Here is a 144,179-nt window from a genome sequence, read left to right on the forward strand (position 1 = left end):
AGAAAATAACATTGATGTGTTGCTAGGGTCCACGAACATACCAGATGAACAAATATATTGGCTCATAATTTGTTTTGAAAATGGTCTTGTAATACAAAACATTGAATAAGGAAAAGTGGTTGATGGGTACCTTTGACTAGCACTGACATCTTTAGAGAGCTGTGCTGTTTTCTAAATAAGAGTCCACATCACGTGTGCCCAGTCCTCAATTATATCGAGAAAGAGAAGTCATAGAGTGAGCCCATCCCATTCCTGGGCAAGCATCTGAGTAGAATTACCATTATCAAAGGCCTGCACACTCGTCACATGAGGGCAGTACGTGTTTTAAAAATAACGGGGGGGGGGGGGGGTGGGGGGCACGGGAGTGCCTCCGTTGGCGATGGTTTCTTTTCCTCAATATGAAATTCACGTAATTCTCTTAAGAAGTCACTTGGCTGTGGTAGACTTATCTTATCTTGGCTAGTTTACCTCTATTGTGTTGTAATGTAATTTCTATAGTTGTTGAACTTGTTTAGTATATAAGGAATTTTTCGCTAGAAGAAACTTCCCTTGGTCTCCTACATAATCAAGAAAGAGGTCCTTCCAGGCCTTTTGAACCTTGGGTGTCCCTATATAGTGAATCAATGTCTGCCATTGATTGATTTGTCATCTTTCTTCTGCCTTTTGTTGAAGGTTTTAGCAAGCTGGGAAATGACCAAAAAAAAGGAATCAAATTTGACTCAGACAAATGAAGATTTTACCCTCGTCCTAAACCTTTGGTGTTTTGGATTTGGTCTGTGAAATAGTCATATTTATGATTCTAGTTAATCGAGCCCTTACTTAGAACATATTCATTTATTGTAAACTATTGAGATGCAAGTACATTTTAGAAGCATGCGTGTACCATATTCTAAAGATGCATATGTTTTCCATGTGCTGGCAGCTTATACAAATCCCGGGAAAGGCATTCACTTTTCCCAGTGGTTCCTAGGATGCAGAAGCCCCATAATTTTATTGATTCTGACTCTAGGTATTTCAAATGCCATCAAGCTCAAATTTGGCAAGACAATTTCTGCTCTTGATAACTTTTTTTTTTTAATCTCTCTTTTATGTGCTTGGGAAGACTACTTCAAATGATAGTCATGAGTGTGCATATCCATTTTTTTGACATACAGGTGAAAACCATGCCTTTTTAGGCGAATTGCCTTGTAGCTGCATAGTCCTGGAAAAGCTAAAGCCAGGAATGGGAATGCAGTGCAAGTCCCACTCCGTTCCTCCAGCCATTTATGGTCATGAAGGCTGAAGGAGGGAGCAGGGCTATAAAGAGGGGCGTTTGGAGAGAGAGAGGAGGAGGACACAGGAAGGCACCGGGAGCTGCAACTGCCAAGTTGTGACTCCCTTCAACGGCCTGTGGAAATTCCATGATGATGCTTGAGAGGAAGACCTTGAATGGACTTGTTCCTAGGGGAGAACTTGGGAAAACCACAGAGAACATTTCGAAGGAGGCTGAGGTTTTGTATAAGCCCTTGGGATACTGAGCTTCTCATAGTTAAATGTTGTTACTTGGACCCTTATGGTCTCCATAGGCTGTTGAGGCTGGTGAGGTCCGAGGTCGGTTGGGCTATCCACAAATAGCTCTAGCCATCATGGAACACCATATCATTGAACACCTTCTGTACTTTTCATCAGTACTCCCCTTCAAAGGGATCCAAGCTGTCTGGTGTAGTGCTAAGTGGTATATGCAAGACAAACCACTGGCCAGGTGAGAGACTTTTTACAATTAATATTATTGATCCTAGGAGTTTCCAGCCTATACTTTTAGAATAGTGTTTCTCAAATTTGCCTAAGTGTAAGAATCACCTGAGACATTTATTTATTTATTTATTTTTAGTTATTTATTTATTTTTTTGAGGAAGATTAGCCCCGAGCTAACATGTGCTGCCAATCCTCCTCTTTTTGCTGAGGAAGACTGGCCCTGAGCTAACATCCATGCCCATCTTCCTCTACTTTATATGTGGGATGCCTGCCACAGCATGGCATGCCAAGTGGTGCCATGTCCGCACCCGTGATCCGAAACGGCGAACCCCGGGCCGCCAAAGTGGAATGTGGGCACTTCACCGCTGAACCACTGGGCTGGCCCCTGAGACATTTATTAAAATACAAATCCCAAGGCCCATCTTTTGAAGATTCTGCAGGTTTAGGAGACATTGACTTTAGATAGGGTTAATGTATGAAATGCCCTGGTTGACTGGATTTCATCTAGCATTTGATCTCTGGGATTTGATGCTCATGTGCATCATGTTACCCTGCTCATTATTTATCTTAATTTCATGGACTTCGGTACATATTCCCTTTTAGTTTTGATTGTGTAAGGAGTCTTAATTTCTTTAGTCTTTCTTTCTATGAAAATTGCTTCACTCACATGATCATTTTAGTTGCCTTTTATCTAAGCTTCTGGCCATGTGTGGCTGTTGAGTATGAGGGCCAGAATTGCATGCACTTTTGCAGATATGGATGTAGCATTGTGCCCAGGAGGGTAAGAGCAAGAATTTACATCTCACCCTCATCACCTCCAGACCCCATCTCTCCATCTCTGCATTCCAATCTCTCAGAACAGCTTCATCAACATCCCATAAGCTCCCCATGAGCCTTTTCTCTTGTAGTTTTTTTCTTTCTGGTATACCGAATCTTTTCAACCCACCTACATCCACCTAAGTCCCACCACTTCTTTTACCTTACTTGACCCCAACCATCTAGGCTATGTGTTCTTTATCCATAAAGCATCATGTCTGTCATCTAGGGAAGAATTTGTCACATTCCATCAATTTGTCACCTGTAAGACTCTAAGCTTTGTATTTCCAACAGCAAGCACAGTGCTTGGCATATAGTCTGTGTTCTGTACATATTTATTGAAAGAAAGAATGTTTATTTGTTACATTTTTTGAGGCCGTCCCACATTTATTCACTTCTTTGCCTCCATGCCAGGGGGCAGTGTCTGTAGAGAAAGCCCTTGAACTCTGGAAAAACTGAAAGCCCCGATCCTAGAGTTTCATAGTCACATTTGGCATGACTAATGGCTGACACTCATCTCTCAATTTTATATGAAATCACAGTTTTAGTGATGTTTCTAGTATTTTGTTCCTAACAGCATTTCACATTTTAGCGATCTTAGTATGGTCTATTTCTGAGAGATTTCTCTTGTGTTCTCTTAGAGGATACTTATAAAATATCAGATGGTCCCAATTCTGATCTCTATGGAAACCCATTTTTGTACCCAGAAAAATGTTTACTTCTACTTGCTTTTTGTTTTTAGCCTTTATACTTCTCACTCCTTTACAAAACAACAAAACTTTTAAGGACAGAACTCTTAAACTCTTGAATAGCCATTTGGATAAGAATGATTCCAATAGGACATATATTGGGGGATTTGAATGGTAAGAAGCTCTATAAAAATTTTAAAATCTTTCATGGAATATTTCAATCCAATACTATTAAGCTCTTTTAGAAGTTAGGGAAAAATATTCATCACAATTTATTATATTGAAAAATGGAAGTAAAGTGAGTGAGTGTCCGACAGTAAGGAGTTGCTTAAGAAGTTAAAGTTGCTTAATAAGAGTACATTGTATTCTTACACAGTCTTGAGAAATAATATTGGCATGGAAAAATGCTTCTGATGTACTCAAGTGTAGAAAATACAATATAAATATGTCAAAAATATGATTTCAACTTTGTTGTGTGTGCATATATTATACACAGACACACTCAGAGGACTGGAAAGAAACACATCAAAATAATAAAATGAAACCATCCAAGATACAGATAATTTAAGTAATCTGCCAAGGATCGCACTCCACACTAAATGGAGGAGCTGAGAGTCAAATCCAGGCAGACCAGCTCTAGGGTTAGCATCTTAGCATCTTCTGTACCACACACTGCCGGTTCTGCACGTGTCATGCTGTTCTCCTCAGCCTTACCAGCACCACTCCCTCTAACCACAAGCTTCCCCAGTGCAGGGCTGGGTGTCTGTAACCCAACACCCAGCATGTGCACCAGGTCACCACGTAGATGTACAGTTGAATTACAGCCTGATATAACTTTGGGTCTTATATGTCTTCTCTCGGGGATAATATGGTTAGATTTCAGCAGGCAAAAATAAATTTTTTAGTTTTATCTGGAAAAGACTATTGAACAGTAATACTCTATAGGCTAATAGGTAGTGCTTTCTCTAATGACAGTGGAAGAGCCTCACCAGAATTGAGTTGTTTTTTTCTCTTTTCCAGGACTGAGACTATTGCTGTTGACCAATTTGGAAAGGATTTATCTAAAAAGCAGGTCCATTAAGAACAGGCCCAATGGCTCAGTTGTAAGTACATGAGTTAACACTGGACAACTCTTTGGTTATGACAATAGTTGGTCTGAGGGCAGGCTCAGACAAAACATCTTCCAAAGAATCATCATTGGTAAAGTTTATTTGGACGTTTAATCACAATACAATGTCAGTAAATACAGCCCTAGACAAGAGTTTGTAATCTCAGCGAAGTAGCTTACAAAATGGTCACCATTTGTTCCTCTGTTTCCTTAAGCAGCTATCTTGATATCCAAGATGTCCTGTTTATAAACTGTCATCTACGAGGCCAGAGAGCAAAGTAAGCCGAGTGATGGATCGCCCCCAGTAGGCTGACTCCGCCTGTCCTTCTTGCTGGCTCTAATTAAAAGACGACTAAGTCAGGGGTCTAAGGCAGGGATGACAATAGGGCGGCAGTCCCAAAAATAGCAGCAAAGGAAAATGGATGCCTTTGAGTGATTGCATGATGTCTGAATTAATGGCCAGGAAATGAGCGATTATTGCATGCTTGAAGCTAGGCTGTTGTACAAAGCTTGCGGTGTGCTCAAAGCCGTATACTTGAACTTGGGGAAATGTAAGAGAAGAATTTGTTCAGTTGTTGCTTGTCTGGATATAGCACATACCCAAGCAGTGCTTCAACTAAGGGGAAAAACACTTTCTGTTACTGCTGTTTTAGTATTGATGTTTCTAAAATAAACACGATCTTAGGAAACTCATTTTGTAGACCATGTAGTCTGTAGCCAGTTGTTGACTTAGAAAAACAGCTTTTATTGCTACCGCCTCTGTTCCTGACTTACAATAATATTAATTGGTGTTTAAATAGCTGTTTTACTGTGGAAGCGAAGCTTCTAAGAATGCCCTTTCTTTTTTAAAGTATATTCTCAGAGCACTTCTATTTGGCAAGTCAGTGATAAGCATCCTTATTTTTCTGTGGCCAATTAGTTCAGTAGGTTAAAGCATGGCACACAAGAGGCCAAGGTCCAGCGTCTGATTCCCCCATGGGGGCGAGCTCCCCTAGGCTGCACTCCTAACCTCAGCCGCCATCTTGTAATGGTGTCCATTCATCATGGGCGGAAACGGGAGAAAGGGTGAGGGTGGATCAGAGCTAATCCATCACCACTACTGGAAACCCAACTGATCATGCTGGCCTCACAGACTGGGGGCTGGGAGGGGTCAGGGGAGTCATTTTATGCAAACAACAGTGCGGCATGCAAATGGAGAAATTGAGGTACAGGCACATTACATTGCTGAATTTAAAAAATTTGATCATGTTAACAAACTTCAAATCTACATTATTTTTTCTTACTTTTCAGTCAGTTTGAATTTTTTAGACATAATCCTAAAAACATTTGCTGCTATCTAGTCTGTATCACACCTGGGCACCTAATTATTTCTTAAACTATCTTTTGTTCTAAAAATAGTCACCACAAATTTAATGGTTGGAAAACAGATGTCAAATGAAACCTTGCTCACATATATCTTCTCACAGAAAATGGCCTACCTTAGAAGAACCTATAGGGAATAAAGGAGAAAAAAGTACCGGAACAGAACACTGACTTCAGAAGGCGGGTGATTTTGGCTGAGGTAGGAAACGGTCTATTTGGCCTGGTTTTGTTTTTGCAGGACAGTTATTCTTGGAGTGGCTGACCTTCCTATTGTGGGTTTCTTTTATCTTGACGAACATTGGCTCCTCTGTTTTTTTTGCCCCATTTATTTATTCATTTTCCCTCCAACTGGCATTGCTTCGAGAAGCCTGCTCCTCCCCATCTTGCAGACTGTGCTGTCTGGGGCTCAAGTGCCCATGGGGGCCGAGGTCCCCATCAAACAGCTCGTGCCCACCATCAAGTTAAATGTAAAGGCTCCACTGAGATGAGAAAAATCTGGGCCGCGTTCCTTATTTCACTCTGTCCAATGTTATGCCTTCCTCATAGGAGGCCTTTTGTGAATGTCCACTGAGTTGACGGGAAAAGAAGCAAAAGTCTGTAATAGCTGTTTATACGCTTCTCTAATGAGAGTGATGTGGCTTCATTTTCCACTGTGCTCTGTCTACAGAGGGCCAGTGTCCTTTCATCAGTTCAGGCAGACTTTAACCTCCACTTCTGGCTTATTTCCTATTTATGAGTGGCCTCCAAGCCTGGAGTCACCTCTCCCTACCTTGACCACCAGTATTATCCATCCCTAAGCATGTCCTGGCCAGGGAGTAACCGACTCTCGTTGTCTAAAGAGCCTGTCCCTGGGCTCTCCTTCTCTGACTCACCCGTTCTAGTTTCTGCCCCTTCTGCTGGGCTTCCCCAAGCACTTTCCCTACCCACTCTCTACTCCTTCTGATAATGAAAACAGCTTATTAATTATGTCGGGACTTAGAAAGGTAGAGAGTAGCCTTTCTAGCTCAGCCTCAAGGAGGTTGCACGGAGTCACAATTAAGAGCACAGACTCTGGAGCCAGACTGCCTGGATCAAATCCAAGACTTTGTAGCTATGTGACCTTAGGAAAGTTACTTAACCTCTCTGGCCTCCGTCTTTTCATCTTTCAATGTAAATAATAGTGTCTACTTCACAGGTTAATATTTGTAAAGCACTTAGAACAGACCTGACAAAGAGTAAGTGCTATGTAAGTCAAATAATGAGACATTTCTCCTCTCAACCTTCCCTTTAAGTACCTTGCCTTTCCCTATAGCTTTGTTCTTCTGGGTGGCAGGGGGATGAGCTGTGTGTTTGGGGACTGGGAACCAGGCATCCTGCAGGCCCAGCCCCTGGTAAGGGTATAGCTGCAGGAATTACTACATTTTCTCTGAATGAGCCCATGTTAAGCCTTGGCCCTGATGTATGACCATGACCTTTAGGTCTGGGTCCACTACACAGAGGGTCCTGCTGCCTATGGAGCTGCCAGGTATATGTGGGGTGAGTGTGCGTGTGGTGTGTGTGTGGTGTGTGAAACCAGGTGTGTTTGTGTGGTCTGTGAGGTGAGTGCAGTATGGTGTTCAGCCAGAATCTCTCTGGATTAAAACCTGTATTGTCCTCAGACACTCAGAGACATTTTTAGCACGAGAGAAAGCAACTTGAGAGAAACTCTGGAAAAGAATGTGTGTACAAGAAAGAATAAAAAAATAATAGGAAAAATTTGCTTTTTGGAGAGAATTTAGAGACTTTAGTTACTTTCTCAGTATTCACATGCACTCACTATATCTGTGACCTAAATACGTCCCTAATCTTGACTAACAAGGTTAAAGCAGAGCTCAAGGACATGTGTGACAAGGGAAAAGGAAGCGTCAGCATCAGCAGCTCCTCTAGAATGCAGAAGGACCCTCATGTCCCTTCGGAACCTGCTCGGACCTTCTTGGAACAGTCCATATTCCTAATCAAATCTGCTTTTCACAAGTGCCAACAATCAAGATAAAATAAATATACTTCTAATCCATTTTACTATCTCCTCTCATTTTTTTTTCATGACTAGTAATGGGATACATATGGGAATTACTATGTGTATGCTTTTGTTAGTTTGTTTGTTTGAGGAAGATTAGCCCTGAGCTAACATCCACCACCAATCCTCCTCTTTTTGCTGAGGAAGATTGGCCCTGAGCTAACATCCATGCCCATCTTCCTCTACTTTATACGTGGGAAGCCTACCACAGCATGGCTTTTGCCAATCAGTGCCATGTCCACACCTGGTATCCGAACCAGTGAACCCCCGGCCGCCGAGAAGCAGAATGTGCGAACCTAACTGCTGTGCCACCGGGCCGACCCTATATGTATGTTTTTAAAACATTTGAAATGGTCTATATTTAAATATAATTTCTGAATTCTCAAAGATAAAGGTGATTCTCCGGTACCCACAGGCCTTCGGCCGTGTCTCTGTTGATTATCATAGCTGTAGGACTTGCTCAGCGCCTTACCCGTGAGGACGTGTTTAATGACTATTTATGGCATGTAACTGCTCAACCTATGGGCAAATGTGCCATCCTATTCTATTATATCCTCAGTTAAACAGGATTCTGGGCTAATATATTTTTCTCTTCATTGGGCTTCAGGTACATAGAAATGGACTGGTATTTTTAGTTCATGACACATTCTTATCATTGGACCTTTTACTGTTTACTTTATTGACATAATTTTAGGAAGTGATAAGTATCCATGAACCCACCATCCAACACAAAAGCTCAGTCTTAACAATAACCTGCGTCTAATTTATGGTTCCCCACATCCCATCTCTCTGCTTTCTACCTGAGGAAGCCGCCATTCAGAATCCTGTGATGAGCAATCATTTAAAACATGTCTCCTAGGATGGGGGAGGGGAAGGGAAAAAAATCCCCATGTTCCAAACAACTGGCCCAGGAATTTCTGAAACAAATCCATGTGCAAGTTGGAGACAGTCTGTAATTTTTCAGGCCAGAAGTGTGTCTAGTCTGATCCAATTCATCTTGGCAAAGAGGGCTTTGCAGGTCTGTGATGAAAGCGGTCAAATGGGAGGAATTTCTTTGCTTTTTGATATTAAGTGTTTAACAAAGCATGGTCATTTACTTTTTAAATTATAGAATTAAGGCGCTTTGTAGTAGAATATCAGAACTGACGTTCCTCTTTAGGTAAAAGCTATGAAAGCCTTCGATGAAGAAGAATGGTCTCATTGACTATGCAATAGAGCTCTGGCCCCCATCCTTCAACTATTTCCAGCTTTCAGTTGTTTCTTCTGGTAGGACTTCCATATTTCTAAATAAGTTATGCTGCTCTCTCTTGAGTCATCAGTTTTACTCCCCACCTATTGAATATCTACTCTGGCAGAGGGGACTTCGATCTCTTACACTACCTTCCAGTCTTTCCCCATTATTTTTGGTTAGATCAGTATTTCAGAGATTATAAAATTATGACTATCAATATTGTTGTCTGGGCCAAGCAGTGTACCATGATTACATTTCTTCTATCACGTAATTTTTCACTTTCCCTGGAGTGTCTGACTCCCTTGAGTTTCATTGGATTTGTTTTCTTTGTACCCATTAATCTGTCTTTCCATACTCACTTACGGGCTCTCAGTCCAGTTTCCCTCAGGGTTAATCTATCTCCTATTTTATCCGGTTCTCCCTATACCCCACCCCTAACTTGTTCTCCCTGGAAACATCTTTCCTAGATCCTGCGTCTTCCGGCTCTAATCTGAACTGGTTGCTCTAGAGGCCCGTGGTCCTGGGATTTTCCTTTGCCTTTTTCCTAAATTGAATTCTCTACTTTTTTGAAGCATATGTTTTCCTCTTTCTTGTATTGCTCACTCGTTTTGTGAGAAAAAAAGAGTTACTGAGAAAAAAAGGCAAGAGAGGTAATTATTTTGATATTTTGCGTCTCTTAAGCTATCTTTATTCTGCCCTCACATTGGAATGATGGTTTGGTTATGGAATGCTAAATTGAAAATGACCTTCATTGTTTCATCGTCCTTTGGGTTCCGATGCAGCTTTTGAGAAGTCTGATGCCTTTCTGATTCCTGATCCTTTGTGGGTACTGGGTCTACCACTCCCATTCGGAAGCTATTAGGAGCTTCTCTTTATCTCGTGTCCTAAAATGTCCTGATGTGGGCATTGTTCATTAAGTATACTAGGCTCTCAGGGGGCCTTTCATTTTTCAGATTTATAAACTCCAGTTCTGGGAATGTTTCTTATATTATTTATTTGAGAATTTTCTCCCAACCATTTTCTCTTTTCTTTCTTTCTGTCAGTTCTATTTATCAGCTTCTCGGTAATCTACGTTGATTCTCTAATTTTCTTATATTTCTCTTTCATTGTCTGTTTCCTTAGGAGATTTTCTTGACTTTATCTTCCACTCCTTCTAGTAGGTTTTTTCTTTTGGCTGTCGTATTTTTCTTTTCTAAAAGCTCTTCTTTGTTATTTATCCTCTTTTTTTACAGCTTCTTCTTGTTTCATGGATACAATATTTTCTCTTTTCCCCCTGAGGATATTAACTGCAGTTTTTCAGATGTTGTCTTCCGCCTTGTTTCTCTTACCTTAGAGGTGCTTTCCTCCCACCACCAGGTTTATTAGTTTAGATTTCTGTCCTTCGTGTTTGAGGATTTTCTCAAATGTCTGGTACTTCTTGGCTGTAAGTTTATAATTAAGAGCAAGGGTTATATTTAAAATTACTTGTAACATTTTATTTTCCAAACATGAATTATCTTTGATTTCTGATACGTTTGATAAAACATTCAAATACAGAGAAATCAAAATTCTCTCATAATTCTACCTCTTAGAAATAACCACTATTTAAAAAACCTCTTCATGTTTTTATTTATGCATATATAAATATATATTTATGAGTGGAATTATACAGTCTTGGAAACCTTCCTTCTTCCGCTATCACTATGCCATATGCCATGAGTCTCTGTCCATGTCAGTACATATACTATGCCCTTTTTAGTGGCTATGACATTTATTTAACCAATCATCTATTGTCGGAAACATTTAGGTTTCCATTTTGTTGCTATTATAATTAATGTTGCATTAGGCATTGTTAAATACACATCTTTGTCCACTTGTCTGATTGCTCCTTTAGGAAAAATTCCTAAAGGGGAATTGCCGAGAAAGCAGTGAGGTACAGATTTAAGATTGGAGGTGCTGTTTGTGTGTGAGGAACTTAGCTGTTGGTGAGAATCAGTGTAGAATAAGCAGACTGCGAACTGCCTTTTCCAACGACGTCGCCAAATGTAAGTTTCTATTGGTCTGTTTTCTGAGGCTGTCCTTCAAGGGGCTAGAATCTCTTGTCAAGTGTGTATAAATCTGTCACATTTGGAAGGAAGGTGGGAGAGGAGCCTGGCATCCCATTGTTTAATGTGAAGATGAGCGGTCACTGCCATCTCTCCACTGCTCCTTGCTGTGTCTCGTGTCCCTGAGTCTCTTTCTCTTTCTCCAGAGACTACACTTCCCATCTCTGGGCCTTGCAGGGTGGGGTGAGGATCCCAGAGAGGGGAGGGGTGAACGACTGCTCCCTATGTAGATGTCAGCCGAACACTCTGGTTTCACCACCAGGCGTTTAATTCCCACCTGTCGGGCACCTGCTGCTTCGCACTCCTGAGGCTTTCCTGGCTTGGGGAGTCTGTTGGCTGACTCTCCTTAGTCTGTCCGGCTGCAGAAACTGAGCTTTCACCCGTTCCACTCAGTTAAGTCGGTTACGGCCTTCCACCTGCTCTCCACGTGCATCCCTCATGCCTGGAGATTTCAGATGACTCATAGTCTCATCAAAGATGCAGCTTGTGTTTTTGTTTCTTGTTTCTCTTACTGTTTTGGGGCTGGTTTTCAGAAGCCATGTTGGGGAACAGCAAAGTCAATCTACAACATCTTAAAACCAGAAGTGTACAATTAATTGCTTCAATCCAGGTATGATAAGGGTCTCCAAGAGGTATGAGAATTTCCAACAGAGAGACTTGTGAGGGTTTGGCCACCAGAGCAAGGAGGAAAAGGTCCTGAGGAGAGGGGGTAGTTGTTACCCATGGAGCAAACTGAGCGTATTGATAGTTTTTATTTTTCCTTGAGACTTGCAGGACTTTGCCAGGCATTTTATCTTTAAAATAAGATGTATTAAGGTACGAACTTCCAGCTGTAAAATAAATGAGTCCTGGGGATATGATGTAAGCGTGGTGACTATAGGTAATAATACTGTAGTGTATATTTGAAATTTGCTGACAGAGTAGATCTTAAAGTTTCTTACACAAGAAAAAAAATTTGTTACTACATTTGGTGATGGATGTTTACTAGACTGATTGTGGTGATCGTGTTGCAATATATACACATATTGAATCATTATGTTGTAAACTTGAAACTAATATAATGTTACATGTCAATTATATCTCAATAAAAATATGATATATTAAACCTTATAAGAATGTAAATTTTTTAAAAGCAAAAGCTGTTTGAATAAGATGTTCATTGGCAGTGATCACTGGAATCCCGTAAGGTGAGGGTACAGCTTTTGGAGGGTGATTCTGCCTTACTTTGAAATGTTAAGTCATCGAGATCTTTAAAAATCTAATTTAAAATAAAGTAAAATTTCCAAATCCTTAAATAGTTTTTTGCATTGTTCTTTCTTCCTTTGAACATCCTAAAGCTTAGAAACAGAATCTATATTTCTCAGGAATTGCCCCATTCTCCTTTTTGCTAAATAATCATTCAGGCAACTTACACTCAAAAGAGGAAACACTGACAGTTAATCAACAAAAGAAAATTATACTTGAGGGGCTGGCCTGGTGGCATAGTGGTTCAGTTCACATGATCCGCTTCAGTGGCTTGGGGTTCATAGGTTCAGATCCCAGGCACAGATCTACACACCACTCATCAAGCCATGCTGTGGGGACATCCCACACACAAAATAGAGGGAGATGGGCACAGATGTTAGCTCAGAGACAATCTTCCTCAAGCAAAAAGAGGAAGATTGGCAACAGATGTTAGCTCAGGGCCAATCTTCCTCACCAAAAAAAAAAAAAAAAGAGAGAGAGAGAGAGAGAAAGTTATACTTGATATCCTGTTTGTATGGAAATAAAAATAGCTCTTCAAAAATGGCAGATTGAAGTTGATATTAAAAATGTCCACTTTGATAGTGAGCATTTCTCTATCTCTATTCCTGAGATAATCTATGCTACTATAATAAATAGGATGTCAAATGGAACACAATTGTGTCAGGTTCTCTGTTTTACACTAACACAAATATACATATTTTACAATGACAGTTGATAATAAAGATTTGCAAGGACCCAGCTATTTGTGCTTTCGTTATAGTCTCATTGTTAGCGAGGCACAGTAGCGCATATATATATATATTTTAATGAAAGGAAAAAGAGCAGGATGTAGTAACAGAAAATCCAGTGATAGAGCTTTTGTTGGCCAGGTTCTTTGAGCCACGGGGGCTGCAGCATTCAGGGGATTCCTCACTTAGAGTTAGAACAGCTTCGTTGTGCCTCGGTTATAGTGTCTAGAGAGCTGTCTCTGGATTTACTTAATTGAACACCCCAACATAGGCACATTTATTTATTTAAGGGACATTAAATGTCCTTTACATACACTAAACAGAAAATTAAAGAAGATGGTAAGTAGTGCACATTCAATAAAAAAATTTAAAATTGCTACCTGTCCCCTGCACGTCATTCCTAGTTTGGAGCCCATTGGTCTGGAAACAAGGTCCCCATTTTATCTATAAAATGAAAGGTGCTAGAATTTGCCTCTACAATAAATGAGTCACTTGGGGAAAATAGAGTCTGGACAAGCTTATGTAGCTTATTCTTTTTCTTCTCATGCCCACGTAAACCTCACTATATCACAGGTCATTCTGCACTCGTGTAAAATTCCCTTAACTAGGCATTGGTTTAGAAACCCAGCTCCCAGAAATCGTATTCTCCTCTATGTGATTTGAAAATATTCTGCTGGCTATTTTTACGTCCTCAAAGTCCAGGATCAGAAATGGAATTTTCAGATTAGCTGCAGATGCGTCTCCTCCGCCCTTTGGGACTGGATGTGCTTTAATTCAAAAGGAAACTTTTCAGGCCATTAAGCTTCAATACAGTTTAATGCCTTTGGGCTGTGGGGCTTGAAATCATAGAGAAGCCTGAATAAATGTTTTAAAATAAAATCTGGAAAGCAAAGTACATTTTTTTTCCCTTACTGCAAATTTGTTTTTAGTTTTGCGATTTTCTGTCTTGTTGAATTCAAAAATCTTGGTCATGTGCAGGCTGCAGAAGTCCCAAGAGATGGCCCAGCCCGACTCAGGAGCTGACAGGCCAAGTCTGAGGAGGTTTGGCTTGTCACAGAGGGAGGAAGGCAATGACTTTCCCTCCTCTTGCTTGTAGTCTTAAACTAGTCCCAAGTGACCAGATTGCATTCTAGGCCGGAGTAACTCTTCTGCAGAATGAATAATATTTTCTTAAGCACTTTTAAGTTCTCATTCACAGCCTATTTTAAAAATGATTTAAGGAATAAAAAGGTGCTTTTTATAAGTCCCTAAGTGCGTATTTTTTAGAATGGCTAAAAGAGTAGCTTTGTTGACATACATCGAATACAATGGCCAAGCGGGATGTTATCGTGGTCAGAACTCCCTCAAACTGATTTATGCAGAAAACTGCTATCTGCCTGGTCATCTTTTTTAGGATCGAATTCCATTTTAACACTTGATTCACTTGAATTTACACAGACCCCCAGCCCCGCTTTTGAAGTGGGGAAACTCAGGCTTGCAGATATACAAATAACTTGCTCCAGTTTAAGCCGAAGACAGTAGGGTAATGGGGAGCAAAGTTGGGTTATTTGAAAATCTAGCCAGTGTACTGCCTATAAACTGGAGTGAAACCTCTTCAGTCAGAAGAGCTCTGAAAATCGAGACAAGAACTGGGACCTCTAGACTGCAGAACGGATTTGTCAAGCAAATTAATAATCTACAAAAGAGAGTTTCATGTACATACTGTTTTAAGTCTGGGGAAGCAGCCAGTCATGTGCAATTGGAATGAATTATTTCTCTATTTGTTAATCAGGATCAGGTCCCTAAATCATCTCTGGTTAGCAGTGTTTTGCAAGCTTTAAGAGTTACTGTCTGTGATTTAAAGAAATGAAACAACCTTGATTTAATACATTCTCTAATTCAGATTAGACTGAGTTAGAAAGCATTGCAGTATCATATGCCATTTCTTATGTAGCAAAGTGCTAGCTTTAAGTGTCCTAACTTTTAAAATTAGCTTTATTCATAAATTTGCTGTCATCTAATCTATGTGGGGCTTTGAATACTTTTATTATTGAAATTTAACAATCATTCTAATTTTAAATAAGAAATTGATTTTAAAAAATAATTTCCCACCAGGAGGAAAATTTTCCTTTCTTTTTTTAAACAGTATCTCCACGAGCCCCTCCATAAGGAGCGGCACAGGCTGAGAGGAAATGCAGCTAAGAAATAAATGATCTCATCAGAGGATGTCATATCCAATTTTTAGGTGACAGTATTAACATTCTATTTCCTTTTGAGCTGGACTTCCTGGGAATAATCCATAACCTTTGAATAAACTTTAACAATGTATCCTTTGTCGTTTTTGTCCATGTGGTGCATTAGGAACTTCAGGAAGCCTATAATTCTGGTAAAATGAGAGACCATCTCGGGATTTCTCAGTTAAAAGGAGGGCCTACTGAGATTATACTCTATTATGAAACCCCCAAATAAAAATGGGGGAAATAACTGTGGATTATATATTTATACAACCTAGCAACTGCAAAGTCACTATTGACCTGAGTTGTTTTAACAAATCTTGTAGCCCAAATCGATTCTAGCTAATCAGATACAGGCCTCCAAAAACTATTCAGAGTGATTCAGAAGGTGCTGTGCCCAGGCCAGTCATGAGAGAATCCGAATTCTTTTGAAGACCTACAGCTTTCAATTGTTGAATGTTTAAGTGGGAAAATTCATCTTTTTTTTTTTTTAATTGGAAAACTGAAGTCAAGCTAGAATGATACAGTGTGTCTTCTCGGCAGAGAATAATACTGAATTGATTTGAGGGTGGGAGCTCTTGATGATTAGTTTTCAAATAAGGATGCTGTTCTCTGGAATTCTGCGTCAAACCCAGTTCCATCTTCACCTTGGGAAGTAGTTATTCTCATCCAGCAAAAAGCATTTCCTGTGTGGTGGTAATAACACAACGAAATTTTATCGGGTGCCTCAGTAATGTATAGTCATCAATGAACCTAACAAGGATACACTTTATGAGAAAATCAATAAGAGAAAATGATTATATTGTTGACTGGAGCCAGCATCCAGAAATGAAAAATAGAAAGGAAAATATCACTTTGCATTGGACAGGGTTTCAGTGCATTTAATGTGCAGGAATCTTGAAAGTTATTAGGTATCTGGAGAAACAACAGGCAGCAAAGGGATGAAAATACTTCAGCCCGTTTTAGATGTCAAAAACAACCACAAAACCACTATTTCATCTCTAATCTATTGTTTGAATCCAGTGCAGTTTTCTGTCCCAGAGAAATGTTTCTGTTTCAGTTGAAATATGTTGTGAGCCGCTGTTTAAAGCTACTCATATTTACAAGTGGGATAAACAATTCAAATAGTGAATTGGAAAAAAAATCAGTGAGGGGTTCTACCAGATAGACATCTGGAAAACATGGGAAATGAATTTTTAAACCTTCGTGGCCTGGACATCTCATATTTACACATCATCTACCCAGTGCTGTTTTTAAATACTCACAAGAATGAACATGTATTTGGGAAAGAGCAATTGGTGTATGTTACAAAGAAGAATATAAAATATTTAGGATTTTAAAGTGTACTTAATGTAATTGGAACTAACTTAAAAACCACTTTTTAATAATGTGGCTGTACAATTCCATCACAAACCTCATTTTTCCTCCTTAAAAAAGTATATTAACTTGAGATTGTAAAACTTGACAGATTGTTTAACAAGTTTTGTCATTAAATTTGAAACATGCATTCACTGTTGTAGATGCATCTGATTTTGACAAAGGGATTTATTTTGATATCTCGATCTGCTTATTTTTGTCCCCTTATTTTTTAAACTTTTATAAAGATATTCATAGATACAATTTTATTTTTATTTATTTATTTATTTTTGAGGAAGATTAGCCCTGAGCTAACTGCTGCTAGACCTCCTCTTTTTGCTGAGGAAGACTGGTCCTGAGCTAACATCCGTGCCCATCTTCCTCTACTTTATATGTGGGACCCCTACCACAGCATGGTGTGCCAAGTGGTGCCATGTCCGCACCTGGGATCTGAACCGGCGAACCCCGGGCCGCCGAGAAGCAGAATGTGCACACTTAACTGCTGCACCACCAGGCCAGCCCCCATAGATACAACTTTAAAAGGCAAATCATTTTAAAGCCTTAAGATTAAGACCGGCAGCCCCTGGCTCAGCCTTTCGCCCCTGAGCCCTTTTCAGTGGCAACCACTTGTAAATCTTCTAACTTGCTCTTCTAGTATTTGTGTTTCTGAATAACATCCTTACATGGCTATTAAAAACATTTTGTTTTCACTTTAGGTGTTATATGTGAGTTTCCTACCTGTAATGATGAGGTTTGGCTTTCTCTCCCTTCCTCTCTCCTTTATTCATTTTGGTGAGATCAGTATTCAAAGTTTATGACTATGTACATCTTTCACACAGCTCAGCCATATGATATGATATGTGTTTTTTTTAAATCATGTACTATGTTGTTTCCCTAGCAGTAATAACTCTCTTTCTCTTTTGCATTTGCTTAGCTTTCTCTCTTTGTTCTAGTTTAGCCCCAATCCTTGGACAAAGGGATACATTTGCTCTCACTACAGTCAAACAAATCAGGTAAGCTTTTTCTTAGATACGCCCCCGCAGAAGCTCTTTTCCCCCTTGCTCCAGTCTAGACGGCTCATGGCCGCTGCCCAAGAGGCTCCCTTCACCATCATCGTGGAGATTCTCTTTGCCTTTCGCTGTGTTGGATCCTTTTTTCCTGGATTCCAAATCTTCCTCTTTCATGTTTTATCGCCTTTTGGGGTATTAAGTCTCTTGTTTATTTGCTTCTTAATAAAAAAATGCAGAGAAGATGATTGTTTTGTCTTTATATTTCCCAAAATGTTTTTATTCTGTCCTTACGTTTGATCAACAGTTTGGCTGAGAATAGAATTCTTGTATACAAATAATTTTTCCTCACTATTTTGAAGGCATTGCTCCACTGTCTTCTGGTTTCCAACTTTGCCGTTAAGATTTCCTATGCCATCCTTTGTGAGTGGCCCTTGCATCGAAGTTCCTGGATTTCCTCTTTGTTTCCACAGTTCTGAAATTTCATGATTATGAGATTTGATATCAGCCTTTTTTCACTTACTATGCTGGGTACTCGAAGAGCCTTCTTAATATGGAACCTCATGTCTTTCGCTTCTGCTTCAGGAAATCTAAACACTTGACTGTGTCCAAGTCCGTGCTGGATGACCACTATGCTCCACTGTTAGGAGACCTGACTGCGTTCTCTCAGGGGAGTGCCTGATGCTGTTCACATTTAAGGGTCTTTTCTTTAGATTGTTCAGTTTTTTTCAGAGGGAACTCCTGCCTGGGAGATAGAAGCCAGGCTCCCAGCACTCTTGGAATCCAGTTGGGGAAGGGTGCTGTGCCGAATGCAGACTTTCACTTAGTCTTTCTGTTTTCAGTAAGACAATTCTATGCTTGGCTGTGATTTGTATTCCTGTGTTCAGAGTCACTCTACTTCAACTTTTCAAGAGAATAGACCTCTCAAATTCTGCCGGGTTACAGGTTGGGTATTGCCTAACAGTGCTGGCTGGGGAAGGGAAGCTGTTATATATAACTGCTCTAGAATATGCAGAATTTTAACCAATCCTTTTGTTTTCAGTTCACCCACACCCCTACCCCCAGAGGTGTCAAGTGCCTCCAATTCCTGAGCCTTTTGGGGTTCTGTGGTGCAAATATATTTGCTCCCAGACTTTGTCCCACTGCTGGCTTCAGTTTCTGTTTGCTTGAATCTGCCTAGACAGTTATGACTTCTCCACCTACTGCCCAAACTTGCACAGTTTTATTACTCTCATCTCCTCACCTGTTCTCTTAATCCTTATGAGTGAATGCTTTTTCAAAAATTATTTAATTACCATTTCCATGGTGATTTGGAAGGGAGTAACAGTAAGAGCATCTGTTAAATCTACCATGTTTATATAGACATGTCCATTTTCCTAAGTTTCCAATTGCCCCTCCTATGTTAGATTTGCTTGCTCTTCTTTCTTCTTTCTTCGCCTCCATCCTGCCTTCTCTTTGGTGCCCACTTTGAAGACCTCCTGAGGACAACATTTGCTCTTATGCTGCTTACCTCCAAGCCTGGATCTCCAATCTTGTTTTTCATCTAAACTCAAGTTCCATCAGCCCAGCAGGGCGGGGACTAGGATGAAGCAATTGAGGTCGCAGGTGCAAAATTTAAGGAGGCGCTCCCTCTCAGGGTTGTGTGAGTGACATCGTCGTAAATTCCGCACCCATGGCACCTAACTCTTCCCACCTCCTCCTGGCCCTGCTGCCTTGTACGTGTTTCCATTTTGGCTATCTCATTGTCAACTCCAACTTACTGAGTCCAAAGCCAACTTCATCATCCTTCTATTCACAATCCTCCTCTCTTTCCCCATCTATATTTCTGGTCTTTGTCACTAGTACTACCAATTTCCCTGTAAGATTCGGCTCTCTCCTTCACCAACTCCCTGATAGTCTGATTCAAAGTTTTATTTACTTTTTCTTTGAAATATATTGTTTATCTGTCCCTCTCAACAGGGATTTCAACTCTAGAAGCCTTGAACAAGAACTTTCCCTGCTCCAACATTTTTTACACACTGTTTTCATCACTTCTTTCCTAAAAATCTTTAGTGTCTATTTCTTACTCACTCAAATCTAAAATGCTTACTGTACTTTCACAATGCTCCGTTATCTGATCTACTCCACCTTGGATAAATTCATCTCTTTTTAAGGTTCAATACAAGTCATAACTGCGTGGAGCTTCAAGTCACTACTCACTGCTGATGAGTCTGTTCAGTTCCTCTGGTATTAAGGGTCCATTTCACACTTAACTTTACACTGACTTGCAGCAATCCACGTCTCACGTTCATCTCCCAGTCACTGGTCCAAAGCCAAGTTCATCATCTTCCCATTCACAATCCACTACTCTTTTCCTCACCTATCATTCTAGTTTCTGTCAGTAGCTCATCTAATATCTCAGTGAGATTCATTTATCTGCCCCCTGATATTCCGATTTAAAATTCTACCAATTTTTCCTGTGGAGTGTATCTCATGATTTTATGTCTGCCTCCTCATGTAGATGGTAAGCTCCTGAGAGGCAGGGTGCTCATGTGAATGTGGCTTCTTGCAAAGTCCTAAGCAAATTGAAGGCCCTCAAATTCTCCTTGATAAGTAAGAAAAGGTCCCCCAATAGTTTACACAGTTACAGTTCTCCACGACAAAAAAGGACTATTTATCTTCTTATCAAAATAATATTGTTTCAAAAGAAAAGGATATTGCAGGGTTACCCCAATCGTATATTGGCATCATCATTTAGCACATATTTTAAAAATCTTTGTGTAATTAGATAAAATGTTTTAAACTGAATGCTGAAACTGTCTGCAAAACCTAAACTTTAATTATTCAAATTATTTATGGTTACTGTGATTATTACAAAGCTAGGTTTACATAAAGGTTCATAGGAAGCAAGACAGCAAGAAATTTTCTAAACACCGCCAAACTCAGCCCCAAGGATGCGCTGACGCCATTAAGGTCCCTGCAGACCATCTCTACTTCCTGGCCTCTCTCCTCGCTCAGTGCGTATGGTTTTATCACTTTAACTAGACGTTTGAAAACAAAGAAAGAAAAGGAACAATCGTAATGATTCTCTGATAAATTTTGTCACCTTTCCAGAATACTTCGTCTGCTATTTTATTCAGTTATTCCAAACTTTTCCCAACAATAAACCTCTACAAACTATCAAACTACCAGTTATTTGGAAAACAAGAAATTCAGTTAAGAAATGGTGGGGTTGAATGAGTGCTTCTCTGGGAACATGTGAGGTTTGAATTCAGAGCTTTCTAGCCTTCACGGGCATTTTATGAGGCAGAGTGTCACAGATATGGCTGTTTTCCCAGTTATTCAGGCCTGGTCCACATGGCTTCATTGTCCAGCGTGGTCTTGTAGTGTTTGTGGTGGTGCCCCCATCACTCATGAGAGCCCTGCCTCTATATTACCCCCTTTCCCGGCTGCTTCGCTGCTGTAATTAACAGGTTTATACTACCTTAGTCGTGAGCTGCCAAACTTTAAAGTGCCCACGGATCACCTGGGATCTTGTTAACATGCAGATTCTGATTGGGTGGGGCTGGGTGGGGCGGGAAACTCCGCAGAGTTTCCCAGGCGATGCCAATGCTGCTTGTCTGAGGAACACACTTTGAGTGGGAGGGACATAGGAATATTCAGAATTTGCTCACACTCCAAAGTGCTATTTTTAAGACCAAAAGTGCTACAGACATGCCAAGCTTCTTTATGTTGAATTGTCACGATCTCTTACTGATAGTTACAGGCCCATGATTTTATACTTTATCTCCATCTCCCGGTGTCCCAGTGGGCACTTGTTCTTACCCCTGAGAAGGCCGGCGTTGCAGATGGGGAGGTTTTCCCTGAACTCACTAGGTCAGTGCTGGTCAGGGTTCTCGAGAAGCCAAGGGAACTATTCACAGCCCCTCAGGGTCTGCTCACTTGGGGATTTGGAGTACTTCTAATGCCATCCAGCGCCGAGTAACTGGATCTTTATTTTTAAGAGTGCTGCTCTGAAGTCCTTAGCTTTGAAGAATATTCAGGGGTCCCACTACTGGCTGGAAAGGCTGCAATGTGGACCTTGGACTCTGATTTATGGGGCTTCTCCCTGGCCTGTTCAGTAGGGAGTTCCTCACCAGATACTCAAACAGAAATATGACTCTTGGTGGTGATAAACATTCTGAGAAGAGGGCATGACATGTGACTGAGAAAGGAACTGAGAAAGAAAATAACATTTTATTCACTGAGCTACGCTGGGCTTCTATCTCCATAAGATGGTGAGCGTCCTTCCTTCGGGCGGTAGATGTGAAAATATGAAACTCTGGGTTACCAAGTGTAGGGTGAGCAGGAGATTTTCACAAAGGCTGCTTTTCTGGTGTTTCAGAAGAATTAATTCATTTCATGTTACAGATTAGATAGGGCTATCTCCCTTTACAAACTGATTTTATTTCATTTTAATTAACTTGCTTATTTTCCAGGACCAGGTTGAGTAGCCATTTGTTTGAGTCGAAAGACATTATATCTGAACTGATATTTATCTATTTGAGAGAAACGATCTTCTAGATCAGACCAAACAAGCCAGGATTGGGTTGATTTCCTACTTCCTTTAATCTGGGATTCTCGAAGTCTGGGTTCCAGACCTACAGCATCAGTTCACCTTGGAACTGACTAGAAATGCACATTCTTAAGTCCTCCAGACCTACTGACTCAGAAATTCTAGGAGTGGAGCCCACCATCAGTGTGTGTTTCTGCCCCCTGAGATTTGCATTTTTATTATATATTCACCTCAACCAATTATAGAAGTATATAAGGTAAAAAGCCAAAGATTCCACCCAAGCCCCTAGACTCACTTTTATGAGTGCCTCATCCTTTGTAAAAATAGTTGAGTTTATTTTCTTTAACTTTGTACTTTGAAGTAATTATAGATTCACATGAAGCTGCATAAAACAAAGGTACCAGAAGGTCCTCTGTAGCCTCACCCAGTGTCTCCCAATGCTGATATCTTGAACAGCAAGAATACAAGGTCAAAACCGGGAAACTGACATTGGGACAATCCTCATGGCTTATTCAGGTTTCACCAGTTTGACAACTGTGTGCGTGTGTAGTTCTATACGACTTTATCACATGCACAGATTTATGTAATCACCATCACAATCAAGATACAGATCTGTTCTATGACCACAAGGTTCCTTTGTGTCATCTCTTTGTAGCAACACCCACCCTCTTCCCCTTTACTCCTGTCCTTATAACCACTCGTCTGTTCTTCATCTCTACAATTTTATTTGTTATTTGTAAGTTTATATTTGTTATATAAATGGAATCATACAGTATGTAACCTTTTGGGAGTGGCTTTTTTTTAAACTCAGTATAAATCTAAGGGATTCATCCAGGCTGTGGCATGAATCAACAGTTTGTTCCTTCTTAAAGGCTGAGTAGTAGTTCACGGTAAGGATGCCTCACAGTGGCTTCACTACTCCATTGTGGAAGGACATTTGGGTAGTTCCAGTTTTTGACCATTATGAACAAACTTGTTATAAACACTCTTGTACAGGTTTTTGTGTGAACACAAGTTTTCATTTCTCTGGGATAAATACCCAAGAGTACAAGTACTGGGTCATATGGTAGCTGCATATTTAGTTTTTTTAAAAAAACTGCCAAACTGTTTTCCAGAGTGGTTGTATCATTTTCTATTCATACCAGCAGTGTATGAATGATCCAGTTTCTGGCCACTGTTGTTAATTTTAGCCATCTATTCTGTGAGGTGTGTCGTGATATCTAATTGTAGTTTTAATTTGCATTTTCCTAATAGCAAATGATTTTGAACATCTTTTCATGTGCTTATGTGCCATCCGTATATCTACTTTGGTGAAATGTCAGCTCACGTTTTTTGCCTGTTTTTCCAGTTGGATTGTTTGGTTTCACCGTTGAGTTTTGAGAGTCCTTCGGATACGTGATTTGTAAATATTTTCTTCCAGTCTGTAGCTTATCTTTTCATCCTCTTACCAGGGTCTTTTGCAGAGTAGAAGTTTTTAATCGTGAAGTCCAACTTATCAAATTTTCCTTTTGTGGGTTGGGTTTTTGGTGCTAAGTCTAGAAACTCTTCTCCTCGCTTTAGGTCCCAAAGTTTTCCTCTTATTTTTTTTCTAAAAGTTTCATAATTTTCCATGTAAGACTGTGATCCTTTTTGAGCTAACTATGTTGAATAAGAGCCATAATAGGACGTCTTTACCTTGTTCCCAATTTTAGGTAGAAAGTGCTCAGTTTTTCACCATGAAGTATGTCGATAGCTGTGGATTTTTTTGTAGATGCGCTTATCAAGTTGAGAAAGTTCTCACCTATTTCTAGTTTGCTGAGTTTTTATCATAAACGAGTGTTAAATTTTGTCAAATGCTTTTCCTTCATTAGTTGATATGATTGTATGATTTTTTTTGTTAGCCTGTTGATTTGTTGGAATACATTGCTTGATTTTTGAATAATGAGCCAGCCTTGCACACCTGGAATAAATCTCACTTGGTTGTGATATATAATTCTTTTTGTATATTGCTAGGTTCAATTTGCTAAAATTTTGCTGAGGATTTTTATGTCTAAGTTTATCAGAGATAGTTGTCTGTAGGTTCCTTTTTTGTGCGATTTGTCTGAATTTGGTGTGAGGGTAACATTGGCTTCATAAAATGAGTTATTCCTTCCTCTTCTTTTCTCTGAAAAAGAGAGTATAAAATTAGTGTGAATTCTTCTTTAAGTGTGTAGTAGAATTTGCCATTGAAACTATCCAGGCCTAGGAATTTGGGGATGGGAACTTCTAAATTATGAGTTTAATTTCTTTAATGGTAATAGGACTATTCAGAAGATCTGTTTTGTCTCGGTTAAGATTTGGTAGTTTGTGAATTTCTAGTGTGATTGGTCCATTTCTTCTAAGTTGTCAAATTTATGAGTGTAAAGTTGTTTGTCGTGCCCCCTTATTATCATTTTAATGGCTGTAGCATCTGTACTGAAATCTCCTATTTCATTCCTGATATTGGTGATTTGTGTCTTCTATTTTTATCAGTCTTGCTAGAAGTTTATTAACTTTTTGCTTTAAAAATAAGTTTTTCTTTATTGATTTCCTCTATTGTTTTCCCATTTTCAATTTCATTGATTTTTTTCTTCTTCTGCTTGCTTTGGGTTTATTTTGATCTTCTTTTTCTAGTTTTTTGAGATGGTAACTTAGGTTATTGGTTTGAGAATTTTCTCTTTTCTAATATAACATGTATTTTCCACTCAATACTGCTTTAGCTGTAACCTCCAAATTTATGATGTTGTATTTTCACTTTCAATTTAGTTCTGTGAATTTTTAAAATTTCTTTTGAGATTTCCGCTTTCACTCTCGGATTAGTTGGAAGTGTGTTGTTTTATTTCCAAGTGTTTGGAGATTTACTTGCTGTCTGCTATTAATTTCTAGTTTGATTTCATTATGGTCAGAGAACATATATGTATGATTTCAATTTTTCTAAATTTGTCTAAGTTTGTTTTATGACAAAGCATATGGTCAACCTTGGTATATGTTCCATGGCCACTTGAAAAGAATGTGTATTCTGCTCTTGTTGGGTAGAGTTCTATAAATATCATTCAGATTCTGCTGGTTGATGGTGTCAGTCAGTTCTTCTCTATCTTTGCTGATTTTCCGTCTAGTAGTTATATCAGTTGCTGAGAGGGGCGTTGAAGCCCCGGCTGTAACTGTGGCAGTCTGTGTGAACAAGCCTTCCAGATGGTTCTGGTCATGCTGAACTTTGAGAACAAGTGCCTTTAACTATTTGGGAGTTTCAACTTCATGAAAGAAATTATCTTCAAAGTGGAGAAAATGTGAGTTTTTTCATGATGTTGAAACTCCCTAGCTCTGGTCCTTTCTTCCAATCCTTCCTCCTGATCATCACTAGGTACATTTTCCTAAAGAAAATCCCAATCATATCACTTCTGGGGACACCTTCAATGATTTTTGCTGCCCTTGAGTTAAGCCTAACTATCTTGAGTACTGTTGCCTCCTCTTAAGCACTGTTACCCGCTTCCATCCTTTATGGGCTCTATTCTCTATCAAACTGGAAAAGTCATAACATTCTATGCCCACACTGTGCCTTCCTGTCTCTGGGCTTTCTTCACGCATTTCATTTTCACCTGGGATGTTCTCTGTCCATAGTTATATCTAGTGAAAATTTCCTTGTCTTTCTGACCATTCCAAATGACACCTTCTTCGTGAGGACTTTTCTTTTCTTTTTTCATTTTTTAATTAAGATTATGATAGTTAACAACCCTGTGAAATTACAGTTGGACATTATTATTAGTCATGTTGTAGGTACACCACTTCACCCTTAGTGCCCTCCCCCCACCCCAACCCCCCCCTTTCCCTGGTAACCACCGATCAGTTCTCTTTGTCTATATGTTAACTACAACCTATGAGTGGAGTCATGCAGAGTTCGTCTTTCTCTGTCTGGATTATTTCACTCAACATAATACCCTCAAGGTCTATCCATGTTGTTGTGAATGGGATGACTTTGTCTTTTTTATAGCTGAGTAGTATTCCATTGTATATATATATACACCATATCTTCTTTATCCAATCATCAGTTGCTGGGCACTTAGGTTGGTTCCATGACTTGGCTATTGTGAATAATGCTGTGATGAACACAGGGGTGCATGGGACTCTCGGAATTGCTGATTTCAGGTTCTCAGGATAGATACCCAGTAGTGGGATGGCTGGGTCATAAAGTATTTCTATTTTTAACTTTTTGAGAAATCTCCGTACTATTTTCCATAGTGGCAGCACCAGTTTGCATTCCCACCTACAGTGTATGAGGGTTCCTTTTTCTCCACAGCCTCTCCGACATTTGCCACTCTTGGTTTTGGATATTTTTGCCATTCTAACAGGTGTAAGGTGGTATCTTAGTGTAGTTTTGATTTGCATTTCCCTGATGATTAGTGATGATGAGCATCTTTTCATGTGGCTATTGGCCATCCATATATCTTCTTTGGAGAAATGTCTGTTCATGTCCCCTGCCCATTTTGTGATTGGGTTGTTTGATTTTTTTGTTGTTAAGCTGTGTGAGTTCTTTATATATTATGGAGATTAACCCGTTGTCAGATAAATAACTTGTAAATATTTTTTCCCAATTAGTGGGCTGTTTTTTTGTTTCAATCCTGTTTTCCCTTGCCTTGAAGAAGCTCTTTAGTCTGATGAAGTCCCATTTGTTTATTCTTTCTATTGTTTCCCTTGTCTGAGGGGTTATGGTGTCCGAAAAGATTCTTTTGAAACTGATGTCAAAGAGTGTACTGCCTATATTATCTTCTAGAAGACTTATTGTTTCAGGCCTAATCTTTAGGTCTTTGATCTATTTTGAGTTTATTTTAGTGAATGGTGAAAAAGAATGGTCAATTTTCATTCTTTTACATATGGCTGTCCAGTTTTCCCAGCGCCATTTGTTGAAGAGACTTTCTTTTCTCCATTGTAGGCCCTCAGCTCCTTGTCGAAGATTAGCTGTCCATAGATGTGTGGTTTTATTTCCGGGCTTTCAATTCTGTTCCATTGATCTGTGCACCTGTTTTTGTACCAGTACCATGCTGTTTTGATTACTGTAGCTTTGTAGTATGTTTTAAAGTCAGGGATTGTGATGCCTCCAGCTTTGTTCTTCTTTCTCAGGATTGTTTTAGCAATTCAGGGTCTTTGTTGCCCCATATGAATTTTAGGATTCTTTCTTCAATTTCTGTAAAGAATGTCATTGGGATTCTGATTGGGATAGCGTTGAATCTGTAGATTGCTTTAGGTAGTATGGACATTTTAACTATGTTTATTCTTCCAATCCATGTGCATGGAATGTCTTTCCATCTCTTTATGTTATCATCGATTTCTTTCAAGAAAGTCTTGTAGTTTTCATTGTATAGATCTTTCACTTCCTTGGTTAAATTTATCCCAAGGTATTTTATTCTTTTTGTTGCGATCGTGAATGGGATTGAGTTCTTGAGATCTTTTTCTGTTAGTTCATTGTTAGTGTATAGAAATGCTACTGATTTATGTGTGTTGATTTTATACCCTGCAACCATGAGGACTTTTCTTAATATGTGAATACGTAATTTCTCCCTTCTCAGCATCCCCATGGCAGTTTGTTTACCTCTCTCTTTTCCATTTTCCACATTATTCTTCTTTAGGGTTAGTTGGGATTTTTTCTTCTCTTTCCTGCTGGGTTGCAAGTTGAAGGCAAGGACTCCATCCTTATACTTCCTTCAGCATCTCACATGGTTCCTTAAAATACTTAAAAAGTATCTATTGAATTGAATTTTCTGGACAACTAAGGACACAATGTTTCATTGCTTTGTTCCTCTGAAATTAAAGAGATTTCTAAATAAGTTAAAAGAGTTTCTCCTTTGAAGAATCCCGAAAGTAAAAGATGTTTCTTTTTTGATGAAGTAGAGGTCATTGGAAATTTATGATGCTTCTGAAGTGGCCTTTAAATATATTTTCCGTAGTAGCACCATAATAAAATACAGAGAAATATGAGTATTACAGTCAATGCCCATAGTGACTCTAACTTCTAAGTGTGTGTGTCTCTACACCCTCTTTTCCATTCCCACTGCCTCTCCCACGGGCTGGTGCCAGTGATCTGTTCTCTGGACTATTGCAGTGTTGCCCAAACTTGCCTGGCCACAAGGACTGCATGGAGCACCCACTGAAATACAGATTCCTTGGCCACACCCAAGAGCTCCAAAGAAAGGTCTGGGAATTTATATTTTCAACAAGTATCCCATGTGATTCCAATGGTCAGGCTACTGCCTTCTGATAGTTACAATTTCTCATCTCCAAATCCATGGTTCATCTGTCATGTTGCTTAATTATCAATCAAATTGCCAACTATTTCCATAAAAGATTTGTAATTGAGGGGATAGTGTCTCTGCTTGATTATCTAAATGAAAGGGACCTTCATAGTGGCCTGGTATATTTATCAATCATAGAATGCTTTAGTGTCCTCAATATGAGCATGAAAAGTGCTATTACTTTCCCCTATGCAGAATAAGATATTGGATATTAAGAGAGCAAAAGAAAACAAGTTTTTACAGCATGATATAGAAATGCAGCAGGAAGCAATATGGCACCACCTTGTCTGTGCTTTAGCACAAACTGTTTTATACTGAAGAACAGACGCAAAATAATTTCTTTCTTTCTTTCTTTCTTTTTTTTTGAGGAAGATTGGCCCTGAGCTGACATCCATGCCCATCTTCCTCCACTTTATGTGTGGGACGCCTACCACAGCATGGCTTGCCAAGCAGTGCTATGCCCGCACCCGGAATCCATACTGGCAAACCTTGGGCCACCGAAGCAGAATGTGCCAACTTAACCGCTGCACCACCGGGCTGGCCCTGCAAAATAATTTCAGGAGCTTCTGGGAATGTGATGGACAGGATGCTTCAACACATTTGGTGCTCTGTAGTATAAAAGAGCTAGCTAACTGCAAACAGTAGGAAGGAATTACAGCTATAGTAAATAGTATGCTATAATGTCTACCAATGTTGACATGCAATTGCCAAGTAGCAAGTAGCATAAAACATCATAACAACATTACTATCTTAGCTTTAGAGTCTAAAGAAACTTTAGAAAGTATCTCATTTAATCCTTACATTTTATATACAATAAATAAAAATAGCAAATACTTGAGTTGTTATATCATGACAGACACTGTTACAAGTGCTTTGACCATACAACATCATTTAATCTCACTGCCTCTGAGGTAGGTTACTATTATTGTTTACAGATAAGGAAACAGAATAACAGAGAGGTTAAGTCGTTTGCCCAAGATCACACAGCTAATGCCTGGTAGATTTGAGCTTAGGAAGTCCGACTCCAGAGGTCTAATTTTTCAATTGCTACCCTCTATGGGAACTTTCTATCTGGAACTTTCACATTTAAGATGCTACTAGAATGTACATATTATTTTACAGTTTATTTTAAAACTAATCATTACAAGCCATTATACATCGTCCCTCAACTCAAAGAAATATTAAAACTTTTTGCATCATGTTTCCTTTTTTAGTTCTTTTGCAAAAGAGCATGAGCAAGAACATCACTTTTCTTTTGGAATGAAATGTGTGTTTGGCGAAGGGAAGGAGTTTGGACACCCTGCATGTTTATTTCTCAGTCTTGTCACAAACATCAGTATATAGGATAAAAAACAATGCTGCCAAACACTCACCATCAGAGAATGCCTCAAGCAGAGCGATACTGGGGCAAAAAGCTGGTTGTCAATTTTGATAGAATGTAAAAGATTTTAATGCCTTTAGATCCATAAGCACCAGGAAGTGGCAAAATGGCAATCATAATAGAACAGAAAAACACAATTCTGATACGTTCCAAGATTGGTAATCGTGTCTGAAGAACTAGGAAGTGGTAAAAAAAGAGAAGAGTTTAAAAAAACACAAATTCTGAAGTGATCCAAAAGTTCTGTGTCAGATTTTATGTAATTTTGGTTTTCTTTAGTAGATAATGTATACTTAATAAACATACACATGAGTCACTAAATATTTATGATCATATATTGGTTGGACAGAAGACTAAGAAGGAAATGCATAGTTTTCAGCGTATTACTATGGTTATCCATTACCAGGAGCATGCATGGAAGCGCAATGTTACTCGTGAAGCAAAAGCAACGTGATTTTTGCCCCAGCTGGTTCTGTATCAAACAAACGCTGCTGGCAGCAGTAATAATGACGTGAACATAAAACCTTCTTTGTCTAACATTCCTGACAAATGCTTGATTGTCCAGGAGAAGCCATTTGTATTTTTCTGAAATCTTGCAGGATGCCGTGTCACTATTTTTCATGAAGAATTGTCTTTGCCGGGTGTAGGTGTTCTCTAACGCATGTCTCCAAGGGCTGATTTCTCTACAGATAATCAGCACACGGATCCTCCGAACCAGCAAAGCAGCGTTGACTCCTCAAACCAACGACACGCCTGCGGGCTCTGGGTGAGTGAGCTGTGAAATCAAGGGCGGAGGGAGGGCAAAGGCGGCCAACGGAACACGCTCAGGGGCTGCTTTCTCCCTCAGACTCAATAATACCCTTGAAGTGGTGGCTTAACATGTTGGAAACGATGTGAAACTTTAAGAGCAACAAGTCAAATACATGGCGAGGCTCCGGGGATTTGTAAACGATACGGCCCTTTCTAGTGCACATTGCCAGGTCCTCAGTTCGAATGCAGCTGTGCTCAGCCCTTCCTACAAGTTATTGCACAAGAGGGCTTCCGAGGCCGGGGGGAGCTGGGGCAGGTGCTCTTGGTTCGCTTGCAGTCAGCTGGGTCGCTGAAATCCCGGCGAGAAGGACCAGCAGTTCAGGCAGCACTCGGAGACACTCGAACTCTCCAGAACTCCCCGGGTCGGCTGACCCCTGCTGCCTGCCATCCGCCTTCTTAACGCCTACCCCGGGGTTCTGCAGGCCCATGACGTGTGTTGGGAGAAAGCCTGTCCTGTGACTGTGTGAACTACACCGACTCTGTCAGTCCAGAGGGAAATCTTTCATCCGTGAAGCCAGCTGCTGAGAATCGTGCTGGTGTATCCAGGGCTTGGCTTCCGGTTTGACTCCATGTCTCTGAAAAAGTCACGTAGCTCTGAGTTTCCTCAGGCCCCTGTCCCACCCCAAAGCACCAAGAGGACCCCAGGGTGTTACCTCCGGGAGGGTCCTGGTGCTGGCTGGCTGCAGGGAAATTTACGTAAAAGTACATCCTACGTTCCCAGAGCCTCGGAGTCTGCACACGCTATCCAGGACTGCAACTGTGTTGGGACCTAGTACGCAGGACTAGCTTCCCATGAAATAAAGAACAGTTTTTCAAAGACAGAAAAGGAATCACATTCTGGCCAGTCAGGTTAGGATTATACTATCCAAACCAGCCCTGCGTAGAGGCAGGTATCGGCTGCCTGATCCACTTGAGTTGGAAAATGGATACCCAGGACGCTCTGTTTCCATGACCTGCAACCAACTCCTCCATCCACCGAGGATCCAACGGAGATGCTGGGGGCTGACAGGCGGCGGCTGTGGCTGGGCAGAAACCTGTGGCTGGGCCCGGAATTCTGGGAGCTTGGGTTGTAGTCCTGGATCTGCCAAGAATAATCCTGGCTAGTGCCAGATCCTCTTTAGAACCTCGGTTTCCCCATCTATAAAAATGGAACCTTACAATAGGAGGGCTTCTGAGCTATGGTTTGGTTTCCAAGATGCTATTTTTAAAACATTTGAATTCTTCGTAAGACAGCAATTATCAAAATATAAATCACTGTGACTGAAACATTAACAGTAATTAAATTATATTGGTTCACAGTGAAAGAATAAAATTTGTTCGTTCTGTAGAAAACCAGGGATATGTTTATAACTTTAAAAAGCAAAAACCACAATGGCATTTAAATTAAGAATGCTTTGTAAACTGACAAAGACTGCAGAGAAAATAGCGAAAGTAGCTGTGTGAGTGGGAGAAATATGGGTGTGGCTTTTTATGTCAATTTCTTCTAACATTTTATTTATTGTGTCCCTTATTTTTTTCAACAACTAAAAACAGACTTCCAAACAGCTTTTATCTTTAAATTTGTTTTATGGAAGTAGTCACCCTGCCTTTAGAAAAACTTTATTAGGCTGCACTTACTACATTATCTAGAAAATAGGGCATTTATATGCATAAAGATCCACCTTCCCCTGCAAAACCACACAAAACAAAAAATATAGGTGTCTGATTTTGTCAGCCCCTAAAAGTACAGGAGGCAGAGACAGTAACTGTAGGAGGATGGCATGTTACTTTACCATAACACAGCAGAAACCCTAGATGAGAAGGAAAGTGCTATTTATCAACCCCCTGAGAGCTATGATTCTGTGGATTCTCATGTCTTCAGAGTTACTGGAGTTTAGATAATTCCAGCATTTGATTCTTTATCTTAGAACTTCACCTTTGGAAAGCTTTTTAGTAAAACTAAGAAGTAGAGTCTAGAAGGTAGGAGCCTGATGGGGAAAAAAGATAAGTGAGTAGAACATAAGGAATGTCTACACTCCAAATAGCAACAGAAGGCGGGGAAATGTGCAGATTCAAAGGGAATCCTGAGGGTCGAGATGCTCCTCATTTTCACACCCGTTGACTTGTTTGCAACTCTCAGCCTTGGCAACACCACATGATTTCTTTTTAGTATCTTTCCAAAAATGCCATTCCAGGTCAGGAATTCATTTGTCTGATTTCAAACTACAAATTGAATAGCAAATAAAACAGAAGTCTGGATGACAATATTTGCATTAATTATAATTGTTTTCACCTTGAAGGAGTAGCTTCCTTGCTCGCTCTGTTTCTGTCTCTCTGCTATGTATGCATGCATGTATTTATTATTAGGCACCTCTCTTTGTAGAAAACATAATCACCGCTTCTTAGCGTTAAAGTGAACCAGAATATTAGCGAGTGTGAAGGAGGCAGCATTTCTTTCTTTTTTAAAATTCAAAAGTGTTCGAAAACCAGTCTGGGTTTCTAAGGTTAATGGGAGGACAGAGAAGTATGACTAGCATTCATACCGAAACCTACCCCATTCTAGGCTCTGTGCTCTGTGCTTTAAATGTTTCATCTCATTACCCCTCATGCCAACCTCTGAGATAGATAGTGTTCCCCCCAGTATACAGATGAGGTGACTGGCTCAAGGTCGTAGAGCTCAGAGTCAAGCTACATCTGAAATGATAGCTAGGTGGAGATTTTACACTCTATGGTTTATGAGAAAACAAGTAGCTTTCTTTATTTTAAAAAATGGATATCTTGCTCTTAAGACACCACTCAGCTGCTGATGGAAGAAAAATGTGTATTTGTCAATTACAGGGAACTTGAAAGAAAATGATTTCTACTGGAAAAGACTGCTTGAAATCAGAAGAGACAACCTTACCTTAGCACGTCAGACTTATGCATGATGAAGAAAGTTACGGTCATCGCACATTTGAGCCCTAGTGTATGAATTCTGCCTTGGGTATGTGGGAGATTGTGGGTGGAAATTGTGGGCAGAACTTCCTCTCCTACTTCCTCAACCCACTCCCCACTGCAGCCTGGCTTGCCAACCCGCCTTCCCCCGAGTCAGAGGCTCCCAAAGCACCCTGTGCTTCTCATTTGCAGAACCCATCGCCCTTCTAGTTATTCCCTTGCCATTTATCTTCCTAGCTGGGCTGGGGGCTCCTGGAATGCTGGGGTGGTCTCTCTCCTTCACCGTCCAATACCCTGCATGCAAGACCTGAGGCAAAGCTGCACGTGGAGGCCCTGGGCCTTAGTCCACCCCACTTTCTCCTCCGACCTTGCACACCCCAGCCTTACACACTCAAGCTCCATCCTCCCCCACCCCACCATAGCTAGTCCTTTGCCTCCTCCCCAGGGCCATTTGGACAGGGAATTCTGGAGTCTTGAGCATCTGCATCATGGCTTCAAAAGGGGGGAATGGGCCACAGTCAGCTCTCTAGATTGTGGGGCCCAGGGCAGGAGTAGTGGTTGCCTGGGTGTAAGGGGAATGTTGCCAACACACAAGAAACATTGTTGAATGGATGATTAACAGTTACTATGCTGAAGCGCTGCCACAGACAGATAGCATTAAGCCGGACCTCTGGGGGCCCTGAAAACGGGAGGCTAGGCAGCAGGTTCCCCTGGAAGAGAGGGCAGTCTGAGGACAGGCAATGTAGAGTCTGGATGAAACACTCACTGTAGCTTATTGTACTCTTGCTATTATTTTTCGTTACTTTTCTGTAAACTTTAAGGGCATTCGTTGCAGAGAAAGTTCCATCTACCTGGGTGTCTATTTAATAAAGAGATAATCTCAGGACTTCTCAGAAATGACTCAAACCAACAGAAGTTGGACACCCTGAGAAATAACCTGGCCCTCAAGTTCTTTCCCTGTCTGTCACCAGTCATTCCGAGATCCACATAGCATTTCTAACTCATTCTTCACAATGTATACAAAGTGTAGATTACAAACAAGATTGCAAGGCAAGGTAAATTCTGTGTTGTTTACCTGGCAGGTAAACTATGGGGTGGAGGCCAATTTGTCTTCATAAAACAAATATAAAATCCAAACAGAAATGTTTGCTATATGAAAACAAAATCATCTCTCTTACAACGGGACCAATGCTATGAGCGGTTTTGAAGTTAAAGTTCGGGAATAGCGTGAAAACGGACTGCTGGGAGAATCTTCACGGAGCAGCACAGAAAGTTCCTGGAGATGAATCAGAACTCCGTTTGTTTTCCTCAATTCTTTTATCTTAAGGATACAAGAATGATTCTGAGAGATTTAGACTGTGCCTCACTGTAAAAGGAGAAAAAGAAAAGGGGGGGTGTATGTTCAGTAGACAGGAACTCCATTAAAGAACGAATTGACAATTACTTAGAAGTCAGGAAGCCAATTTTAAAATCAATATGTTGCTTGAGAAGGATAACATGATGTAGTGTCAAAGTAGGAAGCATTATCAAAGCTACACGTACTTTGCATCGGTCCTTAAGAAGTCCTGGTCAATGCTGAGACAGCTGAGAAAGGAGATCTGAAAGCAGAGTTACAACCTGACCAAAATCTTTACACTCTACAGACCAAACCGTACAATACAGAGTGAAGCCAGAGGCAGGTGTGAGTTTCTTTTATACTCACATTTGCTTGGTTTTAATGCAACTGTAAAAGAACACCCCCATCCGTGCTCTGCCCCCATCCCTAGAATAAATAGCATAGCTACAAACAAGAACAACCACGGAATTGGGTCCCTTGCGTCCCGCTCAGATTCTTGGTGGCACTGCAAAAGGAAATTTTGAAGGTTATTAAAGGGGAAGCTGAAAACAAAGGGAGATTCAAAATAAATTGCATGAAATGAATTTTCCTCATCTCTGCTTTAGTTTGTGAGAAATTCAGCGTCATCCACCGATGTACATCATTGAAGAATAATTTCAACTTGTTCATCTGAGGGAGCAGAAATATATTTAATTTGTGGAAGAATTAGCCGTAATTTGCAGTACCGTTTTCACATTGAGGAGGTGCTCAGCAAAAGTGTACTCTGGGAGGAAGGAAAGGCAGATGGCTGGAATGGAACGATGAAGAAGGAACCAAGGTTCTCTCTTCAATGTTTGGTACAAAGCCTTTTCCCATTCGTTTTAAATTACTAAGAAAAGTAAACATTTTGGTAAATGCTTCAGAGAGATTTATAGGTGACCCTAAATGCAATCTACTTGGTGACTGACTCAATTTTAATTCCTTTGGTTCTTGGTTGCAGAAAGGGCAACATTGTTACCACTTGCCTGGTCAAAGGTTACACTTCCTGCCCTCCATCAACCCGGCTGGGACATCTGAGTGTTTTTAGATACTAGTCAGGTCACCTTCCAAAGAGAATCACTCACGCTAACCATCTGATTAAGGGGCCTCTGTAATGAATGCTGTTGCCGGGTATGCAATTAGCCGGCCTCTAGCTTTCCTGGTGTAATGAAATGCGTGTTAGATGCCCATCCGTGTGAGCAAAGGCACCTGAGAGCTTAATAGGACATTAAATAGCCATCCATCCCTTTTAAAATTTTTATTTTAACTACATTTTAATTACACTTTTTTTAAGTGTAATACAGTTTTTGTGTTCACATCTTGGGGAATTTGGAAACTCATAGTTTAGGTCATTGTTTCTCCCTCTGAAGAGGGTTCCACATATACAGCTTTAATCATCCACTTCCAATACAACATTAATGCCCGTGGCAGTGTTGTGGGCTCTCTTTCCCTAAGGTGTCCACTAACAGAGACGCCTTCCTGAGTGGTCACAAAGCCAAGCCCTGTCTTCAGTTTTTTACTTCCTGAAGACTCGTAATTCTTTCTTTTTCACACACGAGGAAACTGAAGCACAGAGAAGTTACTTGTTTAAGCCAGGGGGTGGCAGAGCCTGGATTTGGACCCAGGCAGCCTAGAAGCTGTGTACTTAATCATGACCCAGGTTGGACCAGAGCAAAATAGTGAAGCTCTCAAAAGTTCTGGGATCTCCAAAAGCCTCGTTCTGCTTCTTTGCTCAGAAGCATCCCTCTCCTGGCCCTTGGACACTAGCATGCTGACTCTAACCACGACTCCAACTCAAAGCAGAGATCTGCCATCTTAACCGACGCTCTCCTAATCTCAGCATGTGCGTCAAGGTGGCACGTCTCGCGAGTGTTCTCTTGTTAGCCTGGCCAATCCAGCCTGCATCTCCCAGCTGCAGTAATTAGTTCACGGATGGGCCCATGACCCAAGCTAGTTCCATCAGAGGTCATCTAAGTCCTTTGTTTTGAAGTCCAGAGAAAGGAGGCTGGTTTTTCCTGCTAGACTTGAACCTGGGAGGCACGAGCAGATGCCCCATCATGGACCATGTGGCTTGAAAAGGGCATCAGCAGTGGAAAGAGGGCAGAGCCCAGCCAAGAGCCAGAGAGGGCTGGGTCCTGGAGACATCCTTGGGCTCCAATCCAGCTGAGTCTGACGCTAGTTCTGCTCTGGCCTTCTCAGCTTTGGCCCCATTAATTCCCATCCTGCTGAAGCAGTTTGCATTGGACTTTCTGACACTTGCCTCAGAAAGGAGTCCTTCTGATGAAAATAAAAATGTTATCCAGTGGCAGAGAGAAGGCACTGTGAGCCTTCAAAGAAGTGGGGACAGGGTGGGTGCTGTGGGAGAGTAGGGTGAGTTGGAAGGGAATTAGTGTTGGAAAGCTACAACACTGGCATTTATTGTCTCATTTAATGCCCCCAGTGATCTTGCAAAGAAGGTGGCATTATCTCCAGTTCACAGATGAGGAAACTGAGGCACATGGAAGTAAGTAATGTCATCCATTTTACACTGTTTCTAAGTGGCTGATCTGGCTTTCAAACCTGGGCCCATCTGGCTCCAAAGGCCACAGGTGACTTTCTGCCAATCGAGGCTACTCCATAAAGTTCTGCGTAAAGTGGAGGACAAGGGGAGTGGAATTATCTAAGGTGCTCCTCATTAGACGTGCCATGACCATCTTCAAAGCACTCAACAGGTTGTCTCAATTGTTGAGTCGAGTGGTTGAGGTGGGTGGGTGGGTGTTGTGTCCAATTCTTGGAGATGGGCTCCTGTCATTAGGGTAGACAGAATTTGGGCTAAAACTTTGATTGTGGAGATTGAGAGGAAGAAGATGACTATGAAAATGTGATGCATTCAACGCAGTAGTATTTCACAACGGTCATAGAGGATGCATAGAAGACAATGCGGGCTCAACATGACTCTTGGCCTTTTTTTTGGCCTGGGATGAGTCAGACATGCCACTCTTGCTATCGTAATGAGGAAGTAGGGCACTTTGGTCAATTGGGGAAGGAAGAGGAAAATTGCTTTATTCTCCACAGTTAATTAATGATTAATTAATGATGATTTGTTGAACAACATTTTACCTGTTGTACTATGAGTACAGTTCTGTACTAGGTGCTTTCAGAATATCAAATAAAAGGACAATTTTTAAGTCAGTCAAAATGCACAGAACAATTAAATAGCAACACATGAACAAGAGAAGATAGAAATGAATGTGTATTTATGTTCAGAGTACGTCACAGATAACAGGAAGGATAATGGGTTAAGGGGCGCTGGCCAGAGGCAACTTTTTGGATCCCTTAAATTTTGAGCTAAGTTCCTAAGAGTTAACATGACCTGTAGAAGAGTGTGGGGAAGATATGTTTTGGTCAGAGCAACACAATGGCTCTGCTGAGCAAGAGAAGGCATAGCCGGGTCTCTGGTGTCAGGGTGATGGAAACTAGGGTGGGGGACCAGCCTGGTGGCGTAGTAGTTAAGTTTGTGCACTCTGCTTCAGCAGCCCAGGGTTTACCTGTTTGGACCCTGGGCACAGACTTACACATTGCTTATCTAGTCACGCTGTGGCAGCATCCCACATACAAAATAGAGGAAGACTGGCACAGGTGTTAGCTCAGCAATAATCTTCTTCAAGCAAAACAAGAGGAAGATTGGCAACAGATGTTAGCTCAGGGCCAATCTTCCTCATTAGAAAAAAAAAAACTGGGGTGGGAGCCAGGTTTACAATGTACCTATATGAACAGTCGGAAAAGCAGGCCTATCATGAGGTCGTTGATAAAGCCCTGGGATGACGTTAGGAGGACCTTGCCTAGGATGGCAACTGGGAAAATATGGAAAAGGTGAGTCTAAAGAAATGCAGATGACCTTTCTGGCTCTGTTGCCCAAGCAGACTGTGTTACATTGGGATGTGAATCAGACAGGGTCTTATTCATCTTCCCTTAGAGTCTGGCACTCGGGGGGTGTTGATACTTGTTTATTGAATGAGGGAGTGAAGGAAGGAAGGAAGGGAAGAAGGAAGGAAGGAAGGAAGCAAGGAAGTCGGCTACACTGGGAGGATGCTTCAGCAGCAGGAGCAAGATAATAGCTATTGATCAGTGGCTGGAAGCTATGGAGAGTTCAAGAAGATTCTGAATGGAGTAGAGCCATTTTTCTTTACAGCAGTGAAGAAGTTATTAACTAGATGGGAATTGTGGTTTCTTTTTGTGGTGGCGCAGGTGGAAGTTAAGCTGGAGAGGATGCATCTTTCTGACTCAATTGGACGGACTGTTTATACCGGGTCTTGAGCTTCCCCGCCAATCAATGTTGATATTTTTAAGGCTCCCTGGCTTCCTCTCTCACAGAAATAAGACACATCAAGAGCCAAATTCCAGGTGCCTTGTTCCTCATAGATATACTTGTTTTGGTATAAAGGTTATTTTGCCTGGAATTCCTAAGTATTCTTTAACTCTTCTTCCCAGCCTTAGCAGTGTTTTCTTTAACCCGCTTAGAGTCCTTTCAGACTTGCCTTCTCTTTTCAAAGGGCACTTTGCTTTTCTCCATTTTCTAATACACCTGAACAAATCGATTAAAAGCAAAAGTCATTTTTTGGTTTCCAACAGATTTTACAGGAGGTTGAATCTCTTCCTATATGCATCCTAAATCAACAGACTCTCCCTTCATCTTTCCTTGTTCCTCCCAATGCAGGAAATTGTTCTGGTAAATGGAGTCCTTCTCCCATAACGCCTGGACTGGCCACAGCCACAGGGTCCTCTGATCCTTCCCCAGGCTTATGGCTCTGTGTATGGGGCTCTGTACTGCTCCAGTGATCCCAGGAAATGAAATTCCTTTCCCAAGCTGGAGCCCCCGAACTTACCTCTTTCTTCTTGCATTACTTCATAGATAGATAATCTGCGTTAATTCCTTCAGGGTTCTTGTGCATTTAGCCCTGGCCTCTTAACTCTGCTGCTGTTCTCCACTTAAGCACCCGAGGCAAATTTCCTGAGCTCATTCCACTGCTGATCCTTATGTTCTTGCATAAAGATAGAGTTGCATTAAAGATAGAGTTTCTTTAAGTGGGATTCTTATGCACACATATTTTCTTCTGTATTCGGTTGTGGACTGTCATCCTTTTATAAGGCCAAATCCTTTCTGAGCTTTTCAAAACAAACTTTTCTTTCCATTTCTTTTAGCTCACTTTGGGAAAAGAACTCTCACAGCATTTAGGAGTGAGGATGCTTAGACTTGGGACTGAGAATGCTAGTTTTCCATTTCCCTTGTTTTTTGGGGAATAAAACAGTTTGGCACAGGAGTATTCTGAGGGCTGCCAAGAAACAGCTACTTCTATAAATCAGTCCATTAGGCCCTTAATTTCTGTGACGTTTGTCTTTCTGACTTAGTTGTAAACTTTTTGAAAGTTGGGACTGATTCTTCCTCTTTTCCTTTTCCTCCTCACTCAGAGCTAATTACCGACTGGTTCTCCATCTCTGAAGGGAGCCCTCCACCTGTGTGGCTGTCGCCCGGATTGAGGCATTTCCTAATGCCTGTGGTATAGGCTCTATGTTTGTGTGTTGAAATTAATGTCTTAAAATTAAAGCGTTCTGAGAATGAATTTATACCAATATATGGAATGTGTTGGTATGTTCACTATAATTAGGATAGTTTTGGCCACAAATATCAGAAAACCCAATTCACAGTGCTTTAAGCAATAAGTGAGGTGTTCGAAGGACATGTGCAATGCACCCTTATTTTTCTGTCCAAATTATTAATAGCACCCCTATCACTCTCGAAAGTGCCCAGATTTGAATGATAAAGTATATGGTCATCCGTATTGGTGTTCAATGACTGCCATAACAAATTACTACAAACTTAGCGTCTTAAAACAATGCAAATTTATTGCCTTACAGTATTGTAGGTTAGATGTCCACACAAGTCTCACTGGGCTGAAATCAAGGTGTCAGCAGGGCTGAGTTCCTTCTAGAGGCTCTAGGGGAGAATGCATTTCATTGCTTTTTCCCCGCTTCTAGAGGCTGCCTACATTCCTTGGATTGTGGCCCCTTCCCCCAGCAATGTCCCCCTGAGTCCTCTTCACACTACTATCTCTCTGGGCCTCACTCTGATTCCCTTTCCCACTTTTAAGGGCTGTAGTGATTACGATGGGCCCACCCAGATAATCCAGGATAACCTCCGTATTTTAAGGTCATCAGTCAATTAGTAACCTTGATTCCATCTGTAACTTTAATTCAACGTTGCACTGTAACCTAACATATTCACAGGAGCTTGGGATTAGGCCATGGACATCCTTAGGGGGCCATTATCCAGCTCACCACATCATTCTACTCATTAAGAGTGTTATTACCATAAACATCAAGAAGTCCAGAAGCAGAGCGGCTCCAGGAGGGTAAATTCACAGCTGTGCGACAGCATCATGGACCCAGGTTCTCACATCTTTCTGTTGAGCCATCTTCAGCATGCCAACTTGTCTTTTGATTTTGGGTGTGTGATGGCTGCCTCATTCTCAGGCATTGTGCAGACACAACACATCCAGCTGAAGGAACCACAGCGCACGAAGAGGCTGTTTCTTCTCATGTAATGAAAATCTTTTCAGAAGCCCCACAAGAAGATTCTTGTGCCTCATTGGCCAGGATTATGGCACACCACAGACCACCCTCGGAAACATACGGCTGAAACAGTGGAAGCCAGAGTAAGGGGAGTTTCTCAAGGGGAGGACACAGGGGGAATGGCTCCTGGGCAGGCAACTAGCAGTGTCTGTGCATTCCCAGAAAGATGGGAGCAGTGCTCGCCATTAACAAATCAGCTGCTGAGGTTGGGACGAGGGACTTTGAACCCTCAGGGCATTCTGCTGATACGCCCTAGATTCTAGTCATGAAATTCTTTGGGGTTATGAAAAGGATTATAATTTTGATTAGAGTGGTGGCTCCAGAAATCTTGAGGCATAGCAAGAGTGTTTTATGTTTTTCACAGGTGAAGGAAGTAGACCTTATGGAATAAAATGGCATGCACAGAAGGAGGGTCGGGACCATTCCCCTCACAAGTCCATCTTTTGCTTGTTCCTGAGCCTCACTGTGGCTACTTTGTTCTTTTTTACGACCCTGCCTGGAGTGGGTATGATCTTGAGGTACAAAAGCAGAACTTATCAGCATATTTTTATATTTTATAATAACCTTGCGAGTTCTCTAGGCTGTCCGTGCTTGAAGCTTCAGTAACTGTAGCAGCTAATCATCTCGTATACCTCTGTGAGATTACGCAATATTGATAGCTACAGCTGCATAATCCGGAGTAGTACATTCCAGTAAACGAACGGGCTTTATGGTCGTGTTATTATTACTGGCAGTAGGATTCTATGGTAAAGCACAAGGAGTCACAGGCAGTAAGATGCACATTGCTTCACGCCCCTGTGACAGTCTAGGTGGAATGACTCGCCAGCAGGAGTAAATGCCCACGGACTAACACACAGCAGCTCTTCAGTCCTGGGGGAAGCTGGCTGTTAATACTATAAGAAAATTGCCCCTGAGATGATTAGAATGGGGTGGGATGACCAACAGGTATTGCAGTGTCCCATCCCAGTTTTTCCACTGCTGTGGATAAGAGTGTGGTTTTCTCAGATGATTGTATGGGAAAAACTGGTTTAAAACATGAATATGCTATTTCTTTATTACACCAAATTATTATCTTCATGTAACTTATTCATTTAATCAGTAAGTATTTATTGAGGACCTACTATGTGCTGGCTACCATTCCAGCCTGTTAGGATGGGTCAGTGAACCAAACAAATATCCCTTTCCTCACGGAGCTTATATTCCCACGGTAGACTGACAATAAAAGGTAAATACAGCAAATCCGTAAATTACATGGTGTGTTAGAAGGTGATAAGTGTCCTGGGAAAAGAAAATGTTGAGCAGGTTCAAGGGGTTAGAAGTGTGAAGAGAGTGGTAGGAGAGGAGGGTTAGTGTTCACGATTTTAAATAAGGTGGTCAGAGGAGGTCTCATTGAGCAGGTGATACTCAAGCAAAAAATTGGAGGTGAGGGAGATAGCCATGCAAACAGGAGAAATATAAATCAGATTGTGTCTCTCCCCGACATCCCTGTCACATTTAAAGCCGTTCAAAGTCTTCCCATAGCTCATACAGAAGTCTAAACCTTTTAACAGGACCTCATATAAGGTTGTTTCTCCTGTCTCAAACCTTATTCATTGCTCGCTTCCCCCAGCCCTTACGTACTCCAGCCACACTGGTCGACCTTCTGTTCCTTCAAGGTCTTCTGCTGCCTGAGACCCTTTTCCCTGGAGGTTTATCAGGGCTGACTTCTGGCTCCTTCTCACCCATCTCCTCAGAGAGACCTACCTGTGCTCAGGAAGTGTAAATTGCCCAGCCCCCAGTTCCACTACCATAGCATCCTATTGATGTTTATCACAAGCTGACATTTTCTTGTTTATAAACTTGTTTCCTTATGTTTCCCATCTTTCTCTTTTAGAAAGTAAGCACCGTGCAAGGACCTTATACTTGGAAAGGGACCTTATCCATCCTATTTTTTATTTTATCTCTAAAATTTAGAGCACACAATACATGTTAAGTGAACAAATGCATGCATGCTTGAGTGTATGAGCCTTGAAGGCTTATTGGTTTGCAGCAATTTAAGACTTACGCACCTATCCCCACCATCACACTCACACATAAGACATAGCTAATGCTTTTGTATTGTTGCAGAGGAGGTGATCATGGATGGGGGAGAGTTAACCTGCACCAGTCTGCTGTCTCCTACCAAGAGACTCTGTTAGTCAGACCTGAGGTGTAGTGTGTTTACAAATAAATCAACCCAACCCTGAGACATACTGTAAGTGACTGATATGGCAGCTGTTTAATAGCGTACCTGCTCTATAGCAGGTTAAATTAGATAGTCAGATGACCATTCATTGCTATTTCAGAGGCTATCTATCATCTGTCTATTTCTCTATCATCTATCTATCTGTTTCTCTATCATCTATCTATCTATTTCTCTATCATCTGTCCATCTATCTATCATCTATCTATCTACCTCTGTCTATTTATGTATCTATCTATCCATCATATGCTGGTCCTGGTGGTCTAGTGGTTAAGATTTGGTGCTCTTGCTGCTGTGGCCCAGGTTCACTTCCAGTCAGGGAACCACACCGCCAGTCGGTCGCTTGTCATACTGTGGTGGCTGTGTGTTGCTGTGATGCTGAAAGCTATGCCACTGGTATTTCAAATACCAGCAGGGTCACCCATGGTGGACAGGTTTTGGCAGAGCTTCCAGACTAAGACAGACCAGGAAGAAGGACCTGGCCACCCACTGCCGATACAATTGGCCATGAAAACCTGATGAACAGCAGTGGAGCATTGTCTGATACAGCGCTGGAAGGTGAGAGCATGGCGCAAAAAGACCCAGCACGCTTCATCTCTGCTCTGCCCAGGGTTGCGAGGAGTCAGAATCGACTGGGTGGTACTAACAACAAATCCTTCGCCTACTATCTGTCTAGCTGTCTGCGATCTACCAACCGTCTACTATCTATTTATCTCATGTGTCTATCAGAAAATTTGAATTAGAATCTTAACCAGGCTTGGCATTGCTCTGAAGAAAATCGAGAAAAACCAGCTATCAGCACGTAGCTACAGGTGGCACCACCTGCTTATTTTCCACTCTTTTCAGGACAGCTGTTCTTGGCAATATGTTTTATTCTTCTAAAATTAGGTGATAGAAACAAAGAAAAGCAAAAGATAGGGGCTATTTCCTTGGGTTTACTTTTCTCAAGTTTCTTTAGAAACCAAATCATATGTGACTGGTCTACAGAAGGCATTCTATTAGACGAAAGTCTGTGGAGTTAAAGGATATGAATATTTTAAAGATGATCCTTTTTGTTAAAATGCTTTCCATAAAGGTTGTGTAAGGATTGCATGGATGAGTGGGTGAATAAATGGAATAAAGGTGAACGATGCACTTTATTTGAGGAGGCAGCATGTTGTAATAGAAAGCTCGAGGGCTTATGATTTCTTCCTGACATGTCTAAAACTGGAATAACTCAGGGGAATTAGCATAACCTCTGAAAAAGAATATTGCATTTTTAAAAAATGTGGAAAAGCAACTTCTATCTGTAAGTTCAAACAAGAATGGTATGCCTAATTTTTCACCTATCCATTAGCAAAGATTAAAAGTAGTAATAGTCATGGTACGGATGTTGTAAGATAAAACACCAGTCACTGCTGGTGTGAGTTGATATAACCTTCCTGGAAAGAAATTTGATAAAATGTAACAAGAGTCTTAAAAATTTCCATACCCTTTATTCCAATTATTCATCTTTTAATTGATTTTCTTGCCAAGCATGATTTGTGTATAAAGAGGTTTATTGCAATGTTTTTTGAAATAGTGAAAATCTGGCAACATCTAAATGTACATGAGTAGAATGATTAACTAAATGGTAGAATATCTATATAAGAGCATATTATGCTACCATTAAAACTTATGAATATGATGTAGTGTTAAATTAAAAATTAGGATATGAAATTATGTGTAGATTACAAATTCAGCTATGAGAAAGAAAATATACTGAAAAACTATTGGAGGAAAATACGTTAAAATATTCAGTGATTGTCTCTGGATGGTGGAATTACAGATTTTTTCCGCCTAAATACTATTTGTATCTTTCCATATCTTTCCCAATGAGCATGGCTTATTTTGATCCTCATGAAAGAAAGTTTTTTTCACTAAAATCTTTGGAGGCAGAACTAGATTCTAATTTAGGCCCTACCAAGTACTAGTTGTGCGATATTTGGTAAATTATTTAATGTCTCTGAGCCTCAATTTATCATCTGTAAAATGGGGAAGTTAACTTCCAGCTTGCAAGGGTGCTCTGATGCTTAAACAAGATCCCGTATTTAAAGAGCTAAGCAAAATTGCTGGCACGTGGGGGCTGGCCCCGTGGCCGAGTGGTTAAGTTCGCGCGCTCCGCTGCAGGCGGCCCAGTGTTTCGTTGGTTCGAATCTTGGGCGCGGACATGGCACTGCTCATCAGACCACGCTGAGGCAGCATCCCACATGCCACAGCTAGAAGAACCCACAACGAAGAATACACAACTATGTACCGGGGGGCTTTGGGGAGAAAAAGGAAAAAATAAAAATCTTTAATAAAAAAAAAAAATTGCTGGCACATGTTAGACAGTAAACAGAACTTATTACAATTATTACTCTGGGGTTTGAGGTGATTACAAGCTGGTAGGAGTATTTTATTTTTAACTTTACTAATTAATCTTTTACTTTTTATTTCACACTTCAACATTTTACAGAAAAAAATAATCATTTGATGTTAAACTCCAGTTGATTACCTTTGTGTGTGTCTTCTGATACTTTTCAATGTAGAGACCTAAATTTTTACATAAATGTAATCAGTAAATAATAATTTATGTTCTACTTAACATTTTTGGGTCTCACTCAAACATTTTTTGCATACAATTTTACATATATTAGTATTATTTAATGGTTATATAACAATTTATTATAGCAATAGGAATACACTAAAATTTACTTATCCATTTCGCAACTTTTGGTGGTTTTTTTTAAGATATAAATGGAATTGCTACAAACATCTTTGTACAAATAGCTTTTTTTTCTTTTAAATATTTTCTTAGGGCATATGCTACTCAATGTGAGTTAGTATACACACAAAAGAGATTGATTATAGAGCTCTTGTGTATTCTTCTAAATAGCTCTTTAAAAAGACTACTAATATACAGTGCTACTGGTATGAAGAAACATGCAATTTCAAAAAATTTACAATTATAATAGCATGAACTAGCTTACAGTTTTTTCAATTTGCATTTTTAATATTAGGAAATCTGAATATTTTTCTAATTGTTGACTTTTATATGTACCTTTCCATCCATTCTCATTTTGTAAATTTGCCTAGTAAAAAGTAGAAAGTGTTATGGATTTTCATGCACTTTAAAAAAAATATTAAACACTTTATTCACATGTAATGCAAACAACTTTATTTATTCCATCTCTTCTTCTTTTGTCTTCTTCTTATTTAGGATACATTTTTCATTTGTCTTTTGGTTGATCTCATCCACCTTGTCAATAGTGTTTTTCAATTGCTTATAAAGTTCCTTTGTACCACTTTGGGATGAGAATTGTCATCTTTTTATTTTTACTTTTATATTGTTTTATCTTAGGTAAAGTGGATTTACTTTCATTTTCCATACTGATATCCAGCTAGTGTTTCCACCAGGAGTTGTTAAATATTTATTTCTTTCTTGTCAATTTATTAATCTTAGTTGAATTTTCTTTCAGCGTCATAGACTATTTAGAAATATTGCTTAATAAGGTAAGAGTATTTTCATAGGAAGTTTCTTAATACTGAGAAGATAAATTTATCACTATAAATGACTATTTTATCTATGAAATAAGAAATTATTTCCCAAGACTCTGAATTGATAATTTTGAATGGAGGAAGACCAGTTTGGATATAGTAGAAAAGTTACTAGTTCCAACCAGGACGTTCTTAAAGATAGCAAGTATCGTATACGATCTGTTATATATAGTTCGCATGAAATTTATTTGTATGTAGTTTGAAAAATGCATGAATTAAATTATAGATTATTTTTATGATAATTACTTCATCATTTTAGTGACAGAGCTTGCACTATTGATATGAAGGAACCTTTGATTAACTCTCAATTTCTTATAAGATAAAGTGAAAACTCCTTAACATAACTTCACCATTGAGTTCCAACTTCCCACTCAGCCTCCTCTGGCATCCCCACTCCACCCCCACATTCATTGTTACTGGCCCCCATGCCTCTCTCTTTTGTACCTTGTCCATGAACTCCTTCCAGACTGAGTTCTCCATGTTACTTACGATATTAGTTTGGATGCTTTAACTGAGGTAATTTAATAGTGATTGAAACATGGGGGAAAGTTTATTTCTATTTCACATTAAATTGAGCTGGTGGACAGCTTGGGGTAAGCTGCACTGTTCCATTGGGTCATCCAGGGCCCAGGTGCCTTCTGCTTTGTTGCTCTGCCATCCCCTGGGGTTTTGTCCTTGTCCACATCGTCTAAATAGGCGACTAAGACCTGCATCTCAGCCCATGGGAAGGGCTAAAATAGGAAATAGAGAGCAAGGGCCTTCTTTTTAAGGATATAACCCCAAAATTGCAAACATCACATCTGTTCCCTTCAGAATTTAGTAACATGGTCCTAATTAGCAGGAAGGGAGGCTGGAAATAGCATCTCTAGTGACCTAGTGCTCAGTTAAAACCCAAAGTGGCATTAGGGTGGAAGGAGTGATGAAAAGATGGAGAGAATGGATCATGGGGGTTTCCCTGTTATCTGTTGCACTTTCTGTGTGAAGTCTTTCCTCAGGTCCTTGGGCAGAATTAGTTTCTCTGTCCTCTGGGTCCCAAATGTATGGTAAATAATTTTTGCACATCTCTCTCTCTCTCCCTTGAGTCTCTGCTCTCCTTGAGGGCAAGCATAATGTTTCCTTCTTCTTGAATTTACCTTCTTATTTCATACTTACATTGACAGATACTACTTTTATTTGTCAATGTCAGACGTTATCTATCATATTGACTTCTCACTTGGAAGATGAAGCTGTAACCCTTCCACCTTCCTCCCATGTTACACACACCCTTCCTATGTCACTCATCCTATGTCCTCATCCATTCAATATAGCTGGGCAGCAGTTTTATTTATGTCAACATCTGCATTGTGTTTAAATAGTTGTGACCTTGTAAATGTTATTCACGCATTGAACCATGTAGTGTAATTTAATAACTTTTCCATCTTGTCCAATATTTTGTTTTCCTTAGAGTGTATAATTGTTTGTTTTTTAAAAAATTATTGTTGCTATTTAATATCTTTGTACTTATCACTGAGTTCAAAACAAACTTTCCTGAAATTGCACAAATTTCCTTTCAATGTGTTCAAACACATTAAGTGTAAATTACATCTTCTTGAAGAAAACAAGCCTTCCAATGTGCTCCAATTAGGACTGTTTGTTTTCCAGACTTTTTGTTGCTGAGTAATATTCTCCTGTATGGATATACCTCTAAATGTTTTCGATTACTCATCCAAATTACTAAAAAGAACTTTTGAGCATTCACCCTGCTATATATACACAGCGTATTTGTACTATAGTACTAGTGTATTTTACATATTATGAAATGACACAGACATGTAGAAGTTAAGAAAAGATGAAATAAAAATAAATACAATCTCTTTTCTTCTTGCATACCAGTGCATTGTCCTGATTAGTCTGTGGGTGTACATACTTGGTGGCCATTATATTATGCCACTTGGATGTACATCGCCACTTGTCTATACCTTATGATGTTTCCAAGGTGATTCATTATCTTTCCCCTTAATTCAGCTCCTCCTTCTGGTTTCCCTGTGCTGCATGAAGTCAATTTTTTCACTCAATTAAGCCAGGTTGGTAAGAATTACCTTCAATCATCACTTTTTCATTCCTTACAAACAATCTCCAATCCCAAAATATCTCTTGGATTCATCAGTAGGTGGCCTGTCATTACCTCTCTGTGTACACGGTCTATTCACATTTACTACTTTGTGGATCAACCAAGAAAAATTGTGTTTTTTCAGGAAATCATCCATTTTCTTTAGGTTTTCAAACATGTCATTGTAAGTTTTAGGTAATATTCTATTATAGTCCTTTTAGCCTTTCTAGAACTTGTGATTATGTCCTTTTTTTCACATTCCTAATTTTACGGTTTTGCTCTTTTTTCCCCTTAATCAAGCTTGGGAAGAGTTTACCTGTTAGCCTTTTCAGAGAACTAGTTTTCAAATTTATGTAGTTTTGTTTTCTATTTTACTAATTTCAGCTTTAATCCCCCTAAGGTATAGTTTAGATCACTTCAGTCCTTTCTTGGTAAGCCCTCAGTGGCTCCCCATGGCCCTCTGGATTAAGTGCACACTCTTCAGACAGGCAGTCTTGGCTACGAGGGGGTGTGTATTGAATGGCGCGCTTTATCCCTTGTCAGAGAAGGAGAGCTCTCGTTGTGTGGAGAAGAAAACCATGTCTGCAAACCGGCCTGTAATCTGTTTAGCTATGTTATACAACACCTTTTATGTTTAACATCGGGGGCAGATCCCTGACCTTTGGCAAGGTTGGGAAATAGACCTTGCTTTCCTGAAAGTTTGGGATATAAATAATATTTATATATAAGGTCTGCAATACCATAGGATCAGTTTCATGAGCTGTAATTAAATAGGACTCTTGCCATAAATTCTTTAGTTCTTGATGGCATGCAACAGCTGGTGACCCTAGTTTTTTAATAGTGTTTTCAGGGAAGGAGGGGAAAAAAAAGAGAGGGTCGTTAATATGGTCCAGCCTCTGAGACTTTTGCGAATATTTTGGTCTAGGACATACCTCCACACACTAAGTGAAAGACATCTGTTCATTCTGTCTGTGGGAAATTAGTATTGGCATTGAAGGTAGCCTAAATGAATGGATTGTCCCAGTCATGGTCTACCCGTTTGATTGATACACAGTATCTATCATTTTTGGTGGACTTAGCCAATTGAGCTGATTTTGTCTTTTTTTCTTTCCAGAGTAACATTCTCAAAATCCTATGTTACTGATTGATCTGTGATCTATTATTGCTTTCCGTGAGAAAAAAAATACTGCCAGCTGCCCCCAAAATTGCCATATTCAGGAGAATGTGGCTGGGGCCTGTGTGACTGTTCCTGAAGGTGTTGCATTAGAAGGCCACGGCCATAATCACTTCCTTGATGGCATCCTACACTGATTGTGTTCCCAGGCTCATTATGGATTGCTAGACATGGCAGGTAACTGGTGGTATAAGACTGAGAGATTTATTGACATGAATGTGATAGAAAACAAGTATCAATTCATGTGTAATTTGTACCGAGGGTTTTGTGTGTGATAGATTGCTCTGTGGTGATTTTGAAAGATGGATATGTGGGGGAAAGTTCCTAGCTAGTGAAGAATATGGAAATAAAATATTATTTCAGTGTTCACTGCAAATGTGAAAAATGAAATATTTTTACTTGATTTGTTTCTGATCACAAAATTTATAGAGATCCAGTATAAAAAATTCAGGCAAAAAAAGATAATAAAATAAAACTCATCCAAATTCCAGAGAGAATTACTCTTAATATTTTATTTACGTATTTATAGTCTTTTTGCTAGCCACATGTCAACTTAACAAAAATGCAACTATATTAGATAAACTCTTTAATAACATGCTGTGGCAGCTTAAAAAAATGGTTTTAAACTTTTTGACACTCCTTTTTATTGTTCTCTTGCCTTGTACCTGAGCAGGCTTCTGACTCATTTGTAACCAACAGAATGTGGCTAAAGTGACTCTGTGTGACTTCCAAGGCTTGGACAGAAAAGGTGATTGTGCTTCTGCCTTGCTCTTCCTAACACTTGTGCTGAAACCCTAAGCTATGGTGCAAGAAGTTCAACTGCCCGAAGCCCTCCTGCTGTAAGGGAGCCCAGGCCATATGAAGAGGCCGCGCATAGGCCTTGCAGCCAACAGCCCACGCTCATGTCCCAGCCGCCAGCCATCTCAGATGCCCAGTCTAGGTCAGCCTCCAGATGAGTGAGCTTTTATCCTACTACCATCTCTAGAGAGACCCCCAAGCAAGAACTGTCCTGCTGAGCCCGTCTTAAATTCCTGACCTACAATTTTTTGAGAAAAACAAAAATGGAAAAATTGGGGTACTTTGTTATATAGCAATAGTAACCAAAACACATGCTTAAAACAAACAAATAAACAGACAAACTTGGCAGCATAGCTGTGAACTCTTTAGGTTCATTCTATTTCCTTCTGCATCATTTTAATGGTTTCATAGCATTTTTATTGTTTAGAAATAACATACTGTTTTTAAACTCTTCCCCCAGTGTTGAATACTAGATTACTTTGCCTTCTAGCTAAACCTTCTGGCTAAATCTCTGGACATATCTATGATTTCTTTCTATTTTTAAAAATTTTTTTAAATAATTTTTTATTTTTATTTATTTTTGAGGAAGGTTAGCCCTGAGCTAACATCTGCTGCCAATCCTCCTCTTTTGGCTGAGGAAGACTGGCCCTGAGCTAACATCCGTGCCCATCTTCCTCTACTTTATATGTGTGACGCCTGCCACAGCATGGCTTGCTAAGCGGTGCCGTGTCCGCACCCGGGATCCGAACCAGCGAACCCCAGGGCCACCAAGCGGAACGTGAGCACTTAACCACTGTGCCACCGGGCCGGTCCCTCTATGATTTATTTCTTAAGATAACTTACTAAAATTCAAAAAGTAGAAGAGCCAGAGTTATTATTTTTTAGTGCTTTTAACAAGTACCTTCAAATTATCCTCTACCTGCACACACAACGGAAAATAGAGGAAAGAGTGTGGGTTTTGGAATCAGCAGGCTTGAATTCCAACTCACAGTTCCACAACTGTGTAACCTTGAGCAAATCACTTAAACTCTCTGAGCCTCATTTTAACCATCTGTAAACTGGCAATGATAATCCTTTCCTCAAGGGATTGCTATGAAAAGCAAACGAGGTACGGTATGAGAGGGCCAACCCCAGCGATGCCCTTTAAGATGGTTAGCTATTTTTCCTGGAATTACTTCCTGAGAGTGAAGGAATCTTCCCCAGATTTCTCTTTCCTGGTCTTCCCCATCTCTTGGGTCATTCCTCTTTCCTTCTGGTACTTACCTGGCTCCTGTCCTCTTGGGTCTTGCACACCGCAGGTTGATCAATCCTGGGTGAGTGGTAGCTGATGAATGTTGAAGGTATTGCTTCTGTCAGTCAGTGGAAGCATTTTAAGAGGTAATTGTTGAAAGCACAGGCATCTTGAAGACCAAAGGAATGAGTCCGTGATGCTCGGATTCCTGGCACCTGATGCACAGAGAGAGAAGGCGTTGCCCTGGAGGACCGCCACCCTGTCATCGCATCCTTCAAAACACACGTCTCAGACACTTCCAGTCACGAGACTGACCCTGTTCTCAGGCAACCTGCATGGGACAGCTGGCCTTCCTTTTAAATAAGGGACAAGTGAGGAAACAAATCCATGCCGACACTTCTTTCACATTAAGTTTGAATTACTTTTGGGAGAGACCACTTGAGCTGTGAAAAGTGTGGGAAGGGAAAAGTGGCCACAGATGTGGGGCAGCTCTTCTGGCTCTTTGGAGCATGTTTGGCTCTGGGTAGCTGAGAAAGGCTGCTGTCCACAGGTGACAGCTGCGGATTATCAGCAGGTGAATGGGAATGAATGATGTTGTGAAGATTTTTCTGAGCCATTTCTATTTCTCTCTCCATTTTTTTATTCTCAGTCATTCCAAAAAGCTGGATGGATTGAGGACTGAAAAAGGAAAGTTACATCCTTAACTTTATTGAAGCCTGTATCTGAGAACCAGGCCTTGGCTGGAAAGATGTTTGCTTTCCAAAAGTGTAGACAGTCTTCTTGTAAATACGCTATTATGCAAGAGCTGTGGAACCTTCTTCAGAGACAGGGGCTGGGCAAGATGTTCTTTTTTGAGAACATGTAAAAAATAAATTATTTTCATTTTGGATATTTCCTTTTAATCTTTGTCTACATACACATGTAGTAGGTCACAAGTTTTCTCACAATAGATTCAGATGTGCAAAAAAATATAACTTTTTAAGATATAAGATCAATTTGGTCTTCCTCATGAATCCTCATTTGTGTCTTTGTAGTAGAAAAAAGCGTTAAAAACTAGGTTTTTGCTAATTAGTAAATTTAGTCTGAGGCAATCACTGAAACAATCTTTATAAACGCTCGGATGTTTTAGATAAAATGGACTCCCCTTGGGCCTGCCCCTACCCTCCTCCTCTGAGGAGGATCTGGGTTTATGAGCGATGAGGTGGACGGAGATGGGGCTCCTTGAACCTTTGGTGATTCCCTTGGGATCCTTATTTGTCCCTGTTGTAAAATTGCTGGTCTGTTGGCTTCCTGGGAGGATGACCACCAGGGTGGCGCTGGTCCCACAGGGGAGGGCTGGCTGGCAGCTGAGGTTGAGGCCTGTTGCTCGTATAACCTGCAATCTGTGTGGACAGAGGAGGTGTCCCCTAGGAACTTGGCATCCCTTACCTTGACACATGGCGCTGCAGGCGCTTTGAGCCTGTGCTTCATGCTACATCTGGCTCCTGGACCAGTTCTCCCATTTAGCTTCCCACCCCGGTGGGCCCCCGGCTAGTTCTCAGCTGATACTGTCTGTGTCTACGCTGAGGGGCGCGCAAGAACTTCTGGGACCTCTCCAAACCATGCAGACTCTGGGGTGAGCCGGGAAAGCCTTTCTTTCACTACGCATGCTGTCCTCTGGAGTTTATTTGTTGTGGCTGCCTCTGGTTTGGTGTAGGCCAACTTGCTGCTAGAGTCTAACTTTGAGGTGGGGCCAAAGCCCTCCTGTCTTCAGCCTTCCTCCCCACCTATCCAACAAGCTTCCCCGCAACTTGTGGGGTGGGAAACTTCCTCAAAGAAACACATGATGGGCTGCTTGGCAAGGCCTCACCTTTGATGTCTTAACAAAAGCATTTTGTTATTTAAATGCTCCCCTCTCCCTCAACCTAGTCTGGCTTTCAAGACCAGCGTCTCACTAAAGAAAAAAGAAAAGTGGTTCTGAGGCTAGAAATTAATCCACAGCCTCTTTGTTCTGACTACACCACCCCATCTACACTACTTAGAAACGTCTCTTCTCTGGAGCAATCACCCTGTGGGGTTAGCCCAAGAAGTAAAAGATTGTAAATAGGGGCCGGCCCGGTGGCACAGCAGTTAAGTGCGCACGTTCCGCTTTGGCAGCCCCGCGTTCGCCAGTTCCGATCCCAGTGTGGACATGGCACCGCTTGTCATGCTGTGGCAGGCATTCCACATATAAAGTAGAGGAAGATGGGCATGGATGTTAGCTCAGGGCCAGTCTTCCTCAGCAAAAGAGGAGGATTGGTAGCAGTTAGCTCAGGGCTAATCTTCCTTAAAAAAAAGATTGTAAGTAGACGTGATTTACGGTGGGACATACAAATTCATGGATTTAATATTTGCAATGTATCATCCAAGTAACAGATATTCTATATCATTACATTCAGTGTAATACCATTTATAATCTATTTCATCCTCTATCCTATTTATTGTTTATATTATAATAAATATATAAAATCATTTTAAATGATCATTTTTAGTGGTTCTAACTATTTCATGGGGCCACCCCATGGTGTAGTGGTTAAGCGCACATTCTGCTTCAGGGGCCTTGAGTTCACGGGTTCGGATCCTGGGCGCAGACCCATACACCGCCCACAGGCCACACTGTGGTGGCATCCCACGTATGAAATAGAGGAAGACTGGCACAGCTGTTAGCTCAGCAACAATCTTCCTCAGGCAAAAAGAGGAGGATTGGCAACAGATGTTAGCTCAGGGCCAATCTTCCTCAAAAAAGAAAAAGGAAAAAAAAATTGAGACTCCAGATCTTTAAAAAAAAAACTATTTCATGAGTTTGATGTAGCATAATTTAAGTAAGTGTGTCTCTCTTGTTGGACATTGTATTTATTTCTTAGGGCTGTCATAACAAAGTACCACAAACTGCATGGCTTAAAAAACAGACATTTATTATCTCACAGTTCTGGAGACTAGAAGTGCAAAATCACGGTGTCAGCAGGGCCACACGCCCTCTGAAACCTGTCGGGGAAACCTTCTTCATCTCTTCCTAGCTTCCAGTGATTTCCCAGCAATCTTTGGCATTCTTTGGCTTGTAGACATCATTCTAATACTTCCTCTTCACATGCGGTTCTCTCTGTGTCTCTTCACGTAGTCTTCATTCTATGTATATCTGTGTCTGGGTCCAAATTTCCCCTTTTTATAAAGAAAGCAATCATATTGGATTAAGGCCTGCCCTGAAGCCCTCATCCTAACTTGACCACATTTGCAAAGACCCTCTTTCTAAATAAAGTCACATTCTGAGGTACTGGGGGTTAGGACTTCAACATATCTTTTTTGGCAGGATGCAATTCAAGCCATAACAGACATTTAGGTTGTTTCCAGGTTTTCGTTACTGGTGGTGGTGTTGGTGATGGTGGTGGTACTATTATAGACAAAGCTGCTACAGATATCTTCAAGGACATAGCATTTTAATTCTATTGAAATAGAATGCTATAATTTAAAAGCAACAAGAAGGGAGTGCAAATAAAAATTTTTAACTTAAATTATTGATTTCTATTTTCCATTATTCACGTGTTTTTAATTGATACTCTAGAGAGAAGTAGAAGAGAGATAGTTCGGAGCTTGGAATCAGTTCATTCATACATAATAGGTTCAGAATGAGATGGACATTGTCTAACAGTTAATATAGCACTGTGGGCAAAATAAAATTTTAAGAATTGGGAAGTTTGAACTGAAAATTAATCCTTTTTCTAAATTGTGGTTTTGAGATCACATTGCCTTGCCATGTGTGGTAAAGTTTTTCTAGATATTCTTCTATGGAAGATAATTGGTAGTCCTGTTTTCAACATGTTTTGAAGTTCTAACACTGCCACAGGCTTCCAAAAGGAAGAAACTTCTGTTATGTAAAGATTTCCTGGAGAAATCAGATCTTTATAACTTGTGGGGAGTCCCTCGATGCCTGACCTCCTGACAAACTCACCCACATTTCATTTTCCCGGCCCCGGCCCCAGAGCCTGAATCTTACCTGCTCCCAGTTGGATCCTAGCTATTTGTTGTCCTTCTCTTGGTTTAGCCTCAGCGATAGCTGGAACTCAGGTAGACTCTGTTCTCTGCAGAGGCCGGAGATTTCCAGACAAAGCTTGGTCATAAACTTCTCCAAGATAGACCAGCTCTTCCAACCCCGAATCTTCAAGATCTATACTCCAGTACCACCTTATTTCTTCTTTTCTAGAAGTTTTGGTACCATGATTACTGGGAAGGTTCAAGGTTTGAAGGATCCAAGCAGGAAGGAGTTAACATTACTATGCTTTTCTTGGGTGCCAGGCATTGAGTCATGCTTTTTCACAGCCTGTTTCTTTAATACTTAACCTTGAACATAGGCATTGTCATTCCCATTTACAATTGAGGAAATGGGTCAGAGAAATTAAAATATTGTCTAAGTGAGTGGCAAAACCAGAATTCAAATCTAAATCTGCTCAATCCTATGTGTTCTTTCTATCCCAGCATAATTACTCCCAAGGAAAAGCGTGGACTGCTCAGAAAGTGACACTTCTAAAGCTGGACCGTGTGGCATAACTGGGACTGGCTTGGGGCTGAGGAATCGTTAGGCAAGTCATGGTAGGTCTGCAGCAGTGGATCTCAGCCAGGGCAATTTTGATCCCTAGGGGACATTTGGCAAAGTCTGGAGACATTTTTGGTTGTTGCAACTGTGGAGATGGGTGCTATTGGCATGAAATGGGTAGTGGCCGGGGATGTTGACAAATATCCTACAATGCACACGTTGATACGATAAAGAGAAGCAGACTAGAGAGAGTTCAGAGCTTGGAATCAGTTTATTCATAAATAATAGGCTCAGAATGAGATGAGTATTGTCCAATAGGTAACAGGACACAGCAAAGCCCCCTATGCAAAGAATTATCTGGTCTCAAATGTCTATACTGTTGAGACTGAGAAAACTGATTTGGAAAACTGGCTTCTCATCTTGGCCTTACCAGAAGGTTATGAACTTGGCGTGCCTACTTTGCATCCGTCTGCCTCAGTGTCTTCAACTGTAAAGTTGTTTTACAGAGCTACACAAACTCCGTGATTCTTGGGTTCATTAAAGAAGGTAAATAAAAATGTCCATGCCTGAAAAAAACAAAAATGGGGTGATTCTGCTCTTTATGAAATCTGGCAAAGCTTCAAGTATATTACAGTTGGAGTTAAAAGGTTCTATTTACATTGAAATAAACTAATAGGAAATAACTATCTGTTTTTTGCCCAGATGACTGTGGGAGTAGCTGTTCTGTCTTCCCAGCTGGCTGCTTCAAGTCCCTCTGCTATTGCAGGCCTGCTAGTAGTGGCCCGCATAGCCACATATCTATTATTATTTTTTGAGAACAATTTCCATCTATTAGTCGGTGTTAGTTTTCTGTTGTATCATATGAAGGGTCTTGAATCTTCTCTTAGTGCAAAAGATTTTCATTTTTTTAAATGAGTTGGATTCCACTAATAGTTGGACTATTACAATAAGTTATTTCAAATATTTGGTGCAAAGTTGGCTGAGATAAGAGTTTAGACAGAGAATCAGAGCATACACACAAAATCCGAAATCAGCACGGAGTTGCGCTGGTCTCACATCAGTGCTGAAAACAGTATATATCACGTGGGTTATGGCTGCATTTTTTTATTCTCAATGATCTATTATATATTATTTCCATAACAGCACATGGAACTTAGTGGCTGGAATATTAATACTAGCTAAAAAAACATATCTAGTTACTTTTGCTTAAAATGGAAGATAAATGATTCTCTTCCACGAACACTAAATAGGAAATACTAGGTAATATTTTCCCATACCCCAGTAATAAGATATATAATAGGATTTGGTAAATAGAAAATTTTCTTTTGGTATGACTGTAACTAGCCAAACTAAATCACATAGCTGCCAGTCAACACAGAAATCAGTTTATGTGAGGAAAAAACACTTCCAATAATCATGGCCTTGGTTTTTTCTTTTTTCTTTGGTTTGCTTTTTCTTAAGAACTGGAAGTGCCGAGCATTTGTTTACCAGCAGGCTTGATATTGACAATATATTGACATAATATTCTGGAGTGTTTAATTGCCAAAATGTTTTTAAATGTGGCTGAGGTCAAAGTTGTTACAAAGTGATCATTATTTAGTGAGTGTGGCTAGGGTAGTTGGGGTTCTACATGTCCATCCTGAACTGATGGATGTCCACGCCAGGGGAAACCAGGCTGCTGTAGGTTTCCTTGTTATTCATCTAAACAAGCCCAAGAAGAAAGGCCCAGTGAGACTGACGTTTCAGCAGAAAGATGCTCTTGTTAACAAATAGTAATCAATTGTCCTATGGACTGTGAGGTAAGAGAAAAATGAGTAGGTCTGATATCTAGAAAGTATGTTGGCTTTGCAGTCAGACAGCTAGGCTCAAATCCTAACTCCACCGTTACCGGTATGTGAGCCTGGACAAACTCCCTAAGCTTGCTTTCTTTAGCGTCAGTTTTCTTATCTGCAAAATAGGGATATTATCTTCCTCACTGAGTTTTTAAAAATAAGATTTAAATAAAATAGACTATGTCAACTACCTGACTTAAAATAGGTGCTTAACAAATATCAGCATCCGTTCCACAGTCACACCTGCTCATATTCCGTCCTGTCATCCTCCACAGTTCGCATTACAGTGAGAAGGATAAGGCTGATGCCCAGTGCCACGCAGGGGGATGTGACTGGTGTCATGTGCACCCAGTGCTCTGAAAAAGGAGAGGTTGTTCCAGCCTGGTGAGCCAAGGAGAGAAATAGTCTTCATGGTGACTAATAGCATAACTCTGGCACAGCCCTTGTCACCCTGTATTTTGTGTGTGTGTGTGTGTGTGTGTGTGTACACCTGATGTCCTTGCCCTTCCCACATCCAGCCCTGCATCCTCAGGCCTACCTGTCATCAACTTAAAAAACAAATTTCCCTGTTATTCTATCTCAAAATGAGTTTATTCAGGAATAGCCAAAAGAATTGCAATTAAGGACATGTGTGCTATGGCAAACCATAGCCAAATCCAGAAAAGAAAGGAGGGTGAGCTGACTTTATAGAGAAAAAGGGGCAGCAGGGAGGGGCTGTTCTAAACAAAAACACATTGAGGGAAAGCAGCAGTTCAGGGCTGCAATAGCTTCTCATTGGCTGAGCTGCAGAGTTTCTGATTGGCTGGGCTGTTGCTGGGTGGGGAGAGAAGTCTTCCTTCAGTAGTGAAGTAGTTTTACTTCCTGTCAAAGAGGAAGCATCTATCTTTTCCTGTTTGGTGTGATTGACAATGTATGATAGGCTGTGACCCCGTCCACTTAAGTTAAAGTTTCCTTTATTAATTTCCATACTGCATAGTGCAAACAGAAAATAAATATTCCTGGAATGAATGAATGAATGAATGAGCATTTATGCTGTGTTGAGGAGAACTGTGCACATTTGGAAATATCTAATGGAGAAGCAGGCATTCCAGGAGGGGTGGACCCCTACAACCAGCTTTCTCGTTTCCATTCAAGGTGTAGTTTTAGTAAAATTGTGTTCGCATTACTTTGTGATTTGCCCCAGGCAAATGGTTAAGCAACCATTTTAGTGACAGATCATTTTTCTTTGGGCTCAGGTCCACAAAGTGAAGCATGTAAGAGCATGTTTCACTAAGATTCCACCAGAATCTTCCCTCCAGTGTAGGAAACCTGAGCAAGACCCAGCTCTGCCCCTTGCTTTATGGATCTGGGACCTGAGGCCGGCGGAGGATACTTGCTCCCTCCTGTCTGGGCCACAGTGCTGGTCAGCAGGGTCAAAAATGGGGTCCAGCTCTTGCAGTTCAGCTTAAACAAAACAAAACAAACAAACATTAGCATTTGCTTTTTATGAGTCATTGTTTCAGCCATGTTTACTTATGGCAAACACAGACTAACTGGTCAGCACAGCTTAGTAAAGGCTTCTCAACCACCAGCTGGGCTGCCGGGCTTCAGACTGACAAACCAGCTATTATGAAAACCACACTGACTGTCTCTGTCATTGACTCAGCTTTTCATTTCAGAGAGAGAGTCACAGCTTTTGTGTGTTCATAAATTTGCATGAATAAAGAATTAGAGAAATACAGCTGTTACAGGCATAAACTGGTTTATCCTGAAGGTAATGAGGCTTAAGCTTCTAGGCCTCTCACTTGTACAGACCCCAGACCAGCAATGTGTTCCTAGGATCATATGTTTTCATAACATTTCCAAAAGTTAGATATTTTTGTGTTATTTTTCTTGAAAAAGTTCCTCATACAACTCTTCCTCCCAGATTGTATAAACTTCAGGCCCCAGAAAACCTAGATCTGCCTGATTACGGGTTACTATTTTTCCAAACTCTGATTGCTTAAAGAAAGAACCTGTAAAGATACTGCTTGTGTCAGAAACAGCTAATTTCCCCCAGGTTTCTACTTTCCCTTACCCCCTTTCAGTAACAGCACCCCCCGGTTTAGGTGGGCTCTTGTCCACTCAGTTGGAGGATGATGCCCACCTTCCCTTGCAGTAGGTCTGGCCATGTGGCTAAATTTTGGCCAATAGGAGGTAAGCTGAAGTGAGACTTGACAAATTCTGGGTCTGAAAGCCTAAGCTACTTTCCCTAAACTTCCCTCTTCCTCCTTCCCACTGGCTGGGAAATGGTGATGACCAGAAGCCACATGTGAAAGATGGTGGCCCTGCCCTGCCTTTCCTGACCTGCTTGCTCCAGACTCTTAGGTACGAGAGAAATCAAGTCTCTTAATTAAGGCAGTTTAGACTGGACTCTAATTCATTCATTTCCCCCTCTTCTCTGTCAAACAAAATAAGTGAACAAAATATAAACCCAATTCAGGAAGGATTTACTCCCGTAATTACCGCTGATCCTATAAACTAAAACTGAATTTATCTAAGATAAGCAAAGTTCTAGAAATATCGTTACCAATAGATTCCCTCAAGCTCCATTGGCCTACTGTTGTAAGGAGCATGGGACAGAAAGTTAGGAGAAGAGGATTCTACCATTTATTAGATATGCAGCAGACGCTCTGTCTCTCCGGGCCTTGGCATCTTTGTCTGTGTACTGTGAATAATTATAATTTCATCAGCGTCTTAGGAAGGCCAAATGAGTCCATATGTAAGATATCACTTTGGTTTTGTATTTATTATTTTACTTTATTTGCATCCTGTCTTATTCCACAAATGATCTGACAAACTTGATAATACAAATCAGTTAGTTTGTTGTGACAATTAGAGATAATCTATACAAAGTGTTTAGCACAAGCCTAGCACTTTATTTGCGCACTAAGTGGTAATTTACCATCAGAAAGTGAGTATTCAACAAATGATGGCTTATTATTAATAATAGTGTGCTATTTATAATAGCACATACCGAGTTTTTCGAAATTGTAAAACTGCACAAATAACAGTTATTATTGTTATTGTTGAGCCTATTCTGAAAAAATCTAAGCACTTACCATCAACAGATATGAGTCACTTAGAGAATATTTACAAGATGTGAGTGTAGAGTGTAGTGGACATAAGGGAGGGTGGCTGCTCATCTCTTGGTGTCCTCAGCCACCCTGTCTATGGTTTCCACCCCAGCTCCTGACCTCAGCTGATTGGTTCAGGGGCAGAGATGCTAGACTTAGCTGGGCCAATCAGCTTCTCTATCCTGAGAGACTGGAGGCTGGTGGAGCCTAGGCTGGGGTTCTAACGGGGACTCCTCCGGTCCCGCCTGAGGCTCACTGTTTCCCTCTTTCTTCCTCTCCATCAGCTGCCCCAGTGTCCTTCCCACTTCCCCATCCTTGACTTGCTTTAGCCAGAGTCTGGCTCTTTGCTTTGCACCCAAAGAACCTTGACTGATTCCTACAGGAAAACAATGTTTGCTTTTCTCAAGGGCTTGCTTTCTGTATTTCTGAGATTTGTATAAAGGACAAAAAGTGTTAAGGATTTATGAATAGGGCTGAACAAAACTGAGGAGACAATATAAAACAGGACAATTCTGAAAATTTTGTCCAGCTTCCTTCAAATCATTAACTTGGCAGGTACAAACTGAGGAAAAATATTAAAGCCAGTTAGAAATGTTTTTCTTATCAAATTATAAGACTATCTGGGACTAAATAGAACCACACAAGGCTAAGTTAATGCATTTTGCGTAAAGAAGATACACAAATAAATGATTAAACGTACCGTGTTTCATAGGATCCTTAATTAAGACCACAATGCAAAGGAACCTTGAACCAATTGTACCACGTACGAGCCACCAGGACCTGGCTCTAACGCTCTTCTGGGAGAGGAGTGTGGTGAGCTGTGGGCCTGATTTGCCCTCCAAGGGGTGCTTTGTTGCCACTGTACCAAATGTGCTAATTATAAGGCAGTTTTCTCTTTAAGGCAGTCCCTGAGCACAAGCTCCTGAGAATAGTCTGTCTGTGCCGCCTGTAAAACTGCCTTCAAGTGGGTTTTGAAACCTAAACAATTACATGGATAATATATGTGGGAATAGACTATTGTAAAAATAAAAAATTATTTTCACTTTCAACCGAATAAAATGTAACACGTCCTTTGCCCAAGTCATGCTTTATTCTAGTCACCTTTATTTCACAGGGTTTTTTTTTTTCTTAAAGAAATCGCTCCCAACCATAATAAAAACCTCATTGATCCTTTCTTTGGAGACATTCATAACCAGATCTTTGATGAAATGCCCCATAATGGTTCTAAATGAGGTGTATTGAACTGTTTTGTCAATTCATTGCAGGAACAGTGGCAGTGCCAATATTAAACGTGAAGCGAACAGTTCTTATGAAAAGTGTTATGGAAGCGCTGTAATCTTGGCCTTTTAAAGGCACGGTTTTATGTTTTAGGTCCTTTAAATGTAGTTTGAAAAATCTCAGCACTCTATTAAGTAATGAAACTAAAGATGCCATTCACTTTCAAGCCTAGCTAACAAGGTTTGGCCCTCTGCGAAGGGTTCTATTAGATGTTACTCCCTTTCAGAGCTCCTCAGACAACATTCATTCATTCACTTATTCAATCTTTCCTCCATTAATCCCACCGCTGTTTATTATATGCCTGCTGTGAGCGCTTGTGTAAATATGCAGACAACATTACTTAATACCAACGGAAACACGCAAGTGGTCTTGGCAGGTTCACGGCAGGTGTCTGATAGAACAGTTTACATTGAACAAATTGTGCTTGTTCACAGAGGAAGCTATGAACTACCCAACTGTGAAGAGAAGTCTCACCAAAAAGTATATGACGTCATCTCTTAGTCAGGTTTAAACTCAGCTTTGAATATGTCTTTGTTTCCAAAAAGTGCATATTCTAAGGGCACTGCCCGTGTGTATTTACGATACACATTGGCCTCCCCCATGTTGCTGGAAAGAATCCTTACCCCTTGCTGTCTAAGTAACTCCCACTGCTGCTCACCTGGGGATCACCACAAATGCAGCTTCGAGAGACGCAGCTCCTTCAAGAACTGATGCCTGCAGTGGGAGCCCTTAATGAATCACAGTTTGGGCTCACGTTTGAAGCTCTGTTTTGTTTGCTCTGGCCCTGGCGTTTTAATTCCTTGCCATGTCTCTGATTGGTGGTTAGAAGTGTCTTTCTTGTCTCATTTTTGTCTGCCCCCTGAGGCCTCCCGAAGTGACTTTCATGCTTGGAAACCCCAGGGCCTATTTTTTCAAGTCAGGACACCCCAAACACATCCTCTAAATTTGGTAAAAATATGTCTAGCTATTTGGGTATGATGTACTGACAGCAGAAAGAAAAAAACTTAACTTTAGATTTATGGGACAAAGATGAAGCATGGTAGCATGCTACAGAGAATTCCTGCAGGTTCAAAATGAGTTCAAGTGTGTGGCAACAAGGCTTTCCCTTTTGATGTACACGCAGGAATTCAGATGCTGTGAATTTCATAACATCAACTTGGTTTCAAGCGCCCCTCCCCTATTCGCCACCATATGGAATCCGAGTGTTTTACAGGGGAGGCCATGAATGCCCATTTTGTCTTCTCCTTGTCTGTCCCCATGGTGGGGTCTGTTCACATGAAAGCTACATTCTGCAGGAGGGGCATCCTGCCCTGAGGAGAAGAATGGCATCTCTGGCCAACTTTGACTTTTTCACACGCTTTCTCAAAATTCTGTCCTGAGAGGCTAAGATAATTTTGTTTTTTTAAAGTCAGGATTTGAAGGAAAAGCTGCTTTTCCAGCTATCTACAGAAGCATTTCTTGAGATTTAAAGTTGTGATTACATGTGAAAAAAGTCTGGCCATACTATGAATTATTAATTAATATTGATGCCCCATCAATCAGGGCTGTGCATTTATAGGTAGGTATAAGTTATAGAAATCCAGGCATCCTAATTGGCACTCTGGAGGGAAAGATGCTCAGACAATCCTAGCAGAAACCCTTTTTCTACAAGGTATGTGGAGTATATTTATCCTCCAGACAGTATTAATTCCAGTGAAGCTCTGGACAGCTTGTTCCAGTGCCAGTTTTCAGGGATTGAGGAGGCCCAGTTATCTATTGTGTAACCAACCACCCTAAGACATAGTACTGTAAAACAACCATTAATTTGCTCTTGATTTTGTACTTTGTGCTGGGTTCAGCTGGCTAGTTCTTCTGCTTCTCTTGCCTGGAGTCACCTATGTGGCTACAGTTGGTTGGTGAGTTGGTCAGAGGCTAGCTGGTGGGGGATGGTCTCTGTCATACGTGAGTGAATTGCTGGAATGGCTTAATGTCTGGGCCTCCCTCTCCACTTGGTCTTTCACCCTCAAGGAGGCTGGTCTGGGCTTTACTCCTATATGGTGATAGTGGTTGTCCAAGAAGGTGAAAGTGGAAGCTGCAAGATCCCTTGAGGTCTGGGCTTGGAAGTCTCATTACATCACTTCTGCCACATTCTACTGGTCAAAGAGAATCATAAGGCCAGCTCTGGTTCAAGGAGTGGGAACTACCTCTTAATGGGAGGAGCTGCAAATACTTCACAGCTCTGCTCAATCTGCCACAGGCAGGAGGGGTCAGAGTTGGAGCAGTGGGCTCCTACCAGTTTGGACTGTCATGACTTCCGCTTGATGTAAAGTAAGCACTCACTTTGGAAAGGACTTGTAGAGTGAGCATGGGTAATAGTCTTTCTACCGTGAGACCAACCCTTGGCAACAAGCTCCTACACTCCTACCAGAATTTTTCCAAGAATCAAATATGATTATATCACTCTCAAACTTATACCTTAGTGTTTTCCTTTTGTCCAGAAGATAAAATTCTCATTCTTTAGTCTGGCCTAATGGACTTTCACAATCTGGCCCGTGCCCGCCTTTCTGGAGTCATCTCGCATGGTTTCCCATGAGAAGCTTCGCTTCTTGTAGTTGCCAATTGCCCCACATGCTTTCATGCTCTGGTGCAGTTCCTGATGCCTAGAACCTTTCCTACTCTAGGTCCACTGGGTCTGCTAAGGGTCAGATGCCCTGCAGAGCTTTTCTGGAGAGCCTTGCTACATTAGATGCCCCTCTCAGAGCTCCTTTCTGGTACCCATGGCCCTTGTTACACCTCATTATTGCACTTTTCACACTGTGGAAGGCTGAGCTCCTTGACTTTCCCTCCCACCAGACCACAAATTCCTTGAAGGTAACAACTGTGCCTCAGTCCTCTCTGTAGCTCCTAGCTCCGTGTTGGGCACATAATGGGAGCTCAAAATAATGTGAATGAACAAATAAATTGTATAGTGAAATCTCTTTGGGATTTATTTCTTATAATTTTTGGTAAAAGTTCCCCACCTGCCCTTTGGGGGCCCCTGAGATGTACAATATGAAGACACATATCACAAAACAGACTCTCCAGGCTTGTGTGTGGGTCATTAAGGGATTCTGATGTTTTTCACTATTTCTTGCTCTCACCAGCAGCAGGGTCTCTTGCATTCTTTCTTTTTCTTCATGTATTTTGGAACTATGTGATCCTCATCAGTTTGAGTGAGAAGAAAACCATCAAGAAATGGTGAAGAGAATAGCAATGTTAAAATCTCATCTTAAAAGTTGCCTATAAGTCCATGGCATTCCCAGGAAGACATTGTGCAAGTGTTACTTCCCAGCAAGGCATGTGACTGCTGGAAAACCCTAGACTGATGTTGAGTCAACAATTACGGTTCACACAATGGTCTAAAATACAACTTTTAGGACTGAATATCATTTCCTTTTTCTTATAGCAAGGCAATTCAGTAAAGATGCCCATGGCCCTTACACATCTATGGTGGTTTCAGGGAAGTCACTCTCCCTCCACCTCAGGCCTCAATCACCCCTGGTCACTCACTGAGGCCACCTGGCCCCTGTCACAGCCCCTGGGCAGCAAAGGCAGCTCCTGATGCTCTTTCACCATTCAAAGGCTGCTCCAGGAGAAGGTGTGATGAGGAAGAGTCAGGCCAGGGAAAGTGGGTACGAAATGAAGAGCAGTGTTAGGATGAGATGGAGCAAGGAGAGGGAAGGAGGGAGAAACCTTCCCTTCCTCTCTGTGGCCTGAGCGTGGCCTATCTGAGCTTATTCTGTCTGATTTCTTTATCCTCTAGGCCTCTCAAGGGCAGAGTTTCCAGCTTTCTCTTTCACGCAGTAAAAAGTATCGGCTACAGGAGGAGTATTGAACTCGAAGCTCTGTAAATCTTGCCAAATTTCAGTCCGTAACTGATTTGCTAATAGTGCTCTTCATCTCAAAACCCTCACTCGATATTGATGACCAAATGCTTCTGTGTCTCTCCAAAAAGCCTTGAACTTGCTTCTTGATTGGCCTTATTTGAGGAAACATTTGAGTAAGTATTTGCCCTTAAGTGACACTATAGACTGATTAAATCCTTAAATAAAGCTGAGTCTAAATGACACTGAAAGGAAGAATTGCAAGCTTTTATTCTGCGCCAGACCCTGTGCTAAGTCTTCACACGCGTTATTTCCTTGATCCTGACCTCAACTCTGTGAAATGAACACTAGTATTATCCCAGATGGGAAAACTGATTTTAGTGTGATTGAGTTGGTTGAGTAAGGCCACACAGATAGTAATGGAAAGAGCTGGAAATATCCCAGTTCTGTTTACCCCTGTGCTCTCAACCTCTTCACTAAGTGAATACAGAGAGTCAATATACATCCATCCATCTAGCCTTCTCCAACTTTTATTGAGCATCTACTATGAGCCAGGCATTGGACTAGATACCTTACATAGGGTATCACATTTAACTAAAAGAGTCTTTTATTAGCTGAGTTTGTATATAACCAAGGACCCTTCCTTATAGATAATATTGCATAGTGGTTAAGTACTTGGAATTTGGTTCCAGACTTCTTGGGTTTAAAACCTGACTGGGCTACCTGCCAGTTCTGTGTACTCTGACAAGTTATTAATTTCTCTGTGCCTCAGTTTACCCCTCGGTGACAGGACATCTATCTCATGAGGCTTAAATGACTTAAAATTTCTAGAGTGAATTGGCTTTTTAAATGTGGCTGAGAAGACAGCTAGTATGAACAGTGAAACCCTTTCTAGACAATAACTCCAGCAAGAAAATCTTTAAAAGAGGAATGAAAAAACACCTATCAAATTACAAAATCCATAGCAAGTTTAAAATGAGAATATTGCCTAAATGTGTCTACAGAGCTGTGAAGTGTGAGTGTAAGGAATTAAACTATCTAATTTTATTCAAAGGACAAATAAAAAGGTTATTTAAAATGTTTAAATAGTAATGGCTAGTAATACTGGATCCTGGTTTTGAGAGAAGAATATTGACATCCACTTCTGAATTGTTTGCTTCCAAGACATTTTAGGATTGTCTAAAGTGGGGCTGATTGTTTTGGATGATAAGTGGATTATTTATTGTGATTACTTATGCACTGCCAGGAGAGTACTGGGTGCTTTCTACATAGGGACGAGGTGTCAGCTGACACAGTTGACCCTTGAGAGATGAAATACTGATGCCCAGATGCTCTACTGACTCAGACTTTTAAGAGACAATCTAGGAATTCCTTGTGCTCTTTGGGTCAGTCAAGAAAATCGGGCAAGACCATCTTTAAACTTTTGTGAGTATATATTCAACCTTCTTCATAATTTATTTAATTTCGCTGACTGTCTTCTTTCCTCAGATTTTGCTCTTAATCCTCCCCCACAAGAGCACCTCCCGTCAAATTGTCCGTTTTCATAAGAGGTGGGAGGAAAGCTTCCTGGAGGGGAATGTCTGCTTTGAAGGAGGAAGCAGAGGGTTAGAGAAATCAAAATGCCAATTATTTGTAAGGTCTGCAGCTGGGGAGCAAAGCTATTAAAAAAAGAGTTCACTGCAAAAGGGTTCCCCCTGCTGGGGACTTACTGAATTGCACTGACATCAGCTCTGAACCCTTAGCTCAGCTTGGGTCTGTAACCTAATGCAGCTGCTGGCCGGGGGCCTCCTTCTCCCAACACACCACTCCTAGTCCCAGACTGGCTGCAGATGTTTCTTTATGACCCATCAAAATGTTTGCTAAATATCATCTGTTAATTTCTCAAACATCCTGGCTTTAGTTCTTTTATCTGAAACCCGATTCAAGATCTTAAAATAGATGATAGCAAAATAAAATACAAATTACGAAGGTGTGTTTGTCCTGAAGCATCAATAAATTGTGCTGTTCGGTAGGAGTCCAATCACAAAGAACATTCCTTCGTTTCTCCGCAGCTTCACGATGGGAAGACTGGTAAGGGACTTGGTGACCATCCCTAGTCTTCAACTTTTGATCAAGAGATTTTAAAAACATTGCCACATGTAGGAAGAGCTATGGGTCCCAACCTCAGTTTGTTGTGGTCACAGTCACTCCCTTTCCTACCCTCAGCAAGTACCTCTCAGTGGTACTTCGATACAATTGTATGGGAGGCAAAGTAGCTGCTGTCAGCATCCTTTCATGGGTGAGGTGTGGCAATATCTCCTCTGAGGCCGGTGCCAGGCTCCATTGATAAAGGGATCCACACTCTTCCCGAGGACTGTTTTGTAAGATGGAATTCCTGGATTGAAAAGTGCTTAACCCAAAAGGAGTTCCTAGTGGTGAAATAATTGTCATTTGGGAAAACAGAAATGGTGTAGCCCACCCATCAAATCACACACCAGGGTCCTCTGCCCCTCTGTTAGATAGAGGATCAGTTACCATGGCAACCAAACCTCCAGTGGTGGCCCTCAAGACAGTGTAGCCTGCTTCCCGGGGAAGAGAGCTGACGTCAGGAGGTGGGAGGAAGTGGGGAGGAGGTCCACTGGCCTCAGGTCCTCACCACACCCAGGGGTCCCCTGAGCAGAGGGAAGTGGGGCCAGCTGCTGCTCTACTCCAGGAAGCTGGGAGCAGGCAGCTGGGCTGGGAACGCTTTGTGCTCAGGGAGGTCTGTGGAGACAAGCAGCCGCTATTATAGGATATTTCATCAGAGCAGCTGCAGCCTGTCAGCTCCTGACTCAGTGCCTCTCAGAATGTCCACCCTTTAGAGACTCCAGAGCTGTATGCATTGAACTTTATCTGAAAGGCTCTACTACTGTCAGAGTTCTTTTAAAGAGAAAGGCAGCCTTAGTTGTTTTTTTTTGTTTTCCCAAGCAGCTGTTTGTTTGGATAGGTAACTGGTTCTCCTAGTGTGCTCCCCAGACCAGCAGCATCACTTCACCCCAGAGATCGATGGAACCGTGAATTCCAGTGCCCCATGCCAGGCGTGGTGAATAAGAAATTCTGGGGTGAGACCCAGCAACTGTTTTCATAAGCTCTCTGGGTCATTCTGGTGCACACTAGTGTTTGAGAACCACGGAAATTGGTGAGGAATTCATAATTAAGTTAGTAAGAGAATATATAATGGCAAAGATGAGAGGGCGGGAAATGGTGACCCAAACCCTTCAACTAAGATGAGGCCAAAGGCAGTTTCTTGATGCACACAGCCTGTTGGTTTCCTCCCCTTCTGGAACCTAGAGCACATCTTCAGTGTCCTGTTGAGACCAGACAGACAAGAATACTGTCCCCAACATTGACACGATTCTTCTGGATGACTACAATTTGTTTAACAATGGTCAACATTATGGTGAAGTTTCTGATAGTCCAATGCAGGGGAAGACAGTGGTTGCCAAACTATTAGAAAGCTTTTAATGCTCTCTGTAAGGCATTTCAAGCCAGCTCCAGAAAGGAAAACTTTGGCTTCAGTAACTGTGATAGTCTTTAGAAGATAGCTGTAGGATGTGATCACAATGAACTACTATGAGGTGGCTAATAATTTTTCACCGGGCATTGCGGCCTGTGTGCCTCTCTCTGGTTAGAAGGTTGTTTGCCCGTTATCTTTTTACCCAGGTTGTAAAGTGCTCAGCATAGTGCCCTCTTAAGGATCAGGATTTGAGTACCAGCTGCCATCAATGGGAGCCTTACCATCTGCTGAACACATACAACATACCAGTTTCTCGTTGAATTCACACCTCCATAAAGTAGACGCTTTTAATTTCTCCATTTAACAGTAAGAAAAAATGAGTCTAATGAGAAGCAACTCAGCCCAATTCCCCAAGCTAGTAAGCGGTCACTCCAGGATCAGAACCCTGGGTGGTCTGACTCCAGAGACCATGGCATTAACCAACCTGAAGCCCTTGGCCAAGGGTCACCTCCTTCCCAGGTCTCTGTAGAGACCACTCTTTCTCTTTGTGGATATTGCTAATATTGCTACTGATAAGTTGTAGAATATTTACATTGTTTAACTTGTTTTATCATCAGAAGGGCCCTATGAAGTGGGGTAACAGTGTAAGGATCTTCGAATTACAGATGAGGAAACTGAGGCTCCAAGCAGCTCAGCAGCCTACATGAAATTACTCAATTAATATGTGGCTGAGCCAAGGGTTAAACCAGGAAGTGCATTCATATTTAATATATTCTATTCTGCCACTTAGCATGTCATGGCTTGTACCCAAATTATCTATGTTCATGTCTGTGTTTATCAGATATCAGTGACAGACCTTCTGAGTAAACTATCATGTTTTTTTCTTTCAAATATTCAAAAAAAACCAGACTTAGAACTTTTTTTACATTATTTTATTTTTGCATTGCAAAAGTAGTATATGCTTGTAATAACAAGACAAACAATTCAGAAGCCTGTTAACCTTTTTTATAGTCCCCATAGCATCCACTGTATTGCCTGACATAAAGTAGATGTTTAAAGAAAGTGGGTGTAAATAAATATTGATTGATTCCACACACAGGCACTCAGTTGAGCACCAAGCACTGTGATGGGGGTGGTGGGGATGCAGCTACAGCCTCTGTCCTCACGGAGTACAGGTAATCATGTGACAGGAATAGGACAAAAAAGGAAGGGCGAGCACTGAAGGAGACTGGACCAAGGGGAGTGACCAGATTCTGAGGTTTCAGTGAAGGCCTCCCAAAGAATGATTTATTGAGGCAAGACCCAAGTTCCCTGTCTGAACTCTGCTTACTCACTCTGTGATATTAATTTGATCTACAAATGAAAAGGCTTCATTCATTCAACAAATATTTCTTATACACTCACTATGTGACAGGTTCTGTGCTTGGTCCTGGAGAGTTTTTTGAAAAAATAACAGCATTATTGTGATATAATTCACATACCATAAAATTCACCCACTGACCGTGTACAATTCAATGGCTTTTGGTATATTCACGAAGTTGTGAAACCATTACCACAATCAATTTCAGAACGTGTTTATCTCCCCAACAAGGAATCCCATAGCCATCAGCAGTCATTTCTCATTCCCCCGAAGTCCCCCTGTGCCAGACAACCACTAATCTACTTTCTTTCTCTGTGGATTTGCCTATTCTGGACATTTCATGCAAAAGGAATAATATGATATGCGATCTTTTGTGACCAGCTTCTTTCATTTATATTTTTAAAGTTTATCCTTATTCTGGTATGCATCGGTACTTCGCTACTTATTACTGGATAATATTCCATTGTGTGTGTATACCACTTTTTATTTATCCATTCATCAGTTAATGGACATTTGGGTTGTTTCCACTTTTTAGCTATTATGAATAATGTTGCTATGAATATTCATGAGCAAGTTTTTGTGGACATATGTTTTCACTTCTATTTCTCACTTAGGAGTGGAGTTGCTGAGTCCTATGTTTAACCTTTTGAGGAATTGCCAGATTTTTTTCCCGAGTGGCCGCACCATTTTACATTCCCTCCTGCAGTGTATGAGGGCTCCAGGTTCTCCATATCCTGACCAACATGTATACTAGCTGTCTTTTTTGCTTATAGCCATCCTAGTGGGTGAGAAGTGGTATCGCACTGAGGTTTGAGTTTTTGGTTAACCTGGGGAGTTTTGAGTATTGCGGTGACACGATCTTGCTTAGGATTTCAAAGGATCTGTCTGGCTAAGAATAGACTGTAGTGGGGAGAAGGGAGGGAGCAGTGGGGGGAAGCAGTTAGGAGATGACTACACTAATCCAGGAGGGAGGCGGTGGTGAAGCAGGGCAGTGGCAGTAGAAGTGGTGAAAGTGATGGAATCCTGGAATTTGAAGAGCTCCCGTGTAAGAAGTGTGGAGTTTCCAGACTCTTAATAAGGCAAAGATTCCGTTGTTGTCCTGGGAGAAACAAAAAGTGCATGAGCCTTAGCTTTTGCACCAAGAGTGGGAGAAAGAGGAGCCTGTGAGCCTCTTTTTGGTGGAACTCATCTCTGGATCAAAAACCTGACAGCACAGGGAGAGCACCATGGTGTCGGGGATGAGCATGGCCATGGGGTCCGTCAGAGAGCTCGAGGTTGGTACTTGACTCCCTCACTACAGTTGTGAGTGACTTTGGGGACATTGTTTAAGATCTCTATGCCCCAATTCTTATCCGAAAAAAGGAAATATTTCCTAACTTTTCCAGGTTGTCATTGGGGAGCTACCAGGGAGAGGCAAGGTATTATGGTGATTTCCTCAGACCCTGAGCAGAGAGAGGAGAGTCTGAGAGGGGGTCAGTGGCAGAGAAGAAGTACTCTAAAATGTTCTGTTTAGAATCATCTTCGAGATTCAACTGTCATTCATATTTTCCTACTTTTGAATGTTTCTTTCAGCCTTCTAGAATATGCAAATCTTTTAAAAATATTTCATGTGAAAATAGAAGGTTGCTTTTTTGCCATCCTGGGACATACAGTGTCATATGATTTGTTCTAAATGAATTGGCTGGCAGTGTGTATCAATGGCTTTAGGGACTGGAACAATCAATGGCTTCAGTCTAACCTTGTATAATGTCACTTAGACGTTGTCAAGTCTCTGTAGGATCTAGTTGATCAATCAAATTAAGGCTGATGCATGAAAGGAAAGAAAAGTTACATTCTCTGTCAATAGAATAGATAGTTTGAAGAAGCCAGACACACGAATGGCTCCTGGGCAAGGCAGAGGGACAAGATCCTACTCACCATACTCATGTTTAGATGGAATTTACCTTTAGAGACAATATCCATTGAGTTCATAATTGCAATTTAAAAATGTCTACAAAATAGATTATTCACTTTTTCAGCTAAATGTGTTATTTCTTTACCTTTGCTTTCCTTTTTTTTTTTTTTTTTTTAAAGATTGGCACCTAAGCTAACATCTGTTGCCAATGTTCTTTTTCCCTTCTTCTTCTTCCCAAATCCCCCCAGTACATAGTTGTATATTCTAGCTGCAGGTCTTCCTGGCTCTGCTATGTGGGCCGCTGCCTCAGCATGGCTTGATGAGCAGTGCTAGGTCCACACCCAGGGTCTAAACAGGCGAAACTCTGGGCTGCTGAAGAGGAGCATGGGAATTTAACCACTCGGCTAAGGGGCTGGCCCCTACCTTTGCTTTCTGTTTCTAATTTTAAAAATAAAATACACAATTTGGTTTCTGTACGAGGTATACATTTCATTTATTAGACAACATAACATATGTGAAAATGTGGATCATTTTCCAGTTACAACACAAACAATAGTACATATAAGTAATGGCATATACTGACTCAACTCATAGGGGAGTATAGACCTTCTCCATTCTTGATATGATAGCAGAGTCCTGAGATGTGAGTCCAAGAATTATCTTATTCTTATGAGGTAAGAAAGTTCAGTTAAACCCCACTCACTCCAGATTATCCTTATTTCCTGGTTATTTTGAGTTGGGGATGAGATGGAGAAGAAGGCTAGTGACTTGTCCTTTCCTCGGGGAACCCCTCCTCGTGGCACCTGGTATTCTTGTAGGTTCTGAGATGGCACGGCTGGTGTTGCAGAGCCTGTGTAGCTATTCACCAAACCCATTTTCTTGTCTTTTTGGGCACACGAAGAACCTATCTTCCCCTCCTTTTCAGCTATATGTGGTCACGTGACTGACTTTGGCCAGCTGCATGTGAATGGGTCTGTGTTTACTCCAAAAATGCCTAGGTGGTTTTAACATGATGAAATCTTTTATTTTATTCATCATATTAATACAAGAAGGAAAAATGTATGATCTTTTTGAAAAACGTCCCCAAAACATTTGATACAATTCTATACCCATTATCTGATTTTTTAAAAAGTAACCTTAAAATGGGAGAAAATTCCTTTAACTTTTAAAGCGTTCTTAGTAATTGGTAACTGTTATTCTGTTCATTACATAACTTTTGATAGTCGATGATCATGGCGAGAATTTGCCTTAAAGTAGCTTATTATTTAATCATTTAAGAAAAGTTCTGACCAGTGATGTTTACTAAAGTGAAGATTCCAAAGAAGAAATGAGTTCACTCAATTGAAGTTTATGCTCTGTTGCCAGAATCCTCGTATGTTACCAGGGAGAATAACCTTGATCCCCACATCATTCCTTGGTTTGACTTTGGGTCTAGGAGCCAAACCTTAGGGGTCCCTAAAGAGCCCCAATCTTTCATCATGACTGTTAAGCAGAGGGGAGTTTCCATCAGGGTGGGTGGGGAGAAGCTGAAGGTTTTTCCACACCCTCCTCCTGAGGGTCAGAGCTTCTCCACAGGGAGGAGATTCTTGTGCTCAGGGTCTGCAAAGCGCCTCTCCTTACTCAGAATCTCAAGCCAATTCATGAAAAGGAACTTTTTTGGGACTCACTTCTCTAATTTCCTCTGTACGCTTTTCCTACCACGTTACAAAAAGGTAAAGGTCTAGGTTGCCTGCCTGGTAATGAAATTGCACTTATTTTTTAACTTCTAAAAGTGTTTCTGTCGTCCTTGAATTGGCTGGAATTTCAATTTACTCAGGCATCGAACATTCAAAAAGAAGCTTGCGGTATTTGGCAAGTGGTAAGAAAAGAGACATTAAACTATTAGCACTTTTAAGTACCATTGAGCAATACTTTTATTCCCTAAATGCAAAGCTTTGAGGAAGAATGTGTCTAGTCATTAGCTGGTAGGCCAGATTCCTCAGGAGTCTCTTCTGGTCTCATAAGTAAATAGAATTTCTTTGTTGTAATTATTTATTTTCCCGAGAGGCCAGAAAGGCTGTAATCTTAACAACAATTTTATCTGTTTCCTCTCTCTGGAATGATTTACTGTGTATACCTAAGAGACTGGGAACCTCTTTGGGTTTCCCTAGTCTAGGCTTCCAGAAGATATTTCTTTTTTAAAGGGCCCAGGTGTTAAGCCAAATGCCCTGTTTATAGAATGTTAAGGTTATGACACAAGTCAATAAAAGCCTGGAAGTGCTGTTACTGCTGACATTGCACCCCTAACACACGCCATTGTGCCTTTCATTTCTCTTTCACAATAGTAGGGAGTTAAGGAGGGAGTGTAAAACTTAACTTTGAATTTCCTGGCTTTTGTTGGTTTGTTGAGCAATCCCAATGCTATTGAATTTTCTCCCCTTGCTGGGTGGTTGTTTTTCTGGTGTGCAGTTGTGCATTGTGTTTTTCTAAGAATTACAATGGTTTGGACACGTCATATTGACATGAATGTAAACTGTAGATTGACCTTTGGCATGATAAGTGGAAGCAGAGGAATACTTGTAAAATGTGTGAATTCGTTTAAACCTGACCGTGATTTCCAGCAGGAGAGGTGATTTCATGTTTGGAGTTTACTGGGCATCTCTCTTTCTTTTTTGTCCCCTTGGGTTGGACCAGCTCATTGAGTTGCTGTTATTACATGAAGGCAAACACCTAGATGAAAGGGGAAACATTCCACCAATCGTCACGGTACTTCCAAACTTGGGAGCCCATATTTATCCTTCCGAGGCAACAGATATCCCACCAGCTCACTCTTTCTAGTGGATTTACTGCAGAAAAGTGGCCCTGAGCCTCTTGATGCGGCAAAGCTAAGAGGTCTCACTGGTTCACCTTTTCGTTTATTACTTTTTTTATTAAAAATAATTTATACTAGGGCCGGCCCCGTGGCCTAGTGGTTGAGTTCAGCGCACTCTGCTTTGGCAGCCCGGGTTCGGTTCCTCAGCATGGACCTATACCATTCATCGGCGCCCACGCTGTGGTGGCAACCCACTACAAAATAGAGGGAGATTGTCATGGATGTTAACTCAGGGGGAATCTTCCTCAAGCGAAAAGAAGAAGATTGGCAACAGATGTTAGTTGAGGGTGAATATTCTTTAGCAAAAAGAAAAAATTATATTTTTTTGTTTTTCTCATTGCAAAAGCTACAAATGTTCACAGTAAGAACACTGTTAAGTAAAGATAGGCAAAAAGAGGAAGACAAAGCATTATATAATCAACCACAGCTCACAATTCAGTGTATATCTTTGTCAGCATTTCTCTTATGCAAAATTAATTTTTTTAAAAAAGCGGAATCATACTGGGGCTGGCCCCGTGGCACAGTGGTTAAGTGTGCACGTTCCACTTTGGTGACCCAGGGTTCACCAGTTCGGATCCTGGGTGCGTACCTATGTACCGCTTGTCAAGGCACGCTGTTGTAGGCATCCCACATAAAATAGGGGAAGATGGGCATGGATGTTAGCTCAGGGCCAGTCTTCCTCAGCAAAAAGAGGAGGATTGGCAGCAGATGTTAGCTCAGGGCTAATCTTCCTTAAAAAAAAGTAAAAAGGAATCATACTACGCATACTGTTTTATAACTACTTTCTTTTAAACCACAGTCTCAAACATCTTTGCACAGCGATGATGTTTATCTAATTTTTTATATTTAATTATGTCATACATATTTACAGTTTAAATAAAGAAGAAAACATTACATGAGATAATTTATGCTAAAAGTTTTAAACTTTTTATCTTTATATATATAGAATACATATATGTGTGTTCACACATTTATTTTTTCCATTTCTATGATATTCCTTCATTGGATGAGTTACAATTTACATAAGTGTTTGTCTCCTGTCTTTCCACTGGACTGTCAGCTCTAGAACCATGTCCATGTCCACAGAGCTGACTGTCACCATTGTATCCCCAGCACCAGCATAGTGACTGCTACATAATAGGCTCTCAATAAATAACTGATAAATGAGTAAATAAACTTTTGTATTGTTTTCAATTTTTCTCCATTACAAACATTCGTCCGCATGTAACTTTGGCCACACGTATTTTGTAGATTTTGTGTTGTCCTAGGTACAGAATTCTGAGCCAAGGCTACGTGCTTTGGAAGCCAAACTGCCTGAATTTGTATCCTGGTTGTACCACTTACAAACTGTGGAGTGCTGAGGCTGGCCCCTGAGAGTCACTTGTGCACATCTCTTCCCATTCCGAGTTCAGTGACCTCAGGTTGGTAGCTTGACATCTGCCACGGTGGAAGAGTTTACACCACAGGAATTGGCAAATGCTACAAATCAGAGCTTTTTCTTTGTTCTTTTTTTCTTTCTTTTTGAGAGTGCTAGTTTGCTATCATACCATTGCCATGACCATAGGAAAGTCACATAACCTCTCAGGGCTTAGACCACCTCATAGTCAGGGAGCCTGCTCTGCCTGCCTCCAGGACTCACCATTCACGTAGAAGTCTATGTGAACAGTGCCTTCTAGAATTGTGGAGTGCACAGCACTGCTCATAGGGCAGCTGTGAGGATTACATGGTTAACACATGTAACTGTGCAAGCACTTAGCCCAAGGACATTCAGCACTCAATACATGCAAGTGATTATTACATTGTTATTATAGATATATGTACTATTTTATGTGTTTCCAAATGCTCTCCAGGAGGGTACCAATTTAACTCTCACCACCAGTTTCCTTCCTCCTTTGCCATGAGTGAATATTATTGGTCCTTTGCCCAGTCTAATTGCTGAAAAATGTTGAATTATGGCATTCATTTGTTTTTCATTGATTATTGGTGAAGCCAGGCATCTTTTCATTTGTTTATTAGCCATCGGATTTCCATGAATTATCTGTTTATGCTCCTTGACTATTTTTCTATCAGTATCTTCTTCTCCTCCTCTTTCTCCTTAAATTGATCTGTAAGAGCTCTTTGTACATACTTTTTTTCAACATACGTGTTGCGAGCATTTGACTTTGGTTTATCCTGTTTTGTTTTTGTGGTTTTTTGCTACACCAAAGATATTTTAAATTTTTTGTATTAAAAATCATTAATGTTTTCTGGGTTTGGTATCTTGCTTACTAAGATGTGCTAAAATTATAAACATAATCTCAAAAAAATTCAGTAATTACAGCAGAGTATTTCATGTTTGGACAGACATCTAGGTTATTTTCATATCTATCTATCCTTTATCCATTTATTTATTTTAGTATTATAATTATAAGTATATATCACATAATTATAAATACATATATTCATAAGTAGCTATTTTGCTGTCATAAACAACTCTGGTTCAACATTCTTATAACTATATTTTTGCACACATCTCAAAATTTCTCCTTCAGGATAGTACCAAATTGTCCTCCGGAAAGGTTATATTATTTTTCACCCTCGCTCTCACCATAAGAAAATGTTGTTATGTATTGAGAAAATAAGAAATCTGTGAAGCAAAATGTTGTTCACATTGAGATTCTGAGATGCAGTTTGTGGTGTTTTGTTTTTTTTTTTGCAGGTGAGAAGATGTCTCAGTGTCTTCCCAATCCTGATTTTGTTATATCTTCACCACATAAATTATCCAAACACGAAGACTGAAATGCGTTGCTAAGCTCTTTATCAGATTTGGGGAAATCACAACAATTGTAAAGGCAGTTTGAGCTGCTGCAGAACGTTCATTGTGAAATCTCTTAAAGAGACGTTGCACAGACGCAAAGAGAGGCTCAACAACTAAAGAAGCATGCAATCTGCCCAGGAGGGCGCGAAGACCACGCCGCCTGGGACATGAATTAGAGAAAATAAGAATGGGAGTCCTGAGGTTCACAGGAACCACGGGTTTCTGGATGGATTGTCAGAAGTGTAAATGTGGTCTGAAGATGTCCAATCTATTTCTGGTGTGAGCTGTCACACTGCAAATTCACCAAAGGGTGTAGGAATGATTTCACACAACAGTTCACTCGGTGATTTACGTGAGTGAGGCCGTGGGATCATATGACGTTGGTGAGCCAATAGACAACAGCCCTGCTTTCCTCTGACAATCAACCAACACTGCGAGATGACAGCAGCCAATATGACTGAGAACGGCGAAGGCATAATAACATTTACATTGATGTTTTCAGCCGCAATTGCTACATACTTTTTCTCTGCTGTTGCGAAGATGCGATATGTTCATTGTACAATAAATCCCCCCAGCCTTCATTCTTTAAGGCTTTCTAACCCAAATTTGATAATTTCACAGCAGCGTTGTGGTTTGCTATTACTCGAAAAATGGAATCAATATCTATCTCATATATATGGTTTTTCAGGGATCATTGTTTCTATTTCTTGAATGCCAGTACCATTTAATCAAAAGGCGAAGTTCAAGAAAAGGCAAGATTATATTGTCCTGAATGTTAAACAATATTCTGCATGCATTAGACATTGATAAATTTTCAAGGAACATCTAGTGGCTAATCCCTGTTCCTTTAAGATAAAAGATTCAGCAGTTACACACACCCAACTCTTATATCCGGACCAGAAAAAGACGATAATTTCGCAAGATTGAATCAGCTCTTTAGACACACACTACCATGTTCTTGAGGGAGAAAGAGAAAATAAAGGTTAAAATGAAAAGAACGAATTACAGTCTAATTTTTGTTTATCTTTAACACATATAAAGATGTAACTCTTTCTTAGACCTTGGTGTATTTTTTAAATAAAGCTGTCAAAAACAACCCTCACAACCCAAAAATGACAACCGCGGAATTTTAAAGGCTGATTGGTTATAGTGCGGAGAAAGTAATAGAAACAGCTATCCATGATGCACACAGAGGACCGGCTTGCTAAGATTCCTCTCCAGGGATGGATAAAGTTTGTCTGCCTTTTCTTACTCCTCATTTGGACAGCAAGTCTGGGGGAGACGATGTGGTGTAACAGAACTGTCATTATAGCCCAAAGCAGGGCACCCAGCTTTAATCTCGGCCGATTGATAACTATCTTTCTTCCTTGAAAGCATTGCTCCACTTTTCGGACCCCATGTCTTTATCTGTAAATGAGCAATTCTAGGAAAATTCCAGGAATCTCGCCACTAACACCTATAGGGAAAGTGGTCTTCTCTTTCAAGCTGGAGGAAATTTGAGAGAGCAGATAGCCACCGAGTGTAGAAGATCTGAGTTCTTTCTAGTGCAGAGTAGAAAAGAAACAGGAAAGGATGCTGGTGTTCAAGGGCTTTCAACTGTGAGAAGGGTGTGGACCACGCAGCCCTCCAGGGAGGCAAGAGAAGACTCAGCATTGTCTGAAAATTATGACTGCTGGATCCAGAGAGTGGGACTGTCTGTCGCACTCATCCTGTATTCCCAGAGCCTCACACGGTGCCTGGCACGCAGTAGGCGTCTGACACAGATTTACTGGAAAGCGAATAAATGTTAAGCCTCAGGGTACCTTCCATTTGCATTCTAAGATATGTTCACTTTTATACCTAACTCAGTATTTGCAGTTTTATGTTCTTTCTCATAAGATGGTCTCCCAAATCCTATAAACTTCAGGCCCCACAAACCTCTATCTGCCTCTTATAGACATGCAATAAATGTTTGTTTACCTAACGAGAAAAAAAGAAAGGTGCGAGGGTAAGGAAGGGGAGGAAGAAAACCCAAACCTCCCCGAAACAGTGGCAACTAGGAGGATCAAATTCAACCTCGATGAGTCAGAGGCAGCATTCCCAAACTGTTGCCAGACAGTAACAGGCAATGATTTACCTCAATTAATTCAGCCAGTTAAAAGCTTAGTTCTTAATTGCCAACAGGAGGCTGAAAGGCAAATGTGTTAGACTGTCTTCCTATTCCGAGCGATTGCAGTAGGGGCTGAAGCATCTCTGGAGTGAGGGGAGGTGAGTATGGAGGGGCTTTGCGTCTGGCACCATGCTAGGTGCTTTCACATACCTTTGTTATTGTTAGTGCTGTGGGATTGGTTCTGGCTCCCAGCAACCCTGTGGACAGCAGAGCGGAACCCTGCCTGGTCTTTTTGTGCCGTCCGCTCACCTTCTGGTGCTGTATCAGACAATGCTCCGCTGCTGTTCACAGGGGTTTCATGGCCAATTTTTTCACCACTGTTTTTGGAAATGGATGGCCAGGTCCTTCTTCCTATTCTGTCTAGTCTGGAAGCTCCTGTCCACCGTGGGTGACCCTGCTGGGATTTGGAATACCGGTGACATAACTTTCAGCATCACAGCACCACACAGCCACCACAGTGTGACAACTGACACACAGGTGGTATAGTTCCTGGACTGGGAAACGAACCCAGACTGTAGTGGTGAGAGCGTCGGATCTTAAAACTAGACCACCAGGGCTGGCTCTCATCCCTTACCTTAGCAAATTTATTGTTCTCATTTCATAGATGAGGAAACTGAAGTTCAGAGAGGTGAAATAATTTTCCTTAAAGTCATGCAACTAGTTAAGTGGTCAAGTTGGGATTTGAACCTTGATCTGTTGAGACTAAAATCTTATATATGTTCTTCACTACTCCATGTTATTCCACAGTGAGAAAATAGAGGGTCCTTTTAGTGGGTTGTAAAAATCTAAATAAGAAATAAAGGCACAAAGGAGAACAGTAGAGAACTGATGTGAACAGGATTAATGGATGTTGATATCGATTTATTACCTGATTACTTTATGACCTGTGGCATCTTTGTTCTGCTGCTTACTGGGACAAGACCCATATAATTCAGTGTAGACTGGGAAGAATCTGTGCATTGGGGACATAGGAACTTCAGGAATCAGTGAATTTAGAGGAGTGATTTGAAACAGAGGCTGTAGATGGTTCAAAGACCAAATCTGAGGAAATTTCTAATCAGAGGAATCAAAAAAGATGCTGAGACCGAGGGGATAAACAAGAACCTTTCTGTGGATTAAATTTCTTTATAGTTCTGCAGAACTCTTGGTTATTCATTCCTGGAGTGGGCTGCCCTCCGAGAAGTCAGTGTTTTGGGCACTGCAATGCGTGTAAAGCTGTGTTAGTTTATGGATCATCCAAAAGAAACACACGCCTTAATCCCTGCTCTTGAGACCTCACAGGACAGTTGGGGGTCAAGATACAGCCCCAGAACACAGGTGATAGAATCATCTGCCATGATAGAGGGTAAATTATGAGAAAAGGGTAGGAAATAAGGCAAAAATATTATACACGACTAATTTTGTGGATTTCCTGACATTTTTTAGAGCCTCACAGTTTAGAATATGGTTTTATGTGCACCCTCAAGACAATCTTGTGACATAGGCAGGGAAGGTATTATTATTCTCGTTATGTAGAGGAGTAAGGAAAGGAAGGCTCAGAAAGGTGAAGTGAATTGCCTAAGGCCACTCAGCTGGTGAGCGGTAGAGCTGGGAGTCAAGCTTATTTCCTTGGATTCCCAGGCCAGTGCTCTTTTTGTCAGACAGTAATCCTTTACAGTCATATTTACTGGGCGCCATCTTCATTACCCAATGCATTTTAAACAAAGCGGCAAATTTTCTATTCACTGAATTGGCACCTAGTGCACTACTTTGACTCAATATTTAAAAATGTGAGAGTAGAAGTCTAGGAATTTGGAACTGGGCTAAAAATATATTTGGACACATCCTAGGAGTTGACAACTGGTGTGCTGGTAAAATGGCGGATGGGCGGGTGGGGAGTCTGCTTTGTAGCATTTGCTGATTTCCATAGTGTAAATACGCCACCACAGCCGATTTTAAACTACCAACAGTTTAAGGACTAGTTTAGGAAAATCTTGAATATCTAACAAAGCGCTCTTAGTTGGTAAGAAGCTAGCACATTGCTGGCAGTTGTCTCCTCAGTCTTTTTCACTCTTATTTTTCGTGCTCAGAAGCATCTTGAGAGAAAATTTTGGACCGAACTTGAAAATCTTGAGTCTTGTGCTGGGGTTCTGCCTTCCTCTCTTTACTTGTGCCCGTCCATTAGAATATGAATTCCGATTCTGTATCTCATTGATTTTTTAAAAGTAGCTTGACTTTATCTGTCTGACATTCACAAGCTGACTATGTTATTGATAATTACTTCCCCTTTTTAATTCTTAAAGAGCAATGTATATCCTGGTGGATCTGAAAATCAGACTTCCAGGGCCGATAAGAAAGACCTGCTTTCATTTAAATATTCTTCCTTCCCTGATGGTCTGCAACATTCCTATATGAAACTAATCTATTTAAGATCTCCACCTTTGCTGAATTTAGTGCAGTTCAATGTTAATGAACGTCTAATTCTGAGTTTCTGACGTTTTGCTATTCCTTCTCTTCCTGGCACTCCTTTACCATGACTGAGTCAAAAGATCTGCTCTATTCACGTTGCTCTGAAAATCTGAGGAGCAAGGTATCCATTCAGTTTTATTTCTCCCTGGTGGGTGCAGTTCTCATCGGATACTAATGAGAATTACAAATGTGGGTAAAGGAGAAACCAGTGCCTTCAGAATTGAGGGGCTGGTTATTTAAAGATGTATTGCCATGGCACTTAAGGAAAATGATTTATCTGTTTTGTTTTGTCCTCCTATAAATCAAGAATACAGCACAGCGTTAAACATTCCTCAATATTTATGCTAATATATATTTGGGTTTACATACTTGACACTAATTCAGGAGGAACAGTGGTATTAGAGTAATGGCTACCTGTGACAGCCTCGGCGGTACTGAACAGCCGCCTTAACTCTTTATTAGACTGTGGGTGCCCCTGCGCAGAGCAGACACGGCAATGATTCCCTGCCAGGAGCAGACTCCCCGGTAGGTGCATTCCGGTGATTTCTCTTCCTTTGTTTGGTTTAGTTTGGGGCATTAGGTTAGCAACTGTATTTATAAATTTCTTACTAAGGAATCACCTGACCAGAGAGAAGAGACACTGGACGCACTCTGTGGGAAATTGGAACCCAGAAAGTTTGACTGTATCTGCCAGTCTCGGAATAATCCACAGATCCAGTGAGCAAACAAATAAAATACAAACGTTTGTAAAGGACAGACTTTATGTCCACTAAGTAAATTTCCTCCTTTTCTGCCACTGTCTCGGCATCACCAGATGCGACCCTCTCAAATTCCTCAGCCTCGTTGTGCTTCAATTTCCTAGTAAAATGGGGATAATAATAGCACTTGCCTCATAGGATTACTTTGAGAGAGAGACAACACATGGACACAGTGCCTGTGTATGCATGCGGCAGGTGGGCTCAATACACGTTCTGCGGCCTGGCGTTTACCGCGCACAGCTGGAATCCTGATTCTATCTTTGCCCTCTCCATCCTACTGGAGTGTTTGTGAAAGTCCATTGGGCCCTGCCAATCACAGGCAGTTTTCTGAGATGTTTTGTTAGGGCTTCTCCTGGCTAGTCTGCAGTAGAAACTCAGAGACTTGCTGGAGTTCATTGCATTGTGAGGGCTCTCAGTGCCTCACTGAACTATATGAATTGGGCCAATCTCTGATTAGCTGCCTGGGTGACCTTTGCGGGCAGAACCCTGCAACTTTACTTTCCATATTCCTCAGTGTCTGAGTGCGTTTTTGATGTTGCCTATCTGCACCCATGCACACATTTAATTTGGTAATAGGTTTCCTTTGGAAGATATAGCTGGTGTAGACTGACTACCATATCTCCCAGGAAAATTTGGGACTTCTTTGATTACTTTCGATGCAAAGTACAATGAGAATTCAAGCCCTTATTATTATTCTTGCTAACCAAGAGACATGCCAGGTTTAAAGTCAGATTTGTTTCTGTGTTAATAATCCATTTGTATTACCCTTCCTTGCAGTCCCTGTCTCTACTCCTGCTATCTTCAATGTGAGTTTGCACTTGTCAAAATGAATAATATGCAGCATCAATTCAAACTCCACTTTTCCAGTGTGTTCAGCTGTTATAGTTTCACTTTGCCTTGATTCTGTTGATTGCTATTAAATCCCGGATTGCTTTAAATTCTGTGAGATAGTCCTCAAAGCATCACTTATAAATTGTGTGCATTTATTAGAATCTTACTTAGAACAAAGAATATTCAAGCCCCTGGAAAAGTCTGCCTTCTACTTCTGCTCTCTAGACAGAAGAGGTTATAGCAGCATATTTTGTCTTTTGAGAAAAATTAATTGTTTAAAAAGTAAATATAATAAATTATTGTGGGAGGGGGTTTGGTTTTATTCTTTTCTTTCCTTTTTTATTTGGTAAAGAAAAAAAATAATCCAAACCCAACACACTTTAGTGAAGAGTGTGGATTGAGACCAAGATTTATAATAAATTCCTTTGTGTCCATCTGTACAATATTGATGTAAATGAAGTGGTAGTTGAATTTATTATGAGGGCATTGTTCGTATGCAATTTATCTGGATTTCAAAAGCCAACCTCTAGCTCTTTTATTTTTAGAAGTATGTTATTATAGACTACATTTTAAGAAATCCTGTCAGAGTATTGCAAATATTGTCTATTTTTCTATTTTAAAAAATTGGAACTGCTTCAAATAAAAACCCATCTAAAGTGTAGTTAAGTCAAGTTGCGTACGGTGAATAAAGTGTACTGGTTGTCAAGCATTGGTTGAGCACACCCTGCAAGCGCAGCCGTGCCCTGGATGCTGGGCATAGGAGTCCTAGGAGGCACTGCCCCAGAAGAGCTTATGGGGAGGGGTAATGATGTGTTGACTACCTTTTATCATCCAACGAGACACAAGTTTACCGTGATACTGACGAACCTTAAGCTTTAGAGTTCCTCATTTGCATGGGTTCCTTCCAATACCCGGGGTGGGGCCTAGGTAATATGTTCACTTGGCCACATGTTTTGTAAAGTTTAGAAAAGTAAGATATTTACATGCAATTGGTTAGGACCACTGTCTTTGTCCACTCCAACTTCTCTCAATACTTCCCCTATTTGGTAGCTGGTGTATTTGAAATAGCCACCAGTATTTTGGAGATCTGGTTGAGGGAAATTGGATTGGGACAGCATTTAGTTTGGGTTTCCTGAGATATATTTACAGGGTCTGCAGTCACTTCCGTGTCTAGTGAGGTTACAGTGTACAAACGGTGTCCCAGATATTTCTACTGCCCACTGTACTGACTCACTCAGCATCAGACCCCAAAGATGCAGAGCCCAGAAGTCATAGCACAGCATCAACATGCTTTGCATGACCTGGCATAAGAAATAGGTGAGCGATGAAGGAGACATGAGGTTTGAAATGTACAGAGCCAGAAACTACTCTCATTAATGACCAGTGAAAGCAGGAGTTTTTTTCTGTCAGGAATATACTCCATAATGAACCATATATCACCATACATAAACCCACTGCTGTAGATTAAATGTTTGTGTTCTCTCCAAATTTGTATGTTGAAAACCTAATGCCCAGTGTGATGGCATTAGGAGGTGGGCCCTTTGAAAGGTAATTAGGTCATGAGGGTGGATGGACCCTTCATGAATGGAATTAATGCTGTTATTAAAGAGACCCCAGAGAGCCCCCTCGCCCTCCTCCGTATGAGGTTACTGTGAGACGACAGTCATCAGTGAGGAAGAGGGCCTTTACTAGACATCGATCGGCCAGCAGCTTGATCTTGGACTTCCCAGTCTCCAGAACCATGAGAAATAAACGTCTGTTTTTAAGCCACCCAGTCTATGGGATTTTTGTTACAGCAGCCAAATGGACTAAGACACCCACCATACATTTTATCTTTTTTGATAGGAATGTGTGAAATAGAACAAAACACAATTCTTGTATTTGTAGGGTACAGACTTGTAGCCATATTGCAAACAGAGATTTGTCTGTTTATTGCATCCCAGCTGTCCATAACAGAACACAAATTTAGTTCAACTAAGCTAGAGCAAAGACCGAACTATCCTTTTATTCTTTCTATAAAAATCATATTACAAAATCATTTCCATATAAAGCAGTGATCAAGAGTATGCAAGCAAATAATGTAGAAAAAAATATTATAGGTATTCCAGGCAATTAATTAATAAAAATACTGTATCGTTCTTCTGAATTTTGTGATGCATGTGGCATTTGGCAGCTTAAAAATGCATAATTTCTGGGAATTTCTTTTCTCATTCTGAGTAAATTTTCGCTTTTATTTTATATGCTATTCTTTAAAGAATGCTCTCCGAATTGAAGAATTCTGGGTCCCACAAATGGGGACCCCCCCCCCAGGCCCCAGCTCTGTGCCACTTTCAGGCACATTGATCTTATTTAAGGGTGTGATAGTGTTTGCTCCTCTGTTCCTAATGAGAAAACTGAGGCATCAAGAGGTTAAATCACTTTCCCGAGGTGAGCTGGTAAGTGCAGGCCTGGATTCACACCCTGGACAGCCTGGATTCACACACAAGCCTCTCATGGCTCCAGTGTGTCTTTTGTTCTTACTCAAGGCTGCCTTTGATGTCTGTCCTCCATGTGAGTCCCTTATGAGCTTTCTCTTTGATATCCATCCTTTCATATGTCCCTTGTGAACTTTCTCTTACAGCCCTCACAGTAGATTTTCCTTAACTCGTTAACTCTCCCCTCATTTTCAGCAAACATGTTTTTGTTATCTTCCATTTCACAGGGCAAGTAGAGGCCATGAGTGGGGATTTCCTCAGCCCTTCCCTCCCTCAGCCCCTCCCCCCCATCCTCCTGTCCTCTCCGTCTCAGTGAAGGACTCCTCTCTCCTTCCCTCCCTCCCACAAGCCAGGGGTCCTCCCAACTCCACCCACTCACTCCCTGCAGTCAGTCTGCTCCATGGGCAGAATTCAGCTGCCGATACTTCTTGCCCTCTGTCCCTCCTCCCTTCCCCTCTGCTCCTTCATCAGCTCAGGCCCTCACCCTGCCTGGCCTCCTTGGTCTTATTCTTCCTTAATCTGTTCTCAACTATGCTGCTGTCTGAACATTCGTCTGATCCTGTTACCCTCCTGTTTAAAGTTGTTCCAGTCATTCATTCACCCATCCAATGAATCCTTACTGAGGTGCTTCTTTGACCTGGGCAATGAGGATGCAGAGGAGAACCCAACAAAGTTCCTGCCTCATGGAGCTCACGTTCTAGTCAGGGAGGGGGACGATAAATGACATGTTAGTATATATGTGTGTGTATAAAATAAGAACAAGTATATATATGTCAGAGAATGATTAATAGATACATCCTAAGGCAAAAACTAAGCAGGGTAAGGGAGCCAGGGAGGACCAGTGACAGGAGAGGGCATTTGCTATTTTGTATAGAGCCTGCTTGGGGAAGGCCTCACTGCTAAAGGGACATTTGAGCAGAGATTTGTATGAAACAGGAATAGCCAGCCATGGGGATATGCAGAAGAGCATTCTAGGTGAGGAAACAGGGGGCAGGACCATGACTGCTGTGTTGGGGGAACAGCAAGGAGGGCGGGGCAGCGGAAGCTGAGTGAGAGGGGGAGATGGGGTAACAGCATGGTGTCGGTGTGCACATCCCTGAGGGCCTTTGGGCCGTTGAAAGACTTTGACTTTTGCTCTGAGAGGGCTGCGGAGCTATGGGAGGGTTTTGAACAGAGAGGTGACATGGACTCAGTTATAGTTAACGAGATCATTCTGGATGGTGCATTGAGAAGATTGTAGTGGGGCAAGAGCGGAAGCAGGGGGAATCGTTAGGAGGCTGCTGCAATGATCCAGGCAAGAGACGATGGTGGCTTAGACCAGGTGGTGAGAAGGGGGCAGATTCTGGATCTTTTTGCATGGTTCTCTGTGTCCTTCAAGATCAAATGCCAACTGCTCAGCATGTTATACCAGGCCCTTCATGATCTGCCTATTCCGCATCCCTCAGGCGCCCTGGGGACTTTGCACACGTTCCTCTGTGCTCCTGGAGCCCCTAGCTAGACCACTATTTTTTCAACTCCCTGTGTTTATCTCCATCCCTCTGTGTCATACCTGTCTCTTTGCTGAACTGTTTTCCTTTCCCACCCTGGACTGTGAGACCAGTGTGAATCCTTGAGGGAAGGAATAGTGGTGGAGTGTTTTAACCAGTGCTTGGTACATAAGAGGTACCCAGTAAATATTTGTGTCATAGATGAATATGTTCATTAATCAGGTTCAGCTTTGAGCTTCTAATTCTCCGCGGAATAGCCCTAGAGAAAGCTTTCCCTGCATAGGGCTGCGCACGGACAGTGGTAGGATTTAACTTTAGAACATAGGCATTGCCACCTCAGGGAGTTTTTAGAGTGAGGTAGCGTTTAGACAAACAAACAAACAAAAAGAAAAAAATTTAACAGTATAGGCAAAAGGAGTGTAGAGCGGCTAAAAGTTATGGAATAAAAATAAAAAGAGTTGTTATTTATAGAGTGTCTACTCCAAGCCATACCCTCTGCTGGCCTCTTAGCTATGGAAGCAGAGATTAGACTGGAGACTTATGGGGCCCTGTGAAGGCCAGCTGAGTGTGCTTTTGAAATGCTAAGCTTTGAAGAGCTCACCCATCCTCCTGTAGAGGCAGACGTCACAAACATGGTGAAAATGGCATTTGTGAAAGAATGTGGAAAATGGAGCAAAGGGGTGAAGGTCCCTTGGCTGTGCCCCATGTGTCACAGTACTACCAGTACTGCAAAGATACCCATTCTTCTTGGCAACCACAGCAACACTTAGAACTGACATCACTGCTGGGTACCCTGACTGGAACTCATTTGTTAGTCTTCACCTCACTGATTTTCTCTCTTTATGTCAAACACTTCGTCTGCATGGCCACCTTTTGTTCTAGCTGCTGCTACTGTAATTAGCTTCATGCTGACCGAATGTGACAGGACCTCACCTCAGCTACACCACGGATCTCTTGCTTCCTGCCTGAGGCCCCTCTGACATCACGGTTGAGAGAGATGCCTATGGAAACCCACTCACACATGCAACCTGGAAGTGTGGAAGGTAAGGCCTCACAGGCAACCTTTGGTCCATGGGAATGGGAGGCTGAAGAGAAATGCTTTCTCCGTCTGCTCCCCAGGCAGATAATTGAGAGGTACATTCTATACAGTTTCTCAGAAGGTTCTGGTGGGGTTGAGCTGGAGTCACCCACAGCATTGACCAATGGAACAACATATCCTTCTCTCGACTTTCTCTCCTGTTTTATCGTCCAGTGTCTCACTCCCGTTTCCTGGGTTCCCCACTCTACCAAATGCAACCCACTGTCTTAGACTCTGCTTGGAAGAGGCATTTTGGGGTAAAGGGTTGAAGGGGATTCCTGGCTCAGAAACCCACACTTAGCACCATTAATTTATATGGACATTAGGGCTCTATCTTGGAGCCAAACGACACATCTGCAGACAAATTCAGAAAAGGAGCAGTGCAGGGAAAGCAAAATTGTCAGAATGGCTGGTCAAACACCTTCTGTAAAAGAATTTGTTTTCACTAGATATTCTAAAAGTTACCCTTCGGCGTCAATAGGTCAATCCATTTCTCTTATCCATAATGTGTACGCAGGCCCCACTGAGACCATCTTTTTTCAGAAACAAATGACCTCAAGCTGAGGATCCCTGTGAGGTGATCTGCTGCCTTATCACCTGATAAATGGACTTTCACATAAAGACATCATGGATTCTGCTGCCAAGAGTGTTTTAAAAAAGGAGTATTTCTCACTGTGAAATGTCCTGTGAAGGCAGTTATCACAATTTTGCTGTGAGCTGTCATAGCAAATAGTTGTTTTGGAGTTGATATGGCATTATTTTGTCAAGTCTTTCATTTATTAATTATTAAATGAGGAAAATTCTGATAATGTTAATATTCTGTTTCTAAAATGTAATATTTTTCCATAGAAATTTTCCTAGGGATCAGGAATCATGGAAACACCTTATTATTTTTATACAAGATGGATTTGTGTGGACAAGAGAAATAGATTCCAGAACTCACAGATACAAAGCTGCCTTATTACCTGAGTCCCTTTCATTATAAAATGTGCACAGGAGCAAAAAGTGACCATAACATGAACGTATTCACTGAGGTTATGCATTTACTTGTAAAATTAGCCCCCACTTAAAAATCTCTCCCCTACTTAATGCTCAACTTGCCAATTACTTTGACAAAATAATATAAATCTACTGCAAAGTGAAGTTGCAAATCTTGCAAAAAACGCAGGATTTTGTGAAGTTGATAAAAGCAATGTTTACAATTGTTTGAATTACACACAAAGCTACTGACAGATGGGAATGAAAGAATTAGAAAAATGAGCAATATGTAAAAGAGAAAAAATCAGGGAGAATGATGATGGAATACTAATTCATCAGAAATGTTTGAAAATCAAATGATTAAGAGGGCCCTTGAGAAAACGATGACGTTCTAAAAGATTTTACCATTTTTATGATAGTAAGGGATACCATAATGTGGTATACCATGACAAAATTTGGTAGAAAAATTATGTGAAGAAAAGCTCTCCTTTGTTTCATTCTTGGTTCTAACAAGTAATTCACAGTTGTAATTATAACCCCAAATTTAAAATATGATAAAGTAAACCACTTTTAATAATTTTTAGTTTTGTTTTTCAAGGTGAAGTCTCTTCCAAAGCTTACCCTCAGGCTCTGACTTTTACTCTGAATTTTTAGTTTTCGCTTTAAACAGATTCATTAGCAGAAGCTTTTTCCCATTACCAAGTATTACGAATTATTCTGTATGTTAAATGATAGACTCACAGATCAGGCATTTTGGAACTTGGAAAGCATTTTTGAGAAATCTTCAGCCTTTGTATTCTCACTTTGCAGGTGAACTTCTAAGAATTTGGATGACACAGCTGATTGTCAGGGACGTGGCAGGTAGAGAGGAAGCGACAGGTTCTAAGGCTCATGACACTCAACATCGTTCTCCCTGCACGGTGCTTACACAACTTTGCCCAGATCACGGAAGTCCTCTGCATCTGAGCTGAATTATACTTGACACAGACCGTGTCTAGGAAGTTTTTGAAGATCACTGAGAAAAGGTGCCACCAAAAATTTAAAAACAGTTAGTTAACTCTTATTATTTGGGTCTCTGGAATAGAATGAAAGTGCAGATAATTGAAACAAAAACTTTGAATGTTTAGAAATATTTTAGTTCTGTTCTGTTTCATAATGTATGACCTATTCTCAAAATTACATTATATTTGATTTTTACTCTGGAAGTTTTGAAATGGCTTTTGGCCAAAAGCATTAAAATTCGGACCCAATAATCTAAAACAGCAGATCGTTCGGGAAGTATTTATGTTGAGCTTTGTGAAACGTTACAGAATATTTCTGGTAGTAGATCTATCTTTTGTAAATATGTTTTATTTAGGAAAACGTTAAAATTAGTTTTTCTTTCTTGAATACAAATCACTAATAGTGGGTGGGTAGAGGAAGTCAGTTTTAAATTAAAAATTTGTCTTAGATAATCCATGGAGCCAAGACTTTGCACATGGATGTTACAGAGTTATTCGTATTCTAAATTTCAAACACATTTGTTATCCAGAAACTTTTCAGGTGCTTAGCAAAGTAGAGGCTTTTCTAGATTTAGCATTTTTAAGGCATTAAGAAAATACTCAAAATTTAGAGAGATATTTTCAGACCGTTAAAGATACTTATTATCAATAAGAAAAACAAATAGAAAAGAACTCATTTTGTTATTCATTTCTTCATACTTGATTCCCTCCCCTCTTCCCTTCTTGAAATTACAGCTGGTAAACAGATGGCAGGCACAAAAGTTACACAAATAAGAGACACACACACACACATCCTCTTAACGGGGGGCCCTGTTTGTTGGGGTGTCCAGTGAGGACTCCTGGCTGAGGGGGCCCCAGTTATCCGTTCTCAGTCAGAGCTACCATGGAGAGGGAAGGGTTTTGGGATATATTAGCTCTGCATGTGTGTCTCACAGCAAAAGACCTTGGTAAGTCACATATCCTAAGTCCCAACATTGTGGAGCCTTCTCTCCATTCCTATGTTCTTGAGATTTTCCCTCAAGTCCCTGGGAGGCAGAAATGCTTCAGAGGCGTTTTGAGCAGGAGCATGACACGATCAAATTCAAAAGACTGTTCTGGCTGCAGTGAGGAGAATGGACTTTGCAGGGGTGGGGCGGGGGTGGGGAGAGGTGGAGGAGGGAGGAGGGGGAGTAGGGATGGAGAGGATGCAGAGAAACTAATAGTTCTTGCAGTGGTTCAGGTGGCAGTGATAGAACCTGGGCTAGAGAAGTGCCCAGATTCCAGAAGAATGGAGTTGAATCAATAGGGCATGGTGATGAATTGGCAGTGAGAATGAGGAACAAGGAGGTACCAAGGAAAACTCCCAGGTTTCTGGCTAAACATCTGGTTGGGAGGTGGAGCCATTTGCACATATGGGAAAATTGGAATAGGTAGAAATTTGTAGGGGAAGATCAAGAGGTCCATTTTGGACGTGCTACGTGTGAGATACCAGTAGAACATTCAGGTAGAGATGTCAAATAGACCACCCAGAGCTTAGAAGAATGGTGTGGAGGGCTGGAGACCAACATTTCAGGGCATTTTATGTTTTTCAAAGCACCTATACAAATTTTATTTCATTTGATCACGTAGCGATACCTTTATGAAGTTAGAGCAGATAGTGTTATCCTTTATTTCATAAGTGGGAAAATTGAAACAAAAAGATGTTCAGAGATTTAGCCAAGCTCATGTCCCCAAATCCCAAGGACATCCTATGGAACATGGTCATTTGTTCCTGTTCTTCCATCTCAGTCTTACTGAGTGTTTTAGTCTGATTTAAGGCTTGTTTTCTACAGGTGGGGCAAGAAGTAGGCTTTTTCTCCTTTGCTGAGATTTCCAGACTCCACAAGTATTGACAAGGCACAAATCAAATTTATTGCTGTCTCTTGTCTTGAGGTCCAGTGAAAAAAGAAAGAAAAGGATCGCTAGCTCAAAAGGGGGTTTCAGGGCCATGGTTCCCATCAATCCAGACAGACTGGACATGGCAGAAAGGGTGGGAGTATACAGCCTGTGGGCTCTGAAGAAAACTGGTCCTTCTGTGTCTGCTCAGTGGGGGGACAGCTCTACCATCCGTTGGATCCCAGCAAGGATGAAAGCAGACCCGTCGACTAAGAGTCTGTCCTGTTGCTTTCAGCAGTCCTAGAGAGATGGTCCTCAGGCTCTCCCTCATACAGGGTCCTGACTTACTGAGAGTGTCTGGGTGCCAGGAGTTCAACTATCTAGGCATAAAATGCATCAGTTCTTTTAAAACTTCTGGCTAACAGCCAGTCACATTTCCAACCTCTTTAGTGTCTGTAAGACCCCTCTGTTGTAATCAAGGTGCAATAGCTTAAATTTTTGAGGGTCAGTCTGATGACCAAAGAAAGAGTCTTGTAAACAGTGTTGTTCGCTAAGTGAACCGCATGCTCCCGGGAGGTGCGCGTCTCAGAAACCAGTACCGAGACTTCTGATTCCTTTGCCCCTTCTCGCTAGTGTAGCCCCTCTAGCTTTTAACATTTTTTCTCTGTGTGTATTTGAACGCTCCCTCCTTCTTTCAGCTCCAGCATACCTTTTTCTCCTTTTATTAACTTGACATTGAACATGTCCCCCCTCAGCTGCTACACACATTCTATTTTCAGGAGAAGGTGAATGTGGTTGCATTTTGGGTTCATCTAACATCTTGAACTATTTTTCAGATATTGTGGGTAAAGCCAAACCCTAAATAGCTTTAGCTGAACACTTTCCTCTTAATTTCTACCCTCATATGTATTTAAAGGGAAATATATTCCACATGTTTCTGATTTCATTTATCCCTAATTCCTAAAGAGCTTATTTTCTGAGATGTGGTTGAGATTCCAGAAGCTTTATGAACCTTTTCTTCCCCATTCAGTCAAACTCATCTTTAGAAAACCATTTTTTTAAAAAATTTTTTTTTATTTTTAAGATTTTATTTTTTCCTTTTTCTCCCCAAAGCCCCCCCGGTACATAGCTGTACATTCTTCGTTGTGGGTCCTTCTAGCTGTGGTATGTGGGACGCCGCCTCAGCGTGGTCCGATGAGCAGTGTCATGTCCGCGCCCAGCATTCGAACCAACGAAACACTGGGCCGCCTGCAGCGGAGCGCGCGAACTTAACCACTCGGCCACGGGGCCAGCCCCTTTAGAAGACCATTTTGAACCAAGAGTCAGTGACTTAATTACTGGAGTTTTCTTCGGAAATATGTCTATTTTGGAAATTATGGCCCAAAAAGTGTCCACAGTTCTCTTCCAATCTCCAATTTTCTGTCTTCTTTGGTCCGCATATTTAGGGCGTTAAAAACTGCACACACATGCAAGATTTTCTTTTGACTTAATCTTTCCGATTTCAATCACCCAACAAAGATTTACGTAGTATCTCCTGTAAGTCCAGTGCTGGGGTAGGTCCTTAGGGGATGTGGAATATGATAAAATTAATTTTGAATAAGATGCCTTTCACATTCCCGGGCAGTCAAGGGGGCGGGGTGTCCATGACTACTGAGCAGGTGGCAGGACAAGAGGGCAAGTTAGAAGTCCTGAGACCCAGTGTGCTCCCAGGGGGCTCGGAGAGACAGAGGAGGAGGAGAAGGGGAGAGACTGGGGGCACCAGGGATAGGGAGGGACATTGGAGATGAGACTGAGGAGAGCGCATCTGTGCTGCGCTGCGAGAGCAGGAGGCCTGGCACCCTGACTCTGAGCGTCTGTCTTTTGAGATTACAGATCATTGTGGCAACAGGAAGGGGTCACCGATGGAAGTCAGTTTTCACCTACCAGTTTACTCTCACACCAAAGGAAAAAGCAGGTAGAGAATTTACTCAGAACTCCCTTCCTCACAGGTCACTTGGGACTTGGGACACGCCCTGTGAAAAACTTACAGGAACTAGTTTTTTCTTTCAAAAAGATATTTCTAAAAGAATAAACAAACTCATGCAACAGCACTAGATCCACAAATGACCGAAACACCAGCTATTTCAAATGCACAAACACTTCAGAAGCCGGTGGGGGAAATGAGGAAATTCCAGCAAAAGAAAAGGAGAAGCACTTGAAAATAGGTGGGGCTCATTTCCTCCATCCGTGGAATTTTCTTCAACACTTGCCTCAAGGCTCAGTGTTTCTGGCATTAATAATTCACAGGAAAAGGTAATGAAGTAACCCCAGCCTAGGCAGGAATGCAGGTGATTTAGAGCCTGGATGAAGGGCGCCCCTTACAGAGAGTATTCCATCCTGGCCCTCTTATGCATGCCCCTACCACACTCTCTTGGGTTTCTTCTAACTGATTCAAGTGTGGTTTCGTTAATAATAAAGAATAATAAAGAATATATTAGTGTGTGGCCAAAGAATTGCCACCTCAAGCTTGGGACAGCTGACTGTACATCAATTCCGCTTCCACAGCCAGTTTCTGTTGAGACGGCCTGATTATCTGAAGGCAGTTCTTGGATCATGTATATGAGGAGGAGAATTACATGAAGATTTAATGAGCGAAGATTCAGCAGTTTCGTTTTCAACATGCCTACAATTTCAAGGAATCACTTGAATGCACCCTACCTTGAAGGGTGCGGCGCACCTGGAACCTGTTTTTGTGGACGCAATTCAGGGATTCAAATGGCAGACATGGTGCCATCTATAGAAAGTGACTCAGGAGCTGATGAGAGGGACCACTGCGGCAGTGTTATTCCTACCCAGAGTTTCCCCAGAATAGTGAGCGTGGACTTAGCACCATTATTAAAGGTCTGTATGGCTCAGCCCTTATCCTGGTCCTGTCGGGTAGAAAGAAGGGAACCGAGAGCAGGCCACCTGTCCAAACCGAGAAAGTATGTTCACGGCCAGAAGAGATGAGCTCTCAGTCCTCTGTGTCTGGCTTGCTGCTCATTTCACTGGCTCAGCCTCTCCTTTTGGCTCCTGATACTCACAGAGAAACCCACTGGCCTTCCTCCTCAGTTAACAGAGCCATCTTGGTAGAGGGTGACGCTGTCTCCCGTTCCCCCCAGCAATGCCAGCGTCCCTGTGGAAGCAGCAGACATGCTCCCCCTCTCTCCCTCCCTGCCTCCCTCGCCTCAGCCCCTCCGCTGTGCAGTGGCTGTGGCTGACTCTGCTGGAACCGCCAGGGCCCCTGTGTAATGTTACTTGACTTATACATATTTTATTATGTTTGGCTGTTGGTGATATTTAGATGAAAATTATTTCCAGATTATAATAAAGGCTGCCCTCTATTAAAGGAGTGCAGTTAGATCACTGGCCATATTAAAATCCTCAAAATTGGGGACCATATATCAAAGGTTTGAGGAAGCAGGGGTTTCCAAGGTGGGGGAGGTGACACGGGGAACCCAACAACCCACATGTAGTATTCTTGGCTTAAAGGAACCTGGGAAAAGATTTATACCACATTTATTATGATGCTGCAACATCACCAAGGATATAAACCAGTCATTGGCACTCTTTCAAAGAACACATCATTGTAACTCGTTATAACAATACTGCTGTGATATGTGCTCGTAATATTTATAAAGGCTAAGCTATGAAAACAGTACATGCCAACTGTCAGCAGTGATGTATCATTTTTAAAAAGAGAATGTACACGACATAATGGTTTAAATGAACTCTGTAAAAATATGCCGCTCTGCTGAAGCTGTTTGGCACCCTGGACCTCCAGTGTCACGCACTGCTTTCCAGGATTCGCCACAGCTTGGCCTCGGGCAGCTCTCTCTCCTTCCTGTAGCTCCATTTGCTATTTTCAGAAATTCTGCAGTGTTCTTAGCAACCTCACCTGATCCTGTGTCTGGTTACTTAGTACCTAGCAGATGGCTTTGCTAAGAATGCACGCAATCGATATGTGTGGGCTGATTTGATTTTTACAGAAACGTGGGGTACTTGTTGGCCAGTCAGACGGTGGGGCAAATGGTTTTGCTTCCATCTTGAAGGGGGTCACGTGGTCTGGCTGACGAATTGGCTCCTGATTTTGGACCTGCTCTGTGAAGATGCTCACGGAGCTTTTCAGAAACCAGCATGCTGTGATGAACCAACCGTTTCCCAGTGAGATGGCTGCTGGACAGTTGAAACCACAGCAGCAAATGCAGGAGCAAGGAAGAGAAGGAATATTTAATAGTCAACCCAGGAACTAAGCGTGGAGGATTGACTTCTGTGGGGTGGGCAAGGTGCTTAGTCCATAAATTGTTCTATCTAGTAAAAAGCCAAGATAGTTGGTAAAAGCCCTCCCATCACTTCAGGAGGGAGGGAGACAGGGAGAGAAGAGAGAGCGACTGCTCTGGAAAGCATGAGCTCTGAACCTGTGGGCAGAGACAGACCTTTTTGTAATTAGTCGTCAGCAATGAAACCCAGAAGGGAACCATCTCCTAATGATGGAAGAAGGTGAACAAGACAGACACATTTTCTTCGATTATTCTGTGCTAAAGGCTCCAGACAGCTATGGAGGTAGTTAAGAGCCAAACCATGGGGAAAATCTAGCTAAGCGTTATTTGATGCCTAATATGCATTTATGAGTATACGCATGTATGTGTTATTTTATTTATAATAATTTAAAAATTATTTAATGAGCTATGCATTGTTTATTCCGTAGTGCAGCTTTATTTGTCTCAACTAATCCTTTATTTTTTTTGTTGTCCATAATAACTTGAGTTAAAAACAATTTCTGCTATTTCAAAGAAGTGATACTTAAATGATTTGAAGTTAATCAACGCTTACAGTCAAAATACTTTGCCCAGCTTTATAAGCTGCTCTTAAGAAACGGTGACTGACGAACCCATTCCTGCTTTATGGAGCTGCTGGCCTTAGGTGCACCAGTCACACAAATGAGATGCAAAAGTACCTAGCAGGCAGTGAGGAAAGAGAATGGAGGAAGGGGAAAGAGCCAAGGAGTGGGGCCAGGAGGCTGGGCCAACAGGGTGGGGCTCTGGTCAGCCAGAGCAGGGGGAGGGGGAGGGAAACCACAGTAGGGAGGAACCAACCTAGTGGATCAGAGGGCTCAGAGGACACGTTTCACAGGCTTGTTCTGGAAGGTTTGGCCATGGTGATAGCCCTGCTGGCTTCTGGCTGATCAGAATGCAATGACGTGGTGACCCCTAATCTCAGGAAGCTATCATTCCACTGTATATTCCTACTACAATTCCCACTCTTGCCAGAGGCCTCAGCAGGGAAGAAAGCTGGGATCCGTGCTTTGAGAACTCTGCAAGTTAAGACATTGTCTGGGAATGTCCACGTCCTTCTGGAGGAAGAAGGGCCCTGTTTCTCACGAGGCAATCATTCCTGGAAGCTGACTTGCTTTATCCATGCTCTATCAATCTGCCACCTTTCAGGAGAACTAAATCTAGTCCAAACATTTTTATAAAGCTATTTGATAGTTTGAAACTAAGTCATATTTTATCAGACCCACATTGTCATAGTTCCAACAGAGAGGCTAAAAGAGCTGCCCTCTGAACATGAAGTTTAAAAAAACCTGTGTTCCTCATTAGCCACAGACTTTAAATTTCACTGTTGGAAGCTTCTCAGCTTAAAAAAATGTTAGGTGAAACAGCCTTAATCATGCACATTCTCACAACTGTTAAAATTTGATGTGCATACTGAGCAATGTTCTTGCCACAAAGTGGGATTTGCGTCTCCCTGTTGTCCTCAAACCCCCAAACTTACACAACAATGAGAAGAGGACAAAGTGTAAACCAAACAGTGACATGCTCTGAAAACTCTGCTACATCCTGCCAGGGTTTGGTACTGAAAGCCCAAGGATTCTAAAGTCTGGGTGATGAGGGTTTCCTGAGCAGAGGAAAATGGCTTCCTCCTGAACAGCGAGCCATCTGGCCCATAGGTCTCCCTGGTTGATTTCCACACTGGGTCTCAAGGTGACACTGCCTTCTCACAAAGGAGCATTAACTATTTTAGACGTGACCTCATGGAACAGTAAATTACCAACATTAGAAATGAAAAATGTGGAAATGGAGACTCAGCTGGAGAAAATGCTATGCTACTTCTCTCCTTTTGAAAGTTTGTCTGTCATGTTCTTCATTCCATGACCACATTATACACTTAAATAGGGAACATTGCTCTGCAAATTCCTGAAGAGATACAACTTGTCTTCTAATTTTGGAGCTGGAAGACACCTTGATCCAACCTCTCAATTTTATGACTGAAGAAAAGAAGACCAGGAAAGGACCAAGTGTCTCAGCCATGCTCATATGAAAGAAGTGGTGTATTTTAGGTGTTAATGGGCTCAGATCCCAAAATGAAATGAACTAACCAAGTCCAAGCCTGGTTTCCTGTTGTACCTTGAGCCGAGTTTAAAATTCAAAGCCAGTGTTTAAACCTGAGTGGCCAACTTCTATTGCTTCTTCCCCCACTGCAGACTAAGGGGAGTAGGTCTAAAAATGTCCCTAGTGACCTTCGTTCTCAGGACGGCATTCAGTCTTTCCTTCTTGGTGGCATCAACCAATAGGTCACTCTGTGCAGAACTGGCCTGGCTGCAGACAGACCCAGGCATTACAAGTTTATAGGAATGACAAATAGAAATGGCAAGCAATAGGATATATTGGAGTATATGAAGAAGCCTTTTGGTGCAATCCTAATTCTGCCTGCTTTGTTTTTCCAAAAGGACCTGACATGGCCATTGAGCATGCATTGTGTATCTGCTTTAAGCATTTGCTATGTCCCAAAGACAAGAACAAATGGCCTTAAAAGATAAAGATGCAACTTCCCCCACACTGGCATTTCCTTAAGGATAAGCATCTCTTCCTAGGCTAAGAACTGACTGTTGTGCTCACCTGTGACCACCCAACTCGAGACAATAGACCTGCCACCCTGCTGTGTCCACTGAGACCACAGACCTATCTGCTGTGTCCATCAATGGCTGTGCCGACAGAGCAGTCTTGTGACTATTGTAAAAGGGACATTCCAGTCATATGTGAAACCTTCTCCTTGAGCGTATATAACCACTCTGCCCACCCCACTTCTTTGGAGCCCTTTCTTCCTTGGGGAAGGAAGGCCCTGGGCCATGGTCCTCACATTTAGCTCAGAATAAACTCACCCAAATTTTCATTTATAGATTGGTTATGGATTATTTTCCTGGTCAGGAATACTAGGCAGGCCAACTGGCTGAAATGGAGCAGAAGAAAGAGTGACAAGAGAAGAAAGTGGCCATGGTCCCAGGAACCTGTTCAGAGTTGCTAGCTGCAAAAAAATTTTGTGTTCTCATGGCTCTTCCCAGGCCGTAGATCCCAGAGTCTCTTCTGGGACAGCCTGACACTCCACAAAGAAGCTACTGCGGCTCTCTGAGGGAAGTGTTGGCCCCTTTCTCTAGGAAGGAGGATCCTGAGAAGTGTAAATATTGTCATGTTAGTTACATCAGTTGAACCCACTCTGTCTTCAACGGAAATGCGTGCTTCCCTCTTCTGTCTCCTCTACCAGTCCACAAGCACCCAAGGGCAGGCAGGGTCCTCCTGAAGGACATGTGTCTCTCCCAGGGGACAGCACTCGGCTTTGCACTCCGGACTTGTTGGGTGAGCTGTTCTCTCTCTCTCTGTCTCTCTCTCTCTCACCCTCCAGCTCTACTCTCTCTCCCTCTGTCTCTCGCTGCTCCTCCTCCCCCGCCCCCCACTTCCCCCTCCCGCTCGCGCTCTCCTGGCTTTGTTTTGGGTTTTGCCGCCCGCGCCGTTGCACCCCTGTGGGTCTCCGTCCCCATCCCCTCGGCGCGCGGGGACACCAGGCGCCGCCGTGGCCTGGCGGGACCGCGCCGGCTTTCCCGTGGAAGCCGGATACGGGGGATGTGACGGAGGCTTCAGCCCCATACAGCGCGGATCCCCGCTGGCAGACCCAGCGCTCTTCACACCGCACAGAGCCGGGCACTCTACTGCCCGAGGAACGCACAGCTGGTCCCCGCCCAGCAGCTGCCCGGACCCGCCGCTAGGCCAAGCGAACAAAGGCCCGCTGGCCGGGGTCAGGGCGCGCCCCCTAGCGGGCGCTCCGCACACCGCACCGGGGGGGGAGGAGCCGGTCCTCCCGGGCGCTCTCTGCAGCCCCCGAGACGGTGGTCTGGGATCCAGCGGCCAGCCATGCGGCCGGGGCTGCGTGTCCTCTCTGGTCCTCTCGGGAGGTGCTTACTTTGATGTTCGTGTAATCCAGGCAGAAAAGAAGCCATTCACAGGCCCAGATATTTTGCTCAATGAAACAAAGAAGCAAGTGATTCTTGCCTCCACTTCGAGGGTGAGGAGGGGTTCAGAGTTCACACTTCCGTCCTTGGGTTTGGACGCTAATATTGGAGGGTTACGTTGTCAATCATTTGCTCCAGCTGGAAGGAAGGGATCAAAGAAAAACCCTTGAAGTAAAATTTTCTGGAAATGTGTAAGAATTTAGTGGATTTGGGGACATATCCCAGTTGTCAGAGAGAACTGACAGTCACACACACAAAAAGAACCCAAGAGATCACGATGAAACAAACCAACCCTACCAGTCCCATAGCCCCCGTGCCAATGCTGACCACTGTTATCAACGCGGTGTGGACTCTTCTCACGATTAGCAAGGGGATGGCTCGCGGATGCTTCAGAAATTGGCCTGAGGCAAATATGGGTGTCAGTCTGCAGGGCTATCTGATGCGCCTCAAGTACCGACAGGCAGAGGAAGAGCAGAACCTCCGTGTGAGGGTTCTGGCTTGTGAAAATGACTCAACTTGTTTGGGGGGTGAACTTGGAAGTGTGCAACCCAGATGTAAAGTTTAAGATCCGTTCTGCCTGACACAGCTGTGGTCTCCAAGTTGCCTTTGGATGGAGCGCGGCCACACCCGCAGCTGCAGCCAAGCAGTGCTATTTGAAACTCCCCCGGGGCGAAGTGCTGTGAAAAGAACAGTTTATTATACAAAATAAAACAAAATGCCAGCTCATCTTTACAGTTTCATGGTCTGCCTTGGGGAAAAGAAAAGGAGTTTTGGTTTTCAGCCCTTGTGTACCAAGTGAGTCGTCTTGGAGCCGGTTCTGGGAAGATCTGAAAAGTTCTCTGTTATGCTGTTGACTCACTGTCTGACCATGGTCCTAGCATTTCACTCTACTGGCCTCTACTCTCTGTGGGAAATGAGGAGAATGACATTTGCCACTTACCTGGTAGGATGCTACAGTGTTCTGGGGAGGAGGCTACGTTCAAATGACATGCTCATTATATTACAATCCTTCTTCTCCATTATTTCAAACAAAGATAGCTGAGTTTGTGTGCCCTGATATTAACTTTAGGAAGCTCATTCAACTGGACTCCTGGTTTTCAAGAGCAAGCTTTAATAGAAAAAGGTGTACCTGAAAGACTTTGTAAAAATTGGAATATTGAGGCAAATAATAAAGTTTTTCTACTTGAAATACAGCACAGACAAGAGACAGTGAAAGAATCTTGTTTGTCAGATGAAGCGTCAGAGCAACTGAACTAAAGATAAAAAGTTCTCTCCTCCCGATATTTAGCATATAAGCTAAATGCTGCTTATTTGGTGTAAGAGGAAAACAGCCCCTTTGTCCCTTTATTATCTCTCAGGCCCCTACTGTACTGAATTAGACTCTTTGAACCTAGAAAAACAACTAGTTTGCACTCTACAAAGGAGAACCCAGCCTGTGAGTGGGTATGAGAGTGTTTCTATGGCATTCAAGCATCTGAAAGAAACATGAAGTAAGTTGATCAACCAGATGTTTTGTCTACGCAATACTCAGTGTTAAGATGTTTCCCCTCTATGTGGATACTTGGTGTCATAGAGATGAAACACTTGGATGGATAATTGAGGTTTTTTTCTTTTCCTTCAGATATTTATGATATACTGAAACAGCTGAAGAAGTACTCAGTTCAAAGTTCAGAGGGAGGAAACAGAGAAACAGGAGACAAGAGAAGTAAATAAAAGCAAGGATGACCCGCCAGCCTCTGTGCGGTCACAGTCTTCTGTATGCACTAGCAGAGGGCACCTTTGTATGAAGAAAGAGGCACTACTTCCTGATGACAGCAACCCCACGCCAGAGTTTGTGACTTGGCCATCAGAGCGTGGACTAGATTTCAGCCTCCAGTCTTCCCTCAGCTGGAAGCTTTTGTGCAGTGCACTAACCGTACATCTGTACATGGTGGCCCTGGAAAGTCATCAAAAGGAGTAAGAGAAATGTTCAGCAATAAGGTGGAAGTGGATGTGAAGAAAAAGGGATAGAGTTTTACTTTGCTCACAGGCTTCCCCAATGAATGTACACAATTCAGAGGGCACTTCTGCTAATGTTTGGCCCAACCAGGAAAATATTTGCCTCTTTTGCGTGTGCGAGTGCCATTTATTTATTTATTATTTTTAGGTTAAGGAAAGGCTTGCTGTTAGTTCTGGTCATATATTTACTGCCTTTTCTATTTGGTGCTGTGCCTGTCAAGTTTTTGCTTCCCTGGAATTTTAACTCCGTGTGTCCCTCGCCATTCCACTCTCTCCGTCTGTAACACAAATGCCTTTTTAAATTTTTGCTAGTTTAATTAGTGCATGAATTCATTTTGATTGATGAATTGATGTGGCTTATTGGCATGAAGCTTTTCCTTCCCTCCCAGCACTGTGTGTAATAGAAACGGCTTGCGAGGGGGTGGGGGGGGCGACACCTGCTTTGATGCTGCAGACGTTCTGTTTGATGCGGAAAGGCCAGCCATTCAGCTGTGATTCTCTCGTCTCTGGGGAGACATTTTTTCATTGCAGTTGGTGGAGGAGGGGGAGGTTGGTTGGTGGCGAATGGGAGGAGAGAGTGGTGTAGAAAGTGATGGCTGAGAAACAGCATAGCTAAGGATTTAATGTTTGTGTTTTATTGGACTGATTTTGAAATAGTCATTGTTCACACTCTGGACCCAGGAGGGAAGGAGACCTTGACTTTGTGCCATCAGCACGAAAGCGTTGTGAATTAGTGCAGTGAGTCGAGAATTTCCAATGCCTTTTGCCAAAGAATTAAGCTGAAATTAGCACACAGTTGGTAACAATTTGATTTCTGGTTTCACTTTAATCAGTGAGGATTAATGGTTAAAATTTTTATTTCTAATCTCGCTTTAGCCTGACTAACAAAAGCTGTCACTTTCTTGAAAACTGCTAAATGAAGAGGGATTTATAAGCTCTCTGAGAGAATAAAAGCTAAAGTGCTAAGGCCCACTTTTCAGACCATAAAATTTTCAAATTCCCCCAATAGTCCCTCACAGACTGCGGGGAGAGCTGCCTGCTGCTGGGCTCAGTAATGTTTATTGCTGGGCACAGAGGGGGAAGAACTCGAGTGCATTGTTAATGGCTTCAGAACTCCAGATGAAATGCAATATCTTCCTGGGGAAAATTAATATTACAGAGTAGAGTAGGAAGTAAGATTTGGCTTGTGAATAGAGCATTGCTGAGCTTAAATGTATATTTTTACCCTTTTTCTTTGTCCTGTTGCCACCTGAGTTAGACTTTTCTAGGACCCTCCCCTGCCAATTGGTCCTCAGCCAAGTTGTGGAACTGGCGAAGTTTGTCCTCGCTCTACCAAGATTTTCCCTGTGTGTCCTTTGAACAGTTTCTCATTGACTCCCACCCCCAAGAGACCCTCACAGAAGACCCTCGTTCTTGGGGATAACCCCCTACTCCAGACTTTACCCGGTCTTTATCTGCCCACTTCCCACCAAAACCAAGCGTTACAATAAACCTCTGTGCTCTCAGTTCTCGCCTCTCCATTTTGAGTGTCTTGAGGGCAGAGCCCTCACTTCCTGTTTGTCTCGCTGAGCCCCATATAGCGCCCTGTGCGCAGAAAGCATGCTCAAGCCAAAGTTGGAGGGGATGCAATGATGGGGATTTTGGGGAGGAGATTTGAGCATCACATGGTGGGACCAGATGATCTTCAAAATCCCTTCCATTCTCCAATTGAATGATTCTACAGCCTCACCAGAAGGGGAAACTGGCTTCCTTATTTCTTTTCTCTAGTTTGATCAAAAACAAATATGAACCTTTTCTCCAAGGTTTAATTATCTTCTGATAAATATAATCCTCAGTGACTGGGTTGTTCCCAAAGATTATACTGTGGAATGAACGCCTCTTTCAACAACGGACTGGGAAATAGGAATAAATTCTCCAAGGCTCAGATGCAAGAACCGTCAACCCTCACAATTCTTTGTTTTTCCCAGTCATATTAATTCCAAGTTCCCTCTGACCAAAGTGTGTCCAATATCAATTATTTTGAGGGACTCCCTCTGCCTCCAATGAAGTAACAAGAATCCCAGAATTTAAGTGGTGCCGGGAAAACTTGAAACACAGTGGTCCTAGCTCTTGGTGGCCTTACTCTTTACAATGAGACTTCTGCTAAATAAGGTGATGTTCAGCGTTGTCCAGCAGTGCTGGTCTGGGCAGCCCACAGAGCCCTCACCTGCCTCAGGCTGACCGTGGGGCACCCTGCCAACTCTCAAGGTCAGGATCCTTACCATCCACTACCTGGTCTCCTCATAGGACTAGGACACAGGTCTTCACCACTGGAGAAATTTGTTACACCCTCTGTTTCCCATCCTGCTCAGGGGAATCCTTCTGTGCCCTGGATGGGCCACGTCCAATTCCTCTAATCCTTGGGGCCCTTCCCCATCTTGGACAATCTAACTTATCTTCTCTGTGATCCTTGGATTTAAAAAACGAGTCTGTTTTTCCTCCTCATGAATAAGAGCAGTCGCCATGTTCCTTCTTAATTCTTACAGCAGAGAAAAAGTCACAACCATATTGACTTGCCGTGGATGAGGAGAAATTGGGGAGATTAGGGAAGCCCTTCATTTCTACTGAAATCTATCTCTTATCTATCATCTCTGGCCACGTCTGCATCTACATAAGGATCTCAGGTTAATTGAGTTTAGGACTGACTGTGACTTGCTGTTTGAAAAACACTGTTCTAGCCCACCTTGTCCAAGGGTCCCGTGTGTGTGTTGGCTGGGATTGCATGAGACTGTGTGCAGCAGAAACTTGACTACAGTGGCTTACTACCAAACAGGGGCTTATTTTTCTCATGTGATGAGAACCCCCAGGATGGGTAGTTTGGAGCTGGTGCTGTTGCTTCCTGTTATCACCCATCTTTTCTCTTCCTGTGCTTAGTGTGTTTCTTTCATCCATTTGTATTAAAGTTGGTTGTTCTCAGGCCAGAAGAAGGGAGATGTGCAAAACCTTTTCTTCATGTAGTTTTGTCTTTTTATTTAGAATAGGAGTCTTTCCCAGGGGCCTTGCCTGTATCTATGACCAGAATTGTGCCACAAGGCCACCCTCATTATATGGAAAGCTGAGAAGGCATGTTAACTTCCAACCTTCCTAGTAGAAGGCAGAGGAGATGGGGGGAGGGATGGAGTGGGTATTGAGTGAGCCATTCTTCAGCACCTGTCAAAAGGCATGACATGTCCTACATTATGTTTAAAAAAAGAGAGAAAAATCACAGATTTGTGTCTGTGTGGTGGCTGTGACTAAAGAGACAAATGCTTACCCAAAGATTACAGTTGGTGTCATCTTTGAACTAAAAGTTAACTCATCAAGATTGACAGCAGGAGCTAGGTCGGAGCCAAGGTGCAGCTAGTCTGGAGGGTCTTCCAGGGAAGATGGCTACAGTCAAAACTATTCACAGAGGCAGGCGAAAAATAAAGCCTCGAGGCTGAAGTGAGTCTTGTGTATTGCCCTGGGCCTCATAATGGGGGCATGGAATGGGGAGGTGCCTGTGGGAGCAAGAAGGGAGGGCATGCATCACAGAGGCTCTTGACACTGGCTGCACAGTGGAATCACTTGGGAAACTGTTTTTAAAAAAATACGGCCTCCTGGGACCCATCCCCGGATATTCTGATTTAATTGGTCTAGGATGTGGTCTGGGTATCAGGATATTCCAGTGCTCCCCACTTCAGATTCTGATGCATAGCCAGGGTTGAGGCTCACGATGTTAGATTATTCTGAAACCATCACAGTGCCTGCCTTCCCTAGAATCGTGCTCACTCAGTTGGATCTGGCGTGATGCAGACACAGGAGGGTGAACCCGCCTGCAGGAACTGCTGGTGGCATCCACCGTAGGGATGCTGTTGGGCATCAGCCTGCATCCTCTTCACGAGAGGCCACAGCAAAAATGCTTCCAGGTCTCAGTTCCAGGAAGTGTGGCTCTCCTGAATGTTTGGTTTTGTTGACATGCTGAATGTTATAAGTGACTCTGTTTCCCTTTTTATTTTGGCTCCTAAGAAGCTTAGGAGCAACTCTATACTAGCATATGAGCTACATTCCTCTCTACCAATATCACTCTTGGAGTTAGTACTTATGTAAAATTTTCATTTAGGTTATTTCAATTTTTAAAAGTCCTTTCTTATTATATTTTTGTAAGCCATCTGCAATATTTGGTAGAAAGAGGCAGGGGATTGAAATAAGTTAAATAAATAAATAAAAATTTTAAAAATGCCTAAACCGCTCACCATCACCCAAGTAAAACCCTTCTATCTTTCTATCTGCAATTTTTCGAAGTTGAATCTTAAAAGTTTTATGTCTCTTTCTCTTCAAGATTGCCCTCAAAATTTATTTTAATCTGGTTCATCTGTATAAAAATGTTCTCAACTGAACCTTGGGCGATAGAATCCCAAGGAGTAATTTGTTTCTGGGTCTCCAGCCTCCAAGGATGGTCTCAGTTCTTCATGGGGGCACTTTGCTTTTGGAATTTAGAGAAATTAAAATGTAAGGAATTAGACTTTCTGTTTACGCTAATAGAGCCGCTGAGCCGACAGTGTCGTAGGTGTTAGAGAATTGCTGTATTTGTATCTTTGCCTCCCGTAGTTTCTTCCTGGGTTTATTGTTTCAAGGAGCTGTTTTTAATTAAAAAGACAGCAGCTGCTGAAGCAGTTCACCATAAGACAAAGAACCAGACAGCGGTACTCATTTCATTTCATTTCATTTCACAAAGACAGCACTTAAGCTTTGATTTCACTGCCGTCCAGGTTCACCAGACGTGCTTTAGATAGCTGTAGCCCATTTGGAAGTCACTTATTTTGTGCATTATGGCCTCATGTCTGACAAAGTGTTTCTACATTGCCTATCATCGTAAAAGTTAAGAACTCTGACAGAGATATTAGGAATCATCATGATACAATATTTATGAGACAAACTACCAGGTAATATCTAGCGATGGAAAATAGCAAGCAAGCACTTTGAAGATAAGTTTACTGTTAGTCAGCCATTGTTACCTCATGTAGAGGTAGAAATGAGCCAGATGTCCGGGATTAATTTCTAAACCCTTGCTATGCATCTTTGGGGAATACACTTAACCTTTCTTGAGTCCAGAGCCCAAGGAGGACAGTTAAAATGACATGTGCATTTTAAGGTTCAACTAAGGAGGCAGGGTATCCGCCTCGTTGTTTAGTATTCTGAATTTAAAAGGATGACTAACAACGGATGCCAGATTCTTCTGCTGTTGGCTTCAGTGCCGATATGAATGTGGCCCGGGGGGAAGGGCGCCTTCCTTTAGCAGCCCACACGATCTCATGCTTCTCTTCTTCTTAAAAAACTTTGGCAAGTAAGAAAGGACAGATCTGAACAGAAAGGAGGCATGGGTCCCATATTTTTCCTTCTCCACTTTCCCACCTCTCAGTTACCATTGATATGTGTTTTGGAGGGGGGGCACTAAGGGTGAAAAATTTGGTTCCCACGGCTCTGCCCCCTCCCCTTGATTTTATTTATTTATTTATTTATATCCTAGAAGACTCTGTAGAGAAGAAATTCGCAATAGTAACGAAGTGCGAAATCATGCTATGAAACTTGCAGAGGTCTTCAAACTATAGCGTTGGCCATGACGTTTGCGGAAATTTGATTCCTAGCTTTTAGGTCAGGGACTGTCTCTTGTGAAATTTTGCCCATCCCTGTGATCCTCTCTGGTAAGTAGCAATGTTTGTTCCAAGTGTTGCTGCTTCCCATTGCCTGAGAGTTCTGTCAAGAGGAAAAATGATAATTGTTACGCTGAAGTTATTGCACTTTTGTGACACTAGAAAAATGACTTGTGGTCCAATCAAAACTAAGAAGGGAAACAGACCCTTTGCAATCAGAGATCCCACCCAGCTCCACAAAAAATTTTTCAATTGCAATGTGATGTCCCAGTGGTAATTTGGTAGCAAAATCCTGAGATATTTTCTCGTTGCATTTTTTACCAAGGGAATGTGGGGAGACTTCAACTTAAGTGAAAGGACTTCTCTGCTCAGGCTCCATCCTCTCACCTCTCCTTTTGCCCAGCACTGCAGGTGTTTGGGTTTTATATAGTAAAGAACCCATGAGACTCATAGTTTCCAGCGAGGTTGCCTAGCTGGTCAATGTGCAGAGACTGCCCCTCTTCATTTCTCCCTTCTCCCTGCTGGGTTAATTCAGTCTTAGGACACATGTTGCTCTGCCAGTCACTGAGACAAGCTGCAGGACCCCAATAATCCAAGCCCGCTTCTAGACACATAGAACCAGAAAGGGGACATGATGGCCACTCAGCTTCCCCAGCTTCATTAGGAAGTATGCTGTGTCCAGTGTGAATCTGAAGCGTTCTCTGAAAGAACTGCAGGGTGTGCATTAGGTACAAAAGAGAGGGGAACTACACCACACCTGGAAGAGGTCAAATGATTTCTCTTATGTGGGTGTTTGCACAGGGTGCCGCCTAGACACCCCTGCTGGGAAATGAGAATAGCAGCAACCAGTGGACATATCCGGAAGCCCACGGTCTCTTTTGATTTAACTTGAACACCTCGGGGGTTTCTAGGGGTGAAGAAATGTCCTTTCTACAGCTGACAATGACCCCGGCCACAAATGTCGCCATTTCCTGAGCACACTGCACAGTAGCCGCAAACGTGGGCTCGGAGGCAGATATCAGAAATGAGAATGCTGGAACCGGGCGGTGGGGGTCAAACAATGCGGTGTGAGAGTGAGGGAAAAGTAATTCCCCAAAGAAAAACTGAGGTGTCCCAGAGACGAAGGGGTAGCCGTTCTGGAGAAGTTCATCCTCCTCTCCCACATTTTAGTGCTGTTTGCTTGACCACATTAGAGAGCCTCTGTACACTTTAACCACTAAGTAGTCATAGTATCCACTAAATAGGGTTACTGCTAAATAGGGTTAGTAGTATCTTTTGGTGTGTGTTCTTGAGACATCCAATGACATTAAATTATAAAAATGTGTGTAAGATATCTGGGACATAGCAGACTTTCAGTAAAAGGGAATTTAAAAAAATTTAGGTCTAGCATACCTTTGGCTCTCTCTTCCTTTTAGACATTCTTTAAGATTCTTTGGACCTGGTTACCCCTTTCATCATTCCCTTAGCCACTGAAGTTTCCTAAACTCAACATAAAGAACCCTTTCCAGCTATAGCTTTGAATCTGGTCTCTGTATACCCCCGGAATGAAACTATTTTTCCTATGTGTTTATCATTGTGGTTATGATTATTAATTTGCCATCAAAAGAAAGTGTATCTTTAATCAGTTAGTTTCTGCATCTCATCTCACACATTTTCAAATCAAAGCCCTGAAATGCACAACTCAGCCTGCCAGTGAAGCAGGTTTTTCAGTTTTGTTTGTGCAGCTCGTGCAAAAAAATGTTCCCTGTGACCTGCTTCCCTAATAATTCTTGAGGGTTGAACTTATGCTCAGATAGTTACATCTGGTTCTATAGTTAACAAATGGGTGAGAAGGAAAAAGAGGGGAAAAAAAATCCACCGTTTTTTTTCTCAGCGTGAAGTCATTTGCTTTTCTTTCTAGCGCATGCCAAGTCTTCAGAAGTTGCGCCACGCAGATGGTGAGGTTACAGCTTGGGCAAAATGTGTTCTAATGTTATCAGCTTTAAAGGAGCACATGGAGCAGAGAGGAAAGATGGTTTGTGGTATTTTTGTTTATTAAATTTGATGGTTGGATTATGACATTTATATTTATTAAATGTACAGAATCTCATCCATCACTGTTGACAGTCAGAACATGTCCTCTGCGGTTGGCATAACTGTCTCTTCCTGCAAAGAGATCTAACATTTATTCTTATTTGGGAGACTAAGAAGAGGTGGAGAAAAAGGAGATCCGTCCTTCAGTGCCACCACCCTGGGGAAATGCGAGTATGAGATAAGTGTTATTGTGTTTGATTCTGTCATGTTAAGAAGCATTTTCCTTGTTTGGGTTGTGAGTGAGTTTGATGGTGCTGTGGAGGGAGCATGGGAGCAGCACAGCCAGTGAACCCAGCGCAGGAAAAATATATAGAAAAAGGGCTTTCAGCTTTGTCCCATTAAAATCCTGGCATCGGCTATGGTTGAAATAATGTCGCGATGGCTTTGTCTAGTGGCTAAAACACTTCAGCAGCCAGGAGTCTTCATTCTCCTCTGGGTTTTGTTATGTACCAGATGTGGGCCTCTTAGATATTTCATTAGAGCACCAGGTGAGCTGATGAAAGAACAACGCTCCAGCTACCTTCCAAATGCCTCCTGGTTCACTTGAGCTTCGTTTACATGTAAGAGGAGACAAGAGCTGGCAAGGCTTAGAAACGAGAAGAAAGTACTGTCACCCATAAAGTTGAGATCCAGTAGGTCTTAAGGTGAAAGAGATGGTAGGCTTGCTTAAGATTTACAGATCTTTTCCAGAGTATAATTTAAAGATATTTTTACAGTCAATGTGCTAATGAATGAGACACATGGGTTCAATCTCTCCAGCCACATATGATTCCAAAAGTAAAAGGTTCATTTAGGTTTGAGCAAGCCCAGTACATTTGGAAACCAGTTAACCCAGCATATTGCCTGCACAGCCTAGAAACCTTTGAATTGTAAGTATTTAAGATGCTAACCTGGAGAAGAGATTAAGGCCTTTTCCTTCCCCCCATGCCACCTCCCTGGCCTCCCTTGTAGGGCCCGTGTTGGGTTCTAACCTCAGCCATTAGTGTCCTAGTCGATGTTTTCTAAAGCCGCGGCCCACGTGCAGTTTCTATGTCTTAGAAGGATTTCAAGGAGCATCCAGCATCTACGTAGGCTTCACACAAATTTTGACTGCCAGGTATTTTCTTCTTTTACGTTGACTTAGGACCTGGAAAATAGTTTACAAGAGTACCATATTCTAATCTCATTCTTTTTTAAGGCAGGAAAATAACTGTTCATAGTATTACAAGTCATTAATCGAGCATCTTTTGGGTACAGCTCTAGTCCATGTATTATGGGGGCTATTAAATGAATGTAAATGGCAGTTTATCTCTAGAGAGTTTAAACAAAACATACTGAAAACCAGACCTCTATGAAGAGGCACAATTTCCTGCTAGATAGTGTGTGTGTGTGTGTGTGTGTGTGTGCATCTGATTACATAAATGGACTGTAAACACTTCCAAGGGTGGGAGAGAGTGCAGGTCCTGGGTGTTAACAAGGCAAAGGTCATGAGTGCACTTCCCACATGGACCAGTTGGCTCTGCTCTATCCCACTGTCACAGACGGCCCCTCAGAGCCCACAGTCCGCCCTGAGTATTCCACAGTTCACATGAGTGAAGCCAGGGCTCATTTATGGAGTGGGTGGGGATACTCTAAGTCTTCTCTGTCTCTTTCTTGAATAAAAGCAATACTATGCAAAATACTGTAATTTTTATTCGACACACAATATATTTACTGTAATTCTCATCTGCTCCTTGAATGAATGGAGTGAATATTTGTGACCATATACTGTATGCAAGGGTATACATACATACCTCATATATACGCGTGTATATATATTTTTTTCTCGTTTGATTCTCACAACAACTCTCTGAGGCAGGGATTTACCATCACCATTTAACTGCTAAAAAATCTAAAGATCAGAGCCTGGTATGTGGTAGGTGCTCAATAAATATGCATTGACTAAAACTCAGATTAAAGATCTGGCTTTTGCTCATGGTCATAAAGCAAGGCAGAGGCAATGGTAGGATATCAACCTAATTTGTGTGGCTCCAAAGCTTGCTCTTTTCTTGAAAAAGCACATGAGAGACATCATGATGAGGTCACTGCACTGCCCAGTCTTCAAGGGGGGATGACTCAGGAAATAGAAGAAGACACATCTGAGAAGGTGTTGCCATCTTCCCACCTGAGTGTTGTGTTGCAGACGCAGCCACAGCTGTGAAATCTCCTAGCATTTCCTTCTTCGACTGGAACTCTGGCTGTGGAACAGAGATCAGGAGAGTACTGGGCTTGGGGCTGCTCATCTCCCTGGAAAAATTTGCAGCCAATGCAAGGTAAGAGGACAGGGGCTGCTGAGGGCATGGCAGTGGATGTAAGTGGACCCGGGAGCAATCCTGAAACCTTTGATCCGTGCTTGCCTCTAGTAGTCACTAGACCCCTGAAAATCTGATTTCAGGGTTCTGTAGTTTGAAACACACCAATTCCACACTCTGGAGGGAACCGCTATTTTATTGCCCCAATTAACTGCTTTATTTGTTTATAAATTCTTCCCTTTTCTGTTTTATGATGCAGTTGTGGTGTGTTTAATGGAACTGCAAGATTAAGACTGGCAAGATGACTGCATGTTCCGTTTCCAAAGCTAATAAATGGTTTGAATCCAGAATGTTTGTGGCCCTTTCCAAAAATATTTGGTTTCTCTAAAAAGCAACAGCTGTTGGGAAATGGATGGAAGTTTTTACTGGAGTGTGTATAGTATTTTATTTAATGCTTTTATTCCTTCGGGGAATTTGCCTGTCTGATAACAGATGACACAATGGGGACTTAGCAAAATATAAAAACTCATGATGTTAAAAATCACCAAGTTGGATGTTAAGTTTAAAAGTCACACAAGAAAACCAAGAAGCTCTTTCTAAAAATAATTTTTGCTGGGTGGAAATTCTTTGCTTCTGTGAAAATAGGTATCCATTTTAAAAATTCACTTTCCACTAAGATTTCTATTGTATTTTGCAGTTTGCAAAGCACACATACATTTAAAATTTGGATTTTACCACAATTTTACTAAGCAGCTTGGGGACAATGATTTTCCTTGTTATAAATGATGCAAGTAAGGCCTAGAAGGCTCAAGAGACTTGCCTGGAGTCAGGTGGCTCGCAGGGGTGGAGCCAGGATTAATACAGAATTTTGCAATGACCAGCTCAGGGCTTTCTGTCATACCAAATTGTCTGATTATCAAATGGTACCATTCTCAAGTGGATGATAGTTAGGCAATGTGATCTGGCTAAGATATTACTGCTCCTAAAGGATGCTGTTGCCACTGCTCCAAACTCATCCCTCACTCCCCCAGTCAACATCTTGGCAGAAGCTTCAGAAGCCTGAATGTGGTCATGTGCTCAAGCCTTGGCTCCTGGTTGGGCCTCTAGAGAAGCTCTGTAGGCCTGAGCTGCCCACAGGTGTGGGGCACTGTGTCCCACCAATACTGTGCATAGCGAATGCTCCGCCCCACACAGGAGAGAAAGTTGGATGCTGCGCAGAGCAAACTTGGGTGACAGGGCACCCACTTGACAGGGCGAGCGCAGACCAAACCGAACCCAGCACCAAAGTGACGATGGGGGGTTTTCCCTCCTCCCTCCCTCTCTCCCTCCTTTCCTCTTTCCTTTTATTCTTCCCAAAAGATCAACCAAAAGGATCAGGAAAGGAAACTACGGGAATTAGTTTTCCAGTATTCATGAACCTAAGAATCACCCAGGAGCTTAATGAACATGCAGATCCCAAGGCCCCAGCCCTGAGAGTCTGGTTTCATAAATGTTTTCAACACTTGTCAGAAGCAGGGGTGATCCCTTAAATGAAAACAGCTTGGGTAGTATCGAAATAACATTTAATAGTATCTTATTTTAAATGAAGATACAATAAAGTGACTATTTGGCCAAAGTCTCTTGATATTCTAGAATGTCCATCTCATTGATTTTTAAAGCAATGCAACAATATTAGGCTGGTGTCCTAAAGGCTATCACCCCTGATTTTGGCAAGCTGCTAAAACTGTAAGTCGGGAGTGGGGCTCAGCAATCTGAGTTTGTAACAGGCCCTTGGGTGATCCTGACATGGGTGGTCTGCAGACGTCACTTTGAGAATCCAGGGCCAATGAGTCAGGAGGTTCACGTGAGACGACTCTGCTTACTTCATGGCAGAGAAATCACGATCCAGCTCAGCTCTGGCCCCTGATTCTTGTGCTCTTTTCAGTGGGCTTTGTCTCACCCCTGAATTGCACACTTTGCCTCCGCTCGTTGCTCCCGAGCCTGTGCAGGGCTGCGACCCCAGGAGTCAGCACCATCAGCTGATTGAGCCCCTGCCTCGGCTCCAGGGGCCCCAGCGCGCGGAGGAATGGATGGGTTCAATGTGCTCTCGGGGGAGAGACCTGCACTCAAAGTGAGCAAGTTTAGTGTTCTGAGTTTTATGTGTGTTCTGCTCCTTCTCCATGTGAGGGATTGAAGGACTGGTGAGAAAAAAGAGGAAAAGAGAGAAGAGTAAGATAATGAAATTGTATGTTTCCTTACCTTATGGTTTACGTAGAGCTTTCTGTCCTTCAAAGAGCTTCTAGAAAGAGACAGATGTGAGATGAAAGGTTCTGGGCAAAAAGAGGGAGATGGAGGACAGATGAGGGAGTGGACGAAACTCTGAGAGGCAGGGGAGCATGCCTGGGTTTACACGAGGCGGCGCGTCCCGTCACGGGGTTCACCATGGCGGGGCGGGGTAGTGGTGACGCCCTCCAACCCCCAGAGCAGGGAAATTGTAATACCAGATAAGAGTTCGTTGTCAGAAGTGCAGGGATTGCTCTGATTGATTATGAAGTCCAGAACTGTTTAGTCTGCAACAGTTTAAAATTTTGCGCAGTTTTTATTATCTTGGAAAATAAGAACCAACAGCGACCATATGCAGGGAAACTGTGCTCCCACCCTCCACTCCCCACTCGCTTGATTCGTGCTATGCCTCTCAACGTTGGTTTCTCTGGAAACTTTCCTAGTTGTTTTGGTGTGAGTTAGGAAGCAGTGGGCCAGGGGTCCAGGCCCTGCGGCCAGCTCCTGGGCTCGACCGCCAGCTTGCAGTGTGACCTTGGAAGAATCAGTTAACCTCTTTGGGTTTCAGTTTCCTCATCCCTGAGAAGTGGTTGAAATAGTCATCTCTACACCCCTTCTATGCCTAATACTCTGGATTCCCTTAATCTATTCAGGACATTGTCTCAAGAACTTGCTAACCTTTCCATGAAAGATAAAATAAAAGGCTACTATTTAGAGCAAGTGTGATTTTTATTAGACATAAGGAGAATTCTTCTGACAGTAAATTGACTAATAGGTTTGGTCTCTATTCGCTTGCTAGGGCTGCCGTAACGAGTACCACACACTGGGCAGCTTAAACAACAGAAATGTGCTTTCTCATAACTCTGGAGGCTGGCAGTCTGAGATCAAGGTGTCAGCAGGGTTGGTTTCTCCTGAAGCCTCTCTCCTTGGCCAGCAGACGACCATCTTCTCGCTATATCTGTGCAGGGTCTTCCCTCTCTGAGTGTCTGTGTCGTAATCTCCTTTTCTTATAAGAACACTAGTCGTATTACATGAAGGCCCACTCTAATGGCCTTATTTTAACTTAATTACTTCTTTAAAGATCCTATCTCCAAACACAGTCATGTTCTAAGAACTAGGGTTAGGACTTCAGCATATGAATTTTGGGGGACACAATTCAGCCATCAACGGACTCCAAGGCGGGGATTGCTAGGAGTATGGAAGACATCTTCTACCTCAGCCGGCCTGGGCAAAGCCCCAGATTAGAGAGCAAAGGGGAGCAGTAGAGGGACTCTTGAAGACCTTGCCATTTCTATGGATTTGTGATATTGTGTAAAGCTCCTCAAAGCAACACCTCATCATCAGGGACATGAATAAAGATGAGGTGCAAAGAGCAAGGCTGCAGGAAAACAAAAGAAAACGGCAAATGACTTGTACTTCGTGGAAAGCAAAGATGGAAAACACCTTGGAAGCATTTACATTTGGGGCAGTGCCATTACGTCATAAGGGCAGAGGCGCTTTATCACACAGCTGTTATCCTTTGATCTGCGCCTGTAGGTGAACTTTTAGAGAGAATAAGAGTCTATTTCACATAAATCCCACTTTTAGCAAACGCAAAGCAGGATCCTGCTGAGGACGAAGGAAAAATTCATGATGCAATTCCACGTAGCCTCATGGGTGCGTTTTTATGGCTAAGAAGGGGGAAGAAGAATTCATTTCCACCATCACTGTGAGGGAATACTTACAGATTACTCTCTCTGATTGTTTGGACAGTAAAAGCAAGTAATGAGTCTCACACCACGTATCTCTGGTTTTTATTGCCTCAATAACCTGTCTGTCTCCTTAGGTACATTTTCAGCAGCACAGAGTACTGGAAAGAGAATGAAAGCTTAGGTTCAGGTTCTCAGGTCTGCACCCGGGCCACTGCTCTCGGTGGCTTCTCTCTGCTGACAGTTGGCTGATGATCACCACCTTTATTCTCCCACTGGGAGAAGACGTACGTAGTGAACACACAGTGAGCTTCTCATTAGACTCTTGAGGTCAACCACCAGCATCTGCAGACAATTATACATCTTACTCAAGGAAACTTCCCTCCCCGCAATGAAAACGCATTCCTTTAATAACTAAGATAGCCTACTGTATCCCTCTGTAAACACACACGAAGAAAACAGTTTGCATGGTTATCTTTGACATTAGCTTATTGGTATGTTATTTATTTTCCTGGAAACTATTTCCTAACTACACTTTCAGCTCACTCCAGTGAGGAGTCACGGGCTCTATATTAGTTTTCTGTCACTGTTATCACAAATTACCACAAATTTAGCAGTTTAAATAACACAAATGTATTACCTTACAATTCTGTGGGTCAGAAGTCCAATGCAGGTCTCACTAGGTTAAAATCAAGGCATCAGCAGGGTTGGGGAGAATCCTTTCCTTTTCCAGCTTCTAGAAGCTGTCCACATTTCTTGGCTCATACCCCCTTTTCTCTCTTCAGAGACAGGAAGGTTGCATCTCTCTGACTCTTCTTCCGTGGTTGCATCTCCTTCGGACTCTCTGATTTCCTCTTCTACTTTTAAGGAGATCGGCCCACCTGGATAATCCTGGATTTGCTCCCCATCTCAAGGTGCTTAACCTTAATAACATTTGCAAAGTCCCTTTTGCCAAGTAAGGTTACATATCCGCGTTCTGGGAATTAGGGTGTGGACATCTTCCTAAGGCCGTCATTCCGCCTACCATGGGCTCTGGCCAATTTAGCTGTGCATTTTGATGTCGTCATTTGCAAAATCTCTTCATTTGCAAAATCACGGAAACAGGTGCAATTTCAAGGCAGATTCTCATTCTTGAACAACCTGGTTCTCCTCTCCTGGCTGCTCGGGGTGCCGTGTTGTTTCTTCTAACTCACGTAGGGAGAGGAGAGGGCTCTACACCTAGAGTCCCACCAGGTGGTACGTGGAGTTTGTCAGGAGCTCTCTTCCTGCCCACCTGATCATATGAACCAGTGGAAATCTTGATGCCACTTTAGTTAGTCATGACCTCTGGTGTGAACCAAACATTATTTATATTTGTATTTGTATTTATCTGTGTTTATTTAGGCAAAGCCTTACCTGAGTGCCCTTGGCCCCTAAGACTGGTTCTGATGCCCCTTGGTTCTTGTATTCTCAGGCAGTACTCCTCCATCAGAGCACTCACCACACTCTATTGTATTCGCCTGTTTTCTCATCTGTTGATGCTGAACAACTGGAGGGCAAGAACTCCACCTCTTCTCTGTTGTACTCTCAGTGCCTAGCACAGGGCCTGGCACCTGAGAAGTTCAATGAACATTCGTTGAATTTATGAATACCCTACATAAAAGCTCCTATTCATAGATTTTCAAGCCCAGCCTCTCAGATAAGAGGGTGGCCTGGCAGATATACTAGAGACAGAGTAGGAATCTGAAGACAATTTATTTTCCCAGAGTTTTAATATTGTATTAATTAAACCGGGGAAATTCGGAGAGTTGCTATTTCTTTTTTTGTAAAACAATCAGGCAGACAAATTATGTATATTCAATAATTAAATTTCCAATACCATATTAAAACTTACCGACGGTGAACCAGGGATGCAATGTAGTATTCAGGAAAGTACTCTGATCTAGGAATTAGAATACTTGCGTTCTGGTTAAATAAGTAGCTGTGTGATTTGGGGCAAGTCATTTGCTATCTCTGAGATTCTGTCCTTATCTCTAACTGATTCTATTTGACATTTAACATAGACAATGGCCAAGGGCCATCTCAGTGCTGAAATGCTGTCCTCTCCACGGTCTCCTTATTCTAGTGTGATGTGACTCAGTCTTTCCCAAAGTGTGGAATATAGAATGTGGGTCACTGGGGGAATGTAACAGGATTTTAGGGGTACATGAATGAATATCTTAAATTTTAACAATTTATTGAATGGGTTGAACATCATAAGATATAATCAGGAAATAGCATTGTTTTTATTCTCTATTGCCTTCCTCCTTGCTCTCAGATCTCCATCCTGCTGCTGTATGATATTCTAGACCAGTTTCATAACTTTCCTAATCACTTTTGGGTGGTTAGAGTTTTCTCATCAATACAACAGTTTCATGCTCATGTATTGAAAGTTCCAGTCAAATAAAGATCCAAATTTCAATCCTTCATCCACCTCAGAGTTTTTACCCTCTACCCTCTGACCCTTGATCCTGAAGACCAATAGTAGGAAAAGGGAGTGAAAGTTTATTTTGCTCTTCTTGAGTCACAGATTCCAATTCACAAGGTTGCCTCTGGCTCTCCCAGAGTCAAGGTCAGGAGGAGAAGGATTAGAGAAAAACAGAAATATTGGCTTGTCTGGAGCTATGTCCTTGTGACAGAGGACCAAGCTGGCTCTCTCTGGGGGTATTTTTATGAGTCTTTTGGAGATGCTTCCACTACCCTACTAATGACCACTCCCTGATGAGCTGATGGATTCTCTCTCTGCCTTTGTGTGATGCCCCCTTGGCTCCAGTCTTTGGGCAGTTTATCTCAATCAGCCTTTTTCTGCTGGGGTTCCTTTACCTCAGCAGGTGGATCTTGAGCAGCATCCTTTCAAGATGGCTGTAACCCCCCTACTTTCTGGGGCATCATCCTGGGGGTTCACAGGAGCTCACATATCTTGCTCTGTCTGTCATATATAGAAGTGCAACTAGCTCCACTTGGCCCTCTCTCCTTGTGCCTGAGGCAGCACCAGCTAACCTCTGGCCCTTTGACTTCTTCCTTCTTCCAAACTCCAGGGAACACAACTTGGAGTTCTACCAAGAATTCGCTAATGCTTTGGAGCTTACCTCCAGGTAGGGAGTAAGAGGCCATACTCCATGTCTGACAAGTAGCATCAGTCTCTATAAGTGGTTTTCTTGAAGCCTTCTTACTTTGCTCAAGGTGGGGGAGGAAGAGCCCACAGGAAAGAAAGGAAAACACCACAGTACTCTCTACCCCACTGAGGCTACTCCTCCTGTTGAACCTTCAGTCTTCGCTTGACAGTCTTCAAGGACCAGCTTATCCACCTATTAGCACCTTGAATTAGATTGCTGGGATACTTCTCATTACTTTTTTAAAGCTTTGAAACTTTAGCCAAAATTCTGAGATGACAGAAAAAGTCTCCTTTTGCAGCTTGTTAGGTATGTATTTTACTGTGTATCAAAAAAGGCCATAACGTATCAAATCTTTGATTTCATAGACGTTGTTTAGGATTAGAATAGATATGAAAAGTAGGAAGCTTAAAGAAAAATTAAATGAATAATAGCATAAGTGACTCAGGGCTATGGCAAAAACCATCATGGTGACATTCTTAGGCCATCATCTAAAGCAGGAGAATATAAGGCCAAGGCAGCACATCCTCCCCATTTCCAGTACAACTGTGACAAAAACAATGCTTACTCGGGACTACAGACCCAACTTTTACTCTATCGTAGCTAATCTACAATGGGATATTTCCTTCATCAGCTTCACAGTCCATCCTTCCAAGGTTCTCATTAAAAGTGAGAAGATGCTAATTTCTAAGTTACAAGGAATAATCTGTTTACTCTATCAGGGTGAGGAATTATTGTGAAATATAAAATAAGTGGTAAATGAAGTGGTCACATACAGAATTATAAAGACCTCTATAAATAACTAACCCGTAGTTAAAACAAGAGATTGATGAAAAGAGCCTCTTTTTTCTTGATTACTTAAGGTATTGTAAAGCAACGCATTGAAAATATCAAGAAAGATTTAAAAACATGGATTTTCATGAAAAAGAGGCCTTGTACGTAAAAGAGCACTGAATTTAGAATAAAAATTTCCAACTCTGCAATTTACCTACAGATAGTATGATCTTTGGCAAGCCCCTTGGCCTCCCTGAGCCCGTCTTTATGGAATCATCCTTCAGAACCACTCAAGTAAGACAATGTACATGAAACAGAAAACAATCTGAAGAGCCCAGTACAGTGCTTCATCAGTCAATAGATGCTAGCTATTGATTCTAAAATTTTTCATTGAGATGTAATAAGCATACAATAAAATGTATCAATTTTAGGGTACAATTCAATGTGTTTTGAAAAATATATATAGTCATGTAACTGACACCACAATGATGTTATAGAATAATGCCATCACCCCAGAATGTTCTATTGTGCTCTATTCCCATCAAACCCCTTCCATACCCCTGCTTTCATCTTTTGTGGAATTTTATATAAATTTATACAAATGCAGTGTGCAGCCTTTTTTTGTCTGGCTTCTTTCACTTGGCACAATGCTTTCAATATTCATCTGTGATGTTGCATGTACCCATAGTTCCTTTTCATTGCTGAGTAGTATTTCATTATGTGGAAATACATTTTGTTTATCCATTAACCAGTTGGTGGGCATTTGGCTTATTTCTACTTTCTGGCTATTATGAACAAAGCTACTACAATCATTCAAGTATGAGTCTTTGTATGGATATGTTTTCATCTTTCTTAGGTAAATACCCAAAAGTGGGATTACTAGGTTGTAAGGTAGGTCTATGTGTAATTTGATAAGAAACTGCCAGACTGCTTTCCAAAGTTGCCGCACTATTTGCATTTCCACTAGTCATATATGAAATTTCCAATTGTTCCACATCCTCAGCAACATTCAGTATTGTCAGTCTTTATAATTTTAGTTAATCTAGTAGGTGTGAAGTGATATCTCGCTGTTTTAATTTGCATTTCCCTAATGATGAATGATGTTCAGCATCTTTTCATATGACTCTTAGTCATTCATATGCCTTCTTTAGTGAATAATTTGTTCAAATCTTTTTACCAATTTTTAAAATGGGGTTGTCTGTTTTCTTATTATTGAGGTATAAGAGTTCTTTTATATGTTCTAGATAAACGTCCTTCATAGATATATGTGTGCAGATATATTCTCCCGGTTTGTGGCTTGCCTTTTCATTTTCTTTTCGATGTCTCTTGACGTGTAAAGGTTTTGTGTGGTTATCCCATAGAAACAGGATGGATTCCTCTCCACCAGATTTGATTTATGTGTTGAGACTGTTGATGCCACGCATGCACCAAGGAGGTATGAAAAGGTTTATTACTCAATAATGAGATTTTCTGGGGAGGGCAGGGCTGGTTCCTCAGCAAATCCAAAAGTGGCTTGAGAGAGCAAGGAAAAGAGACTGGTTTTGTTGTTATTGTAGTTAGGGAATGGGGCTGGAGTAAGGGTTCCCGCGCATGAAAGCCAGGGCTTGTGTGCTCGAACTTCCTGTTGGCAACAAAGGTGGGAGCATCTGGGCTTTCTTATCAGCTGGTCCAGATGTAGGGCAAAAGGAGGAGGGGGAAGAGTGGGGCTTGAAATCTGTCAGCAGTCAAAATCAGACATCAAAATGGAGTCAGACTCTTTAATACAGTTTAAATTTTCATAAAGACCAATTTATCATATTTTTCCTTTTGTGGTTCATTTATTTTTGTGTGTTGTATCTAAGGAATATTTTCCTAACTCCAATAAATAGTTTTTTCCCTATATTTTCTTCTATAAGTTTTATAGTTTTAGATGTTACCTTTAAGTACTTGATACCTTTTGAGTTAATTTTTGTAGATGGTGTGAGGTAGGGGTCTAGGATATATATGTTTTTTTCATATGATCATTTCTTCCAGGACCATTTATTGAAAAAGGCTATCACTTCTCCTATGAATTAGCTTGGGACCTTCGCTGAAAATCAATTGGCCATTGATCTGAGGGTCTACTTCTGGACTCTGTATTCTATTTCCTTGATCTATATGTCTATATTCAATCCAATGCTACACCATCTTTAGTACCATAGTTTTATAATGTCTTGAAATTGGGTAGCATGATTACTCCAAACTTGTTCTTCTTTTCAGAATAATTTAATTTTCTAGATCTTCATTTGCATTTCCAGATAAGTTTTAAAATTATTTCTACAAAAAAGCCTTCTGAGAATTACAGTGAGTTGAGAGATAAATTTGGGGAGAATTGACATCTTATCAATATTGTTTCTTGTGATAAATGAACACAGTTTCTCTCTCCATTTATTTAGGTCCATTTTAAATTTCTTTCAGAAATGTGTAATTTTCAGTATACAGGTTTTACACACATTGCATTAAACTTTTCCCTGAGGTTTTTATATTTTTGATACCGTTGTGAATAGTATATACTTTTTCAATTTCAGTTTCCAGTAGGGGAAATTTTGTTTCTAGCCAAGATGGAGTGACAGGGACTGGATCTATCCTCTCAACTAAAAAGCTGAACAAAATGTATAAAACTATGATTTTCAAGTCATGGGACATCTGGCAACAAAAGACGGTGATTTCTGAGTGACGGAAAAAAAATAAAGTGAGTCATATGATCATTGCCCAGCTCATCACTTGGAGAGTGTTTCCAGACCATAGCAGAGAGGGCAGCAACTCAGGCAGAGCCCAGCAATCTCCCCTAGTTGAGGAAATAGAGGTGGGAGCTCAGGAACGCCAAGACGGCTAGAGTTTGCAGGTCAGAGTACTGGACAGAATGAAACTGCATTGAGAGAGAATTCCAGAGGTCTGCAGAAAGTCCCCATAAGTCTTCAGCTGTGTGCTGATCAGTGCATGCTGGAGAGGAAACTACCAGGGGCTAGGGAAAGAAACACTCAAAAAGTTTAGAGTAAACAATACCGGGAGCTCTCACGGTGCTAATAGTTTTTGTTCCTACCAGTTAGAGTAGAAAATCCTCATAAAGTTCATAAGCTCTAGGCTAAAAGCCACTTTGGTCCTACCTAACAAAGCTTAACAGCAAGACCAAATGGATCAAAATGTTTCCAAGTAATATAAGTGCATCCCAGAACTGAAGGCAAGAATATTTGGGACTAGAAAAATATCCAGGGTCTGGCCCGGTGCCACAGCAGTTAAGCGCGCACGTTCTGATTTGGCGGCCAGGGTGCGTTGGTTTGGATCCTGGGTGCAGACATGGTACTGCTTGGCAAGCCACACTGTGGTAGGCATCCCACATATAAAGTAGAGGAAGATGGGCACAGATGTTAGCTCAGGGCCAGTCTTCCTCAGCAAAAAAAGGAGGATTGGGGTCAGATGTTAGCTAAGGGCTAATCTTCCTCAAAAAAAGAAAAAAATATATTAAAAAAAAGAAAAGAAAAATATCCAGTACTCAAGAAGGTAAAATTTACAATGTCTGGTATCCAATAAAAAAATTACCAGATATGCAAAGAAGCAGAAAAATGTGACGCGTAATTAGGAGAAAATTCATTCAATTGGAACTTACTCAGAAATGACCCAGATGATAGAACTAGAGGACAAGGACTTAAAATGAGTTCCTATAACTGTATTCTTTTCTTTTTTTTTTTTTAAAGATTTTATTTTTCCTTTTTTTCCCCAATCCCCCGCCCCAGTACATAGTTGTGTATTTTCAGTTGTGGGTCCTTCTAGTTGTGGGATGTTGGACATGCTGCCTCAACATGGCCTGATGAGCAGTGCCATGTCTGCACCAGGATTCCAACCGAGAAACCCTGGGCCTCTGATGCGGAACATGCAAACCTAACCACTTGGCCACGGGGCCGGCCCCTCTATAACTGTATTCTCTATGTTCAAGAAACTAGAAGAAAGATGAGGAATGTTACATACTGATGGGAAGAGTATTAAAAAAAAGATCTAAGTTGAAATTCTAGTGATGAAAACTATATTGTTGCTGGAGAAATTTACTAGATGGAATTAATGGTGGATTGGACATTGAAGAGGAAAAAAATTAGTAAATTTGAAGTAATGGAAACTATCCAAAATGAAACTCAGAGATTAAAAAAAGACTTAAAAACCCCCCAAAAACCTTAAAACAGAGCATCAGTGAGCTACTGAGTCCTGATATGTGTCCTAATATATGTATTATAGAGTCCTTGACGGAGAGGAGAGGGGAAAGTAAAAGTATTCGAAGAAATAATGGCTGAACAAATTTTCAAATTTGATGAAAATTATAAACTTACAGATCCAAGAAACTCAAATCGCCCCAAGCAATAATGTGGATGAACCTCAAAATAATGCTGCGTGAAAGAAGCTAGGCCAAAGAGAGTACACAGTCTACAATTCCACATATGTAAAAATTGTGAAGATGCAAACTAATTTACAGTGACAGAAAACAGATGAGCGTGGACAGAGGGCGTGTAGGGGTGAGAAGGAGGGATTACAAAGAGACAAAGAAAACTTTTGAGGGTGATGGATACATGCTTTTTCTTGACTGTGATGATGGTTTCAAGAGGGTGCATATATATATATATATATACACACCCACACATAGACGCAAAAATTTAAATTATACACTTTAAATATATGCAGTTTATTATATGTCAATTGGACCTTAACAAAGCTGTTTAAAAGTTCCAAGTGTCTGTTGCTAATATGTAGGAATACAATTGATTTTTATGTATCAACTTTGTATCCTACAACTTTACTAAACTCAGGTGTTCTAATAATGCTTGTTATTGTTACTATTATTGTTGCTGTGATTAAAATCAACGGCATTATCAAAGGACATATTTAATGCATCTGTCAGAACTTTGCAAACTGCGAAGCACTCTATAAGTTATTTTATTAACTATAATAGAAAAATCAAACTTTTCATTCTCCTGGGTGCCTAAGCAGAGCAGGTTTCCCTGTAGTAGAAGATTAAGGCCTGGAGACGTGGAGATCCTAGCAATCACGTGAGAACAGCAATGCACACAGGACTCGAAACACCCAAGGACCAGGCCGCCATCCTCTAACAATTGCAGGAAACGGACTCAGATTCCTTTTCCTTAGAGCTCATGTGCCAGCTCCCCTGGTGGGGAAGCCCCTGCATCCTGTCTGCTCAGTATTTGATGCTTGGCGATAACGGGCCTGTGCTCTCCAAGAGCTGGGAACTGCGCAGAACAGAAGTATTTATGGGTTCCCTGGAAATGCCTGATGAATGCACCCTGAAGCCTGGCTGGAGAGCTTTCCCTTCACAGGCGTGCTTGCTGCTCAGCTCTTGGGCTCTTGTCAATGTCAACGCCAGCAGAGCAGGCGAGAGATTTTTCTACAAAGCCCAGCTCACTTTCCCGGCTTGCTGTCCAAATCCTTCTACGAAAGACCTTCTCCATTCCGGCCTTGCCCCCGCAGTTCTGCAGTTCTATATAACAGGAATTAGAGTTAGCATAACAAATCCTGTTTATCTTTTATGAGGAATTAATTATTCAATGTTGGTAAATTTATTAAGAGTTCTCCAGGGGCTGCCAACAGCAGAAGATTATACTAGAGAGCAAATTGGATGTGCTGAAACCCATGCATTTATATTCCATTGTTTTCTTAGCACTCTGAACAAATATTATTTCATATGGACATCACATTTTTCTTTAGTCCTGTCAAACATTTGATGTGCATTTGAGTTTTTCCTTGCTCTATGGATGGCAATGTGACAAGTTAGGCTTCCAGCTGTTCCTCAGAGGCCTGAGCTAAATTCACATATCTTCAACTTCTCCTGCGACCCTGATTTCCCTTCTTATAGAAGTCATCTTTGCTCCAAATGTCTTCTTGAAGCAACACCGAAACTTTAGTAATGGGTGAACTCATTTTCTTCAAGTTCAGAAATTATTCAGACTTCAAGGATTTTGAAATTTAAAGGAGATTCTTGGTTTCTGCATCAGCTCACCCATAACACAGTGCAACTTCTGTTTTTAAGTGGGATAAAAAACCCTTTTAAGAAGTTTATTGAAAGGGCTCAGAAGATTTCGTGGACATCAAATACTTTTTAAAGGACAATATTTTGATCGTTTAATTGTAAGGAAATAGGAAACATGCAGATTAAATTAACCCTAAAACACACATGGTTTTAAAAATTAAGGGCAAAGAATTCTGGCAAAATACACTTTTTGAATCTAAAACACATGAACAAAATCAAGAAGCCTGTTGAATTCAGATTATGGCCGTTGGGTGAACGCGGTCTGCTGTATAGAATCCTGAGGAGACCACAGGCCACTTTTCTGTGCTGCTTCTGGCCTCCTTGTCGCCTGGGATTCAGTTTCACACCTCAGTTTTTGCCTCTGAAAATGGGTCAAGATACTAAATTCCTCCTTTTGTCTTTTTTTTAGATTCTAAAGAAAATTTGTGCTCTTTGAATTCCTCACACATATAAAATTTGTTTCCAAATAGGTTAGTTTCTTACCTGAAGGAATTTGATGACTTTTACTCTATTTGGTTTCTTAATTGTCAGGGAGTGGAGTGCCACTCTGAGTCATGTAATTAAGAAACCTCAGTGTTTGTATTCCCCTAAATACATAAATAGGTATTTTAATCTTTTCTACTCACAGAAACTTTTCATCCAACATGAAATGGATTAAAGGGCCCCTGGTCAGGTGGAGCGGGCAGGTGCATTCTTCTCTCCCAGTGACTCTCCCTTCAGGGAGCAGAGATCAGGGGTCCCCAGCAGATAGCAAAGCTGCTCATGGTGCCTTGTTTCAGTGTGTTTGGTAGCTTTTGTATGTGTACTTGTCATTGTTGTTGACAAATCACGTGTGGGAGTCTTTGAGGCCTGTCAAGAAGGCACATTCCTCCAGAGAGGTTTTGTTTCTGCGTGGCACTTGTGGGCATTACCAGTCCTCAAACACCTTCAATCAAGGTCAGAGTTTCAGTTGTCTGAAACCTCCGGACAAGACAAACCCAGGTGCAAATTCACACGAGGGCTGGCCTGTGGCCATAATATCTCACAAATGGGTTTCTTTTGTCCCCCACTTTCCTTCCCTTCTCCACCTCTGGTGTAGTGGAGGCCAGTTTACTTCTGGTTGACATGCATACTGAGGGGTAGACCTTGGGCTCTATTTAAGGAGGGGAAGGATTTTTCTCCCACTCCTGCATTGGCCCTGAGCCTTGACTTCTGTCCACCTCCACATGGGACCAACACAACTTAGCAGTTGCCTCTGGATGAAAGCATCTGTGGTGCTCAGGCATCGCTTTCCTCTCTAGCTTCCCTCCTTGCCTTAGATTTTGGCCTGGTATTTCCTTACAGCTTTGTCAGTTTGGTGATACACACATGAGACTTGTTTTGGTTAATATTTTATCCAACACTTTTGTTATTTTCTGTGGTAAATTTGGTCTGAAAAAACCTATATCACCATATCTGGAAATAGAACTTCTCTAGCTATACAATTGAGTTGCCAGTTTCCAAGCATCTGGTAGTCAACTGAATCCTACCTCAAGGCACCACCTTGAGTCAGGGCTTCAAGGCTGGAAAAAGGGACCAGTTCTCACTTCTCCTGTGCTTGTTGGCAATATATGTTCTACGACTTTGCCTGAATAAAATCTTGTATCAGAGATTTCATGAGAACCCTATTTATCTGAGCCCTATACTAGGTAGTACATACAGTGGTATTAAATATGATTTATTGTCATACAATTTTAAGGAATTTGGGACGTGGTCTATTTTAAAGGATAAATTTAATTGGCCTGTCCTTCAGCTTGAGGGGATAAAGAAATATGTGTTGAAAGTGAGTTATATAATGCCATTAATTTATCCTCAGTAGAAAACTAGCTCTCAGTTGAGAAAAATAGTATCGACTCCCCCAGTAGAGAATTTCTCCACTTTGCCTGAGTTTCCAGGCACTACCTCTTGTCATCAAAACAAAGAGAGCCCATCCTGATGTAGAGCGATGTGGGCTCAAACTCAAAGCCAACCAACCACTCAAACCTCCAGAGTCAAAGAATGTTCTGAATGCTGAAAGCAGGGAGTAGAGTGAGGGCGCTTGTGTGGGACCTTTCTGGATCAAGGACTACGTGCTTGTAGAATGATGACTAGTGGCCTCACAGACAGAAAAATTGGAGTAGAAAAAGAATGACCTCCGCACCTGATGATTCTCTTTCTGCCAATAGGCTTCTCTGTGGACTAACCTCGGATTATGCCTGGGGCGGAGCAGCCGCAGGGTCTGGCAAGTAGAGAAATGCTTTGTAATAGATGCTCAGTGGATTTAAAGCATGAAGGAAGGAATGAGTGAATGAACAAACGGACAGAATGTCCTCTCCTTCCTTTGGCAATGTTCTGTCTGTTCTTCAGAGAGCGTTTGTCATTTTATTGCTTGGTGAAGTGCTCTTGACATACTGGAAATAAATGGTGCTTTCTTTGCAAGTCATGCCCTATGGCAGTATTTTTTCAAAGTGTGGCCCACAGACCACCTACATCCAAATTACCTGGGGTGTTGGTCAAAACCGCCAACTCCTGGGCCCCATTCTACAAGTACTGAATCAGAATTTTTGGGAATAGGCTCAGGAATCTGCATTTTTAACTCAGCCCCAGGTGGCTCTATAGAACACAGGAGTTTGAGGAGCATTGTATTATGTGAACATTATCACCACCTCAGCAAGCATTCATTAAGCAATCCCTATGTTCCCTGCATATTTTAGTCTGTGTGAAAATGATTTGTAGGAAGTCTGTAATCTGTTTTCACCTATTTATCAGGTTTGATGCTCTTAGTGTTGAATGCATCTATTTGCCTTATCCCACAGTCATCTTTATTAAAAAAAAAATCCATATACATATTGTGCCACAAACTTTCTATAGAATGAGAAAAAACAGGTAGAAATATTTCCCTCTAGACTCTAGACAGTTAAAAGCTAAAATACGACAGAACCATTGAGGACGGACAGTGCAGAACTTAGAAAGGAAGGGAGTTGTTCCTTTCAATCTTCTATAGTTTGGAAATTCCTCCAATCTTGAAATAGCAATTCATTTAAGCAAGTTTGTCTTATCTTTGTCCAATATGGCTTCATGTAATAAAATGGAATTTCCTAATCAGCATTCCTTTCATGAATCGACACGGATGAGGCCAGAGTATTTGGCTTGACTAATTCTCTTTGTTAAGGAAAATCCCATGGCTATAAAAGACACTGTTTGTTTTTCTTTTTTTTTGAAAGAAAAAAAGAATTTCTCGAAATAGGTCCACGTTCCTAAAAAGTAAGCTTGCATAGAAATTGTTCTTTTTGCCAAATTCAGGAGACTCCTAATGCAGGATAAAAAGGATCAGGTGACACACTGAAGACGGAGATGTGAATAATTAACTATGCTGCGTGTGAGCAGAAAGCCTCTCCGGTCTCTACATAACATCCTGTGTGGAAGAAATGTGGATTAAAACACGGTGACTTAGTGAGGCACATCCTTTGCCGCAGACAATAGGTAGGCAATCGATCAGTTGTTTTTCAATAAAATGAGGCAAGTCTCAGCTGAATTACAAACCTCATGTTAAGAGCTATAAAGATATAAAGCGGTACTCATATGCAGACCCTGGCAAGGAACCACATTGCAACGGATTTACTATTTCCTTCATGTAGGCCCTGGATTGGAAATCAGCTGAACTTGTAGGTTTTGAATCCTCATTCGTCATGTATGGTGCTGGCCTGCCAAAGCGAACTGTCGTTGCTGCACAAACATGAGGTCTCCAGGAAAACAGGGGTCTGACACAGGCACACCCAGGCTGAGCTGGGGAAATGCATCAAGCACGCTTTGCCAAGGAAAGGAGCTGATTAAAAGAAAGCCTGCCAGGAACCCGTGACGAAGAGGATATAGTGACACAAACCATTCTGGATCCCCTCAAGTTCTGTCCCCCTTGGATGAGATACACTGCAGCCTCCCAGGTGGTGGGTACTACAGAGTTTACCACACTTCTAAAGATGAAAGCGAATTTTATGAGACAGAGCTGAGAGGATTAAAACATGACATAATATCCTTCAGTTTATGAAGGTGCATTGCTGGACCATCAGTCGGTGTCATCCAAAATCTTATACCCAGCTATAAGGAATAAGTTCAGTTGTCCAAAAGAAAACAATATTTTTTTAAAAGATTTGGTTGACTTAGCGATTGTTTAATAATTGCTTGTTGCAATAATCACAGAGTTGGATTCAGCTTCAACTCTCACCTCTCCAAAACATATAGAAGATAGGTTTATAATGATTTTAAATGAGATCTCCAGAGCAATTTATGCACACTGTACATTTGAAAAAATGGAAAGGAAAAGCCAAGGCATTTCCTGCTGCAAGATTCAACTGTGTGAAGGAAAAGGGCCTGGGAGTCGCGTATTATCTGGATGAGCATAGCATGTGTAATCAAATCAACCACGAGTGGATGGGTGATGGGTTCCATTGATTAGAACTCTCCTCTCACCTGAAAGCATCTGGTGGCTGGAAAATTTAAACATCAAAAAGCTCATCCACAAGTTGGATTCAGCTGCATGAGTATTGCTGCCAATTCATCTGCAAAACACACAGGCTATTTCACTTGTTAAAAAGAGCGAGAGGAGAATCCTCGAATGCGGTAAAACAAATCTCACCATAGATTCAAAAAGGCCAAATAGATCTTGTCTTTTCTCCCTCTTATCTTTTTCTCCTGGTCTGTCTTGTGTAAAGATGCTGCCCCTGGTTTATGTCTTTGGTCTTTCATCTAGTGGAATTTGTGCTGTGTCTTAAGAGCTCTTCCAAACCATAAGTAGCATATTAATTAATTATTGGGTTAGTGAAACAAATTGCATATCAGTGTATTTTATAATTATTCTCCAATTAGATTTGGTTTATTGTGTTAGAGGAGGAGAAGAAAGGGATTTCTGCTTAGACTAGAGGGAACAGCATGCAGGGTTATGTTCTGAATTGGGAAACATTTTGAGCTCTCTTATTAAATAAAATGAAGCAGTGTATGTATGCACAGCAGCTGAAAGAGGATAGAGGGAGGGTGATTCCAAGCATCAGATGCCATATTCCTTCTTTGCAAGATTTCTCCAACTTTTGGAAAGTCTGCAGCTTGTGTACTAGGGCAAAATACTGTCTGGAGAAGATATGCCAAAAGAGGAAAGAGAAGGAGTTGACATGTTATAGGCATGGGGTCAGTAATGCAAGGGGTCAGGAATTTGGAGTATTTCAGATGGCATAACAATTTTGGGTCTGGGGTATAAAGGAAGGTAAACATAGAAATCACAGTGAACATCTTGTCCCAACTGGTGTACGCCGCAGAGATCCCATTCAAGACAGAAACATTCCTTGAACATTTGGAAGTATCCCACTTTCCTGATTCCTGGTGTACGTATATAGTGTGTGTACTCCTGAAATACTTAGTTACTCATTTTGGAGCCTTTCCACTTGTAAGCTTTTCTTCTCTACCCCAGAGATCCTTCCTTAAACAAGGTTTTCTACAATCCCTATATAATACCCCATATACAGCATTTGTCAATGCCTTGTACAATCTGGCCACTGGCTTCTTTCAGAAGTCACCCTCCCTGTGTCGCCTCCAGGAGCCTCTTCTCAGGGGTCCTCTGAACACCCTTAATGCCTTCCTGGGTATTTGCTCAGAGCATGGCCCACTCCCTACTTGATCCTTCTCTTCTCCGTCTCCCTAGATTCTACCCAGCCGTCAAAGTCGAGACAAATGCTGCTTCTCTCAGGAAGCCACTCTTGCTTTCTCTACCGCCAGAGCCCATGATGCTTCCTCTTGAAACATTAGCAACAGAACCATTGGCAATTTACTGGTGGCCATCATATATATCCTTGTTTTATAGTGTTAGAACATTTCAAGGCTCTATGCCTTGTCTCTCTTACTCGACTGTTTGTCCCTTAAGAGGAGGGGCCAAGTGCTCTAGGACAATACCCACCACAGTCCGAGCTCAATAAACGTACAAGGATGAATTTGAAACAACAGCAACAAAAAAGTTATGGGAAATATTTCTTTCATTCTTTTCTATTAATATTAGATCTATTAACTTTGTTAGATGCTTAACTAAAAAGCTAATAAATTATTAGCATTTAAAATGCATTAAATTTCTATTGAGGATTCAAGATGGACTATTGTATTTCTTGGCCTAATACATGTATTTTCTCATAAAATGAAATAGAATAATATTACTTTAAAGAAATTACATAGTTTATTACATTCTTATATTTATTCTTTTCCCTGTTAGCTTCTTACTATTAGAGAATAACTGATAAACTTGCCATGTGACATAAACAAGAAAGGAAGGGAGAAATGAGGATATTGCATAGGCTTTCTGGTGCTCCTCCGCAAAAATGCCCCAGACTTAACCCCTTGTTTTCAATTGACACTTGCCCATTGTCTCTGCTCTCCTTTCACAGGTTAGGGCTGAGCAAGAGCCCAGTGTGATGTTTCGTTAGGTCACCGAGCTACTAGAACGTACAGAGCACATCCAGAGGTAGCCAAGTGGTTAATTACAGTTCGTGGACCCAGCCAAACTACACTGCATCTTGTTCACCAAACCAGCCTCTTTTTTCCCCCCTTTTCTCTGGATCAATCCCAGCTCTAATTAAAATGTAATACTCTCCTTATGTGATTCCTTGGAAAAGTTTGTGGCATGACCACATAATACAGAGCAGGTTTTCCAGATGTTCCCTGTCTTGGCTGGTATTCACATGCACAGCATCTCCGCCCCCAAATTTCTCTTCTCTATACTTACCATATGACCTCCTCTTCCCTCCCCTCCCACTTCTCCCCTGCCGTCCCTGATATACTGTGCATAACTTCCTGAGTCTTATTGTTGTGCCTTCAGTGTAGAAGAACCATTACTGAAGTGCAGTGGGCCAAGAAAAAAGTAATATGCCTCCGCGGAGCACTTTAATGCTATTTACAATGGAAAAAACAACTTTGAACTGCTTCCAAAATAACAGGCATTAAAATCACTTCTGTTTGCAGTTGAGATGGATTTTGCAGTAACCTTTCCAAACCTGCTTCCTCTGGATGTTTTTCAGTCCACAGAGTGGCTTTCTCAATGAGAATTTAAAACGGTGCCCACATGCTCACTTGATACACGCTTCAAAAGGTGATTTTCCAACATTTGCTCAAATAGTCGCTTCATGAAACTAGGGTCTGTGCTCGCAAGATCTCAGTGAAGATTGTACAAGCATGATGATATTATAAAACACTGTCCCAAACTGTGAGTTAATAAAAATTGCCACTATGCCATAGCCATCAGGTTTAGGCACAGTTTTGATAACCTGATTACGTAGCATGGGTCCTTGAGTTCAATTTCCCACGCCTCTCCCCACACGTATTTTCCATAAACCTTATACCCCTCAGTCTTTGATCTGGGTTTATTAATTGTTATCATGATTTCTCAGCCAGAGGTTGCAAAAGGGCACGCTGTAAGCAAACCCATGTATTCTTTTTAAAATCTGTATAGTTTTTTCAAAATTTATGAATTAGTAGCTAATGTTTTAAAGTTGCCAGATTTCACTCACAAATTTGGATTCTTAGCTTCTCTCTCTCTCTCTCTCTTTTTTTTCTTGGTGAGGAAGATTGGCCCTGAGCTAACATCTGTGCCAATCTTCCTCTATTTTGTATGTGGGATGCCTCCACAGCATGGCTTGATGAGCAGAGTGTAGTCTCTACCCAAGATCCAGGCCCACAAACCCTGGGCCACCAAAGTGGAGCGTGCTAATTCAACCACTATGCCACCTGGTAGGCCCCTTCCTGGCTTCTCTTGAGAGGTTATTTTGATGTAGCATTGTTCTGCTGGCACTCAGTCTACTGGCTGTCCCCTTCACATAGGCCATGAGCCATCTGCTTGCTGGGCCTTCTGATTCCAGGCGTTTTTTTTCCCATCACCTACCTGGCATTTGAGTTTAACATTTTGAGTCCTAAGTGCTTCAGTTCAAGAATTTTCTAGACAGAAATTTGGCCAAGCAAGACATGTTTTAAGCCATATGTTGTTAGTTAATTTTTTTAAAAAAAATCTAAATTCTTTCTCTGGAGTATATTTATCATTTATCTATGTTCTTGGCAATGGGTTCCCAAGTAAACTGTGGTACTGGGAAAATTTCTTAAACTCATTGTGCCTCAAGGTGTCTTATCTCTAAAGTGGGACTATTCCTTAACGCAGTGATTCTCAACTGCCTGCACATCAGAAGCCCCTGGAGGGCTCATTAGAACACGGAGGGCTGGGCCTCTCCCCGAGCTTCTGGTTCAGTAGGTCTGGGCGGGACCTGAGAACGTGCATCTCTAACAAGTTCCCAGGTGATGCTGCTGGTCCAGGAGCCACACTTGGAGAAAAACTGCCTCACCCATTGGGTGAAGATTAAATGTCATAATTGTGTAAAACGCATGGTTCAGGGAGCTAGTCATTTGATTGAAATAAAAAGCTATATTTAATTTGTTGGAGGTTCAATGTTTAACTCTTCATAAAACCCAATGAATTATTGCATTTTCATAATAGAAGTGATGAATGGGAATTCCAGATATAATTAAACTATTTCATTTCTGAAACATACGTATCTTCATACTGCAAAAGAGAAAATCCTCACCTTACCCTTGTTTCGGTCTAAACATGGGTTTGTCTCTTGTTCTTTCACCACTGTAAGGGACGAATTCATAGATTTGCCCAAGGTGAGCAAGGAAGGAATCATAGCATTTTTTTTTTGAGGGAGATTAGCCCTGAGCTAACTGCTGCCAATCCTCCTCTTTTTGCTGAGGAAGACTGGCCCTGAGCTAACATCTGTGCCCATCTTCCTCTACTTTATATGTGGGACACCTGCCACTGCATGGCTTGCCAAGCAGTGCCATGTCCGCACCCGGGATCCGAACCTGCAAACCCCGGGCCACCGAAGTGGAACGTGCACACTTAACTGCTACGCCACCCGGCCAACCTGAAAGGAGTCATTTTAGATTGCATGAATAAATCACATTCTGCTCTCCCATTGTCCCGTCTGTGCTCCCCCCGTATACCCCTGGAATCCAGACCAGTAATGGAAGGGTAACTTCTCACCTGCATGGAACATAAAGCAATCCGTGGTCCACTGGATGTCTGCTCCTTCCCGTTTCCCTGCACTGCCTCAGTGATGAGCAAGGAGAAATGGGATGGCCTCATATAAGACTCACAAATTGTGGGAGTGGGTTCCACACAGACTTAAATTCATTAGACCAATAGTTTCCTTTCTCGCTCCCTCCCTTCCTCTCTCCTTCACGCCTTCCCTCCCTCCCTTCCTTCCTTCATTCTTTCCTTCCTCCCCCCTTTCCTCCCTCTCTCCTCCTCTTCTCTCTCTCCTCCTTTCCTATATTTGGACATTAAATATCATAGGAATACAGCATGTATTTTGCAATAGTGGCAACTGACACCTATTAAAAAGAGACTCTAGGACTCAATCCACGTTCTCTGATTCTAAAATAAAAAGAAGTTCTAGCACGGTATTCAGACATATTCCACTCACAAAAATAGCCCTGGCCTATATGCAACAAATAGAAGCTATATAAATAACACCTGGAGTGTAATGCATTACACCTAATTAAAAATTTAAGGACTCCTAATTTTCAAAAAATTTGACCAATACATTATACTCTCCTTCCTCTTGTGGTAGACTACGTGGGATTTCAATGCCCGTTCCCTTGGGAGAAATGGGAGCGAGTGCGAAGGGCGGGGGCTTGGGGAGGGGCTAGGAAACCTGCCCTGAGCATTAGGCTTGTCAAGTAGTGAACTTTGTCATCAAGCAAGTCTGTGGAACCCCCTTTTCTGAAGACTTTAGGAATGTGTCATGTGCGCTTCTACCCAGAGGTAGCAGACTGGACTGAACGATCTCCGGAGATTCCTTTCAAGACTGTGATTGTGTGAATATTTCTGTTATACCAAACCACTCATTGCTTCCGGACCCTCCAGACACTTACAAAGCACCACTTGTCTTGTCCACTGCAGGCTGACTGCCATGCAGTCTTTTATGGACAATTCTAATGAAACACCCACTCCAGAGAGGCAGAGGCCACCGAGTCAAAAATGGCTGTGACTTAGAGCAAACTTGGAGATAGGAGGCCTCGACTGGTATTTAAATTTAATACTGTATCATAATTCAGGATGCTAAATCAGGGTGTAAAAAGGGATCAATACCCACTAAAACTACAAGCAAAGCTGGCATAGACCATACAACTTCCTTTTCTGTCTATACTCTTCCAACTTGTCTCCAGATCTGCTTGACACTGTGTCACTTGACATTACTTAGTCCATAAAACTTTACACATTTATGATGGGCAAGAATAAGACTGGGCAGTTATGGTGGCATAAAATGGAAGAAAAAAGTTTCCAGACCATCAAATATGGACATCATTTTCTAGCCAAATGCTTTATTGATGATCAATCAGCAGTATCCAATTAACACAGATGTTATAAAATATCTACTCCATTAATAAGTTTTCAATATGAACTGTACTTACAGGCTCAATCTGAAAAGACTCAATTATTCCACAAACCATTTCCAACTTCAAAATAACGTTTCATTTGTGATATGTAAATAGGAGGCGTTTTAGGAACATTTCATTAAATTTCACTTGTAGATTTTTCCTAAGTAGACCCAGGTGGGTTTGGAAGACTTATAAAAATAGATTGATTTTTCCTAGTGCCATTTACAGATGGCCAGAAAGGAAGCCACAGGAAGCACTTTGCTGCTGACATTTTGAAGATCTTACATCCTATAGCTTAGCTGACATCACCAGAAGACACAGAGCATTAAGAAAGCATAGAGGAGTGGTGAGGAAATGAAATTAGAGAAACAAGGGTGTATTTATATCAGAAAACTGGAAGGAAGAGGAAGAATTCTTCTTTTCACTGTATCATTCGCCTCCCTTTCTTCTTGTCTGCGAGCCAAGTCAGTGAGCAGCTCTTTACAAGATATGGAAGCTTAGAATTGCATTGCTTTAAAGAATGAATGAAAGAAATACAGCTCAACGGTAATAATGCTGGGAGTAGAGAAACACACTCAAACCCTTATTATAAGCTAATTCCAGGAGACTTTTCCTGGGTCCTGTAATGATATTTCAAGGTGTATGTTTTGACTTACGGTGGGTTCCAATACATGTAATGAGTCACATTAGAATAGCATTTTATTGTTCTTGGAATTGGGTTTAAGCATCTTCCCCATCCTCCACTCCCTTCCTTCTAAGACATCCCCAGGCCCTCTCTGCCCCTCACCCCAGTATTACCTCAAAGCACCCTCACCACCCTTGTGCAATGAGTGTTCAGCACATCTCCCACTGCACTGTCATCTGGGTTTTTGGATAGCCTTCTAGACATAGTTCTGGACTATTCTCATGAAGCAATAGCAGTCTTGACAGAGTTTTGCCAGAAGAAAAGAAAAATGAACTGGACTTCACAATCAACCAGACACAAGCATGAACAGACCCGTTCTCAGACCAAATCAATGTTTCCACTCCCGTCCTGACAACTATAAATTCGGAAGTCGTCACCACATAAAGTGCTCCGTGCGCAAATACTTGAACTCTGACTTCCTTTCAACAGCCTTAATGCTACCACTTACCATATCATTCTAACGTGCCCCGGTGTTGTAATGTCATAAACGACAATCTCAACTACGATCATCGTCCTAGTCGCCAAGGCTAACTCCATAACATCTCTATCATGAACATGTGGCCCTGAGGTGGCCCATGCAAGCGATCTCCTCTCAAGCCCCCGATGCCCCCCAGGTCTTTCCCTCTTTGTTAGGATAAGGAGGGCTGCAAGCCACCACTGCAAAGTACAGACATGAAAACAATTAACCATCTCTGCTGTTGAGCTAACTTACATTCCCTATGAGGAGGAAAATGGAGGAATAAAAACATATCAAGGCCTGGAGACCCACGTTTCATCTGGAACACTAGGGGTTCTTTGGTGGAGATCATTAAAGTGTAGTTTGAAATATTTTCCTTTTCTCATCAAGTCACTAGCCCCGTAATTGATGTCATAAAAAATATCTGTGTTCAGTTGCCATAGTTTCTCGGGTCCCTTCAAGTTATCAATTATTTACATCCCAATGTAATGAAAGGGAGCTGTAAAGCAAGGTCCTGAAATGCCACCAAGGAGTCTGAGGGTGGCATCGGTAATCTTGTGCATTGCGCCCAGGAAGAGGGTGTCCGTACTCTGTTTGGGGAACCTCCTTTCCCTTTCTCTGTCATACATTATCCGTGTGGGCTATATTGCTTCTCCTCATAAACAGTCTTATTGGGCTTTTTGTTTGTTCATATCCTCCACATTTTATACTCTTAAAGATGAAAGGAAAAACACCAGCTCCTTCAGCTAACAGAAGCCCCTTTTCTTGGGCTTTCTAAGGCTTTAACCGTTTCCTCCCTTATTTCAGTAGCATCCAGGGTGTTTTGTTCACTTACCAAAGTTCACACAGTCCAGATTTGACAGAAAATTCTTTGCAAATGGCAGAATTTCATTGGTATTAGGAGTCTTTTCCTTCCGTTTTCTCCCCCTGCTTTAATTTCCCCTCCCAGTCTTCCCTCTCCCTTCATGCAGCTGAGAAACCCCGGCAGGAAGAAATTTCAGAGACTATTACTCATCCTTGGGGGGAAGTGACAGAAGATATGTGGTGATGAGTCTTAAGACCCAAACTTAGCCGTCATTCCTTCAGTGATGCAAAAAGTCATCTTGGCTAACACATGACCTTCGCATATTCTGGTAAAAGCTGTATGGCTATTGCTGGTCAAATCTGATACTGCACCTTTTGCCAGCTCATGATTTTCAGGCCTCTTTGAGATTGTCTTTTCATAGGCCTCACTGCAACAACTTGAGACGTTGATGGAATGAGAGGTACTTCTAAACTCTAGAGTGCAATAGGTTTTAGCTTTTCTATCATTCAAAGCGCAGGTTCGAATCTACACAAATCTCTTCCTAATCAGCCCATTTCTCTGATCTATAGAGCATAAAGGAGTTTGTTATAAATGAGGCGGCAGGCCAAGGCTTGAATCATTTTGCGAGCAATAGCAATGCTCTTTCCAGGACTGAGGAGGGCATACATATTACTATGTCGCCATCGAGTCAAAAGAGAAGTTTGAGAACAGAAGGGGACATGCTGGTTCGACAGGACTGCAGCCACGGTACTTTCTTAGTGCTGCAGTGGTGTGTTCTATATTGACTGCTCCCTAGACATTTAAACATCTAAATTGGCACGGGGTGTGGGGAAGTTATGCCAACATCCGTATCCTGAAAACCTCAGCAACTTGATTCACTTTGGAGACTTGCGGTGCCGTTCTCCAACAAGCATGATGCCATCCAGAGTTTCAGAACACACTGTAGCAGTACAGATAACTAACATTCTTCTCTCCCTCATTTCTTGAAAAGAAAAGACTGTTTAGAACATGAGGGAATGGTCATTAACTGCAGCTGTAAGGAAGGAGAGAAGGACATTTTTGCAAAGTGATTAAAAGCAATTTATACTATTAGGTGCCTGGGATGAAGGACCCAGTGGTTGTGGGACTTTTGCTCAATGGTCCAATTTCCTGCAGGATGGAGGGGCATCAAGAGGTGGAGAGTTCTGTGTTTCCTGTTTAGAGGAGCAGAAGGGAGCCAGAAAAAGAAGGAGTGGGAGAGGGAGCTGGTGGGTAAGGGTGGAGGAAAAAAGTCATCTCTAGCTTTCTCTTGATCCCACCCAGGGGCCAACGCTTGATGGTTCTTTTAATAGAATGTGATTCTGTCAAGGACAAAGCAAATGCAGCTTAAAGAACCCTCTGCACACAATTTCAAAGCTGAAAAAGAGAAGGGTTTACTTTTGTGGAGGAACCACTACAAATGTTCTGAAATGTGAGAAGAGAGGAGCATGAATTTATAAGGAAGAAAATGGATGCAAATACACTCAAGTTAACCTGATTTAGTCTTAGCTCTACAGGACTTGTATTTTCTATTATAGATTATGATGAATGCTTTCATGTCAGGCTTAATGTTTTTCAAAGCATGTTCACACACATTGTGTCCATTGTTCCTCAGGTAGGTGGCCTGGCTAGTGTCCTGCTTCCCAGTTAAGGCTCAGAGGAGTAAGTGAATTGCCTGATGTCACACAGTCCCGATTCGGGAAGAGGTTTCTTGGCTCCTATTTTGGTCTGCTCCAGAGCAGAGCCTTGGTCTTCATAGACTCCTCCATCCTTTCCTCGCTCAGCACGGCTCAGTGCCCGTCCCCTTTCTCGGTGGCAGCTTGGTAAACACTGATTGATGAATTAATTGGCAACAGTGATAATGACTGCTCACAAGTACCTACAACAAAAGTTGTTGTTTTCCTCAGGGATCTGTCCAGGCCTGATGTACCTAGGGTCGGCATTAGAAAAATAATGAACGATATCAGTGGATATTAGCGACTGAGGAAGCAGGCTCCGATTTAGCTCGAGACGCCACACTGAGATTCACACAATTAGAAGTTTATAGTCAACCATGGGATGATACAGTCCATTAATCTTTCTAACAGTTACACGGTTCCATTTGGACCAGGCTCAGCTCTTATAAAATGCAGACTCATTACACTGACTCAGACGGGAGCCGGGGGAGCATATTCAAGGGCAGTGCCACTGTTCGCAAGCATATTTGAAGAACTATTTTGGTATCTTAAACATGAAATGGAAGTTAGGCAAGTTTGCCAGGAAGTCCGTCCTTGTCCTTTGCTTGTCTTCTTTGCTCCTTGTCCTGCTCGCCTTGTCCAGTTGGGCTGAGGATCCAGATACAAAGAGAAGGAGCACATCTGTATCATCTGCTCAGAGAATATGCCAAAGGATTTAACCTAAGGGGATTTGAGATAGAAATTATCCTGTTTGGGATGCCGTGGAATAGGCAGACAGTTAAAAATGGTTACTCTGAGGATGAATTGGGTAATTTGACCTCTCAAATTCCCTTTGGAGTTTGAAATATCCAGATGGACTATATTAAAGAAATGAGCATGCAGTCTTTAAATCTCCAGACTTAATGATGAGGAACCCTGGTCCACCTACATCTTTTCGATTACAAAGAAGTGCCTCTTGGTATTACGAACTTTGTGAATATAATTTCATTCCTTTTCCCCAATTTTTTCAGTGGAGAAACCATGTCTGAGAAAGGCAAAATAAGCCACCCCAAAATACGCAGCTGTGAAGTGACCAGGTAAGGATACGTAAATGGAACCCAAGCTGATTCTCACTACAGGCCATACTCTGAAATCTACTTTGGAGCTGCCAGGAGATGCCATGCTATAAGCTATTATTAATCGTTTCAACCTGGAGATTCAGGAGGAGGGGGAAAGTGAAAGGGACACAATGGAGAAGCTGCAAGATGGAAGAGACAAATTCACCTGCATCACCTTTGGCCTGGACTGGCTGTGCGGTCAGGG

General features: G+C 41.7%; 2 long non-coding RNA genes across 4 annotated transcripts; both read left to right on the forward strand.

Moving 5' to 3' along the window:
• Positions 1-5,806: 5,806 nt before the first annotated feature.
• On the forward strand, positions 5,807-28,910 carry LOC139076645 (uncharacterized). Its single transcript, XR_011528440.1, has 3 exons — positions 5,807-5,908; positions 28,234-28,323; positions 28,796-28,910. It is a non-coding gene; the product is annotated as an uncharacterized lncRNA (long non-coding RNA).
• A 518-nt stretch (positions 28,911-29,428) lies between these two features.
• Positions 29,429-86,383, forward strand: LOC139076644 (uncharacterized). Of its 3 annotated transcripts, XR_011528439.1 has the most exons (6): positions 29,429-30,567; positions 33,429-33,573; positions 41,852-42,005; positions 50,470-50,706; positions 57,047-57,160; positions 79,430-86,383. It is a non-coding gene; the product is annotated as an uncharacterized lncRNA (long non-coding RNA). The 3 variants fall into 3 exon arrangements; XR_011528437.1 differs by lacking the exons at positions 41,852-42,005; positions 57,047-57,160; positions 79,430-86,383 and adding exons at positions 37,319-37,381; positions 51,203-51,677; XR_011528438.1 differs by lacking the exons at positions 41,852-42,005; positions 57,047-57,160; positions 79,430-86,383 and adding an exon at positions 51,203-51,677.
• The last annotated feature ends 57,796 nt before the right edge of the window (positions 86,384-144,179 follow it).

This window comes from Equus przewalskii, chromosome 17 (assembly GCF_037783145.1).
Source record: "Equus przewalskii isolate Varuska chromosome 17, EquPr2, whole genome shotgun sequence".
NCBI lineage: Eukaryota > Metazoa > Chordata > Mammalia > Perissodactyla > Equidae > Equus > Equus przewalskii.